The sequence below is a fragment of the Magnolia sinica genome, chromosome 10, assembly GCF_029962835.1.
Source record: "Magnolia sinica isolate HGM2019 chromosome 10, MsV1, whole genome shotgun sequence".
Taxonomy (NCBI): Eukaryota; Viridiplantae; Streptophyta; class Magnoliopsida; order Magnoliales; family Magnoliaceae; genus Magnolia; species Magnolia sinica.
Window position 1 is genome coordinate 79,534,319 of NC_080582.1, and position 144,179 is coordinate 79,678,497.

At 42.2% G+C, this 144,179-nt stretch overlaps 4 protein-coding genes across 5 annotated transcripts; 2 read left to right on the forward strand and 2 right to left on the reverse strand.

The window, feature by feature from the left end:
* Positions 1 to 2,842: 2,842 nt before the first annotated feature.
* Positions 2,843 to 7,748, forward strand: LOC131217101 (tetraspanin-8-like). The gene is made up of 2 exons (XM_058211857.1): positions 2,843 to 3,396; positions 7,027 to 7,748. Exons 1-2 carry the CDS (start codon positions 2,896 to 2,898, stop codon positions 7,327 to 7,329), a joined length of 804 nt encoding a protein of 267 aa, XP_058067840.1. The 5' UTR covers positions 2,843 to 2,895; the 3' UTR covers positions 7,330 to 7,748.
* A 14,676-nt stretch (positions 7,749 to 22,424) lies between these two features.
* LOC131217102 (importin subunit beta-1-like) lies at positions 22,425 to 30,748 on the reverse strand. The gene is made up of 3 exons (XM_058211858.1): positions 30,587 to 30,748; positions 26,255 to 26,378; positions 22,425 to 22,832 (listed from the first exon to the last, which is right to left on the reverse strand). Exons 2-3 carry the CDS (start codon positions 26,258 to 26,260, stop codon positions 22,425 to 22,427), a joined length of 414 nt encoding a protein of 137 aa, XP_058067841.1. The 5' UTR covers positions 26,261 to 26,378; positions 30,587 to 30,748.
* A 21,306-nt stretch (positions 30,749 to 52,054) lies between these two features.
* Positions 52,055 to 68,406, forward strand: LOC131217103 (very-long-chain aldehyde decarbonylase CER3-like). 2 transcript variants are annotated; one of them, XM_058211859.1, is made up of 13 exons: positions 52,055 to 52,264; positions 52,393 to 52,478; positions 53,003 to 53,223; positions 53,319 to 53,551; positions 53,682 to 53,901; positions 56,505 to 56,626; positions 63,953 to 64,209; positions 64,321 to 64,428; positions 66,117 to 66,326; positions 66,448 to 66,558; positions 67,523 to 67,696; positions 68,083 to 68,257; positions 68,318 to 68,406. In XM_058211859.1, the coding sequence occupies exons 2-12, from the start codon at positions 52,428 to 52,430 to the stop codon at positions 68,236 to 68,238; spliced, it is 1,863 nt and encodes a 620-aa protein (XP_058067842.1). In that variant the 5' UTR covers positions 52,055 to 52,264; positions 52,393 to 52,427; the 3' UTR covers positions 68,239 to 68,257; positions 68,318 to 68,406. The 2 variants fall into 2 exon arrangements, with proteins under 2 accessions (XP_058067842.1, XP_058067843.1); XM_058211860.1 differs by having other exon boundaries at positions 68,322 to 68,406.
* A 16,497-nt stretch (positions 68,407 to 84,903) lies between these two features.
* On the reverse strand, positions 84,904 to 86,333 carry LOC131217104 (transcription factor IBH1-like 1). Its single transcript, XM_058211861.1, has one exon. It carries the CDS (start codon positions 85,658 to 85,660, stop codon positions 85,106 to 85,108), a length of 555 nt encoding a protein of 184 aa, XP_058067844.1. The 5' UTR covers positions 85,661 to 86,333; the 3' UTR covers positions 84,904 to 85,105.
* Between the last annotated feature and the right edge of the window lie 57,846 nt (positions 86,334 to 144,179).

Sequence of the window (144,179 nt, forward strand, 5' to 3'; positions counted from 1 at the left end):
GAGCCATAATTGTTTAGGTTGGATGGCAAATATACATTATAGTGGGCTCGAGAAGGTTTGCAATGGAAGAGAGTTCATCTAGATTTGGGTGGCCTTGCTAACAGGTTAGAAGGATGTTGTGCAAGATGCCTTGGATTCTGTCAATCTAACAATGTGGGGTAGGCCACAGTCGGTTTGACCGATATCCCATTGGTCCAACTGAATTAGTGGGAGAATCTTAGTGTGCACGCTGTGAAGATTTGCACGTTTTCGATTCGACTGAAATATGTGAGTCGGTTTAATTTCGTGCGACTAAAGGTCCCATTTGGTCCAGTTGATGGGTTACGCAGATTAGCGGAAATCAGAGTATTTAAGTCCAATTGCAATTAGGGCTTAATCAATACGAGTGTTTTCTCTCTAAGGGCAAGGGTTTTGTGAGGTGACAGGATTTTGAACACTTGTAAGAGCTTGAGAAGAGATTTTCTCAAGGGACTAGGGATTTCTTAGGTGAACATTGCAGGGGATATCGGGTAATCCTTTAGTCAAAGAAGGTGAGTAGTGTAAACTCTAAAGTTTTAATTATAGTGAATCTTTGTACTTCGTGTGTGCTTTTTTCCCGTATTAAGATTTTTTTCATGTAAAATATCTTGTATTTTGTGTTTGCTTGCTTGATTTTTTGTTTATTCTATTTATTGTGATTGTCCTATATTCGTTGAACGTGCTTCTGCAAAACACATGAATTAGTGGTAGTATTAGATCTAAATTTCTAATACCTGGTATTGATTCAAATTTGTTGTAGCTTGGGATTACATCATACTAGTGTGTGAGAAAGGATCATGAACTCTAACAAAGGAAAATAAACATAGAGTGAGTTCTGTTTCTAAGGGCCTCTTTGGGAGCATGGATTTGGAACCCCCTGAATTTGAAATCCTTCTATTCTGTTTAGCACCCTAGATTTGGAATCAACTTTAATCCAAAAGTAGCTATGCATGGTATATTCACAGGGGTTTGAATTTAACTACTAAATCAACTTTAATATATCTAATTAGTGAAAGCATGTAATGTTTGACAAAACGGTTGTTATAAAATCGTTGAAATATATACTTCGGCCAAAAATGATGAAATTCCAAGTCTCAGATGGGCCATAAGCACAAGATCATGTCCAAGAGACTAACCAACAATTTTTAACCATTGATTTATATGGACAATGTTTGGACGACACCGATCATTGTATTAAAGTAATTATAATGATGCAATTGATAATCTAATTGTTCTGGGATATAATTAGTGGGTCATGTGCCCAATAGATTAATAGTCTAGTGACACATGTTACACATGTAACTCTTGGAAAGATTTTAGATGTAATCCATGCTTTCACCATAGATTTGAAACCCACCGTTTGAGGAGATTTGAAACCCCTGGTTACTTTATGATTCCAAACAATAAGGGGATTTGAATTCTCCTCAAATTTCCTCAAATCCCCCCAAATCCATAGTGCCAAACGACTCCTAATAGTATTGTCTACTTGACATTTGTATCCCTTTTATTTATTGTTTCCCATATTAGCAAGAGGGGTTGTTTGGCACCATAAAGTAATTAGGGGTTTCAAAACCCCTCAAATATGGACAGTTTGAAATCCACATTAAAAGATTAGATTACATCTAAAATCTTTCCAAGAGTTACATGTGTAACATATGTGTTACTAGACTATTAATCTATTGGACACATGGCTCACTAATGATATCTCAAAATAATTAGATTATCAATTGCATCACTATAATTACTTTAATACGATGATTGGTGTCTTTCAAATATTCTCCATATAAATCAAATGTTAAAAATTGTTGGTTAGTCAGTCGAACATGATATTATGCTTGTGGCCCATTCGAGACTTGAAATTTCATTGTTTTTTAGCAAAGTATATATTGCTTAGAGCTTATTCCAACCATTGTGTCAAACATAATATATGTTCACTAATTAAAGATATTTAAGTTAATTTAGTAATTAAATTTAAACTCCTATAAATATATTATGCATAACTACTTTGGGATGGAAGTTGTTTATGAATCTAAGGGTGCCAAACACAATAATAGGATTTCAAATGGAAGGGGTTCCAACTTTGTAAGCCCTACCACCAGATATGTGTTTTATCCGCACCATCAATTTGTTTTCTTAGAACATTTTAAGCCATTAGCAATAAAATAAAATAATATATATATATATATATATATATATATATATATATATATATATATATATATGACAAACAGTTGTGATGGAGCGCCCTCCATCAAAAACAACAGTAATGGAACTCCCTCTATTAAAAACTCTCCAAGCCCACTGTAATGGATATCTGCCGTTCACTTTATCAGTCATGTCATGAAGGGAAAATACAAATATCAGCTTCATTCGGAAACTCTCACGGACCTATGAGAAGTTTTTAACCGTGGGTGTCCTATCACCGTCTCACATACCGTGGATGTCCTAAAATGATTAGGAAAAAATAATTGAACAGCCTGGAAAAAACACATTTACTGCCCTCCACGAATCACCATCCAATCGGCGTCTCCTGCGGCATTGTCTACCTCATTTGTATTTCTTTATTTTTGGGCTCATGTGTTGAAATTATTTAAATGTTGACTGCATACATCAAGGTGGGCCCATCGTATCAATGTAAACTACATACATTAGGTGGGCCACACTAATCCGCCCTCGTCTCACACACGTGGCGTAGTGTCCGGGAGGGAGACTACAATCATCATTTTTCTCCTCTATAAACATCCTGCCCTTCTTCCCATGTTCATTATCTCCTGTCTCTCTCTCTCCTCCTCATCCCCTTCCTCTCTCTATCTCTCCTCCTCCTTCTCTCTCTCTCTCTCTCTCTCTCTCTCTCTCTCTCTCTCTCTCCTTTGAAAGATGTTTCGGTTAAGCAACAATCTCGTCGGCATCCTCAACTTCCTAACCTTCCTGCTGTCGATACCGATACTCGGCGCAGGCATATGGCTGAGCAAGCGTGCGAGCACCGACTGCGAGAAGTTCATGGAACGACCCATCATCGCCATCGGCGTCTTCCTCATGGTTATCTCCCTTGCCGGCCTTATCGGAGCCTGCTGCCGCGTGTCTTGGCTACTCTGGATTTACCTACTCGTCATGTTCCTCCTTATCGTTCTCCTCTTCTGCTTTACAATCTTCGCTTTCGTCGTCACCAACAAGGGAGCTGGAGAGATCGTATCGGGGAGAGGTTATAAAGAGTATCGGCTCGGTCAGTACTCGTCTTGGCTCCAGAAGAGGGTGAATAACGAAAAGAACTGGAGGAAGATCAGGAGCTGTTTGGCTGATAGCAATATCTGTAAGAAGCTTGGGCAGTTGAATGATACTGAGGCTGTCTTTTATCAGAAGCATCTGTCGCCTGTTCAGGTAAAAAGGGGTTTCTGATTTTTTTTTTGGTTTCCGGGTTTTATACTGTTAGGGTTTTGGTATCTGGGTTTGAAGGGTCTTGAGCTGGGTTGGATTTTATTTATTTAAAGATTTCAACATATGCGGGTTTCTTTTCCTGCTTTAATTTGACATTTCTTGAAGTTATGGGCTTTGGATTTTTATTTTTTATTTTTATTTTTTGTTAATGGGTTTGTCATATATGTGATTTTAAAGATGCTTGAATTTGTTGGTTTTGGGTTTTCTATTAATCTCTGGTATTTCTTGATTTTTTGCATTTTTTGAATGGAAATTAGAAGGTGGATCTTGTTCGAGATTTGATGCAAGGGGATCTGGGTTTTTCCTACTTCTTTTATTTTTACGAATTTGGTATATGGGTTTTCTAGGTTTTAGGTTTCTGTTTGAAAGCTCTTGAGTTAGACTTTGTTTGAAGGCTCGAGATATGTGGGTTTTTAAAATTTTTGGATTTTTTAGAAAGATTTCCACATGTGGGTTTCTTTTGCTACTTTGATCGGACCTTTCTGGAAGTTATGGTCTTTGGATTTTTGATGGGTTTTTCAGATAAATGGTAGATTTCATGTAAAAGTTGTTGTTGTTGTTTTTCTTTTTGATTCTTGAATTTTATAGTTTTGGGTTTTCTTTGAAATTCTATGATGTTTCTACTTTCATTTAAGTTTTCTAGTGGCCATCTTTTTCTTTTGATTCTTGCATGTTTTGTATGGAAATTGAAATGTAAATCTTGATTTTTTTTGGGATTTTTCTTTACTGGAAATTGGTAGGCAGATCTTTTTCGAGATTCTGATGCGCGGCTATTAGTGTTTTTTTTTTTTTTTGTTTTTTTTTTTAGGGTTCTGTTTGAATGGTCTTGAGTTATGTGGGGTTTTTAGGTTTTGGTTTATTTTTATTTTCTAAAGTTAGGGGCTTTTGGATTTTTGATGGGTTTCTCATATGTGTGCATGCAAAGTTTTTATTTTTATTTTTATTGTTTCTTGAATTTGTTGGTTTTGTGTTTTCTATAGATCTCTGGCATGGTTACTCTCATCTATTTTTTGTGGTTTGGTGTATTCTTTGGATTTCTGATAGATATGTGCACTTGGATTTATTCTTTATATTTCAAATATACTGTTTTTAGAAAACTATGGCTCTTAAGCTTTCTTTGAATTTCTGATGGATTTTGCAGCATGGTTTCATTGTCTTGAAGTTCATTGATCTTATCTCTGAATCTGTTATAGATTTCATTGTGTGGGTTTTCTTCTATTTCGCTTACTGTTTCTCTGAATCAGAGTAATTGGATTCCGTTTTTTAGATTCTTTGCAATTTCATAATCTTGGGAGTTTTGGGTTCTCTGAATATCTTTGTGAATTTTGTCATATGGGTTTTCTTCAATTTAAGTAAAGGTTATAGGTCTTTATAATCTAGTTATTGATCTGAATTTCTTGTAGATCGCTCTTCATGAATTCTGTTTACTTCCTTGAAAAATGTTTTGGTAGATCTCATATGTGTATTCATTGGACTTGAAATTCTGCTTTTTCTTCTTGTTACCAGTGATCTCAGATAGATTTATTAGTGTTGGTTTTCCTTGGATTCCAGTTATGAAATTTTATTGAAACTACGTATATTAATCTTTGGTTCCCAAAGATATCTTCATTTTCTGAAAGATTTCCATGTGTGATTTCTGTTAACTAAAATGAGATGAACTCATTTTTTAGGTGGAATGTATTCTAAGGAAATATTTTTTTCCCCCTTGAAAACTTATGAATAATTTGAAGTTGTTTGAAATATCAGAGAATTTCATGACCACCATTCGGAAAAAGAGAAAGAATAAGATAAAAGAAGAATCAGATTCATAACTACCAATCTTTGGGGGTAGAATATAGGATGTGTGCGTCACACCACATGTTTTGATGTTGGGGGGCCTCCCCTGCTGTATGTATGTCTGCGTGCACTTCAAACCCCATGTTACTCCCACAGTTGGGGACCCACTGTAACTTGGTCAAATTCCAAAATTAGATTTTATTGGACAATCCTGACCTCTGGTTAATGGACATTTCTTTGTTGAATTCAGACCATCAACTGGTTTTCATGTTTAGTGTCCATTAGAAATCAAGGCTGGGATCATACTTTCAGTAATATTTGGGTTACCATTCTTGTATAGTGGGTCCCACCATTTTCATGGTTACAATTCTTGTATAGTGGGTCCCACTATTTGGGCCGTTACAAGTCTTCTACAGGGGGGCACCTTGGTTTCCTTCAATTCTGTTGTCAATTTTAATCTTTATGTTACTTGCATATTGGGTTTCAAGATTTGTGGTGGATTTCATGATGCGGTTTTGCTTCAATTTGGAGAAATCTCAATGCATGTTAGGTCTTGGTCTTCTATACATCCCCCTTGTAGATTCACCACCAAGTGGTAGGTTTAAGTGGAGGAGATGGATACACTTGTAGAGTACTCAAATGCGCACACACCATACAAATCGTCGGAAAGGTGGGGCCTACTGTGGTTGGGTATATCCCTAAAATGCCGTTGCTGCAGTTTTGTTAGAGGATTGTTTGTTTATTTATTATTATTATTGTTATAATATATTTTTTTTAGGTTCGTTGACTGCTAAACTTTGTATCTGTCCAGTTGTTGTCTGGCCTCCAAGTAGACATTTATAATGATGTTTTAACGCATTTTGTGGGCTATAACTGATATGATGTGGACCTCACTGCTTGGATGGTGTGGATGGGGGTGTCTGTATGCTATGTGAATGGTGCCTGCATACCTGTGTATGGGTGGTAGATAAAACTAATGCCTAGTCAAACTAGGATGCTTTGGGTGGTGTTGTATTTGCTTTTAGAATATCAGATGAAGAATAAAATATTGAATCAGTGGGAAGGGTAATCATCTCTAGATCTAATATAATCAAACTACCTATGTATGACCTTCTACACAGGCCAATCAATCCGGACAGTCTGATTGATAGGCCAAATGTTTCTGACCTCTGATCTCAAAGGCTACTTGTGGATAAGGGTGGTTAATGAAGTTGATTGATTGGATGCTTGGGGTCATTCATTAGTGGGAAGTTTTTGTTTAGAGGGTGCATGTGGATGGGGATTCTTCTGTGCATTTTGGGCTATTTGGGGAACAGATCCACTGAAATATTGGATTGACATTGGCAATGTAACATCGATCAGTTCATGGTCCTCTTTCCTCTTTGATTCAACAAGAGAATGGTTACTTGCTATGGGGATCTCTGCGATCACGTGGCATGTGTCTGTGAGGTCCATGCCATTTGGGCTGATGGTGAGCATGCCCGTCCCAAAAATAGGGTTGGCCTACATGAGCCAACTGTGTATGCATATACACTGTTGATAATGTTTTCCATCTGTTCTTGTCATAAAAATGTGGCCCACTCAAATGGACTTGCTGTTTTTTTTGTTTTTTTTTTCGTTGGGCTATTGCATACTCATCGTCTCATGGTGGGCCCCACCTGATGATGGGCTGGACCTCACAGACATTTGACCCACATTTACACGTGCATTGTGAATCGCCTTTCAGTTTTCTTTTAAGTTCACTCTGATGCAATGGCTCATATTGTTTGGGTCACTGCTTCTGTTTGGCATGTACAGTCAGGGTGCTGTAAGCCGCCCACGAGCTGCGGCTACACATATTCGAACGCAACGTTCTGGGTTCCCACTACCATCAGTCAGGACGCAGACACGGACTGCACGAAGTGGAGCAACGACCAGGACAAGCTGTGCTACAACTGCGATTCATGCAAGGCGGGTGTCCTTGACAACCTGAAGCGGGATTGGAAGAAGGTGGCCGTCGTGAACATCATCTTCCTCATCTTCCTTATCATCGTCTACTCGGTTGGATGCTGCGCTTTCCGGAACAACCGAGAGGACAATGCCCTCCCCAGATGGAAGTGATACCTGAACGAGAGGCGACGGTCTTTACGGCCATCTCATGCATCTCTTTGCTCTTGGTATCAGGTGGGCTTCATTATCCCTTTCCTTCCCTTGTACTAGCTTTTTCTTTCCGTTTTTGTATAGCTGTCTTGGGTTTGTATTGTCTTCGGTTGGATGCTGCGCTTTCCGGAACAACCGAGAGGACAATGCCTTCCCCAGATGGAAGTGATACCTGAACGAGAGGCGACGGTCTTTACGGCCATCTCATGCATCTCTTTGCTCTTGGTATCAGGTGGGCTTCATTATCCCTTTCCTTCCCTTGTACTAGCTTTTTCTTTCCGTTTTTGTATAGCTGTCTTGGGTTTGTATTGTCTTGGGTTGTTATGTTGCAGAGTCTTGTAGCTTTAGAGACATATATGCAGTTATATGCTATTGTGACATTGTTTTGGGCTGGTGGTGGTTTGTGTATGCATTTTCCATGGATGGGGCATCCATGCATGGCTGATCCAGGCCGCCCAAATTGTAGCTCATCTCATTTGTAGCGGTTTGCTAGGTGGGCCACATGCATTAACGCTCAGCACCGTTGAAGTGAGGGTAAGGTGGCCCCCCACAGACGCAGATTGCCTGCAACTGAAGGCTGACAGGATCCATCCATTTTGCCAGCTCATTTTTAGGACACGAGCCCAAACACAAGGGAGGTGCCCCACCGTAGGAAACAATGGGGATAGAAACAACCCACTTGGATGAAGGGAAACACATACAGCAATCAGGACAGTCTACCCACACATTTTGCATTGAATGTGGAGTCGTGGACCGAAGGACAATTTTCTTTATGATACAGGCCATTCATTTCGTATGAGGTGGCCCATCTGATGAGTGCTGGCCACCTTTCATTAGCTTACCAGTGCTTTCATGCATAATTCTTCCAAGTGGCCCATTGAATTTGGACGGCTGACAATTTTCCTTTTTAGCTGTCCATTTGATGCTGTTCAAGCAGACGGAATCGACCAATCAGTTTTATTTTTTTGCCCAATCCATCGAGGGGCATATGGTTTTTGAGTACTGTTTGGATCTGGACATGCATGTGTTCTATTTCTAGGGCAGCTGTGGATGATTTGCTCAACACAATGAAGGCTGGCAGATCAGAAGGGCGTCTCTTTTGTCATTTGAAATCCCGGTTAGCCTGGTACTCGGACTGCGTAGTGTAGAACACAGCACCTGTGATGTGTTGACGTGGCAAAGTTTTTTCGGGTATGTGACCTTATGAACATGAACAGGTTGGACCGTAAATATACATCACGGTGGGGGTGTCATTGTCTCCACTTGAGCTTCGGACCTGCCTTATTTTTCATGCCCTTGAAATGATCTGACAAAATAGATGGGCTGTGTGGATATAAACACATCATGGTGGGTCCCACAGAACTTTGCCACATGTTCTTCACTAAGCCAATCCAATTACAGTTATCCTAAGACGCTTGCACAAAATGTCATGAATCGGTGGGCGTGGGTTACACGTTGCAGATTCGATTCCTAATAAAAAAGACAGTGAAGTGATAGATGGACAGGTATTGATGGGATCGCGACAAAATTATTTGTTGGATTTTTCTTAGATGATTGATGGCCCTTTTGGATAGGGCTGAAAGTTAGGCCGGTTAAACCTGACCGACCCGACATTGGGTTGGGTATCGGGTTTGGTCTTGAGCCTGGGTTGTATAAACACCAACTTGATGAAACTTGCGTTGGGCTTGGATTGATGGCTCGGGTTGCCCGACACAACCCAAACCTGATATATATTTAAGTTATAAATTATAAATGAGTATGGATATTTTGTGTTGAAGGCACAAGAAATTTCAGCGCCGTGGGGTCTCATTGTTACTGGTCCACACCATTTGCGATGACTCAACCTACCAACATATGCCGGGTCTGGTCTCATTGGTACTGGTCCACACCATTTGCGATGACTGAACCTACCAACATATGCCGGATTTAACTCTCTCAAATAGATTGCGTGCTACATGACTTTTGAAGGAGTTGTCTTATATTTTAGTTAGTTTGTTTAGAAAAAAATAATTTTCTTTACAATAAATAACTACGTATATAATTAATAAAATTGCACAAAAATTAAGACATGTATTGAAATATAATAAACTAATGTAATAATGAAAATATTAGCATGTATCCACCTGGCCAAGCCTGCTTGGGTTGGGCTTGGGTTGAGAATTCCTAACCAGAGGTTGGGTTGGGCTAGGATTGAGCACCAACCTGCCCGACTTTTAGCCCTACTTTTGGATGCACGTGTGCTGTGTTGATGTTGGGGCATAATTTTGATCAGGTAGATATTGCAGTGTGGTAACATACATACACGCTACGCGTGTGAGGCTTGAGCCACTCATCGGTGCCATCCTTTGCGGGCCCATAATAAGTGGATGTAATGGCAAGTTGGGTCGTTGAAGTGGCCCTGTCCTTTAGGAGAGAGAGATTGGATATAGTAGAGATTGGATATAGTAGTTAATGCTGTAATGTTTTACATTATTTTGACTGTTCTTGAGAAACTCCATGGAAAAAGTATACGTGTTATATTAAAGAAAAGATATTGTTGGCTAAAGATCTTCAGGGATGCTTGGAGTTCTTTTTACATAATCATAGTTGACAGTATGATATGACAGAGTAGTTGAGAAGAATTCCAAACAAATCAAACAGTCAAATAGATGATTATGAGATAAACCAAGCGGTTGGTAGGCATATAGAAGGTAAATCAAGCGGTTGATGGTCATTAGGAGCTCAATCAAGCGATAGATGGTCATTCAGGAGCTTGATCGAGTGGCCGAGCAAAAATGTGGTCAAGTCAGCAAGGAGGCCTAGAGTGGTTACTAGGACATGTGGCAACGAAGTTTCTAAAAGGTTGTATAGTGTTGAACTGTCACGTCCCAAATTCGGTGAACGGGCTTATAGAATTCCTGAGCTCTGAATTCAGTGGTAATAGCATCCGTAGTACCCCATTCTCAACTCTTAGCTCTCATATGCCAGGTTTCAACCCTGGGATCCCACGAGAATGATTTTCAGGGTGAAATTTTTTTTGTACATGAGCATAACAACAAGTGTACCAAAACTAAAAACATCATCACATCTTCACTATAATATCAGTTCGAGTACAGTGCTGAAAGGAAAATACATGATATAACAAAACTCTAAAAGATCAGTCATCTGCTCTTGCCTCAATGTTGCTATGGTTTAGCATAATCTGCATGTAAACAACATATGTAAGCTTACTAGGAAGCTTATATAGTATGTGCATGTGTACGCAATGCATGTGACAAGCATACAAATATCAGAGTAAGCGAAAATGATGGAGGGCTAAATTGGCAAGTCCATAATGTTATCAACCATATTCAGGCTATGCGATGCAAGGACCTACATGGCCAAATATCATATGCTAAAGATGCAATACAACGTGCCAATCCTCCATTAGTCCACATGTCAAAATAGTTCACAATTGGATTATCATCGGGTCTAGTACACTTCCGACACTAGTTGCTGCCCATCGCGCGTAAGACCAAGAGAGTGCAAAAGACCTCACTATCCATATCGTCAGTAGTACACATAAAACCACTCGGTCCATCGATAGTGAACCTATTTCACTAGTTAGTCAATCTCAACCTAGCATATGACCATCTGCACCCATGGGTAAGGTCAAACCCCTTTTCAACCGACCCCTACATAGTGGGAGACGCGGCCTACTGGTATCTAGCCATCGTGCATTTATGAATCTACTTGGTCTAGACGTTGGAGCATCCTACTGATATCATGGGGTTTAGAGACTTTCATCCAATGACGCCTGTGACGCCCTGTAACCTCAATATTTTTCGGTGTCCATAAAATTATCCCGCTAGCTACAACAAGGCTATGGGACCACCTCCTTGGTGTAACTAGGGAGTAGATGTAATGTGTCACACATAGTGCATAATGCATTAATCGAAATGTTCATTGGATGACCCTTTCAATTATCAAAGCCACTATTTATCGGGTCAGCATACTCAGTTTAGCAATCCATCTCTCGATCATCACAATTGGGCCCTCAGATCACTAAATCTACTAAGGATATTTATCTAGGCAGGGCTGGAAATCTTAAGAATCACTAACAATTAGATCTAGAGATGATCTAATCGTCAAGTCGATGGGAACAGACAAATGGAACCCAAAAATCATGTAGTATGGCTCACTTGAGCTATGGATTTGCCCCAACATTGGACAAATGTCCTATTATGAGTAGGAGTCGGTGGACAGAGTGGATTGCATCACACATTACTGTGGACCCCACCTTCAGATTGCATGTACACTAGTAAGTGGTGCACCCGTTATGCACTAGATCAGGAACCTGGTCAAATGGGTTTGACTTACTCATCTCTCTCTCTCTCTCTCTCTCTCTCTCTCTCAAGCGAATGGACCACAGACATACGATCTGTGGCCCACCATCATCGACCGATTGGATGATTTGAACTGTCCATTGTGTAAAAAAAAAAACTCAAGTGACGTACATCATCATGTAACCCCTCTCACCCCACGAACCCAACTCCCCTTCTTGGCCTTTCTTTTCTCGATACCATCTGCACGCACTCATCTGCGACTCATGCCATCCATATAGGTGGGACCTACCTCATTGATCCAAGTTGCCCATCACATTTAGGCCTTGAAGAAACCTTAACTGTTAAAGTTCTTTGCCTAACACCTAATCATGGCCCATCAAAAATTCCGTTTGATCTCGTTTTTAAGCACTTGGCTGATCTTGATCTAGTAAAATTGATGAATGGCCTTGATGTCTCTTTGAATCATCATATTGAACCCCACATTGTCTCTAGCATCCGGAAGCACTTGCCAAAGCGAGATCTTTTTCATTTTTCTATCCATTAGCTGCAAAGCCACACACGTTCCTTGCACTCGACAATCCATGTGGTGAGGCTCAAATATTGCATATTTAACCCTTCAATTACATTAGTTTCTCTAGCATTTAAGTGTTAATTTAATTTAATTATAAATGTTTTCGTCATGCGAGATGATTCGGTAGCCTACGATGAATATACGCTTAAAAGGATGGATTTAGAAATCAAAAGAAGATAATGAAGAATTGAATATAAGGATGACAATATTAAAAAATTCAAGTACCAAAGATCCAAGGAAACAAAGTGAAGAAAGAATGAAATCGAATATTTGAAGTGAAGAAACTAAGGAAACGGAATCCTGAAAATTCAGGGACAAAAAAATCATATTCTGAAATTCTAGGGCCAGAAAGACAAAATCATGAAAAACCGCATAAACAATCTTCGATGCCATCAAAAGCAATTTCGATCTCATTGAACCCTCTTCGATTCCATCAAGAAAATCATGAATTTTTCAAGTTATTTGTTGAACACATTCTTCGATGCCCTCGAGGAGCTTCGATGCCATCGAAAGTGCATACGATTGCGTAAATTCAAAATCGGTTCTTATTATTTTTGAGGTGGTGTAAAAGTTGAAGTTCCAAAAACTATAAATTGAAGTCCCTAGGACATCCCAAATCATCTTCTACGATTTGGAGAGAGAGAAAGATTAGTTGGAGCATCGACAACGTTCTTCCTCTTCGATTTATTCATGGTTTCTAATAGATCTTTTAGTTTTTCTTTTAAGATGTTAGTCTTGTTAAGCTAATCTCTTAGCTAAGGCTAAGGGATGAAGCTTATAGTTTAATTCAGTAATTTTTTTTTTTTTATTCAATAACATTATTTTGAATGATGATATTAAATTGATTTAATTTGAATTTACTTTAAGTCTTCAAGTTGTTCATGTCTCGGTTTGTTGTGCATTCTAGGTACAATGAATACTTTAATTTAACAATTGTTTAGTCTAAATTAGAGAATGATTCAATATTTATAATTGATTGATCTAATGTTACCTATGGGTGCTTTAGATACTTTTGATTCCCTGTGATTGAGATCTAAATACTTCACGAGAGAATCAATTAATTGAAATCATATTCTTATTAATGTTTATGAATGGTTTAACTGAATTATCTTCCAATTGGATATGATAGGATTTCAATTCCAAGTGAGATATACATTGAATTAATAAATTGGATATTGTGATTTTAATGAGCGAATTCCTAGATCCTTAGTCTTTTATTTATTTGTTTTTACTCTAAACTCATTCACTAGATTAAAAACCCATGCAAACCATTAGACTTAGATTAGTTATAGGCCGTGTTCCACATTCCCTGTGAATTCGACCTCGGTCTTACCAAGTTATTACTACTTCGCAACTCTGCACTTGGGGTTCATGAATACCATGCGTAACACATCTTCCTGATTTTGGATGTCCATTCCATTGTCATCCAATAGCCCTCTCCTCTCCAGTGTTTTCCTTCTTTGAATAGCCAATAAGAAAACTCAAGATCCTTGTCTTAGTCAGAAAATCGAACGGAGCATGCAATAGCCAAAAACTTCCAAACTTGAAACCCATCATAGAAACTCATTGTACCTTCAGTTCCTCGATTTCTCAAGCTTCCTATAATAGATCCAGAACGTTCAGCAACATTAGAATGAAAAGAAAGCGACCGGATGAAGATTTTCCATTAACGTCATCATCGTGTTTGCCAACAAAAGCTCAACTACTGCTTCTCAATTTGTCACCAATCCAAGATTCAATTCAATAGTTGAAAGGCCCACCCCAACAGCGTTGATCATAACCACCAACCAAGATCAAATCTGGCATGCGAAAGTGAAACTGGAATGAAAATACTTGCGAAGGGAAGCTACGCACTGCACCTCACCACCGTCTCCTATCACAAGCGGGACTCCAGAAGGATTACGAGAGTGATTTACACAGGCCTTTATGCATTGAGAGCCGATTCTAAAGAGAACAACGAGAAAGAGAGTGAGAGAGCAAAACATCGAGTGGGTTGGATCCCACGAAGTCGACTAGACTCCTGCTATTTTCCACCACTGTTTTTAGTCGAGTAAATTGACCCAACAACCGAAAATCCCTTCTGTCTCACCTAAGGTATACCTCTCATTTACCAGCCATTTAATCATTCTCTTGTAGTGTTGTGTGCCATGACTCATTGAGTCAACTTAATGAGTTGAGGCGTTTAGTTTATGCTATAAATGTAATGCAGGCTATAAATGTAACATAGGCAGGGAATCCTTATTACAATATTTAAATATCTTAGCATACCCTTTTCGCAGATAAATTAGTTTAGTTGAACAGGAACTCTGCATTCTCGCCGTTGTTGTGTCAGCAACCAAGTCGGGATATCAAGTTAACCCAATTGTTCATCTAGTCACTGTAATTCAGAGGCTATGCAGAGCATAATTTGATCTCCAGACCTTGTGTTGTTCTTAGAGAGGATTCCTTCAATTTGCCATGAAATCTACCAAAATGCCTCAAGTGGAACCACGTAGAATTATATATAATTAGAATTTAACCTGGACCATGCACGTCTAATTCCAACAATGCATTCGAATCTCTATAGTAACAAGTGATCTTCCTGGTTGAAAATCCTACGTTAACATGCAGAGTGATTTGAATTTATTCGATTATTGTCATGAGTGGTAATTTATTTTATTTTTTATGGGTTACATATTGTAGAATTAATTCATTTGAGTTGTTAATTCATTTTATTTTATCATCCTCAGGTGTTTAGATTGTATTTAATTCATTATTATTACATGATGTAGAATGTATTTAAATTTATGGGTGCTTTGCCATTAAAGGATTATTGTGTTATTCTATACGAGTGCTTTGCCCTAAAATAATTATTGTGTTATTTTTGTTGCGGGTGCTCTGCCCGAGGTCATTCACAAAGGGATATTTATTTTTGTGTTGCACTTGTACGTGAATGCACATGTGGGTGCTCTGCCTACACTTCTTAAAACGTTAGATGCACGGTGCCCTGCCCTAAGAGGTCCAAAACGGCCACGGTGCTTTGCCATGAATTAATCCCTAAAATGGGTGCACAGGTGCTCTACCCTTACAACGTCTAAAACGGGATCAAAAGTTATTTTGTTTTATTAGACTTTGTATTGAAATTTCATTTGTTATTATTGTAATATTTATGTTCTCCTATGTTTGGGTTGTTGATGTGTAAATATAGTTTTGATGCACTTGTTCATGGGCCATGATCTCCAGTAGGTATGAGACTATTCAGGATCAGGTTAGGGATCATGAGTCTACCATCTTGGAATCACTTTGTACATTAGATATATGACTAACATGAGTTATCGCCCTTGGTGCGAGGCTCCTACCGGCTTGCGATACTATGCATTATGACTTGATCCTTTCATTGTGTATTTTTTGCTATATGCTGGTGTAGAATTTTTGATTTTAAGAATGATGTGACCCTACATGATGCCACTCTCACACCCACTTATATTGTTTTGCAAATATAAAGATGAAATAATGCATGCAAGCTCGACAAAAATTTAGTTTTATTTTTGTTATATGATTAGTTTGATTTTTTAAAATATTAATATGATATTAGATTGGTTTATTTTGATTTCTAATGTAATGAAGGTTTGATGATGGTTTAATGAAAATGATTTATTATTCCCTTTTAGTTGCTTTGGTTGCCATGGAAATATATATATATATATATATAATTGAGCTGTGATATATTCTATTTAAATACAACTCACAGTCTTGGAATTCATGTTTGACCCTGAACAACTCGAGTACTGAATTTTGGAGTGTGACATCAAGTTTAGCCCAATGATCTTTGTTGTGCATTTTCAACAGGATCACCGTTGAGTTTAGTCGAAGGATCTCCATTGTGCGTTTCCAATAGGATAGTCATTGAGCTTAGTCCAAAGATCTCTATTGTGTGTTTCTAACAGGATCACCATTGAGCTTAGTCCAGAGATCTCAGTTAAGCGTTTCTAACAGGATCGTCATTGAGCTTATTCTAAGGATTTCTACTGTGCATTTCCAATAGGATCCATTAAACTTAGTCCAAGGATCATCAATTTGCATTTCCAATAATATCACCGTTGAGCTTATTATAAGGATCTCCATTGTGCATTTCCAACATGATCACCATTGAGCTTAGTCCAAGTATGTTCATTGAGCATTTTCAACATGATCACCATTAAGTTTAGTCTAAAAATCTCCATTTTCAACAAGATCACCATCGAAATGGACAAAGAATTTATAGTACATGAAAGACAAAGTATTAACATAAGTGAGATCTCAATGCTCATTGGCAATCCATAGACCCCATATCAGTGATCGAAATGAAATCCCAATACCATTGGCAATCCACATACTATTAGTGACTCAAGTGAGATCTCACTGCCATCGGCGATCCACGGACCCCTTATCAGGGATCCAAGTGAGATCCCAATGCCATTGGCAATCCACAAACCTCCTATTAGTGAATTCCAAGTGAGATCCTAATGTCATCAGCGATCCACAAACCCCCATCAGTAGTAGCAGTGTCCATTCAACGATCTACACTACATGGGCTAAAAAAACTCCTTTAACATTGAAAAGGACATCAACATCCTATATAGGGGGACTAGCACACTCTCCTCCTTTTCACAAACTCCCACCATTGATACCTAAGAAAAAATTAACTATAGAGGGAGATCACCGCTCTCCTCACTTTCGCAAACTCATGCCATTCATACCCCATCAATAAACAAAAACAAAACCCAAAAATGTAGTATCATTACATAAACCTACCTTTAGTTGCGATGGCTTGTATGTCAGAGAGTCAAAACATGGTCGAAAATATTTAAATAATAATAATAATAATACGTAATCAAAAAAAAAAAAATACTTATTTTTTGTCTGAAGAGTGCGATGAGTGTGCCAAAGTGTTGAAGAGTTGGTAGAGTGTAATGGACCTCCACACAAACCTTCTAACCGTCATATGGACCTTGTTAATTGTGTGGTCCCCTCCCTCTTGGAAGAGAGAGAGAGAGAGAGAGAGAGAGAGAGAGAGAGAGAGAGAGAGGAAGAAGAAGAAGAAGAAGAAGAAGTAGTAGAAGAAGAAAACAAGGCAAATGGCCCCTCCTACAAAAAGGCTCCACGATAAGGTCGTTTTAGATATCTTATCGGGGCCGACTATCTTGTAGTGAGGCAAATTCACCCTATCCAAACGATAGGATTTTAATTTTATGTCGTCGGCCCAATCTTGAAGGCAAAAGTGACATATATGGGCCACGCTGGAGGAAACAGTTCAGAATAAATGAACAACATTAACCCCGTTATGAGCCGCAAAGAGCTTAAAAAATGAAGAAAAAAAAAAAACTCACTTTTATGGTTTCATAGTTGGCCGATTAAAACGAACAAAATAGATCTCCCAAGAAGTTGGCCTAATCTAGGTTTAGTGGCACCATACTCCCTTTTTGAAATAATTTTTTAAACTTTCAAGACAAGCAACCATTACACTGGCATGAAGGCAAATTTCATTCAAAATTCTTTTCAAAAAGTGCCCTAGGACTAGAATAATAAATGTTCTGAAATTAGGACCAAAACCTTCCAAAGGCCAAACCTTAAAGCCATTGTTATAAAAAACCCCTCCATCTTCCGACCACGTTCCCTTCCCTGTTTATCACCTAATCCGTCCATACAGGGTCTATGGTTGGTTTATCCAATCCAATGATCAGCTGGCCCACATCATAGATGAACCATGCCCAAAAAATCTGTTTATTTGGTGAAGTGCAGCCTATCCATCGTTGGTATGTAAATACATGGTCAAGAAGAACTGCACCAACGGTCCACATTCGATAGAAAAATAAAAAAAAAATAAAAAATCGGCCCTGTATATCCATGATTGGGGAAATCATATTAATGTCTTGCATTACTCTGTCTCGCGAGGATGTAACGACTTCACGTGGATAAGATCTACACCGTCCATCATGTGCGCTATACTGCGCTTGGACTGACTCAAAAAATCAGGCCGATTCAACGCTCAGGTGGACTGCAGCCTAGGAAACAGTTGAGATTGGAAGTTCCACCATTAAAATCATCCAATTGGATGTGGGGCCCACCGTAGCGTGTATCTGCCATCCAGACCACTCATCTGCCACACAACATAAAGATGAATAGATTAGACGAATATTAGGATATTCCAAGACTCATGTGCGCCAAAACACTTGAATTAATTAGTTTTAAGAATGCAGTCACACCATTCTCTGATTGTGGCCCACATAAATCGTGTATTCAACTAAATTCTAAGATGAACGGTGAAGGTGTGACGTTACATCTGATGAACGGATTGGATCTTTTGAATGTTTGTCCCACGTGTTGATCAGCTACCGCTAGACAGGTCCACCGCTTGCCTACGCAAGGGAGGAAATATATATATATATATATATATATATATATATATATATATATATATATATATATATATATATATATATATATATACATACTCTTGTAGAGGGTATTTGTTGGTACACGTCCAACAAAAATTGTACACGTGGCGTAGCAAGCATACAGGTGTACGCCGATTTCGTGTGCAACGAGCCAAAAACCAGATCGATTGGTTTGGAAGATCCGTGTCTTAGCTGACCTTATCTATAATAGCCATTCGTCTTCCAAGTTATGAAACGGACGGTTAATATGGTCTGATGGTAAACCTCATCAAATAGATGGCTGAGATTATTTACAGATCCACGTTTTTGCAAGTGATCCTAACCATTCATTAATAGCTGTGGGTTGGATTCTTAGAATTCAGTGTTGGTGTGATTTTTAAATGGTAGTCCATCCAATCCATGCTTCACGTAATGAATGGTTCAGATCAATGAATTGGCTTGTATACGTTTTCCAATGCAATCAGGAGAACTATAACTAACTAAGAGTACTAAAAAAAAAAAATGCACCAGATTATCTATGAGAAGGTGCTGTAAATCATCGAAAACATAGATGGTCCTTCTCGAACGCCTGCGTAGGCCATCAAAAATCTGTAATTAGGGGCTCGTTTTGCATTCACAGTGGTGCGGATTGAATCTGATATGATTATCCTACCGATCCCATTTCAAGCGTTCGAAAATGGGCTTGGCTGGGTTGGTTCGGTTCAGGTTTTAAATTGCCTTTTTATTTAATCCCGCCTATACTAAGGGCCAAGCCCATCTCCATGAATCTCATTACCAGTAAAGCTAGCAATGGCCAGGCAAAGAGCCCCACTGGGCTTTGGACAGACCTAGACAATCAGCTTCGCCCATCAGGCTTGGCCTGGCATATGCATGGCCGGATCAATTTTAGGAACCCAGGGTCCAACTAAATTTGGCCCAGGCTTCGGCCAGCTGTTCTAGCCCATGTCAAACTTAGGCCAGGCTCGAGTCTTGGACCTTACTGTTAAGCGACATAAGCTTATATTGCGATGGTTACATGCTAGTTGATGACAACCTTATTCCATCTGTTGTGCACACAAATAAAACGAATTAATCAAGAAATGAATTTACTGAGAAACGTCTTACTTCGAAGTGTATTGTGTTTTACAGGTGATTAATAAAATATCCAAGTAAACTTCAAATGTAGTAAAAGTTGTATTTCCAAATGCATAGCGTATGAAGTTTATCTGTTTCGAAATAAGTTCCAAGGAGTATCTCGAATTATTCTCTATAAAATATTTCCATCCCTCTCAGGGACCTCGATTATTTTATCATACAGTAGAGAGTACGCTGTTTGAACAGTAAGGGTGATAAAAATGGACTCAGGTCTTCCATTAATAACTATATGAAAATTTTCAACCATTGTTCATACAACTTGGTACATCTGTTCGGTAACGTATGTACTTACCCTACTATCTGCCACTATGAAAGAGCTTGTTTAGTATTTCCGGACAACAAGACAATGTTTAAGAAAACGTGGCTGCCTGTATGCATTACATTAGCGGAAGAGTTTGATGTAATATACCTGAAAGAATTGCATGAGATGAATAGTGGATTTAAATTTGCGAATAAGATGAAAGGGAATGGGCATATCTGCAACGAGATCATTGTTACAAATAAACTTGTGATTAGCACATTAGATGAAGTGGGTAATTGGTGGTTTCTAGACTTGTGCTTTAATCTGCCTGTATCTTTTTTGAGTTTTTTGTGTTTCCATTAGTACCCTGTTCCCTTATCTTTATGGATTCAGAAGATGAAAAAGTATCAAAATTTTCCTTGAATTTTATTAGTATAATTTGTTTATCACATATAAAATACACCGTACACCTTTCGAAATAAGACGTTTGAAGTAGACTTTTTGGTATTTACGAGCAACAAGGCAATGTTTTAAAAACATGTAAGCATATATAGAATACATTACCGGAAGAACTTAATGTAAAATACCTTGACGAATTGGATGAGATTAGTCTGTATTTAAATTTACGCATAAGATGAAATGGAAGAGGCATATCTAGAAGAAGATAATTATTGTAGATAAACTTACCACAATGGATGAAGTGGTTAATTGACGTTTTACAGACATGAGCTTGAATCTACCTGTATCTTTTTTGAGTTTTTTAAGCTTTTATGAGTACTCTGTTTACTTTTCTTCATGGATTTAGAATATGAAAGAGTATAAAATTTTCTCTTTAAGCTGATTTGGATATTTTGTTTCTCACCTGTAAAACACAGTATACTAAGAAGTAAGACGTTTCTCAGTACCTGTGTTTTATTTTTGTGCACAGCAGATCGAGTAAGGTTGTCATCAGCTAGCATGTAATCATCGCAACATAAGCCCATGTAGCCTAACACTAAGGTTCAAGACTCGAGCCTGTCTCAAGTTTGGCATGGGCTACAACAGCAGGCCGAAACCTGGGCCAAATTTGGTTGGGCCCTTGGTCCAAAAAAAAATTTGATCCAGTTGTGCATGCCAGGCCAGGCCCAGCTGATGGGCCAAGCTGATTGTCCAAGTCCGTCCAAAGCCAAGTGGGGCTCTCCCCCTGGCGCATTGTCTTAAAAGCCAAGCTGGTTGTCTTTTAACCAGAAATTAAAAGACAAGTGTGAGGGGGGAAACTAATTCAAGGAAGATACAAGTAGAGCTGCAGAAGTAACAAAATCTGATTATACTGCTTGAGAAGGTCTAGCTCCATTTTCTTGCTCGCATCATGAACCTCAACCTGATTGAACAGATAACTTACTAAGTGCAACAGCCTAACAATAATTTAAAGTACAGATTACTTGTGGTCGAACCAGTTGGGCTTGAGACCTTCTCTTTAGTAATAAAATCCACAAAGAAGTCGAATATACCCACAAACCAGTTTGATACGGATGTTATAACTTGAAAACATCTTATAATGAGAAATTTTCAAAATAAATAATTGTGATTAATTTACAATTAATTATATGTAAAAATACTGAAAAAAAAAAATGTGTATTTCATTAATGAGTCTATCTGAAATCTATGCTGGGTTTGCTGTGAGAGTTATGGATTATTACAAACTGAGGTCCACTTAAAGATAAGGTGCAGATGAGGGTCTTTATTCACAATGGTATAGAAGGATTGCACCAAGGAAAGACTCTAAAAGGGACTGTAAATTTTCAGTCCATTTCAGCAAAAATGTGACTTTGATCAAGAAAGGGGCATGGTTTTCTTCTCTTTTTTGCAAAACAAGGATCCTGGGCTGATGGGCATTTCTAGCATGAAAGAAAGATGGGGGAAAAGTATATGATAGGGATTCTGTTGAAACAACATAGACATGCATGTTTTTCTCGGATTCAAACTCAGCATTGAATACAAAGAGAAAGATGTACGCAATTAAAAAATAATATAAAAGAACCTTTAGACTCAAATAGCACCAAGTTCTTGATTCTATTACCAGCTAACCTTGCAATCTATGAAACAAAACAAAGTCAGAGTGTTTAAGCACAGAGATAAAGATGTGAGTGGGTGGGTGAGGGAGATCAACAAGCAATGATCAAAATTAAGCAGCAAGATCAAATCCTAGGCATATCAGTACGTGTACGAATCTGAGAGTATCAGTAAGATGTAAGGCTAGGGCCATTTCCTTTTCACCAACAAAAATCAAAGGGTGATGAGGACAGAATTCACCTGATCTTGTTTGAGGTCTTGTGAAGAGATCTCCTCACAGACATAACCAAGTGTTTCAAAGGTGGCCTGCTTCAAAGAAGTTGGCTTTTCTTGCTGGGTCATGTTGGAGAGTAAGCATCCAATGAGTTCAGGCCACTCTTATGGGGTATTTCAATGGAGACAATCTTAGCAATCACCTGTGACGAAGTGTGCCTTGCTTCATGCACGGACGATCTCAATGTCCTCAGAAGCAAGTCCTTGATCTGGGATCTGAGAGTGCCATCAATCGCAACCCAATGCTGGATGAGCAATTCCTTACGAGCAGAATCTTTGGCATCCAACAAATTCTTTAAAATGATTCTAGCAAGGCGGCGGCATTCAGGGGCCTTCTCATCATTCAAAAGTTCAACTGAGAGCAAGAGGAGGAAAATGGGTAGATTCTGTTCCTGGAACTGCCTGAGGCTTTCTTCAGCAGCTGTTCGCACATTACCATATGGTGACTGTGCGGATAACAGGATCTGAGTGATCTCCATTGCCATTTTGTGTACAAAAAATAAAATGAAGACATGAACTAAATGTCAGAGATTCGCCAAAAAAAAAAGAAGAAAAAAAATACAAATCCTAAAATCGAATAATGCTCCACCAGATATATGGGTATGGTTTTCCACGGTCACAAGAGATTAGATGCACACTTCATTCATATTAGAACCAAAAGATGAAAGGTAGGGATCACAAAAATGTTGGGATCCACACGTACAATTATAGACAAACAGAGATTTATTATTATTATAATTTTTCAGCTGGGGAAACAAATAATAAAAAAAGTAAACAGACATCATCACAAACATGCCATCCTTTGTTCTTGGGATGCAGAATCAGTAGGATATCATTTCTTTATGTATTGAAATTACATGGAGAGGGGAGGTGTGCTTTGATCTTTTCAGATTGTCATGTGTGATGACTGGCATGACTGATGCCTTTCTTGAAGCATGGAATTAGGATCAATGTCGAAGGAAAATTCTCCCAGTGTTGGGTCATCGGCAGGCATCTTTCCATGGCGAAGGAAAATCCAAGAGTATTGCAGTAGTGCTTCTTCAAGCCTGAGTCGACAGGTTGGATGGCCAGAGGATGTTCTTGGTTCTACCCAAGACAGTGAGATTTCCATCTTGGGTAATTGTAAGAACTCCTGAGGAATCTGTGAGTGGGTTTTCTCTGTTGGCAACCCATATGTCTGTTTGATCGGGAATATTGTGGTACCATAATCCAACGAAGCGGTTTGTAGAATTATGAGCACTAAAGAAGCCTAGTGAGAAAATTCCACCCTCAGAAAGCTTGTCGATTTTAATGGGACTCGCACATGATATCTAAGTAAAAAAAACTATGGCTAAGGAAAGATTACGAATTTAAAATCACTTACTCAATCGAGGCAATCTTAGCAATCACTTGACTCAACTTGATTATAAATTTAAAATATTTATAATAATAAAGAAGATTAAGATAATTACATTGATATAAGTATTATAAATTATGAGATTTAACAACAAAGCACCAAGTAGCATCATGGTAGAGGGCATTGATCTGATTCTATCTCTGTTCATTCCAGTTAAAGAAAGGAAGGATCCCAAAGAATCATCAATTCATCTCATTAAGGTTTAGGCTATCAGTTTCGCATTTGTGAGTCTTCTAGAGTACATGTCAGTCTCCAAAAGCCAAGTGAGTTCATTTGAAGAAGAATTGGTGATGCTTAAGGAAGAATTGGTGATGCATACGCCAACATGGCATACATGCATGTAAATCTCTCATTGGTAGTTAAGCTGCGATAAAAGTTAAAACCATTACCTGTAGGTTGCAACAAAGAGCACTGTCCCATTAACCATCATTTTGATGGCCATCAACCAGTAGGTGAGGGTGGTCTGATTAGTGTGGTTATTGGGCTGGCCCCACCAACAATGAGGTCTGCAATCTGGGTGATATAGATTGGCATGCATGACAATATCGTATCCTGCATTTAACTTGAATTTACGGAGTTGTAACCAATTAGCGAGGACTCGGGGGGCATAAACACATGCTTGTCATCTCTTTCCCATAACAATGGTTGAAGGGGCCATCTCACTCCATTAACATGGAGTTCTGGCCAAAATGATGGTTCTGAACAAACCATTCTCGTGACATTACCCGCTGTTGGACTACCCATCTGCAAAGATCATAGAAATTAAAGGAAAATGTCAGTACAAGGATTCATAGAAGTGGGCCACTACTTAAAACCACCCTTCTTGATTGGAATCTTTTTTTCAGCTTTCGGTAATTCGACAGGAAACGAATGCTCCTACCTTATTACCAAAAACCGAGGAAAGGATCAGACTAAACTTGGATGACAAAAGAGGATTATACAGATGTGCACCATATTTAATATATGAGAAATTGATGTAGAGTGGGTCCCAGATAGTTTCATGGCCAAGATGGATCAGAAAAGGCCCTGTCGATGATAGAAGTGATCCAGACCGTCAGACCTTAGATCGGGTGTATCTCACAATCCGGAATGAGTTATCGGGCGTAAAATATATGATTTGGGGTAGAACGAGCTACTTTAGCCACCCAACCCTGCTACGCTGGGTTATGCAAGCCGGATTTGCGAAATACCCCTGGATCGATGGTCATTTCCCTATTTTAATTCCGTTTTTATTATAAATAGTAAGTTTTAGTTTGATTATATCTCTTCATCCATTGGGCTTTAGGAGTTGCGCTCAATGCGAAAAGAGCTTAGAATAATTAGGAGAACAGCTTGGTGAAGCCAAATAGGACACTTACTATTTTTGGCCGAAAACCTTGTGTACTACTAGACATCACGACCGTCTATAAATAGTAAGTTTACTATTCATAGGAAGTTGCGAATTCTAGGAGTTTTAGTTATAGTTTGCTTCTGATTTTTCTCCCATTGCTTGGTATCCTTATTTAAAGGGTTGTGAACTCGTTATTTTCATTCATCAATCAAATTACGAATTTATTAGAATTTATTTCTATTCTTCTTGCTTTCTTTCCTCGTGGATTTGAGAAGTCTCTACGAGGAGTCCAAAGAAGCTCCATGGATTCGGAGTAGTTATTCTTGAGGAAGACGGTGATCGACCTCATCACATTCATCCCTGCGTCAGAAATGCTGACCAAGGGCCATAGAATGGTTCATTCCTTGGGGGTGGGACCTGCCCAAAAATCAGTATGGTCAAGTCATCGTTTAAGCCACACAAGAATGTTGAATAAATATCTACCATTTTACAAATCTGGTAGCAAATCGCCAAGAGCCACACCCAGGTAAAGGAGGAGATGCTGTCATGTGGTAGCCTGACAATGATATTTTGTGATCAATCATGAGAATTCACGTTTCACATCTTGCGAGTGGGTAAAATAGTATCTGTAAAGTGATCTCAGATGGTCGGAACATGGCTATGATGATGGTCATTTTTCCAACCACCAATGTTTCTCATACATGTTTGGTCACCCTGAGAGCTCAGCAGCCTGGTTTTAGGGCAAGGGTATGCATGTTCATGTTATTTCCCAGTTGGGAAATGGAACCATATACTATATGCATGTGTGTATCAACATCTGTGCTTGATCTTATCAATTAGTATCTCTTGAGATATAGATAGGTGTATCCATCAACAAGGCTGGGTCAAAATGTTATCTTGGAATTTTAGATAAATGATTAGATACAACAGCCCTATCATAAGCTATTTTCAATCATTTTTTCATCCAATAAGTAGAATTCAAGCACATTGTAGAATACATGAGAAGACAGAAACGTCTAGAAGAAGAAGAAGAAGAAGAATAAAGAAGAAATGGATGAAACAAGCACAATAACCATTCCACTCAACATAACAAAACATCAAAACAGAAAACAGAGGGAAAAGGTCATTTATTTTGTGGAGAAGACAAGCTAAAGAACTTAAAAGCCTACCTTCATTCCTTTATCTGTAGATTCCTTTGTTCTCCTCAGCAACAATGGCCTTAGGATGGCCTTAACCAATCTCAATCCTCTCTCATCACCGCTCTCATAAGGCTTTTGAATCAATTTTTGCCACCTTGAAAGAAAGAAATTGAATGTAAGGAACAGAATAGAAGACAATAATGAATTTTACCATTTCTCACATGAGAGGTAGCCCACATGCAAGCATGCTAGTGTGAAACATAAACTTCCTAAAATTGGGAGAAAAAAAAAAAAGAAGAAGAAGAAGAAGAAGAAGAAAGAAAGAAGAAAGAAAGAAAGAAAGAAGGGAAAAAAAAGAGGCAAATACACAGTACATTCATAATTATAAACAATATCAATGTGATGATACAAAGTTCATAATTAATTTAAACAATCGAAACCTAAATGGTCCAATATTTTTGTAACTAAGCATTCCAGTTTTTGGATCACTTAAAGCACATAATGAAAACTTCAAAACATAAAAGAACGGCCCAAAAAAGGATAGACAAAACAGCTAAAAATGACTTATAATTGCCCTGAATTAGAAAGTCAAATGATGGATATCCAGACTTCTCAAAAAAAAAAAAAAAAAAAAAAAAAAAAACACTGACAGAACGCTGAGAATACAAATTGTGGATTCCACAGGGCTTTTCGATGTCCACGTCTTGCATTCTCTCTATCCAAACTGGCCCTTAACATTTTCAGCATTTACTAACACGAGGTGAAATCTGGCATTGTCTATTAAAAAGGGGGAAGTCTGAGCATATAAAATTTCTTCCTTATCTGGTGCACTGCACTCAAATTGAAAGGCATTATAATGGAGCATGATTCAGACCATCCAAACCATCGGTCTCAAACTGTGGTTGAACCACCATCACAAAATGCATGAGTTGGATGGTACAATACTACCCATCCAAATCACAAAATGCACCAGGAACAGGTGGGATGGGGTCGCACACCTTTAAAACCTTCTAGATATAGTAAGGCACCATTATTTTCTGTGTCATATATTCCATTCAAAAGATGCATTCAACCAGGATGAATGGAAACTAAAAAAATCAGGTCAGTCTAAGTCCAAAACTAAGTGGGCTACAACACATGATTTTACATGGTGTGGCCCACCTGCCTTTTGGATCAATCTAGCTGAGCTAAGGGATCCATGGAGAACAGGATCAGGTGAAGTTACTTTATTCCCACTTGACAGGGTCTTGAAAAAGGATCTTGACCTCTAAGTGGGTTGGGAAATGCCACTAAATACATCCAAAACAAAATAAATTGTGGTTGTGTTTCAATGCTCAAGTGAATAGCATTGTAAAAGGTCAGTTTAAACTACAGGTTAGAAACTCAGGAGAACTGGACACAGATTCAAAATTACCTTCAGTAGGTAAAATTCACAACTACTGTGTGACTAGGATTGTCCAATCCCTATAGTTATGGCCACCAACTTGTTGGCCCGCCATTTCAATGATCTGGATCATCTTGACACCTATGAGGTGTACTGTTAAGATGCTAGCAGCAAGTGGCCCATCTTTAGCAACTCAGGTCAGGAGTTAATAATCTATGCTGTATTATTCAAAGAAGAGATGGTCCAGTGCTCTGATCAGAGCACTATAAGTTACAGTGCTCCTAGCTGCATCGGTTGACTTGGACAGTCCGATCAACCAATCGGAACCGTCCATTAAATTCAGAATGCATTTCATGGATAGGATGGATGATGGTTCTTTTGAATCATGGTCAATCCATTATTAGCCCAAATAAATAGATGGATCAAAATTTTTTATTGGGCCTATTTGTGCGTAAATGATCTTGACTGTCCATATTAAAGGTCATTGATCAAATGGTTGATATTTGTCAGATTGGTATGATGTTTACATGGCAACCCCATGAAATGTGTGCCTTGGACCTAATGAACAGTAGATCAATGGATTGGACTTCTAAATGGCAATAAAGAAAAGAGAAAAAAAATAAATAAAAGACAGGTGAAATCCCCAATTCCAAAAATCCTGAGATCCCCAAAATTCTAAGGGCCTGTTTGGATGCTTGTAAGTTCTTTTAAGTTGTAAGTCACTTACAGGTGAAAGTTACTTATAGGTAACCTGTTTGGATGTAAGTTGTAAGTCACTTAAGTTAGTGTTTTTTGTTTGGGTAACCTGTAAGTTGCTTATAAGTAAAAAATCGTATATTCACATCAAGCAGAACTTGTATTAGGGAATTGTTTCAAAATGTTATGAGCATATAAAAATGCATGAGATGAAATATGTAATTTTACTAAGCCCATCAAAATGAATATATAAGCTAATTCTCAGGCCAAACTAATTATCAAGTGGGTCGTAAAAGTGGATGAAATACATACCATTAAGCATAAATGGTCCATATATAACAAAATCAGAATTATCATTGGTGTCCAATTTTTAGAATCCAAATGCATGAAAATAATTAAATAAAAATTTAAAAATAAATGCATTAAAAGAATCCAAGGGAGCATTTTAGGATAAGATCCGTGCAGCCCACCTTAATATATTAATAAATAAATGCATAAAAAGAATCCATATGCGGTCCACCTTAATACATTAATAAATAAATGTATAAAAAGAATCCATTTTAGGTGGACCACACTATTAGAAATAGGCAAACAGCCCATGGGTTCATTAAACTAGTTACAACTGTTTCTATAGTGGGGTTCACATGAGATTTGGATCATTTAGTGTTTTTTACTTGAAAAAAACACATGAATTTTTTAAGGTAAATTGGCAGTCTGTTCTCAAACGACAGCAGCAACACAGGATGTAAGTAGCATATAATGCAAGTGCACCCACCTTTTAGTGATCTAGATCAGATCTTTGGTGCACTGTGAATTGGATCATGAATAAAGGCAACCTCCATCAAACAAACCAGCCATCTAATGAGTGTACCTTGCATGTACCATTGTATATAGAAAAAATTAGTATTGTAGATGATTTCGTATAACACCTCTTTTTCTTCTTTTTTTTGTCGGCCGAAAACTTATCTTACCAAAGATGAATTTGAGGGTGCGGATGTTGGTTTTTTGATGAAAATATCCCTACTCATTAGGGTAAGCAGCTGAAAAAAGTAAGGATATTTTCATCTTTCTAGGTTCGTCCGTACAAATATAGGTCTACCTTGATGCTTAAGTTTTTTTTTTCCGTCCAATAAAAAAAGGTGAGTAATACGTTGGGTCTATACGACAAAATCTCTTGTATACATACCATTGGACACGTTTTACTTTAAAGCATCTACGAAGTTTGCTATTAAGATGGATGGACGGGGTGGATCCCACAAGTTTACTCAGTATGCAATCCCCTGCCATCAAAATGCTCAGTCGCGCAGTTGGCACAGGTTCTTGTGAGAACTTTTTGAGAACTCATGATACGTGATGTTAGTCCAAAATCTGAATGGTGCACGTGACGAAGCATCCCATGAAACCTACAGGGCCCAACTTTTTCATTGATCCAAAACTTTCATGGGCCATGAAAAAAGAAAACAGTTTCTTCCCTTGATTTTCATCTTACTTTTCTATGGCCCACCGGAGTTTTAGATTAGGGTGAAAATTAGTCCCTGGGCTTTACTGGGATGTTTTATCACATGAACCGCTCGGATTAGAGTCCCATGACAGGTGTGGAAAGGAACGCACGTGCGCACGTGCACAGGTGAGCATGCGTACGAGTAACACCTAATCCGCTCCCGTTTTCAAAGCAGAAAAGTAACATTGCGATCAAACCCTACCGTTTTGGGGAGGAGTGGAGAGGGAGGGTGGTCGTTGCAGACAGAGAGAGATTGCAGAGACGGAGGGCGGTCGTTGCAGACGGAGAGAGATTGCAGAGACGGACGGCAAGAGATTGCAGAGAGGGAGAGTGCGTTTCTCCATCTTCCCCTCTTTTTAAAAATCCGACCGTTGAGCCTGTAAGTGGCTTATAGGGAAGTGACTTCTCACCCCCATCGCCCTGCAGTTTTTGGGTAGATTTGCCTGTAAGTGACTTACAGGCTGTAAGTTACTTACACGTGAATTTTCACCCCCAAACACCACCTGTAAGTGACTTCCCTGTAAGTCACTTCCCACTTACCCAACTTACAGGCATCCAAACAGGCCCTAAAATCCCCAAATCCCTAATTTGTAAAATCAGAAAAACCCCAATTCGGGGTCCACATTCAAATCTGTAAGCCCTAAAATCCCCAATTACATAAATGAGGGTCCACATTGAATCAGGAATCCATAAATTACTAAATCCTTAAATTCCTAAATCGGCATTGAGATTGAGAGAGAGAGAGAGAGAGAGAGAGAGAGAGAGAGAGAGAGAGAGATACCTCACGTTCGTGAATGAGTCTTCCACCGAGATTCAGAGAGAGAGAGAGAGGGGGAGGGCGTGCGTAGGTAGGGAGGGCCTTTGGATAGAATCCGGTGACCAGAGCTCATGGGGGCGTCTGGCTATGATAGGCTTAGGGTTTCGGCTCCCTCCCTTCTTTGGATCAAACACACACACAGAGAAAGGTTAGGGGGCGGAGAGAGAGAGAGAGAGAGAGAGAGAGAGAGAGAGAGAGAGAACGGAACGGATTGGCTACTCCCCTGCCACCAGCCCGGTGGCTGGTGGTCGGTGCTCTGTGGGCCCCACCATGATGTATGTGTTTCACCCATTTTTACGGATCATTTTAGGGCTTGATACCAAAAATGAAAGGGATATAAATCTCAAGTGGACCATACCTAAAAACAATAGTGATTGGATATACACCACGAACGGTTCAAAGGAGATCAAAGTATAATGGGCCTCACAATGATGGATTTATAATATCGACGATGTTCGGAGAGATCATTTTAGATCTTTATCCCAAAACTTAGTAATTTTTAGGTTTCAGGTGAATCACACAAGTGGAGAAATGATTATCACGGTTAAAACATTTGTAGTTCCCAAGTAATGTTTACTATTCAACCAATCTCCCACTGTAATGTGTACTATTCAACCAATCTGTTCTCAAGGTCCCGTGGGCCGGGATGAAGAAAAAAACCAAATATCATGTTGATCTAAAATTTGTATGACCCTCAAAATGGTTTGAATGGCAGGTGTACAATCCTCCACTACCTTTTACTGTATAGTTAACTTGATTTTTGGTTCATTCTTATTTTTGTGCTCAAGCCTTATCACTAACTCACGAAGGGGGCATTTGGTACGTCGATTTGAATGGTATTGAATTGTATTAGATGAGATTAACATCATTAATGCACAATAATTGTATGGTGGAAATATCATTGTATTGTAGTAATCCAATCCTATGTTTGGGATAAATTTTTTGTGGGGGGAAAACACCAAATTAAGGAAAATCATGTTTGGTGGACCATAAAATTGTAATCAATGAACCAAATTCAAAATAGATGTCGTTCACTTGTACACATACATAAACGCATGCATCAATGTGGGGCAAATGTCTTGTGTAAATAGTGTATATGGATGTATGGCATGGATAAATGCATGCATCAATGTGGGGCCCACATGTGTAGTGGATTTTAAAATCCACAAAAATCCTACATGGACCAAATGCAATTCCATGGGACCAAATGCAATTCGGGGTCCACATTCAAATCTGTAAGCCTTAAAATCCTCAATTCCCTAAATGAGGGTCCATATTGAATTGGGAATCCACAAGTTACTAAATCCGCAAATTCCTAAATTGGCATAGAGAGAGAGAGAGATACCTCACATTCATGAATGAGTCTTCCACCGAGATTCAGCCTACGTTGGGGTGACGCGCCTCCTCGTAGTGAGTGCGAGCGATCCCTTTTTTTTTCTCAGCACTCCCCATATGCTTGAAGTCGGGGATGAGGAACCCGACGGGATCAAGGATCGCGGGGTTTCAGCCTCACATATTGGGGGGCCTTGACCTCGCAACCAGTTCAGGGCATTTGATACGTGGGGTGTATAAGTTTTCCCAACTTGCTGGATGAATGGAATTAACTAAGAACTTGGCTAACATTATCATTGCATCGTACTAGTTAGGTTGGCGACTCGACAGTCGAGGTCGCTCTGAGGGAGTGTTGGTTATACGCGATTGTTAGATGGAGTCGCTCGAGGGAGTGTTGTGGCGAGGGCATGCATTATATTATCCATCATGCATATCCATTAATAAGATTAGTTATGTATTTATGAATGATTATTTTTCATTAAGCTCATAATATAACTGATGCTTGTTACAACTTAAGACTAATAGCACCCATTGAGTTGAGTTGATCACTCACTCCCACTCTGGGACGGTGTTTTAAAACACCAACCAGACTCTCTCGTAAATGCAGGAGTTGTAGAGTACGAGGAGCTTGGCGACGAGAGTCTTGAGGAGGAGGACGAGCTGTCCTACTTCTAGTTGATGGGCGCGGTTCTCCATCGGCATAATGGACGGGATTTGGATCGTCGAGTAGTGGACTCGGCCCTATTCTTGTGGACATAACATTTTTTGTAATTTTGATGGGCAACGCCTTGTGCGACCCATTTATATTATTTTGGACTTGTATATATATATTTGAACTCTGTCATTTTAGTAGACTTGTTATGATTGTGATTCATGTTTCAAGTAATTCCATATTGTGCATTTAAACCTGATTAAACGCATATTAATGAAAAATTGGTTATAAGTTATACCCAAGAACTTGGGAGTCAAGTGTATGCACGACCCCTAATTTTCAGGGTATTACAGATAGGGTTAGGGTTTCAGCTCCCTCCCTTCTTTGGATCACACACACACACACAGAAAGGTTAGGGGGTGGGGAGAGAGATAGAGAGAGATCGGGAACGGATTGGCTACTCTCCTAGCCACCAGCCCGATGGCTGGTAGTCAGTGCTATGTGTGCCCCTGTAACACCTCGGTTTTCAGAACTCAAGTACACGACTCGTATCCCAAAAATCCAGGAGTTAACTGAATAATAATGGTAATCGATGGGAATCAAAGTGCAAGTAGCGGAAAACAACCGTAGCATAGATATGATCAAAACGGGAAACAATATCCTAGCCCACTCAGCTGGGGGCCAAATACAAAATCCTTAAATGTAATAATTCAAAACAAATGATCATAAATGAAATCTACTGGTTGAGGTCATAATATGCAGCTGCCTCCTAGTACGGCTCCTCATCGTAAGGCTCCTCCTCGACTACAACCGCCTTCGAATCTGCCACAAGTCCATCAGCCCCTATATCCTCTGTACGGTTGAACATTGATGAATGAGTAGCCAGCTCAGTGTGATCTCCCCTCTAGATTACACACCGCCGCCCTAGACAAGAAATAACATAAAACATCAAAGCAACCCAAAACATAGTAAATGCAATCTTATTATGTGCATGGATGCGTGAATGCAATCATTGCCCCAGAGATACTCATCTGTGCGGACATTGGGCTCGTCACCCATGCAATCATCAACTTGGAAAAACTTATCCAGTCGGACAAAATACATATATCACGTACGATAGCGATAGACGCTGGTTTGTGCCTTGTATGCATGATTAGCCAAGCTATTATTAGTCCAGTTACAATCAGTCAATTTAAATAAGCTCAAGGTCACTACGAGGGCTTGTCACCAGCGTAGGCCGACAGCTCGGGCATAGGTCCCATACCACCATCCCCGACTCATGAGGCTACCGCCTTCGAGTGTGTATAGAACCCTTCAACACGTGGCTAATCAATTCTCAATATAGGGGAACTACCACCGTATGCTGATTAGGAATGAAGTATTGAAATTATTAAATACGACGGCTAAAATGAGACGGTATGTATGAATCAATACGAGTAATCAATGGAGAGAATAAATGTTACAAGGTTCATTCTATGGTCAAGTAAGTGAAATCACTCCATAGGTGGTAAGCTCCATAATTCAATTGCCACTAATCATAACCTCTATGTTGAGGGTCTATCATAGTCCGTTCCATTACACCCTACGATCGGACACTCTTAAAATAGGAGTTTCCATAGATAGGTTTCAAATAATGTATGGCTTACAAACAATATAACCTTATGAAGATTCAGGCATGCTTTGATAATTGAAGAAAAACTCATGTATACAATTAGTTCAAGAATCATATATTCATAACTTATCAATTTCTAAAGCATGCATCTTAAGTAAACAATTGAGTATTTTAATAAATCCAACTCATGCTTTCAAGTTAAACTAATTAGCAATTCAACAAATTCTAAGAACATATGGTAGAGTAACCAATTCAAATGGTTGGCCCTCTGACATGTGGTGAAATAAATCAAGGATTTGATCACTTCTAAAATACATAATAATAGCTACTCAATGATTAAACAAAGCCAAAGAACATGTACTCCAAACAAACCAGTTGAATGATTATCCACTCCTAGGTTATCTTTTACAATTGTTATAAAAGACTATCTTTAATCTATTTTAGAGATGGAAAGCTCAAGAGGAAGAAAATCATTACCAGAAAAGTCGTAATACATCCCTTGATGTGAATTTCATCGAGAAGTTAGTGGCTCCACATCACTCAAATAGTCCCCTAGATAAATTTGCTTGCATTAGACAATAAGTTCTAAGGTTTTAAGGCATAAGGATCGGTGAAAGGTTGAAAGACCCATAATTATGGTGGTCTGGTCTTTCATTAAGGGAGTCAGGACTAACAACACTTGGTCTAACGAGTGGGCCTAATCTGGGCTTGATCTGGCCCATCTTGATGACTCCAAAGGTTGCCTACCCGACTGTATGGTGCGGCCCACCTAACTATTTGGTGCGGCCCACCTATTTGTGAGGTGCAACCCCTCTGACTATTGCTTTTGAGCAGCCCACAGCCGCGGCTGAGCCTTTTAGTCGGCCCAGTTGTGTGGCCCACTGCATTGACCAGTGAAGCCCAAAGGTCGTGGCCCAATAAGATGAATGGTGAGGCCCGCTGGGTATCAGCATGAAGCCCACCTGATGCCGGCGTGTAGTCCACCGCCTGCAGCCCCATTCATGGTCCAGACCTAGCCTGTTTTCAATTAGAAATAGGGCCCATTTGCTAGGTCATTTATGGCCCAACGTGCAGCCTGTTGTGGCCAGACTAGAGGCCCAAAACTCAGTCATTATTTGGCTTGGTTTCGACCCAGCTGAAACCTAGTTCCAGCTTATTGCAGAGCGCCATTTAAGGCCTGCTTCTGGTTCAAATCTCAGCCTTGTTTGAGGGCTGATTTTGGTCCCTATCGTGGCCCTTTTACGACTCACCAGTGGGCCTGGTTCAAGGCTCATATGGAGGTGCTTTATTGGTCCTCATACCTGCCCATGTGAGACTCGCATTTCGGCCCAAACCAAGGCTTGCTTGAGGCCTGATCTTAGTCCGAATCAAAGCCTATTTGCGGGCTATTCTCAGCACGATTCTAGTTAACCTCAGAGCCTAGACAGATGCTCACTTTCTGCCATGGTTCCGGCCCGAAACGCAGGCATTTCCTGGTTTGATTTCGTTCCGGGACTAAGCTGCTTCCTGGTCTTTGTCGTGGTCCAAAATACAGCCATTGATTGGCTTGGTTTCAACCTGAACTACGACCATTATTTGGCCTAGTTCTGGCTCAAAATAGAGCTTCTATTTTACCGGGTTTCAGCCCGAAACACTGCCATTTGTTTAGCTTGATTAGAGGCTGCCTTTCCAATGGATTATAGCCGGACGTTCGACCCAAAACATAGCCATGGCGTACGCTGGCTTCAGTTCCTAACTCAGCTAGGATGAAGGCTAGCTTTGGCCTAAGACACAGCCATTGTGAAGGTTGGACCGAACCTTGCTTTGCCGATTACGACTCTAAAGCTAGGTGCAGCTGAAGGGTAGGCTGTTACCTGGTATTTTCGGGCTCTGGGAGGTGGACACAGCTCTCACTTGCTCTCCCTCAACCGAGTCGACCCACAGACAGGCTGAGTCGATTCATGGACTAAGCTCTCCCTCTCTCTTCTTCTCTTTCTCTCTCCTCTCTCTCTCTCTCTTTCCTTTCTCTCTCTCCTCTCACCATTCACCCTTACTAATGCGAATCCCAAGGGCACAGTGCTCTTCTTATAGCAATGGGAGAGAGCCTCCAACGGTTAGAAAAAGAGCTTTATAAGCGACAGTCGTGATTTCAAAGTGGCCACGCATGGGGCCCATCCATATGCTAGAATGAATTGATGACGTTCTGATCTATCAGAAAAGTAAGTTTTTAGGTCTGGTGTGGCCCATCTCGTGATTAGATTCTGGTGGGTTATCGGGAAAGATGATCTGCCCTTTAATGGCAAATACTACTCTACATATTTCAACATGATCTGGTCTGTTTGAGCAGACCAGATGGAACCTTTGATCTGCGTGGGGCCCACTTTTTGGACACCAAACATCAATTTTAAATCATCTCATGAGAATGTCCAGTTTTCTTCATTTTCTTATGAGAGGAGATGCCCTCCTTTCTTATCTCGTACTATCTCCCATAAAGGGCTAGGATTGCTCCATGTGGCCCAAGGAGTGGCTAGAATGCGCCAGCACCCCCTCCCTAGAAAGGAAATGTTGCTTTTTCACTTTTTCTTATGCAGGCCATTGTTTGGCCGTTTTTGGAAATGGGGAAGCATGCCGCTCCCTGGGAATGGACGATTGGGATGGCATGATCAGGTCGATTATGGGCCACCCATGCAGCCACAAATCGGGCCCACATCATAGATCCTAGCCACGTGTAGGTCTTTGGATAATTTTATTCTAATTTCTTCGTTCCTTTGCGTGGGCCTAAAAGCCTATACCGTTATGATGGGGTGGACCTTACAAGCAAAATGAACGTTTTGGATCACCCGGAAAGTGCCCAAAGTGGGCCACTTTAGGAGGTGAAGTCCATCAAATTTGAAACGCATGTTGGCGGAAGATATTTGCCATTTTTCTTGTTTGACTGAGCCCATTGTTCCAGTGCACATCGTGCGTAAGCGCATGAGGTGCACATGCACTCCGTGTGGGGTCCACTGTGATGATTGCGACAAATCTGGTCCATCCAATTGCCTTAGGAGCATCCTCTAGGGGTATTGGCCCATTTTGGGGAGGGGCCGAGGCCCAGGTGGGCCGTATCATACGTCTCAGGCTCTATTTAGCCTTATGACCGCTGATCCGACGGTTGGATCGGTTTGATATTAAACTTCAACGGCTTATTGTGGATTTATAGTGCAATGGGTGCTCAGCTGGCTATTCACTAGCCTTTGAAGATTGATCTTTCGGGTATTGTTCACTCCCCAAGTATAGGGTTGTGATGTAGTAATAAACTCGGTAAGACCGAGGTCGAATCCACAGGGACTGATACCTGTACGTTATCTGAAACCAAGTAGAACTAGAACTAGACTAAGATGTGATTTAAACCAAATAGAATTTAAGAAATAATTGTGAAAGAATTATCTAAGACTTTAAGGAATTCAGAGGAAGGGAACTAGGGATTCAGAGGATCCACTTGTAGAGATCAGGGAGATCGTATGCCAGGATCACAAATTATGGAAATTTACTGAATTGCCATTGATATAGGTTTCAAGAGATGAAAGGTGTATGAATTAGAATGGATTCCATCACCAAACCATGCCCAGGAGACAAAGCAAACAACAGAATTAATCTAATTATCAATCAATCAACATGCCATGAAGATCAGGAAGGTACTGTCATTCTACCATGCCCATGGGACAATGATGAATAACAGGGCTTCCTGATGTCATAAACATCAAAAAGACATAGAAACATGCTCAAAGCCATCGCAGACCTATTGTAATTTTAGTCACAACAGACCATTAAAAACTGAAAACATTCCCTCACAATCAACCCAATACCAAATCCATTCAGTTTAAAATAGAATTAAAGGCATAAAATTCTTCCCATCACGCTACAAGCTTCACCCCTTAGCCCTAGCTAAGGGGTTTAGCCACACATGAATGGGCTAAAATAAACAAATAAACAAAAGAAAAGGAAGAAAATCAATAAAAGGAAAAGAAAAAAGGAAACAAAAGAATTTCCCTGTTTTCTCCTTCAATCATCCAAGCCTGCTCCTGAGATCACGTGCATCCTCCCCAGCCATTGAAAAACTCCAAGCCGTGCTCACGTCCTCAGCCTTCCCTGCTCCTGTTCCAGCAGCTGATGCAGCAGACCGTCCTTCTTCTTTTTTTCACAACCAAAACCGGCTCCTCCCCCACACGCTCCAGCGGTCAACCTCCTCACGTCCCTCAAAAAAACTTCCCTCCTTTCCTCACGTTCTCGGCTGCACCCTCTCTCCCATTATTCCCTCAGCACGAACCCTCCTTTATCTTTCTTCTCATCTCCTGCTGTGGAGTCCTGGCCGGACTCTACTGCGCAAGCTGGAGCGGTTTGTGATAGGACTGGGCTCTGAATCATGCAGCAGAGAGACTTTCTGCGTCAGAATGTTTGGTGGGGCCCACTTTATCTATCATTTGATAGATCCATGCCGTCCAACAGTTTCTCCTCAGAATTTCGACCGATCATGGTCTGTTTTGATCCGCTGTTGATGCTGCCCATGGAAGAATTCCTGTTGTAATGATATTCGAACGGTCCTTTTGTGATCGTTGTAGCGGCCACGTATGCGTGAATGGCTGAAAACGGTCAGCATGGTTCTGACAACATTGAGTCCCTCTACATGATGGACGGACCGGATTGATGATTTGGTCCGTGATGATGGCCCACTAAGATCGTCCGCAGCCTCTGTTACGCAGCAGAGCGTGCGCGGTCGGGCGCTGTGAAGGCGGCGAGCCTCTGGTTGGTGCCGTGTGTAAGATCCACTCCGACCATTCGATTCGCGTCAAAAAACCAGTAAGATTTGACTGGTTTCATGTTGAATTCCGTGTGGCCCACTGATTCTTTCGCTCCACCGTTAATCATCCGTTTTAACAGTTGAAATCCACTCTCCATTATCTTCTGAGATTACGCCACCTAGGCGATGTTCACGCCCACCCTCTTGATACAATGGACGGTTCGGATCATCACTTCAGGTGTTGAGTGGGCCCCACTGAGGAGGACCGGCGGACGACAGCGAAAACGCTGTTTGCGTTTTTGAAGAGGACGCGGGTCAGCGGTGGCTGACCCTTTTGTAGGGATTCGGTGCACCGCAGGAGTGCACCGTCTATGCACTCGCATGCTCCTTGTGGGGTCCATCATGATGTATAAATGAAATCCGCTCCGTCCATCCATTCTGTCACATCATTCAGACCGTGGAGACCGGAGATGAAGCAGATCCAGACAACAGGTGGGCCCAGAATCATGATTCCGAGGGACGATCTATCCATTAGGCCACTTCCACCAGGATACAACGGCCGAAATTCTGCATGTACGGTTAATTTATGTTCTTCAGGCCGTGTATGACATTTCGGGACAAACGGATGGTGAGAAACCTATGATCTTGCATTCTGGCCGACTTTTGGGCCACTTGAGCTTCAGTTTCTCGATTTTTTTCGGATCTCGGCTGTGTAAAATCGTCGATCCCAATCCCCAGGAGTCCGTCCCATGCTTTAGTGTCATCAGATCGGTAAATCCATGCTTTTTAGTGTCCTTTCCCAGTCCAAGCTCATGAAGACGCCCTACATCACAAATACAATTAAATTAGGCTATTAAACGGTGTCATGCTTGTAAATCCATACAATAAATGGGTCTGATATGCAATATTTGACCCTCAACAGGTATTGCTACAGTTAGTTGATTTAGAACAATCCTGAATTAAGGTGTCTAATCAAAGGTACCTTCTAGAATAATATGGGGTGCATTCCAACTCCTAGAGCCTTTGATAGATGACCTTTAATGGTGCCTGGAAGTCCCATCCTACATATCAAGTTCAAGTTGTCCAGTTAATCGATCTGGGTTTTCATAAACGTAGTTTTAAGGGGTAGCACCCGTGTACCAAATGTACGGGGTGTTACAGCCCCACCATGATGTATGTGTTTCATCCATTTTTACAGATCATTTTAGGACTTGATACCAACAATGAGAGGGATATAAATCTCAGGTGGACCACACCACCAGGTCCTTGCTCTTACTCCAGTGGTAGACTCTTAGGAGTTTCAACACCTGGTCAAGGGGTTCGAGTACCCATAGGTGGTGAAATCCCACTACGGTGTGAGTGTGTGGCGGTGTGTGTGTGAGTGTGTTAAAAATAAAAATAAAAAAAAAGAAAGAAAGAAAAGAAAAGTAAACAATAGCGATTGGATATCCACCATGAACAGTTCAAAGGAGATCAAAGTAAAATGGGCCTCACAATGATGTATTTATCATAGCTACACCATTGGAAGAGATCATATTAGATCTTTATCCCAAAACTGAGTAATTTCTAGGTCTCAAGTGAATCACACCACAAATAGCAGTAGGGAATGATTCTCACCGTTAAAACATTTGTAGGTCCCGTTATAAAGTTTACTTTTCAACCAATATGTTCTCAAGGTCACATAGACCAGGATGAAGAGAAAAAACAAATATCATATATATTGGTCCAAAATTTCTATGAGCTTCAAAATGGTTTCAATGGCAGGTGTACAATCCTCCTCCACTTTTTACAGCATGGTTAACTTGATTTTTGGATCTTTCTTATTTACGTGCTGGAGCCTTATATCACTAACTCACTAAGGACGTGTTTGGTACGTGGAATTGAATGGTATTGAATTGTATTAGATGGGATGAACATCATTATTGCACTAATTATATGTTGGAAATATCATGGTATTGTAGTAATCCAATCCCATGTTTGGGATAAAAATTTTGCCGCTGGAAAACACTGAATTAAGCAATATCCTGTTCCACGGACCATAGAATTGTAATCAATAGACCAAATTCAAAATAGATGCCTTTCACTTGTACACATATATAACCAGAATGTCCCGTGTAAATATTGTATATGGATGGATGGCATGTATAAACGCTTGCATCAATGTGGGGCCCTCATGTGTAGTGGATTTCAAAATCCATGGAAATCCTACATGGAATAAATGCAACTCCATGGGACTAAATGCAATTCCATCCCACCTAATCCCAACTTTTCCAATCCTCTCCAAATGTTAGATGGAATTGCGCAAGACCAAATGCAATTACATCCCACCTAATCCCATCTAATACCCTGCACTAAACGCCCCCTAAGTATATGGACGGTTTGGATATAACTCATACCTTATGATGGGATCCATAGAACTTGGCGACGTCAACACACCAGCTCGATTGTTGGTGTGTGCTACGACGGCCAATCCACTTCCAAATTGGGCGCAGTTGAGTTCTATACAGAGCCAGAGATGGGACGGTCCAGTTAGGGGCTCATGGAGCCCACTGTGATGTGTGTTGTTTATCCACTCTATTCATCCATTTCCACAATTTATTTTAGGGCATGATTTCAAAAAGGAGGTAGATAAAATCTTGAGTGAAACACACCATGTATTAATGGTAGACACTTAATTTCTATTATTTCCTACGGTGTGGTCTACTTAAACTTTCGATCCATCTCATTTTTAGGTTCATTCCTTAAATGAGCTGTCAAAATGGATGGACATCTTATATAAAATACACATATTGTTGTGGCTCTCATAGACCAATTTTTTTTGATAATGCAGTTAGAAGGTTTGGCTTATTATGGCATCTCCAATGGCTAAAGCCCATCCATGCAACCATTACACGACCAACGGCGTTGTTCATTTTTTCAAGAAATCACTGCACCAATACATATATGTTAGGTCAGGACGGAGTTCAATCCATGCGAAAGGCAGTACCTAGTCTACCTCCAATCAAATACTTCGTCATCTCATTTTCATGCCCCAATTTCTCTACATGTGTGATACTTTATGTCTGATCTCTCTCTCTCTCTCTTCCTCCATCCACACGTGAGTTTCACATGCATAGACTCACATTTTCCACCCCTATATATAAATATTATGAAGATAGTTCAAACGTTGGGAGAGAGAGACTGATGCTATGGTGAACACCTAGTTGCGGGTGATTGAGACCGTTCATTTAGTGGGGTCATCATATGGACGAGCCAAAACCTTGTGGTGCCTTTCACGTGCAGCCTGTGGGGGTCACTTGGCTGGTGCCTTCCACACGCGTGCCTTGAATGTGGACCACAGGTACCATTTTCTCTGGCCATCTATTCTTTTTGTATAGTCGTGGACCACGCGATGAATGGATAGGCCTAGGCCACCTTATGTACTCTTCAGATGTCCCACTCATTTGTCAGTTTGGTAAGCCGCGTGCGGCTATCAAACCATGTGACAAACGGAGGGAGGGTTTTTTTTTTTTTTTTTTAATTTTAATTTTTATTTTTAAGGCGTGCCCGTGTCACCCAATAAGGTGCGGCCCTTTACCGTGGGGCCCACCTTGATGTATGTATTCTAAATCTAGGCCATCCGTCCGTTTTTCTAGATCATTTTATGGTATGGATGCAAAAATGAAGTGGATGCAAATCTCAGGTGGACCATAACATAGCAAACTGTGGTGATTGACCGTTAAAAACTTCTTGTGAGCCACTAAAGTTTTGGACTTGTGAAAGCTGAAAATCGATGCTTATGCTGATATATCTTTGTTTTGGGGTTGTATGGACTGATTTAGATTGGTGATGTAGACTTGGAGTCATCATTGGCAAATTAGCTCAAAATCTCGCAGTCGGCTAGAACCTGCAAATTCTGTAAAAGTTAGAGAATCTGGAGACTCTCTTGCTTAAGGTTAACTCCTGATCTGCGACATAGGATTCCGAGTAAGAGACATTAGTTACAAGAAAGGAAGGTGTTAGGCACCCTCTCTGCCCGTACAGGTGTATGATTTCTATTTCATGTGGTAAGCTGATCTTAGTGGATAAAATGATAGAGTGCAAAGTATTAAATTGAGATTAGCCAGACTCAGATTTCTGATGTGGCAGGGTCCGAAATTTCGGCAAGCCACAGAGCATACGTCTAGAAATGAAATTTATAAATAGATATGATGATGTTAGAATGACATGTAAGAGGACTAGACTACCATTAATTTCTGATGTGAAAAGATCTAGAATTCTAACAAGTCACAAAACATATATTCAATGGTAACCTAGAGAGGAAGGGGGGTTGAGATAGGAAGTAATAATATAATTGATAAAATATAAATGCTAGTGATGATTGCATGATCTTTGGCATGCACTTGAAATAGTTTAGATGTTTGGGTGCATATGGTTAGGAATAATTGGCCTAAATATGACTGAGAGGCTAAGAGATGGCTAGGGGAGGCTAAAGGGGACTAAAAAGATGGGAGCTTGAGAACTCAAGCATTCCCTCTCACTTTCACTCACTCTCTCTCTCTTACTCTCTCTCTTGGTGAGGCTTATTTGGTTGTTGGTTTTGAAATGAAGAGAAGATGGGGGTAGATGGTCTTTACATAATTTAGGGGATTATGAAGGGAAGGGTGAATGATGATGTGGCAGCCTAAGATTGGTGATGGGAAGGGAGATGCCATGTGACACCTTCTTATATGTTAGGAAGCTTGGTAAAAAATGTAAATAGTAGGAATTATAGGAGTTAAGTGGGTCCTAGAAGAGTTTCCCATTATGAGAGCAACAACTTTTGATCTGGGCACATTTGTCGAGAGGGACGGTAACTGGGTTATTGCCTCCCTTTGCTTGCTTCCATGGTTTAGCCGAAGGGCTTGTCCGGGCATGGAGAGTGGCCAAAGGCCTGGGTTTTGAATATTTGGCTTTAGAATGGATTGGGTATGGCTCGACTTGGGCAGTGGCTCAGATATGACTCGGCTTAGATAATGGCTTGGGTTCAACTAGGGTTTGGATTAGGCTTGAATGATTAAGATTTTAGGTAGGGTTTAGGGTTTAGGTTTAGTTCATAAGGATCATCTATACTTCATGAAGTTGCTAGCCTGAGTAAATTGTCTACGGGATCAAGCTAATGTTTTATTTTCCCCTTAGTCTAGTTTTATATAACCTTATCAATAGGTTGGATGGCAAATAAACGTTACAATGAGACCTAGAAAGTTTTTTAACGGTGAGATGTTCAATCACCACAGTTTCCTACAATGTGGTCCAAATAATGTTTGGATCTGCTTCATTTTCGGATCATATCATAAATGATATGGAAAAACGGATGAATGGAGTGGATTTGTAATAAATACATCTATGTGGGCCCCATTATAAGGGACACCTTCGTGGGTAAGTTTGGGGGACCAGGAGGGTTGGCATTGTCTTATCCATGGTGAAAAATCTCATTCCCGCTAGTTTCTCTGCTCTAATTCATGTGAAATTTTCAGATTTTGACATTTTTATTAGAAAAATAAGAAAAAGTCACTGAAAATATAATATTAAAATTTTATTTCTTATAAACAAGTAAATAATTTTATAAATTTAATACATGGTAGTATAAAGTAATTATTTATCCTTTAAATAAAATTTGCTCTCTCATTTTTTTTTATATTCCTTTTACCATTAGTTTCCCACACTACATACGCATACCGTACTTTCCATTCGCCTATGCGGAGAATATCGGACGCGGATTTCCTGCGAAAGCATTTCGCAGGAAGTTCCTGCGCAAGGATGCTGGGTGGGGCCACCACCATTGTTTTTGGGAAATATACTCCATTCATCCGTTTTGCAAGATAATTTTAGGACAATATACAAAAAACGAGTTGGACCCGAGACTCAAGTGGGCCACACGAGAGAAAACATTAGGGATTCAGTTAGAACCGTTGAAACATTCTCATGACCATAAAAGCTTTCTTTCAGGCTAAATTTTTTGTATTTTCACTTCATCTCTGTGTTAATAACCTTATAAACGGTTTGGATGGCATATAAACATCAAGGTGGAGCCCAAAAAGGTTTCAACGGTAGGTATTTCTTTCCCCAATTTTTCCTCTCGTGTGGCCCACTTTAGTTTTGGATCCACCTCGTTTTTGGTCGATTTTACTAAAATGAGCTCACCAAACGGATGAACGGAATACATTTCCCAAAAACATAGTAGTGGGCCCCATACAGCATCCTTGGGCAGGAACATCCTGCGAAAGGCTTTCGCAGGAAATCCGCGTCCGAGAATATCCAGGGCTTTCGCAGGAAATCCGCGTCCGAGAATATCCAGCACCATAAAATTCACAGCCTATCTTTGGTGCGGATGTGGACTGGGTACTACCCTTGCCTGTCCCAACTACCCTTGCCTGTCCCAACTTGGCATAGGACACGGAGTGCGTCCTACCCCCGCCTGGACGGTAATCTATCCGGGCAGGGCTCTGTATGGCCCACTGTGATATAAGTGTTTTATCCATGCCGTTCACAGCTTCGGTGGACCCCACCAAAGGAAGTTCCAGTGATAATGACACCCACCATTAAAACCTTTCTAAGGGCCACCGTGATGTTTTTTTTAACCATCCAACCTATTCATAAGGTCATGTAGACGTGGATGAAGTGAAAAAACAAATATCAGCTTGATCCGAAACTTCTCTATTTACCTAGAAGTTGTTAATGGTGGACATTCAATTCACACTTTGTGGTCCACTTAAGCCCTATACCTATCTCATTTTTTGGTTCATAACTTAAAATGATCTGAGATAAACGATGAACGGCGTGGATAAAACACTTACATCATGTTGGGCCCCACAGAGCCCTGATCGGACGGATTACCTTTGGGGGGGGGGAGGGGATGCAATCCATGTCCCTTGGTATAGGTAGGGGCTTTGAGGGTCCACTGTCATGTATGGATTTTATTCATACCATCCAACCATTTTGCCATATCATTTTAGGATATAAGCTCAAAATTGAGACAGATTCAAGCCTCAAGTAGACCACACCACAAAAATCTACTATGATAATGTCGCCCACCATTGAAACCTTCCCAGGGTTCACCATGATGTTTATTTGCTATCCAACCTATTTATAAGGTCACCTCAACCTCATTAAAGGATAAACATAAACATGAGCTTGATCCAAAACTTCGGCGGCTCCCAATAAGCTTTTAACAGTGGATGTTCAATCCCCACAGTATGGTCAACCCAACTAACTAGGGTTCGGTCCTTAAATCCTCACCACAGTTGTAACTGGCCAGGCTGGGGTGGCCGTCTAAATATTGAGTCAGGTTTGGAGTCTTAATAGTGGCCCATGGGTCTATACCGATCTTGTGACCTGATAAATAAAGTCTGGGCTCAGCTTCAGGTAGGTTCGTTCGTATTGGTGCACCTGGCCTTGCCTGGACATTATTAATTAGCCAAGCGAAAAAAGAGTTTGAATAGACCTGAACTGAGAGGGTCAGGCCCAAACAGCTTAAAATTGGAGCTAAAGCAAGACCAGGGACGCGGATTGTGTCCTACCCAGCCCGTCTCTAGCCAAAAATGGGTAGTTATGTGATGCATATGTTTATCCTCCCTTATCAGATCATTCTAAGGTATTTACGCAGAAATAGGCAGATCTAACGCTCAAGCGGAGCACACCAAATAATAAGCTTGGTTGCATTAAATGCACAAAGTATTAAATTTATGCGTTAAATGCAAGATTAATATGTGGTGTGATGTACTTGATGGTTGGATCTACCTATTTTCGTATTCATAGCTTAAAATGATCTGATAGAAGAGATGAATGGCATGGATAAACAGATACATCATAGTAGGCCTACCAACAGAACTACCCATCCATGGTTAAAAAGGGCGTAGGACGCAGTCCGCGTCCCAAGACCAGCATCCGCCTGTCAACAGACAAATATGTTGGTAGTGGGGTTAATTGCACCCACCGTTGGGACATTCTTAGGTTGCGTCGTGTTGTTTACTTGCCATCTAACCTGATGATAAGGTCGCATGGACACAGATGAAGGTAAATATATATATATATATATATATATATACAAATATCAGCTTGATTCAAAACTTCTCCTGCTTGTTAGAAAATTTTAATGGTGGGTGTCCAATCACCACTCATTCCTGTAGTGTGGTCCACTTGACCTTATGGACCAGTTTCATTTTTGACTTCATGCTATAAAATGAGCTGAAAAAAATATGGCCAGTGTAGATATACAACATATAGATCACATTGGTCCCACAACACTCAGCGCATCAACACACCACCACCGCGGGTGATGTGGCAACACTACCTTAAAGCTCAAGTAGACCACACCACGAGAAACAGTGCTGATTGGATGCTCACATTTTAAAAAAATAAAAATTAAGAGCTACAAAAGTTTTGGATTGAGCTGATATGTGTTTTCTTTAAAAAAATAATTTGGGAGCTACAAAAGTTTTGGATTGGCTTGATATGTGTTTTCTTTTCATCCAGGCTTATATAATCTTATCACTAGGTTATTTGATAAATAAACAGTAGGGTGATGTCTGCAACTCTACAACAATTCTATCAGTAAAGAAATGAATAATAATTACAAAGTGGCATAAGTTGTATTTGATTGAAATGATAACCCTACTTGTTTGTTTTATCCCAGTAAAATTATAAAATGAGTTCTAATGATTATCAAATTTTATTATTTGACTCCTATTACATCTTTATTTAATTTTCAACTGATGTGCCATAATATTTATTTAAACAAATCTGCCTTTTTGTTTGACACCTATTACATTTACATTAATGATGATTTGTTCACGTTGCGTTATCGTGAAAATCATCAAAACAAACATGCCTTTAAATCCAATCATTATTCCTTTTGTTCCTTTGAAAAATTTACAACAATGACTAGTCATTTTTTTTTTAGTGGAAGCACACCACTCTCAATTATTCCAATGTTATTCTTTAATTTTTGCATGTTGCCAGCTAGGTAGATGGTTTAGATCGTCTAATTGATATAAATTTTTTTTTTTAAAGCTATATGAAGATTGAATTAGACCTAATGAATGGTCCAAAGAGAAGGTGTGATGTCGTAGATTCAAAATGCAACTATAGTCCGCTAGACTAAGTGCTCCACTAAGATATCTTCCATGCACTAAGAAAATTGGTTTTTCCTACTACTTGTGGCATTTCTCTAATTTCACCCTTTTTACAAAAATAAATAAACAATAATAATGATAATTTACATTCTTCCTACACCTTTTTTTTTTTTTTATATACCAAAATTGCCTATCTCACCGGCCCATACACGCAATACTCACAGTAATTATATGCTGGCCTCTCCATTATACATGCGGTAATGAGGACGACTAAGTGACTGGCAGTGAAAAGGAAAATATAGAGGAAGATCTATAATTATGGTGTAATAATTGTTATCCATCTAATAATTACCTAATTACAGTTATATCTAAAATTTTCATACTATATTTTATTTATATCCTTAGTTATAGAGTCAACAAATGAAAATGATTGAAATGACCAAATTAAGTATCATATCTAGTAAAACTTATCTTACAACTACACATGTTTTAGGTAGCACTTAGAACAACCAAGCTCTTTGGGCAGCACTTGGAACAACCATTACATTTACTATACAAACAAAGGACCACCTTATATAAAAAGTAAGATGGGTGACAACAGTAGAACAATGTAAAAATTAAAATTGTGTATAAAAGCCCTAGGTAAACAAGTTGTGGCCCATGTAAGTAGACCTGATGGATGGAGTGGATTTTATTTTATTTTATTTTTTAGCTAGGCCTAGGCAATGAGGAGCAACCTGTTGGATGGAGTAGATTTCACATATACAACATGTTGGCCTTAAAGTGACGTTGGTGGAACCACTCCATGTCGATAAGATCTACACCGTCCATCAGGTGCGCCACTTTGTGTTTTGATCAGTATCCAACTATCAGGCTGATTCAAAATTCATCTGCCCTACACCATGGGAATAGTTGAGATGGGGATGCACACCATTGAAATTGTATAAATTGTGTGTAGCTTACACCATGGAGTACATATGCCATCTAGCTTATACATCTGACCCGGCTAAGCAGGATGAGTGGACACTTTGAAAATTAAAACATCTAACACTCATGTGGGTCGCACCACATGAATTTAGAGGCTTAAGCATGATTTTAGACCGTTTCTTATGGTATGGCCCACCTAAGTCCTATATTAGATATTTTCATGATCCACAGTAAAAATTGTGGTCCAATCATATGTCATGCTTTTTAATGACTATGCCTGTTACATTGCTTTATGTAGTCCTACAACTCCCATTTATGTGGGTTTATCATTTCTCTTCCACCATTGGTGAAATCCACGAGACAAATTGTATCTAAAAGTTAAATTAAAATTTAAAATTTAAATAAATACTCTTGATAATTTTATTTTTTTTTAAGATTTTAAGAATTTGGTGGTGGTCTAAAGTCTAATATTAATAAAATTTGACTTCTATTTTATTATTTTTCTAAATTTTATTGTTTGCAAACAAGTGTTATATTTCAAGTTAAGTGCGTGATTACCAATTAGCACGGTAATATAAAGAAAATGTATAATAATTACAAACTCTTTTACTAATAACATTGATTCCCATATTTAGCTTATGGATAGTAAAATAGTAATGATGGTATTTTTTATTACTTTAATGTCACTAACGAGATCATGCGTCGATGTCACCGTTTAGATTTAAGATTTTTTTGATAATACAAAAAAGTGTAAGTATTACGAATTCCTCTAATGCCCATTTGTTTTACCTACTACCATAACCATATAAAGAAAATGTGCCATGATTATAAATTAGTATTTGATAGTCAATTCTGGTTTTGGTTTATCGACATTAAAATTGTTAAAAAAGGAAAATGGTGATCAACACATCACGTTCATTCCTGCATAAAAAATGAAAGTAGGAAAGTAAAGAGACGAGATGGCAATTTTGTGTATAAAAAAAAAAAAATGGAAAGAGAAAAACATATTTAAAGAGTGATGGAAGATAACCTTAACACATGGCACACTTTCATTGGCACGTTGGTGCATTTAATAACATGTTGGTGGGTGATGGCCTATTTATAGACATTTAGGGCACAAAGTCTCTCTTTGCATGTGTGGCAACTTTATAAATATATTTAATGTCATTCATGCAAAATAAAAATAGAAAAATGGACATGCTACAACCATGTGGGTGTGAGATTGGTCTCAAGAAATACTCTTGATTTTAAATACAAACAATAAAAAGAAATTTCTCTGCACTTTTCATCTAATGTAAAACTAAAACCACCGAAACTACTGTTACAATACAAAACCTATGCTACGGGACAAAACAAGGAAAAAACGAAATAATAAAAACTTTGTTTGTTGAGGAACTGGTCTAATGAGTGAGATAGCTACTTGAAGCTCCCTTCGGTAGTGAGATAGCTACTTGTAACTATCTTTGATACTAGTAAGTTGATTTATGACTTTGGCAGTTCTCAATTTTGGTCGGTTGAATTATTATTATTTTTTGTGCTTCCAATTTCATCAAACCACTTAATATGAGTTATTCAATGCACTTGCAATATATAGCAATTTGAATTGGATTTGTATGGAAAATGGGTACGACCTTTTTCTTTCGTAAAAGGGTTCACGGCTCTTACTAGAAACATAAGAGGAGAAGAACTTGGATACTCTGGCAGGGTGCGTGGATGATCCACAGGCATGCACTTAAAAATTACATACTGTACAACTGTACAATTTACTTCAATCAATCTGATAAACGGACTGTCAGCGACTGTAGGTTCCACAATTTAGGTGGTTAAACTTGAGTTAATATATGCCACGTGTACTATTTCTAGTACCTGCATATGAAGCGCACGCAGCCCGAGTATCAAGTTTGGAGTTAGCCTGCTGGGGGTTTTGATGAATGGATGAAAGATAGGCAGTACGTTTCTATGTGAGATCCGGCCCTTCATTATGTGGTCCCCATAGCGTATGTTCCATGAGTTGAAATCCATGCCTTCTGGTTACAGGTTGGCTAGCAAGGTATGGAGTAAAACTGTATAAGTACGCGGTTTGGACGGTGACCCAACATCAGCCAGCTAGCTAGTGTCAAAGCTCTGTGGGCCCCACCATGATGTGTCACACCGTCCGTTCATTTATCCAGCTCATTTTTGGCATGAGCCGAAAAATGAGGGAGATCCAAAGCTCAAGTGGACGATACCATAGGAAATAGTGGGGATTGAACCCTTACCACGTAAACTTGGACGAAGGGAAAACATAAATATATCAGTTCAATCCAAAACTTCTGGACCCCAAGAAGTTTTCAACGGTAAGCATTCAATCCCCACTGTTTCCTTTGGTGTGGTCCACTTGAGCTCTGGATTTCGCTCTTTTTTGGATCATGCCCTAAAACGAGCTTGAAAAATGGATGGACGGCATGGATAAAATACACACATCATGGTGGGGCCCACAGAGCTTTGACACCAGGTAGCTGTCACTAGCCAAACCGCTTCGGCATGGGTCAAAAAAGATGGCCAATGGTACAGATTCGTTGTATGTGCAACATTGACCTGCAATGACATTAAATGGTGTGATGCCGACCTTATCTGATGAACATGTAAGGTCTACTTCTTGATTTTACTAGCTTAATTCAGGCAATGATATTAGTGATTGGGCCACCTAATCAACGATCCACATCTCACTCAGATGGCCCGAGAGAGAGAGAGAGAGAGAGAGAGAGAGAGAGAGAGAGAGAGAGAGAGAGAGAGAGAGAGAGAGAGAGAGAGAGAGAGAGAGAGAGCTGTTAGGTAGAGAGGTTAAAGATCCTTAGATTGGTTGGTGAGCCTCAACCAAACCATACAAAATCAATGAGTTCACTGATTCAGTAAAACCCCATCTTCCCCTCCTCAAGAAAAAAGGAAGAGAAAGATCACCTCCCTTTCATTGATTTCTCAGTACCCCAAAACTATCTAAACCAGCTGTCATCTAGGGCATGTTAAATCCAAACACCTCGTGATGGGAGACTTCTTCACTTGAATAAAAGAAAAAATAATATAAAATAAAAATAAAAATAAAAAAAGAAGGAAAAAAATAAAATAAAATCAAAGAGACTTGATTGAGAACAGTAACTGTAATGGGCGGTGGAGGGCTTTGGGCTGGAGCTTTTAAGTAGAGGTTTGGAGATGTAGGGATGACATGAAGCAGTAGAAGTGCAAGAAGGAAAGAAAAACCTTAGAAAGATCTTCTTTTTCCTTCCTTCTGGTATCTTTCTCTTCTATATTTCCTTCTCATTGATTTTGTATACACACTAAGGAGCTATTGTTTTCATGCAGTAGACTTTTTATTTGTTTATTTTTGTGGGCTTACATTTTCTTTCTTTTGGAATGTAGACCCAAGAAACGAGGTGACAAACCAACAGGAGATCATGGCTGTTTCACTAACTGCCTGGCCATGGGAGAGCTTGGGTAGCTTCAAGGCATGACTCTATCATCTTAGGTGTTGTTTGGCACCTTGGATTTGGATTTTAACTTAAGAATCCAAATTCAAGATTTTCATCTTTTCAGTTGTGTTTGGCAGCATGCTGGATTTTCAATCTTCTGGAATCCACCAAGCGTTTTTGGCAACTTGGATTTTCAACCAAGATTCTATAAAAAAGACAACTTCATAGCGAGGATTGAAAACTTTTGATTTTGCAATGCAAGAATAAAGAAAGATCCATTTTGAGGTTTTTCATTCTTTGGTGGATTCAAATCCATGAAAATCCCAAGTGTTAAATACGACTTGGATTCAAAGTCCTAATTTCCAAAAATCCATGTTGCCAGATAACCCCCTTAACTACTACATTTTTCAACAAAGTATTTCTTACATGGGTCTCTCTCTCTCTCTCTCTCTCTCTCTCTCTCTCTCTCTCTCTCTCTCTCTCTCTCTAGGTTCTACTTGGGTGTGTATTTGTGTGTTTTTGTTTCACAACTTACATGTGTTGTTTTCTATTTGGCACAGTACATGTTATATGGGCCTTTTCTTGGAAAAGCTATCTATTCATGGTTGTATGAAGATGGACAAAAAGAGAGCTTTTGTCTACACATTCTTTTTATTTGTTGTCTTAGAGGATTCATCCACCAGCTATGGCTTTCATTTACCAACATGTTATTCCTTACCCGAAACCGCATTATCATCAAACAAGGCGTCGATTTCAAGCAAATAGACAGGGAATGGGATTGGTAATTAACTACATTTGATTTTGATTGTATCCTTCATATTTCTTCATTCAATCAAAGGCTAAATTGATTTTTATTTTTTATTTTTGGTGGGGCAGGGATAATTTCATAATTCTACATGCTTTCATGGCTGCATGGGCATGTTACAGCTTCCCATTGAATGGAAATCTTCCCCTCTGGGATTGGAGAGGGTGTATGTATGCATTGATATTCCACATGGGTGTCTCAGAGCCCTTATATTATTGCATACATAAGTGTTTCCATGGGGACTATCTCTTTACACATTACCACTCAATCCACCATTCATCTGTGGTGGCCCAGTCCGTTACTGGTACAAAACAATGAAACCCCATCTCTCTATTCAATCTCTCCTTTCTCTTTTTCATCCATTCAAGTAAGATTTATTGCTTTGTAAGTAAATTTCCCTCCTTTTTTCTTTTTAAATTTGTTTCTTTGTACAGCTGGGAGTGCAACCCTTTTGGAGCACATCATCTTGGGTGTGATCATGGGGGTCCCTATAGTGGGGCCCACCCTTATGGGATGTGGATCCACAAGCCTGATCTACGGCTACGTTTTCATCTTTGATTTCTTGAGATGCATGGGGCATAGCAACGTTGAAGTTATTCCACATGGGCTTTTTGAGTCCTTTCCATTCCTCAGATACCTTCTCTACACGGCAACGTAAGTTTTACATAGACAACTCCCGTATTTTATATATGTGTGTGTGTGTGGGAAAAGGTTCTATGCGGTCGAGCTCATGGGAACTTCCCATGAGGTCGAGCTGTGTGGGACCCACCATGATGTGTGTGATGTGTGTCCAACATCAACACCGTGCACTTGATGGGTCCCCTTTACATTATGAGATAACCCAAAAATCAGCCTTATATGGAACTCAGGTGGGCCAAACCATCTAAAATCATGTGAAGACATCCCTTAAACATATAAAAGCACTTGGCAGGGCCCACCTGAGACTTGGATGCGTCTGAAACTTGGTCTGACCCTTCATCTAAGTGGAAAACATGTAATGGATGGGCTGGATTTGTGAACCACATCTCGGTGGGCCAAAAAAATGATTATGAATGTTTTTTTTTTTTTTTTTTTTACACACGCACACAACCCCACACACTCACGCTGGTGGAATTTCACCACCTATGGGTACTCGAACCCTTGACCGGGAGTTGAAACTCCTGAGAGTCCACCACCCGGGCAAGAGTAAGGACCCATGATTATGAATGTTTTAATGGGAGGGAACCCCTATCAACTTTTGTATGTGGTGTGGCCCATACAAGTCACAGATTGACTTTATTTTTAAGCCCTAGGCCCACCATGGAATGGTACATCTGACTGATGGGGTAGATGTTTGACATGCATCAAGGTGGGGCCCACACAGCTCGACCCCATGGGAATTTCCCATGAGCTCGACTGGGAACTTAGGGTGTGAATATCACTTCACCGTGGGCCCACTTGGATGTCCATGATGTACGCTGAGAATCAGTGCATTCACATTTCCCACCGTACGTCCAATTAAAGGTGGTAGCAGGAATCATTTGATAATCCAGATCATTCATCTGTTGGGTCCCACTAATTGTACAAAATGTCCCAGGAATATTTGGGATTAAAAGATCCCACCTACCAATATTGAGACACTTCTCACTCCAAAATGAACCGTTTTGCATTTGTTTTCTTGACCATCTATCTATAGGTAACAAATCAATAAGTACTAGATAGTGATCTTTCAAGGACATTTTATAGGTATATTCAATCCATAGTTGGACTAATCATACCAACGGTCTAGATCACTGGAACACCACCTCACTTGTCATAGCTAAAAAACATCCATGTACTAGGAATCCAGAGATGGGTCACCTCAAAATCTTAATAGCTGGCTTTCTTGCCGACATGGCACTTGTTTACCAAATCAGTACCATTCAAACGTTAGCCCCCACATTGAAGATCACCTTGCTTGGCAATCAGGTGGGCCAGATCATCTGCGTCTGTACCACACCTGTACGTTGGGTCAGACCATCAATTGTCCATTGATTTCAACACGGACTGCCTGATTTTTGCGCAGAAAACCTCTTTGGTGGGACCTATCATTTTCAGGGTACTGATGTCCTGCCGAAGTGGCTTGGTGGCAGATAGAGGCACGTCTCTGAGTGTGTTTAAGATAAAAATGAAAAATAAAATAATCACGAGTCCTTTTCAAATCCATTTTCTTTTTTGGCTCTCACCACCCTACTATGATGTATGCATTTTTATCACGCCGTCCATCCATTTTTTCCCTCCCATTTCAAGCCGTAAGTCCAAAATTAAAGTACATCCAAAGATCTAATGGACCACATCACACAAAGCAGTGGGAATTTTCCATCTCATTTTAAGGCATAAGGCCAAAATTAAAATATATCTAAAGCTTTGGTGGACCACACGAAAGAAAATAGTGGGAATTGAATGCCTACCTACGGTTGAAAACGTAGCAAGGGTTATAAAAGTTTTGGATGAAGATGATATTGGCGTTTTCCCTTTATCCATTTACATGCGACAACTACAGGGAAAGTGGTTTTGGCTAGTGACGCTGCCACCAGCCAGGTGGCTAGTGGTTGGTGCTATGTGGACCTCACCATTATGTATGTGTTTTATCCACACCATCCATCCATTTTGAAAGATAATTTTTAGTATTGATCCCAAAATTGAGGTAGTTCTAAATCTCATGTGGACCACACCATGGAAAAACAGTTGTGATTGAATGTCCACCATTAAAAACCTCCTGGGGCCCACTGTAATGGTTATTTTACATCTCATACAAACTTGGAAAGGAAAAATATATATTTCAACTTGATTCAAAACTTTTGTGGCCTCCAGAAAGTTTTTAATGGTGGGCGTTCAATCAACACAATGCAGACCACTTGAGATTTGGATCAACCACATCTTTGGGCTCATGCCGTAAAATGAAATGGGAGAACGTAGACAGCATGGATGAAACACACACTTCTTGATGGGCCCACATAGACCACTAGCCAATTTCCCACTATAAGCAAGTTAAACAACATTGTGGCCCTAGAAAAATTTCAACAGCAGATGTCATTATCCCCATTGTTTTACGTGATGGGGTCCACTTGCCCTATGCGTGTACTTTAATTTTGGGCTCATGCCCTAAAATAGTGCGGATAAGACACATACATCATGGTGGGCCCTTCATCCTAACCTTCAGTTACCTTTTTAAATCTTCATGCAATCTAACCCAATCATGTAACGTTTTTTTATTTATTATGTGGATGTGTATACAGATACCACAGCCTACATCACACTGAAACGGACAGTAATTACTGCCTCTTCATGCCTCTCTATGACAAGTTGGGGAACACACTCAATGACAAGTCATGGGACCTACATAAGAAGATAACTTCAGGTGCATGTGGTGCATGTGAACTCCTTAATTACTACTGACTTGCAGGAAGTAGACCGATGCCTTCACAGTAGATACGGTACAAATACCTATACTGGTACAAATACACCTAACGTATCGTTATTGGATACATTGGAATTATAGCCGTGGGATTTGGGGTCATATTGGTGATCTAAACGGTTGATCTGATGAGATACGTATTATGGCTTCTCCAAATGTCTTCAAGATTGAATGATCTTAAAAATTGGACAATGGATCACAAAACAACGGTTGAGATGATGTCCATACTCAATGGAAAAGAGTTGGAGGATCAAAGGGTTGTAGACTTTTGTTTTGGGTATCCTTGATAAAACCAATCATATAAACGGTTTGGATCATTGAATCATAACCTTAGATCGATATGGTGGGACCTATTGGGGAAAACCTCAGTGTAAGTATTTTGAGGCTAAAAAAGGTGACCGTAGATGTATACGTACACATATGTATGAGGGGATCAGATCTGAGAGAGATAGCTGACAACCCACAGTATATATTAAAGGCAACACTACCTTTCGCTGTTGGTTTTTAATGCACCAGGAGTTGCTAGACAGTTTATGTTGATAGAGACAAACCTAGTTCTTTTTTGCTAGGACACAGCAGTGGTGTGTTCCACCTTTAGGTAATCTTAGCCATTGATCCCATCATGTCAGAGCACATCTTGGCTGTGACCTAGGAAGTGGGTGGGACCCAACCATAGGGGCCCACCTTGATGTATGCATTTTACATCCATATTACCCTTTAATTTTTCCAACATATTTTATGGCATGGTCCAAAAAATGTAACAGATAAAAATTTCTAGCGAGCTACACTGGTCATTGAATGGTCACGATTAAAAACTTTTTAAATTTTAGGTAATTTTTATTGACCACCCAACCTATTGATAAAGTTGCACAGACTGGATGAAAAGAAAGAGAAAAAGTATGACGCAGAGGAGGACGTGAGGTCGAGCACCGTCTTCCTCAAGAGGATAACTATTCCGAATCCACGGAACTTCTCTGGACTCCTCACAGAGACTTCTCGAATCCACGAGGAAAGAAAGCAGAAAATAGAAATAAATTCTGATAAATTCGATATTGATTGATGAATTATTAAAATCGAGTTCACAACCCTTTAAATAAGGGTATCAAGCAATGGGAAAGAAATCATAATCAAACTACAACTCAAACTCCTAGAATCCGCGACTTACTATAAATAGTAAACTTACTATTTATAGACGGTCGTGATGTCTACTAGTGCGCAAGGTTTTCGGCCAAAAATAGTAAGTGTCCTATTTGGCTTCACCAAACCGTTCCCCTAATTATTCTAAGCTCTTTTCACGTTGGGCGCAACTCCTAAAGCCCAACGGATGAAGAGTTATAATCAAACTAAAACTTACTATTTATAGTAAAAACGAAATTAAAACAGGGAAACGACCGTCAATCAAGGGGTTTTTCGCAATTCCGGGTGGCGCAACCCGGCGTAGCTGGGTTGGTTGGCTAAAGTAGCTCGTTCTACCCCAAAATCATATATTTTACGTCAGCTAACTCATTCCGGATTGCGAGATACGCCCGATCTAAGGTCCGATGGTCCGGATCACTTCCGTCGTCGACCGGGCCTTTTCTGATCCATCTTGGCCATGAAACTGTCCGCGACCCGCTCTACATCAGTCCCCTCCACTTCAAAAGAACTCGTCCTCGAGTTCTCATCATGCGCTGGTTCATGATACTCGAACAAGTCCGCGACGTTGAATGTCCGTGAGATCGCCATGTCATCTGGAAGATCAACAACATAAGCGTTGTCATTGATCTTTCGGATGATTGGTATCGGTCCAATCTTTTTATTCTTCAACTTATTGTACGTTCCGGTCGGAAATCGTTCTTTGCGCAGATGGACCATTACTTGGTCACCCACCTCGAACACTTTTTGTCGCCGATGCTTGTCGGCTTGCTCCTTGTATTTTTCGTTCGAGGCATGTAACTTGGTTTGTACTTCTGCATGAATGCCCATGATCTTGTCAGCCATATGTTCCGCTGCAATGCTCATGCCTGGGAGCTTGGGCAGAGGGACCAAGTCTAGTGTGTGGCGAGGGACTCGTCCATAAATAACTTGGAACGGGAATTTTCCTGTCGAGCGGTTCACCATGTTGTTGAATGCAAACTCCGCTTGAGACAAAGCCAAATCCCACTGCTTCGGTTTTTCTCCTGAAATACATCGAAGGAGGTTTCCCAACGTGCGATTCACAACCTCAGTTTGACCGTCAGTCTGTGGGTGGTAGGCGCTGCTGAACTGAAGTCGTGTATCGAATCGAGTCCACAAAGTCCGCCAAAAGTGGCTTATGAACTTCATGTCACGGTCAGAAGTAATAGTCCTGTGAACCCCATGTAGCCGCACAATTTCTCTGAAGAATAGATTCGCCACGTGTGTTGCATCGAGAGTCTTCTTGCATGGAATAAAGTGCGCCATCTTGGAGAAACGATCTACTACCACGAACACCGAATCCATGCCGCGTTGTGTTCGTGGGAGACCAAGCACGAAGTCCATAGATAAATCCTCCCAAGGGTCGTCAGGCATAGGTAACGGTGTAGAGGCTAGTATTATGAGATTGTCCCTTAGAGGTCCGACAAATATAACAACATTGACTGCATTTCCCACATCACGTACCAATTGCGGCGTAATACCCTTCTTCCACAAGAGCTCGCGTCATGGCTCGCACAAGGTGTCCACTGAGGCCACCTCCATGTAGCTCTTGGATTATCTGTTCCCTTAGCGAACTGTTTGGGATGCACAGTCGATTTCCCTTGAAAAGGAACCCGTCTTGCATATGTAAGTCGCCGGGGTGACCTTCTTGGCATCTAACCCATGCGTCCTTGAAGTCGTCGTCATCGGCATATATGTCCTTGAGGCGCTCGAACCCGACAACCTCATTGCTCATGGTGACTAACAAAGTTGCGCGGCGACTCAGTGCATCAGCTACCTTGTTCTGTTGCCCTGACTTATGTTTTAGTACGAACGTGAATTCCTGCAAAAACGAGATCCACCTAGCATGCACACGGTTAATGTTAGCTTGACTATTAATGAATTTGAGAGCTTGATGGTCCGTGTAAAGTATGAATTCCCTTTGAATCAAATAATGTCGCCAGTGCCGCAGTGCCTGGACCACCGCGTATAACTCGATCTCATATGTAGACCACTTCTTACGTGCATCGCTAAGTTTCTCGCTGTAGAAGGCTACCGGCCTACCTTCTTGAGACAAAACTCCTCCAATTCCGACATATGAGGCATCACATTCGACTTCAAACAGTTTGTCGAAGTTGGGAAGTACAAGAACCGGGGTCGTGGATAGTCTGCACTTGATTTCGACAAAACTCCTGTCGGCTTCGTCAGTCCACTGAAACTGCCCTTTCTTCATGCAATCTGTGATTGGTGACACAATGGTACTGAAATTTTTCACGAACCGACGATAGAATGTCGCCAGTCCATGAAAACTTCGCACTTCGTGAATATTTGTAGGAACCGATTCTCCGATTGCCTTCACCTTTTCCTCATCCACTCGAATGCCCGTGGATGTGACGACAAAACCAAGAAACAATAGGCTCATCATGAAGCTGCACTTTTTAAATTGAGGTACAGTTTATTTTTAGCGAGCACTTGAAGGACCTTCTTGAGGTGTTCCATATGGGTGGTTTCGTCTTGACTGTATATCAAAATATCATCGAAGTAAACCACAACGAACCGCCCAATGAAAGGTTTCAGAACTTGGTTCATCAATCTCATAAATGTGCTAGGCGCATTCGAAAGCCCGAAGGGCATGACCATCCATTCGTATAATCCTTCCTTGGTCTTAAAGGCTGTTTTCCACTCATCACCCGACCGTATTCGAATCTGATGGTAGCCGCTCCTTAGGTCCAATTTAGAGAATATTTTTGCACCCTCTAGCATGTCGAGCATATCGTCCAACCGGGGTATAGGAAACCTGTATTTTATGGTGATTTTGTTGATGGCTCTGCTGTCGACACACATGCGCCAACTCCCATCTTTCTTTGGAGTTAATAGAGCTGGTACAGCGCATGGACTCATGCTCTCTCGAATAACACCCTTACGGATTAACTCCTCTACTTGTCCCTGCAGAATCTCGCACTCATTCGGACTCATTCGATAATGGGGACGATTCGGTAAACTGGACCCAGGGACAAAGTCGATATGGTGTTGGATATCCCGCATGGGGGATAACCCATCTGGAAGCTCATCGGGCCAGATTTCTTTGAATTCATGTAGCAGGGGCCTTAGTCTTTCAGGGATGTTGGTAGGCTCAAGTTCTTCCCCTTTTACAATTAATGCATAAGTCTGTCCTGTTTCCTTTGATTCTTCCACGAAGTCCCGTATGGTTAAGAGAAAACGGCCCTCCACTTTAGAAGTTTCAGGTGGTCCCTCTGGATCCATAGGGGCCAATATGGTCTTCCGTCCGTCCTTGACGAAGATATATATATTATCTCGCCCTTTATGAGTGGCATCACGGTCAGATTGCCAGGGCCGACCGAGTAGTATGTGACATGCTTCCATGTCGACCACATCGCATACTACTTCATCCTTATAATGTTTGCCAATTGAAAAGGATATGGTGCACCGTTCAGTTACCTTTGTTTCGCTGACCTTCTTGATCCAACCGATTGTATATGGAGAGGGATGACGCTCCGTTTTCAATTGCAATTTTTCCACCATGACCTTGGAGACGATGTTCTCGCTACTCCCACTATCAATGATCACGTCGCAAACCTTTCGATTCACCGTACACCTAGTGCGGAAGATGTTATGCCGCTGTGGATGCACTTCTTTTCTTGGCGCATATAATAGTCGCCTCACGACAAGCGACTCACCGTGATCTTGCTGAATCCAACCTGAATCATCTGCCTCGTCCTCGGTGGTATGCTCCTGTTCTTCAATATCTGGATCTTCATAAGCGTTATCAGCACTACCATCATTGATGGCGAGGTTTGCCACTTTTCGCTGGGGACAAGTATTTGATAGGTGGCCCGGTTGGCCACAACGATAACAATTATCGGGCCTTGGCCGAGCATAGGGGTTCGGGATTCTACTTGGACCAGCAGCAGTCGATACGCCCCTTTGGGGTCTAGCTTGCCCACTTCCCTGATCTCGGTTCTCAAACGTAGGAGGTTGAGTGCGTGCTCCTACGGGCTCCTTCCCCTTAGGCTGTGCAGTTCCCTGGGGCAGACCTGCCACAGGAATCCTTGCAGTAGGATAGGTCCGTGTGTTAGGACGTTCAAGTTGCACTTCTGCACGAGTAGCCAACTTGATCGCATCATTCATCGTCCAGACGGAATGCATCTGGACCCGATCCTGGATAGCCATACGCAATCCACCGTTGAACCGGGCGACTTGCTGCGATTCAGTCTCGACCAAATCGTTACGCGCCGCCAGGCGGTAAAATTGTTCTGCGTATTCTCTCACCGATCGACTACCCTGTCGACAATTTTGGTATTGTTGGAATAATACCTGATCGTAATCGCTAGGGAGGAATCGGGCACGTAGTAGCTGCTTCATCCGCTGCCAGGTGCGGATTGGTGCTTTCGTCTGCCTGGTTCGCGCGAGTTGCAGTTGTTCCCACCAAGCTGAAGCTCCTCCTTTCAACTTGTAGGCCACAAGCTTGACCTTCTTTACTTCAGGGATGTCCATATAGTCGAAAAATCGCTCAACTTCAGAAAGCCAATCGAGGAAATCCTCAATGTGTAATTGGCCATTGAAGCTAGGAATATCAACCCTCATCTTGAATTCTCGATCCGTTCGATCTACTCGATCGCCGCCATGTCTGGGGTGTTGGAAGATTATGTCGTCGATTTCCTCCTCACTGGAGCCCCCTTCCTCAGGAATGACCCTTGGATGCACTACTGGTACTATCTTGCGATCAGGGCGATTAATTGGGGGTGGAGGATTGACACCAGGAACACGGAGTTGCCTTAGGTTTTCCGCCAAGAGATCCGCTATGCGGTCGATGGAAGCCTGCAGCCCTTGCATGGCTTGCTGATTCTCTCGTTGCGCTACTTCGAAAGCTGCCGCCGTTAAAGGTAAATTCCCTGGAGCACCGCCCATGGGATTGTTGCCCGACCCATCGTTAGAAGCCATCAATCCGAGGAGAAACCTCGCTTTGATACCAAACTGACGCAGAGGAGGACGTGAGGTCGAGCACCGTCTTCCTCAAGAGGATAACTATTCCGAATCCACGGAACTTCTCTGGACTCCTCACAGAGACTTCTCGAATCCACGAGGAAAGAAAGCAGAAAATAGAAATAAATTCTGATAAATTCGATATTGATTGATGAATTATTAAAATCGAGTTCACAACCCTTTAAATAAGGGTATCAAGCAATGGGAAAGAAATCATAATCAAACTACAACTCAAACTCCTAGAATCCGCGACTTACTATAAATAGTAAACTTACTATTTATAGACGGTCGTGATGTCTACTAGTGCGCAAGGTTTTCGGCCAAAAATAGTAAGTGTCCTATTTGGCTTCACCAAACCGTTCCCCTAATTATTCTAAGCTCTTTTCACGTTGGGCGCAACTCCTAAAGCCCAACGGATGAAGAGTTATAATCAAACTAAAACTTACTATTTATAGTAAAAACGAAATTAAAACAGGGAAACGACCGTCAATCAAGGGGTTTTTCGCAATTCCGGGTGGCGCAACCCGGCGTAGCTGGGTTGGTTGGCTAAAGTAGCTCGTTCTACCCCAAAATCATATATTTTACGTCAGCTAACTCATTCCGGATTGCGAGATACGCCCGATCTAAGGTCCGATGGTCCGGATCACTTCTGTCGTCGACCGGGCCTTTTCTGATCCATCTTGGCCATGAAACTGTCCGCGACCCGCTCTACATCAAAGTATCAGATTCATTCAATACTTTTGTGGCCCACAGGAGATTTTTAATGTTCAATAATTACTACTTTCTGTCATGTGGTCCACCCATTTACTTCATTTTATTTTTTAACCATGCCTTAAAATAAGCTAGTAAAATATATGCACGACATGGATATAAAATACATACACCAAGGTGGGCTTTAAGGTCAGGGTCCGGCCACATCGCTGGTTCGCGCTATGGTTATGCTCCAAGATCTAACCCATCTGATGGTCCTGACCAACAGCTAATGTGCTACGGTGACAGAATGGATGGCTAGGATCATCTGATCAGAGAGATTTTTGGGGTGTCTCTTATCCATCACAGTACACACCATATGAAAATTCCGGATAAATATGCATCATTTTACAAATTAAAATTTAAGCATGATCTTTGCAGTGCGAAATGGTCCACCTCCGGACTTTGTTTTCCTCGCACATGTCGTCGACGTCATGTCCTCCCTTCACGTGCCATTCATCCTGCGGTCCATCAGCTCCATGCCCTTCGCGCCCCACCTCATATTGCTGCCCTTATGGCCGTCGGCCTTCCTGACCTTGCTAGTGATGTGGTCTTCATCTAAGACCTTCTTGCTGTCCTACTACACTTTAAGGGGCCAACTACAACAGACATGGGTGGTTCCTAGAACAGGTTTTCAGGTGGGCATTTGATTGGGGACACTCAAATTCATCATGATCAGATCTGGGTGGAGCCCACTTTAAAGATAGCCATTGATTGATGTTTTATGTCATTGAATGCAATGTTTGCAGTATTTCCTACCATTTGCAAGAGATGGTATCAATTACCACATAGAAGATGCAATTCTAAGGGCGGATAGATTGGGTGTGAAGGTCCTTAGCCTGGCAGCATTAAATAAGGTTGGTTTTCCTTTCTTCTTGCATTTGACCTTTGTTTGCTGACGTGTCATATTAGCGAGGGTGCACGTAAAAGGGTACACCCTCTGTTCTTTTTCTTTTTTTCCTTTTTTTTTTTGCTTATTCTATGACACTGGTGTGTGGAGCCCACTGTGATATATATGCACCAAATCCTGACCGTCTATAAGGTGGGTCCCTTCTTTTCAATACTGTATACGAAAAATCAGCCCGATCCAAAACTCAAGGAAGTCGAAACACAACAAACGGCTGGGATGGGGATAACCACCATTAAAACCTTCTGGATTGTGTTCAGGCCCTTCCATGTTTTTAAAATGTGCTGCCATCCATTCAGAACATACGCCCTACCAGGATGAATGGACATGCCTGATTTCACACGACGTTTTTTTTAGGATTTTTTTTTTTTTTTTTTTTCTAGAAGAAGAACAGTGGATGTTTCCGTTCCCACTGTTTCTTGTGGTATGGACCACCTGGGTTTTGGGTTTACCTGATTTTTTGACTTCAGTCCTTTTGTGGTATTTTAAAACAGATGAACGGAGTGGATTTGTCAAAAACATCTATGTGGGCCCCACACAACCCCGGGTACAGAGATATCTGTGTGCTCGGGATCACGCCCATCCGAACATGAGGGGAAGCATACCGATGGACGGATTGCATGGCTGGAATTATATGTTAGGCCCATTTCATTCACAAATGATTTTAACCGTCCATTTTATAGGCTATGGATTGGATGGTCAGAATCATCTGATTTGTGTGATTTTTACATGGTAGACCAGGAAGATCCATTGCACATTCCCAGATCAGTTAGTTGGACGGTCCAAGTGTCACTGTGCAATTAGGACTTTTTGTGCTCTTAGAGCACTTGCTTCTTTCTCGTATTTTATTCCATTTAAACTCGGATTAGGGTTTTGAATCTTTTGATAGAACGGGGGATTGCATCATAGCCTCACCGTTGGATTTCATGCATGTAGCAACTCCAGACCATTCAACGTCCCCTGAGTTTTTAGACTATTATTGGTTGACACCACTGAGTTTTTAGCCAGATGATATAAATTGTGGGACCCACCTAATACATGAACTAGACATGACATCATGCACATATTGTGATGTTTGTGAGAAATCCACTCTGGCCATCTGTTTTTCCGGATCATTTTAGGACAAGAGACCAAAAATGAGGTATACCCAAAACTTAAGGCGTCCATACAAGAGGAAACAGTGGGGATTTAGTGACCACCGTTGAAAATTTTGTATGGTCATAAAAGTTTCATGTCAAGCTAAATTTTTGGTGTTTTCACTTCATCCCCGTGAGAATGACCTTATAAACGGTTTGGATGGCATATAGACATCAAGGTGCAGCCCAGGAAGGTTTCAACGGCAGGAAACTCTTTCCCCAGTTTTCCCTTTCATATAACCGTACTGAGTTTTGGGTCCACCTGATTTTTGGTCTCTTGTCCTTAAATGATCCGGAAAAACAGATAGATGGAGTGGATTTCTCACAAACATCACGGTGGGCCCCACCTAACGTCAAGGTGGGTATTTTGAGTCTTATCAGACATGGTTCTTCAAATCTCGGGTGGGCCATGAAACTTCACATTACTGATAATAATAGGATTATCACTTTCTCTTAATCAAAATTAAGAAACAAGAGTGTTCTTTTTTCCTTGTGAATGCAGAACGAATCGCTTAATGGAGGTGGGACGCTGTTTGTGAGAAAACATCCGGATCTGAAAGTGAGAATAGTTCATGGAAATACCTTGACGGCTGCAGTCATTCTCCACCAGATCAATAAGAACACCACCATGGAAGTGTTTTTAACAGGTGCTACTTCTAAGCTAGGAAGGGCCATTGCCCTTTATCTATGTAGAATGAAGATCCAGGTCATGGTAATCTCTCATATCCTATATCTGTAGTCAATCATCCACCATTGATTATGAAATCCAACTTGAGTGTACTATCTCCACCGTTGCCACATATCAAGTATAATAAGATTAATGGTCATTACAGATGCTGACGCCATCAATCGAGCGGTTCGAAACGATTCGAAAGGAAGCACCATTCGAATTCCAACAGTATCTAGTTCATGTGAGAAAGTACCAAGCTGCTCAAAATTGCAAGGTTTGAAAATGACTGTGTGATCATGGTTGATTACTTGAGATGAGCTATGATCTAGCATGATTTCTTAGTACTTTATTACTTCGTGAATTCCTTGTGCAGGAATTAAGTGGGCCAATCTACGATCATGGTGGGCCATGATGAATGGAAACACCATTCAAGGGCCTTCAAAATGGACAATTAGACTAGTTTCACCTGTATTGCCCATTTCTATGCATTAATTGCATGTTTGTGATTATCCAGTTATAGTTCATCCTTTGTCCTGTAGCCTATGGTGGATTTCCTCCCATCCCACGGTTTTTATTGATTGTAGGTGGCCAACTTTGGCCCCATAAGAGTTTGGGGTGTTATAAAGAGGAACATAGATCTAATACAAAGCTTTGTATTGTGTATTTAGGTTTAACAGAAGAGAATTAACCATTTGCTCTAAAAGCTCGAACTAGTAGAATATAACGAATTAATTTCTTTATCTTCTAGTCTAGGCTCCACATTACATGGGTTAGGACCTTGGCCGAACCCCCCTCATGGGCACCACATCACATAGGTTCCGCTTCACATGAGTCAGCTACCTCACACAAGTAGAGCCCAACTCATATGATCTACCTACCTCACACAGGCCACTCACCCCGAGTGTGCCCTTACATCCCACAGGCTACCCCACTTGAGTCATGCAATAAATGTGTTGAAGCATGTTTAAGTGAGACTGAGTGCTGTATAAGTGCGTCTAAGTGCCCGCCAAAGTATATTACAATTAGATTAACTTAAACAGGCTTACAAATGGGCTTCTATACGCACATCAACAACACTCATACACACTTAAACACACTTGGATGCAATTATATGGGTGTTATATACTTACAAAGCTTTGTATTGAATCCAGGCTCTACAAAGAATTTGTGTTGGATCATAGCTTCATTTTAGATTTCCATTAACCATTATCTAAAGTGCCATTTCTTGTTTGATCTAGACCTGGATAGTTGGTAAATGGCTCTCAGTAAGGCAACAGAGGTGGGCCCCATCTGGGACCCACTTCCACCAATTTGTCGTCCCACCTATCATCTCCTTCAGGAGAGACTGCACTTATGGAGAGCTCGCCGCTATGAAGTTGCCGGAAGACGTTCAAGGGTTAGGATCATGCGAGGTAAAACCTGGCCTTACAGCACACCGTAGGAATCCTACAGTGAAAAAGTGCATCAACGGTGTAGATGAAAGGGCCATCCTGTTGGTGATCCAAATTTCCAAACTTTTCATTAGGTGGGCCCTATTGTGAATTGGGGTATGACCAAAAAATCTTCCCTCTCTAGTTGTCTGATTGGACCCCATCAATGCAGTGGCCGGTAATTATCTGATGAAGGGGCCCACCAGATGAATGGTCATGTTGTGGAAAAAAGGTGGTTTTCATTGTACCACTGTTGTATTGATTCTTCTAGTGCATGAAAAAATCACAGACTTTATCCATTGATTAGAAGATATGATTTTGATATAATTAAAATTCCACTAATCAATTAGTGATTTTTCTCTGAACAGTATACGATGGGAAGGGGAGTCATCCACGCATGCCACGCTGGCGGCCTCGTTCATCACTTAGAAGGTTGGACCCACCATGAGGTGGGCCCCATCGACATTGACAGAATCGATTTGGTGTGGAAATCAGCATTAAAGCATGGTTTAAAGCCAGTTTGAAACCCTTGAAGAAAAATCATCTCTCTCTCTCTCTCAGCCAGTTTGAAACCCTTGAAGAAAAATCATCTCTCTCTCTCTCTCTCTCTCTCTCTCTCATTTTTCATGTATGATTAGTTTCTCCGTACCAGCGTCTATATAAATATAATGCAATAAAAATCAAAGGTCTTTGATGTGTAATCCAGAAGTTCTCTGCACGTGCCAAACACAAGCCCCCACACGTGTCATCTAAATGTAGACCGTGAGCTAAGATCTAAGCCCAGTCAAGCCCTGCTAGATGATATTCTGGGCGGCAAGCTGAACTTGGGTTGGGTCAAGTTGCAGCCCTATACCGAACCACAAGCTGTGTTGGTTTAGACAGTCTTATACATGCCTCCAGTTCTGACAAATAGCACCCAATGCTCGGTAAATCCAGACCAATGGTTTGTTGAATCTCAATGGGAAATAAGTGACCAATGGTCTGGATCACTGAAACATGAACGCAACTTGTCAGGAGAGAAAACAGCATGTACTGTTCAAAGAGGTGGGCCAGATGCCCTTCAATTCCATTTTACACCCGTACCTTCACCATCCCATGGATATTTAGGGGTGGAAACGAGCCTGGTGGCCCGCTGACGAACCTGGCCCAGCTTTGGACAGCATCTAACCTATTATAATTCCCTATTTTCCACTCGAATGGTTTTAATCTATCTGATGATTAAGTGGGCCACACATGCATCGAGGAATAGATACGTAGAGGAATGAAATCGACACTCTTCCAAGCCCATGGGCCAACATATAAGTCCAAACCCGTCACAGCGGGCCTAGCCCATTGTTCATACTTAAGTGCCATGCATATTCGGGCTTGGCCTAGGGAATAAAGACAGCCCATTTCGGCCACGTGTATATGGTAGATAATGGGAGCAGATTAGGTGCGCCCCGGCCTTACCCACGACGGTGCGGCCCTTAGCATGGGGCCCATCTTGATGTATGTCTTCTATATCCATGTTGGTTAATCTGTTCTGCTAGATCATCTTAGGCCACCAGCGCAAACATGAAGTTGGTCCTTCTCAAGATGGATTATAACATTGAAAAAAGTAGTGATTAGCCATTTATGAGCCACAAAAGTTTTGGATTAAGATTGTTGATGCGGAAATCCAATTAGCCCTCCTTGGACTCACGAACCTATATAAGGGATAAACAAGGAAGACCTTGGCTCATGTAGGGGACCCTTCGATGCCTAAGTCAGGAAAGGAAGCGGGGATTGGTTGAATATTTATAGTTTAGAGTTAGAAATTGTGTGTACCTTTCACTACCAGAGGTATCTTATTTATATCTTTTATAAGAGGTGGTGGCGTAGATAGGGAATTTTCCTATTTAATAGATAAGCATTGGAGGTGGATTTAGATCCTAAATTAGTATGAGGATCTTTCGAGATCCTTGACGAAAATCTCGTTGGGTCCAAACATATCGCAGATATCCTCCGAAATCCTTGGAGAAGACTCCGGACGGATTTCTCTTGGGCCCATTCTAATGATCTGAGATCATTGGAGACGCGCAATGGGATGTTGAGGTAGTTTTGGTCGACTTGACATGGGAGTGGCGATTCGACTTGGGTCGTGCTGACGTACATTATGCCAACCTGTTTCCTTAGTCGGGCAGCAGAACAGGATGTCCCGAAAGAACTCTGCGAATCTTGGAACTGATTGAAGTAGTGCTTTTTCAAGTGTTTGGGCAGGTCAGCAAATGTTCTGATCTCGTGACGAGATACTGAGCTTAATCTTACTTCTTCTCTAGGTTTTGAGTACGTGATCGAACCTGTTGTAGTATCCGGCATGGGGAGATATGCAAGGTTTCGACCTAAAATTTAATCATCTGTCGGCCTATTTTTCCTATAACAAAGATGTTATTTGTAGTTTTTTTTTTTTTTTTTTTTTTTTTTGGTGCCCTTTAAAATTTAGGTTCACGTAACTTATTAACCGGTCGGATGCAAATATGCATACCGACACATTACGGTGGGCCTACGAAGTTTTTAACAATAGGGCGTTTAATCAACACGTTTTTCACCATAGTCCACCTGGGATTTGGACATTCTTCATTTTGGGCCCCGTGCACTAAACTAATCTAGCAAAACCTACGGACGGCGTGGATATTGAATGCATGCATCAAGTTGGGCCCACCATAAGAGCCGCACCCAATCCGCTTCCGTAGATGCTTGCATACGTACGAGCCACTCATGCTGAATTCCTTGTACGGCCTTACGCAGTGCACCCGCCAGAGTATTTCCGGTCACACGTGTCAGATTAAGAGAGCACCGGACAAAGCAATCTAGTCAACTCTCTGTTGGCCAAGTTGAAAGATGACCTATTATTGGGGAGGCGGTCCAAATTTAAGGAATGGAATCTATGCAGTGGGCCCACACAAATGATCGGATCGGATCTCTCATCTGGCACGTGTTAGTTGAAGGCACGCGAGAAAGTAGAACTGTCAAAGTCACTCGCGTGAATGCGCTTTTCATTAGATGGAATACAACAATCTTCACCTGGAAACGCCACGTCCTGTGCTACAACGAAAATGCAAGAAAGCCCACTATCTGGAATCCCTAATCTATCGACACGTGTCCATCCTCCGAATAAAAGTCGTCCATCTTCTTCCCCATCAAAAAAAAGAGAAAGAAATGCAACCCTAGGTCGGAGCTACATCCACCGAATTTACATCTCTATAAACCAACGGCAGAGATTGAAAGATTTTATTTAGAGATAGGGAGAGAGCGATGGAGAAGAAAAAAAAGTTAGGAGTGCAGAAGAAACCCAGCAAACCCAACAAAAGATTCATCGAGGCGGTTGTCGATTATCTGACGTCCGATTCTTACATGTACGCTCCCTTGATTTCTCCACCGTTGGATTCTCCACCTTCAGAAACCCGCTCTTCTCCCGCCAGTAAGTTTCCTTTTGCCTGACATTTCCAGTGTGTGTTGATGGCGGGAGCGGCTTAGGTGCGGCCCCAGCACCACCCAAGACGGTACGGCTCTACCGTGGGGCCCACTTTGATGTTAGTTTTGCACATCCACGCCGTCCATCCGATTTGCCAGATCATTTTAGGGCATGAACCCAAAAATGAAGCAGGTCCTCATCTCAGTTGGACCATACTATTGGAAACAGTGGTAATTGAACACCCACCATTAAAAACCTCCTAAGGCACACCTTAATGTTCTCATAATTTTTATTTCCATCCAAACTGATGGTAAGGTCACACAAACCTGGATGAAGGGGTAAAACAAATATCAGCTTGATCCAAAACATTAGTGGCCCACGAGAAGTCTTTAATGGTCAATGATCACTGTTTCCTTTGGTATGGTCCACCTGAGATATGGATCTGCTTCATTTGTCTGCCCTAAAATTATCTAGAAAAACGGATGGGTGGTGTGGATATACAATACATACATATCAAGGTGGGGCTCATGGTGAAGGCCGTACCTAATCCGCTACCGTTGATGGCACAACACGTTAATTTGGAGCGTTCTTAGGCCCTAATGTACTGTTCTGGAATCCAAATCGATCAAGTCCCCATAGATCTGTCATTTCAGATATAGTTTCACCTTATTTGATAGTAGGAGTGGCAATGGTCTGACAAGGGCCGGGGTGAGGTTGACCCTGGCGCAGCCCTAAACCCCTGGCCCAAATCAGGCTGGCCCTATTAAGTAAAAATGAAATTAGAAGGTGATGTGGATGCCACTGAATCCAAATGAAATTATGTGCATGGAAAGGCTCCCATCCAGTTAGGGAAATGGTACTACCTCTATGTGGGCCCCACGGTGACATGTGTCGAACATCTGCATCATGCATTTGATGGGTCCTGTTTTGGATATGAATGTTTTAATGGGAGCATAACCCTCTCAATTGTTGTATGTGGTGTGGCCCACCCAAGTCATGGATTGACTTGATTTTCAACTACGTGGCCCACCATTGATGGGGTCGATGTTCGACACACGGCACAGTGAGGCCCACACAGCTCGACCTCATGGGCCACACCACGTACAAAAGTTTAGAGGGTTATCCTCCCATTAAAACATTCATAATCATTTTTGGGCCCACCGAGATGTGGTTCACAAATCTAGCCCATCCATTATGTGTGTCCCACTTGGATGAGGGGTCAGACCAAGTTTCAGATGCATCCAAATTTTAGGTGGGCCTCACCAAATGATTTTATATGTTTTAGGCATGTCTTCACATGATGTTAGATGGTATGGCTCACCTGAGTTCTGTATACGGCTGATTTTTGACATATCCAATAATTCAAAGGGGACCCATCAAATGCACGGTGTTGATGTTCGACACGCATCACAGTGGGACCCACACATCCCAACACCGCATAGAACCATTTCCATATATATATATATAGGGAGATTCTACACAGCTGCTCAGAAATTGTACACAAGGGAGAAATCAATTCAAATGAAACTAAGTTGTGGGGCCTACTTCCTCTGTTACATTCAGAAATTAGACTACTTGTCAAATTCTTACCATTCAATTAATACAACTTTTTCATTTTTTACCGACCAATTTATGTCCACCTATCATATAGGTGGGACATAGAACTATGAGGTCAAGTTGTGTGGGCCCCACGTGATGTGTATCAGACATCCACACCGTACATTTGATGGGTCCCCGCCAGGTTATGGTATATCCCAAAAATCAGCTGTATCCAGAACTCAAATGGGCAACACTATCTGACACAGTGTGAAATCATGCCTGAAATATCTAAAAGCACTTGTTTGGGCCCACCTGAATTTTCAATACAGATGAAACTTAGTGTGAACCCTGGTCCAAGTGGGACACACAATGGATGGGATGGATTATCAAACCACATCTCGGATCATGAAGATTTCAATGGGTGGATATCCACTCTCAACTGTTGTCGATGGTGTGGCCCATTAAGTTATGGATTGGCCTGATTTTTAGGCCTGTGGCGCACCATGGAAGGGTGCATCTGATTGATGGGGTGGATGGACGGCACAGTGGGGCCGACAGACGTCGACTTCATGGGAAGCTTCCCATGAGGTCAACTTAATTGTACCTTTTCCCTAGTTAGGTAATCAAATAAGATGATTTGTAAGTGATTCATGAATGCTTTTGTATTAGCCTCAACACTTTCAGAGCGTCAATACTAATTTATACACTACATACTATAGACGCTAGGGCCTTGGGGTCTGGCGGGCTAAGCTATTCATCAATGGCCCATGCCCAGCCCGGGTTGAACATCCGGACTAGAGTTTTAGCATGAGCCCAACATTCAGCCCATGTTTAGAAGCTTAAGCCCTAACCCTTCAAGGGTAGACCTTAGTTTATGATCATCTAAAGTGGAACCCACCTTTGACTACCCATCCCACATAAATATGATGGTATTGAGCATTGATCGTAATTCGTAGAAGGTCATATCAATTATGTCGACCGTTCATCTTGTGGAGCCCATCTTTGATTGCTTATTACTTCTAGGAATCCATTTTGAGCCGACAATCCCAACCATCCCTCAATGGCTATGAAAATGGGCAACCTACATTGATTACAATAAAGGTTTGATCAATTATCTAGATTGTCCATCATGTGGTTCCCACCTTTGATTGTCCATCCGTGGTAATAAGATACTTTGACACGGTAATAATGACCATCCAGGAAATGGCTATGAAATTCAATATCCATATTGAATATACTAGACATGGTCTAGCTATTTATCAAAGCCATCCATCATGTGAGGTCACTTATGATTGTCTATCCCTCTTAAAAGGCACTTGATATGATGATCCTAGCCATCTAATCAATGGAAAAAACTGAATGGTCCATATTGTTTATAATAAATAATGTTGGATTAATGTCTGGATGGTCCATCATGTGGGGACCATCTTTAATTGTGCATATTTCCCAAAAGACAGTTCGATATGATGATCCTAACCATTAGATTAGTGGCTAGGAAAGTGGGCAGTCCATATTGATTTTGAAAGAGAAGGTTTAATCATTGATCTAGATTGTCCATAATATGGGCTCGCCTTTGATTGTGATCCCTCCCAAAAACTGTTTTGGTTGGATGATCCTCAACACTTGATCGGCTAGGAAAATGGATGGTCCATGTTGATTATAATACAGTAGCTCCGGTCATAGATGAGGATCCTTCATCATGTAGGGCATACTAGATTTCCATCTTAATTGTCACTTTGATATAATGATCCTAACCATTTGATCAAATGCTAGAACAATGGACCTCTAGATTGATTTACAATGGAGAAGGTTCAATTGTTGAAGGACCACCTTCAATTGCATGTCAATCGTAAAAATTACATGGATTGAAAATCCTAACCATATGATCAGTGAGAAATGAATGGTTTACATCAATTATGCAACTACATAATCAATGGATTTTGCTAATGTCCCCACCTTCACCGGGATATTAATGGTGTGCCTGAAGCTTTTAAATGGCACATGGAGTAACCCATCATCGATCTGAACTGTTCAGTCATTTATAGAACTAGAAGCAAGCCATGGTGTAAAAGTCACACCAAGTAGATGATTCTATTTTTATTTTTATTTTTTAAAAAAAAAAATTTACACGCGCGCACACCCCCACGGACATGCTGTAGTGGGATTTCATCACCTATGGATACTCAAACCCTTGACCTGGTGTTGAAACACTCGAGAGTCTACCACGGGAGCAAGAGTAAGGATCCTAAGCATCCAATCAATATCATGGAAAACAGACAGCCGAGATTTGAGCATAGAAACGAAATAGGTCCGATCATCATCTTGAAACATCTGCTAGATGGATTCTACTCCATGTTGCTTATGATTCGAAAGTAGCATTTTGGTCTGATGATTGTAACCATATAATATATGGTTTGTAAACAATGGATGATTGTAACAAATAAGACTCATTCAAAGGGTTAGGATCATATGGAGTGATTTTTGCACCATGGCTTGCTCCCATTGGTACTATTGAATGAATGGTTTCGATCGATAGTTTAACAGGTGAAGAAAGGGAGGAGGGTCTTTTAATCTGAGTTTAAATTTTGACCTAGTTAATTTGTTCAAGTGGGGCCTACATTTTAGTGAGATAGGACATTGGTTATTTTAACCTAGTTAATTTGTTCAAGTGGGGCCTACAGTAATGCTTTAACCTAGTTAATTTATTTAAGTGGGGCCTACATTAATGTTTTTCACAAAATAAAAATAAAAATTCAGGAACATTGATCATACACACATAGTTAGTTTCGACCTGATATCAAAACATTGGTAGCACTACACCATTATTTTTATTTTTATTTTTATTTTTTAACAGAGAAAGGAGTGCCTGTGGTGCACTTACAAAGGCTGCTGGCGAAATGAAGCAATGGTGCATTACACACTCATTTCATGTAACCATGTGCAGGCAAATTCATGTACTTTAGCTAGGGGATATCTCTCTCTACTATATGACTTGTTAGTATTCTTTCTATCGCTGTTTTAGCTCCCTTTTCTTTCTACTTCTACTAATTGCATGTTAATCTATATGACTTGTTAGTATTATTTCTATTGCTGTTTTAGCTCCCTTTTCTTTCTACTTCTACTAATTGCATGTTAATATATATGACTTGTTAGTATTCTTTCTATTGCTGTTTTAGCTCCCTTTTCTTTCTACTTCTACTAATTGCATGTTAATCTCAGCCGTTGGGCTGCTTGTTGGGCCTTAAATCGTCCAAATCTTGATTGTGGATTATGATTTATGACCCTTTTTTGGCATTGCTAGGACAACTTGAGTGTGTGAATTGACTGAGGTGGTGTGAGTTGCTATGATTTCTTTGGGCTTAATATTTGGTCAATTAAGAATCTGGACCAGTGGTCTGGTGGCCCATCAAAGCACGAAACCAAAAATGTATAGCTTGTGCTGACATGGCATGAATGCAGGATCACACTTCAATCTATGTGTCCTATGCGGACAAAGATTGGGTGGTGTTAATAACACCACCCCTTATGGTGGTGTGGTAATGCCTTGGGTGCTGTGGGGCCCACTATGAAGTATGTGTTTTATATCCACACCCTCCATCTGTTTTGGCAGCACATTTAGGCCTGAACCCAAAAATGAAACAGATTTGAAGCTTAAGTTGGCCACACGACAGGGAACATGGGGGATAATGACACCTACCTTTGAAACCTTCCTAGGGCCTACTATGATGTTTATTTGCCACCCAACCTGTTGATAAGGTCACACAAACCTGGATGAAGGGAAACAAAAATGTCAGTTTGATCCAATACTTTTGTGGCCCCAAGAAGTTTTTAACGGTGAGTATTCAATCACCACTGCTTTCTGTGCTGTTGCTCCAATTGATCTTTGGATGTGCTTCATTTTTTTGGTTCATGCCCTAAAATGAGCTGGAAAAACGGATGGCCGGCATTTACAAAAAAACACAGACATTAAAGTGGGCCCCACAGTGCTCAACACATCACCTCCCCTGGCAAGCGCACCCGTTGGCTGGTTACCGTATTTCTAACGTTCCATTCCGTGATGGATGGACCTTTCGGATAAGGCTCATTTACAATGGGGTCCACCATATCAATGTTTCGGATCCCACATGAATTTGCCAAGTTGTCCATGTGCTGGTGCGCATCTGTGCATCTGTCTAGAGCTTGAAGATGAGTCTGTCCTCGTATCATTTTAAGGGCAGGAGCCCAAAAAATGAGGTAGATTGGAAAGTTTATATATAGCCCCTAAGTAGTTTCTAATGGTAGGCATTCAATTCCCACTATTTTTGGAGGTGTGTTCCACCTGCACTCTAGTTCAGCCTCATCTTTCGTCCCCTTCCCTAAAATGGTCTGAAAAAAAAAAAATGGATGGCATGGATATAGCACATATATCATGGCGGCCCCCACCTGATATGAGGTTGAGTTTTGCCCTATTTTTCAGATGAAATTCCTTCTTTAAACCAAACAGCAAGCATTTGTCGTAACTCATGGTGTGGTGTCAAACTGGATCGGGTCCGACTTGAGTCCGGGTTTCAAGGGACTCGTCCGTGAACCCTCCGTACTGATGTCGGTACTGGAAAAGCTGTGGGCCCCACCATGATGTATGTGTTTTATCTCCATCTATTTTGCCAGCTCTTTTTAGGGCGTGAGCTTAAAAATGAGGCGGTTACCATAGGAAAAAGGTGGATTGAACGCTTACCGTTGAAAACCTTTCAGTGGTGACAGAAGTTTTGAATCAAGCTGATATAAATGTTCTTTTCATCCAGTTTTACATGACTTTATGAACGGTTGGATGGCAAATAAACAGTGCTGGGGGCCCTAGGAACGTTACAGCAGTGGACGTCATTATCCCAGTGCTTCTTGTAGTGTGGTTCAATTGAGCTTTAGATCTACCTCATTTTTGGGCTCGTACCCTAAAATGAGCTGAAAAAATGGATGAACGGCGTGGATGACACGTATACATCATAGTGGGGCCTACGCGGCTTATACACTACACTACCGACGGTGGTGGAGGTGTCACTATCGAATCCGAGTCCGGCCTACAGATTCAGCGGTCCATCTGGTTTGCGCAGTTAAAGGCCTACAACCTAGTCCAGGCCCATTTACCTCGTATAGACGTTGCGATCTGCCCTACCAGAAAAGCAAAGGGGCCCTACGTTCACATGGGTCCAAACGGTGTGGGGTACACCTTGATGTTTATGTTCCATCCAAACCCTCCATCAGATACTTCCACTTGGTTAGGATCAGAATCCAAACAAAAAACCCTATTCTAAAACTCAGGTGGACCACACCATCAGGAGCAATGGGGAGCAGGCGTTCACCATAAAAAATATTCCAGATGCATGTGGGTCCTACGTGCTCTATATAGACCACCCAATCCATTCATCAGACACTGGATAAGAGTACGAATAGACATCGAAACATCAGGACATTTCACCTCTCATATGGGCCACACCACTTGAATTTTGAGCTTTTGGGCATGATTTAACAACGTTTCCTCTTTTGTGGCCCACCTGAGTTTTTGAGCGTCGTCATATTTGTGATGTTGGGTGAACATGATGCGATGAACCAGATGAAAGTTTGGATTCTACCAAAGTGCACGGTTTGATCTTAAAGAAGCTCTGATGTCTATGAAATCACATACGCCCGGATGTATGTAATCTTTCTGCACCAGCTCTTGCCGTACGAATTTCCAAGTGAGGGCAGATGCGGACGGGAGCGAATGAAGTGAGACCCCGGTCTCATCCAAGACGGTGCGGCCCTTACTGTGGGGCCCAACTTGATGTGTTTATTATGTATCCACACCGTCCATCTGTTTTTCCAGATCATTTTAGATATTATACAGAAAATGAAGCAGATCAAATTATCAGGTGGACCATAAGAATTTTTAATGGTAGGTTGTTCAATCAAAACTATTTCCCATAGTATGGTACACATGATATTTTGATCTTCTTTTTTCTGCGTAATTCCATATAATGATATGGAAAGACGGATGGACCGTGTGGATACATAATACAAACATTAAGGTGGTCCCCCACGGTAAGGGACGCACTGCCTAGGGTCAGGCCGGGGTCTCACCTAATCCGCTCCCGATGCGGACGGTATAGGGAAATGATATGGTAGAGACGTTTCTATCGTAATATGATAGAGACCTCTATCAACCGTCCACATGGCTGAGGAGACGTTGGATGGTGACCGTTCATCTAGTGGGGTCCACACAAAATCCTATCCATCGCTTCCCTTTTCTCTGCTGAAACTCGACCATTGAATAACGTTATGTCCTGCTGTCCGTTTCAATTCCACAAATTGGATTTGCAGGATCACCCAATTTATTCAATTTTCTCAAAAGTAGGCCATCCATAGTAGGACCCACCAAATTAACGGTCCCGATCGAGAATCTCCCCTGCCATGTGTATGGCAATTTGGGGCGGATGGTAGAAGGAGAGTAAAAAGATGGCCGAGCTTGAAGACAAAAACGAACTCACCAAGTCAACATGTCACATGTGTGAGAGATCGAGGATGTTGCGTTGGTGGGTCCAACCGGGCATGTGCTTTTCCCCTAAAAATCAGACCGCCCCATGCAAGTTGAATGTACACCGTCTGTTATCCTTTTCTGTATAGCTGTCCATTTCTTCGTACGTCTCTCCCGCCCAATAAATTTCAGCCAGAGCTTTTGAACTGCCCAACCAGTGTCCGGATCCGGCACACGAGTGCCACACGGGTGCATGTGTTGCTTTTGTCTTTGGCGCTTGCTGGAGCACCGGAGGAATGGTGTTGTGATGGACGGATTCCTTGCACGTGGGCCACAATCTCTGGTGATCTAGACCGTTGATCTTATAGTAGCCGCTGCAGATGGGAGAATGACAAAAACGATCCAAATTGAAAGATCCCAGCTGTTTAATATTGGCCGGTTTTATAGACAGTTGCTTTAATTTTCTTATTGATTGAAGGAGCAGAAATATTTCATCTTGGAGATTTTTGTGGAATCCTCCATCCACGTTACGGCCTAGTAAATGAACGCTCCGGATTTACAAATACGAGTTTAACGGAACAAGATACAAGCTACGATGCACCATGCTTCTGTAATTCTTGAAACAAGGAAAAAAAAAAAAAAGGTCACTGTGGACTAGTGTCCAACGGTACAACAGCATGTTCGATTTGCATCGTGGTCAACTCTCGTGTATGATGTGGGTCCCACGAGCATGGGTGTCCTATTCCGTGATTCTTGCCATAAATGTCTAGTTTTTGTTAGTGGGCCACCTGGGTGAAGCAGATTCGACTGTTGAATGGTCTTTTAGGTGGACCACCTATGTCAGTACTAGTGGGGCTTGAAAGTTTGTAGTGGGATCATCGGTGAATAATTTCTATCGACCATACTTTAAAAAAAATTTCAAATTAAAATTTAAAAAAATGGAGATTCCTTGGACAATAGCTGGATTGATTGATGAAGATTTTTTGGATTTTTTAAGGACCTTTTAGTGATTGATTTGACTTATTAATATAATAAACTTACAACTTACAATCTTATCTTATCGAAGCCTAAGTACTATTTTTGGATCTTTCTAATTGATATGAAGAATTTCTTTAGGCCCATTGGTGGGCCATTGGATGTTTAGAGCCGTCCATCTTGACTAGACTATAAGATTAGCTTCATAGGCCACAAACAATGCTAGCCATTCATTCTATATAGATTTTTAGTGGTTAACATTCCGAGTCGGCATTTGAGGTGCTCTGCCCACAATGTTTCTTCTTCAGTCTCCTGCACGAGGATAAACTATAGCAGAACACGTCAGACATTGCATTAAGCTATTCAAAAGACCCGGTGTTCGGTCCTAAGTTTAGTAAGAACTCACCCGAGTCCGGGTTGAGCCAGGAGGACTGGCCCGAGTCTGACTCCGGGTTTCAAACTGGATTAGGTCTCACCGAGTCCATGTTAACTCCAATGAGTCTTAAAACCATGTTTGGAATTCCATGAACAAGAACAAATTGTATTATTAGAAATTAAGTGGACCGTGTGTACATGGTTTATTTATCCATGTTGGGCCCTAATTGAAACTGGGATGGGCGTGATGAGGTTGATCACTGTCTTCCTCAAACGGATAACTACTCTGAATCCATGATGCTTCTTTGGACTTCTCATAGAAATTCCTCCAATTCGTGAGTAGAGATAAAAAATAAAAATAAATTCTAAATAAATTGAAAAAATTGATTGATGATAAAATTGAGTTTACAATCCCTTAAATAGTGATATGAACCTTGGTAAGAAGTTTCAGAATCAAACTCTCTAAAATTGTGACTTACTATAAATAGTAAACTTACTATTTATAGATGGTCATAATTTCCACTGGACCTCATGATTTTTGGCCAAAAATAGTATGTGCCCTATTTGGCTTAACCATGCTATTCATCTAATCTTTTAAAGCACTTTTCAGGTTGGACACAACTCCTAAAGCTCAAAGGATAGAGAGTTATCATCAAACTAAAACTTGTTATAAATATTAAAAATAAAAATAAAATAGATTTTCCACCATTCATCGGATGGAATATCATAAATTTGGTGTGGTCAACCTGGCGTAATTGAGTTGGGTAGCTAAAGTAGCTTCTCCTACCCAAAATCATATATGGTATGTCGAATAACTAATTTTAGTTTGCAAAATATGCATATTTTAAGGTTCTTACAGTCCGAATTACTTTGCCTTCGATCGGGCCTTCTCTGTCCATCTTGGCCATGAAATTGTCGGTGATCTACTCTACACCACTTACTCATGATAAAGTGGATTTTAAGTTGATGAACATGGCCCACCTTGCAGACTAGGAGCTTCAGTTGTCCATCTTTAAGGTGAGTTATTACCATATGATATTTGCTTGGGCTCGGGTCGAAGAGTGTCTAGGGCTGACCCAATGCTAACAGCCGAGGCCAAGCTCCAACGAGATAAATGAACCAGGCTCGCTTGGGGCTGGGCCTACTGACCAAATTCCAAGCCTTCAATCTGTAGCCGCCGAGTTGGGACCATGGATTACCGACTTCTCCGAGTTGACTCAGAGTAGGTTGAGTCTGAACTAATTTTTGTAACACAAGTTACCTCATATCCCTGACTCAGATGAGTCACCTCATGATACACCCAAGTCGCTACTTGACTCGGGATCGGACAAGTCAGTAAGCCCCAAGACAGAAGACCACGATCATGGGCCCACCTGAAAGGTCTCCGTGTTGGCCCAAAACTCTTCCCAATGTGAACTGGAGTTGATCTGGGTCTTTATTAGGCCCGCCCAGTTACAACAAAGACCATGGCTCAGTATGTAATATGATGGACTAGAGAAGTTCATATGCCAGAAGGTCTATTCATCAGGTAGTGCCTTGGGAAAGGATGGAGAAGGTCCACTCATTAGGTGGGCCAACATTGGTCCACTTTTTAATGACATCGACTTTTTCATACACATGGCAACTTGATCATTGGGTCAGTTTGATTTTTTATTCAGAGCATTTTCAAGATGGCCCACCATGATGTGTGATCAGATCTATTATTTTAAAGGAGAGCCTGACAACTCAAATTTCTTCCTAGAATGGTTGCCAGCCATTCGATGCTTTGCAAAATGGTATGATGATTGTTGTGTAGGCTGTAACAAGGACTAAATGGATCGACGGGTTGGATTTCTTCTCCATGGTGATCTTACCACATTGAAAAGATCTTGTCCTTTGAAAAATAAAAAAAATCAAAGGCACACCACTTGGGGTGTGTTTGGATGCACTATTCAATTAAGTTACAATTGTTAATCTAATAAAATGGAAATGTCCGAATTGTAGGTACCTTCCTTAGCACTAACATTGAGTAGAATAAATTTTTGGGTTTTTTCTTCTTGAACATTTGCAATTCATTTCGTTTATGCATCCAAATGCATTCTTAATCAATTTTATACATTCTTTCTATTTCTTAATGAATCTCTAATGGCATTCCTAACCCCATCTGATCAACTGATATAGACCGTACATTAGTGGTGAAGTAAAAAATCACACTAATTGGACCATTCTAACCATCCGATAAACGCCTAGAAATGGAATGTTAGATTGTTCATTTAAAAGATTATCCAATCAACAATCATATACATTTATTTCGTTGGATCCATCGTGAATTGTTTATGAAGCGTCACTTTCATCAGGTCATCCTAAACGTCCCAACCATTGCTTGGAAAATGAATGGTTATAAAAGATAAGCCCATCTTATGGATGGATTTGATCACCCTATTGGTATTTTTTTATGGAATACCATGAAATGTATGTTGGGCCTAATGAACAGTCCAGATTGATTGATCGATCAGGTGTCCTAGTGTCTCATTTGTACTCAACCCCACCACAATTTAAGAGAATCCAAATGAATGAGCATTGATAACATACACCCACAATATTTCTAGCCCTCCAATGCGACACCATGTTCACGAAATTCAACCTGTGCAACTGGCATGAAAATCTGGCCGATCCACCCATCAGGTGGGCCATCCCATTGATTTCATATCATGGCCCACCTGAAAAGTGGGTCGGCCTGATTTTCGTGCTAGTTGATCATCGTGTTGTTTCCCACATTCTGCATGGCTTGGATGTATTGCGCATTCGATACATCAGCCGAAGAGACAGTGGTAAGCTGCTAAGCATGCAATGGTTGCATATAATCATAACTCATTTTTCTAATTACATACACACATCTTTTGAGTAGTGAAATGGATTTCCTAGCTTTCACAAGCATCAAACCACATGTGGATGTCACCCATTTCCTTACACAATTCAAGTCTGCATGGATCTGAGGTTTGGCCTTTTCCCATTACAAGTGGCTTTCAATAAGCCATCCTCCATGTCTTCACCAAATACAGTACAGACACGAGCACATGCCCATATGATGATGCTTCAGAAGGCATGCATTTGAGTTGCTTTTCATGTTACACTTGCTCATGTTTCCTCTCATAGCATGATTTTAGCAATGAATTTGAAATGGGCCATCCTCATCTCCTCCATTGAAGCATTTCTTGATGAAAAAAGAAAGATAAAAATATTAAAATGATCAAATACCATCACCAAAATGGAAACACGTAACGTGCCTTTCTTTCTTTGGTAGGAGATATTGAGGGTGTGTTATTTCTTTTTTCTTTTGGTAGGGGAACAAAATGCCTTTCTTTCTCATACATGGCTTTGAAGAGAGAGAGAGAGAGAGAGAGAGAGAGAGAGAGAGATCCAAAATAAGATAACTTCTCATTATAGAATTTGGGCCTAGAAATGCATGCAAATTGAGAACAGAAAATATGGCTTAAGTAAAAATGAGGGAGAGAAGGGTTTATAAAAAACTTCTCATTATAGAATTTGGGCCTAGAAATGCATGCAAATTGAGAACAGAAAATATGGCTAAGTAAATATGAGCGAGAGAAGGGTTTAAAAAAAAAAAAAAAAAACTAGGGTTGCATTTAGATCATGACCATCTCTAGAGTGGAGAAAAATAATTTGTGATGTTAGAATTTCTACTCCTAATGTAATCTCTAGAAGAGAAAAACGAAAAGAAAAACCCTAAATGATATGACTTTCGTTGTGGAATTTAAACTTAGAAATGCATGAAATTGAGAAAAGCTAACTTGGGTATAGTCAAAATGAGGGAGAAAAGGGCTTAAAAAAACTAGGGTTGCATTGGGTTCATGGGCATCTCTAGTGGATAAAAATAATTTGCGATTTTAGAATTTCTAATCTGAATAGATTCTCCAAAAAATGGGGTGGGTCTTTATTGATTTTGAAATTCTTCTGAGAGTAGAATTCTTAAAAATCATTAATTATTTTTCTAGCAGCCCTAACCATGCAAAACAAAGCCAATTCAAAACAAATTCTCAGTAGAGAATTTAAGAAATTGAGGATAATGAAATGGGAAGTTTGTCATCCCACCAGCCTTCAGGATCCAAACTTTCTATCAGTTGGGTCACTGCTCACCTTAAGAATCAAATCAGACCAGGCAAGCCACAATCTACAAATTAAACAAGTCGAATGCAAAAACAAATTTTTTTTTTCTAGCCATCCATTTCTTATGAACAAAACACTATGGCCTACTTGTGTAGTGAAATGGGTGATGTTTTAAGCAGAAGATCTAAACAATGTGGCCCACCCTGATGGAAAGTCCCAACCTTAGCACGAGTCTTTATACTAGTAAACTTCATAAAAATCAGTGAACCAGTATCAGAAGAAGGAAAACCTAATAATAATAATAAAAGAGGTGAAAGCTAAGCTTAAATAATATTTCATTTGTACATGCCAATATGCCATCAATATTATCATCTCGTGATAGGATTTTTTTTTGTTTCTTTTTTTAATATTGAGATTTCTCTCCTTCACATTTCTAAGAAATTGAAAATTAAAAAAGAGCTGCTTGTAGATAATCTTACTTAAGATTCGAAAGCTCAAAAACGTTGGCCAGACGTCGCATGACATCGACCTGAGCTCTGAGAGACAGAATGTAATCTATAGTCTCATCCAACAAAGAGAATTCATCCATGGACTCTCCTCCTGGTATGATACATTTCAGCACTTGGGTCCTTTTCTTCACAATCCTCTTCGCGATTGCACTTGCTATCATCCGCCGGGGTGCACTCTTCCTTATCCTACGCTGGATGTAGCTCCTCTTCAAGATCTTCTTGCTCCTCACCATCTTGCACGCGACCGATCGGCCGCATGGCTTCTCTGTCATCCTCTCGAATTCATTGCCCAAGATGTGCCTCATAAGGGTCTTGTTCTTTTCTTGTTTGGAGACATCAGTAATTAGGGCTTGGCTCCATATGGCACCATTGCCGGCGAAAGCTAGTGCGACGTCCGACGAAAGCTTGATGGCATTCTTTCTTTCTGTAAGGCTCATGTTCTTGGAGGAAAAATCATCATGTTGGAGGCCCACCAGTAGTTTCTTGAGGAAGACTTTCTTGAATGAGTTTGAGACTTGCATGGCTGGAATGAAAATTGAGAAAGACTCACAAAGGAGGTAGAATTGCTTTCTATATGATGTGGGTATTGTTTGAAAGCATGGAATTTATATGGTTATCTTGTGCAATCTCAAGAGAGGAGTTCAAAACAAAAAAAAAAAAAAAAAAAAGGAAGATAAGCTATTGAGATGAAACGGGTGTTTGTTCAAATGCATGAAAAGTGGATGATTTTGATGTGTAATGGTAAAGAGTCCTAGAGAAGAGAGGAGAGGAAGGAGAGGTTTTGGATTGAAATGGGACCGTATGGTTTACTGGAATCTCATTCAAAGATGCAAGCTTCTTTATATGTTTCCTTAGCTAGGAGATGAGATGTTGGGAGGGGATGATATGTATGTGTGAATGCATGATATGGACTCTTCTTTGTTTTTTGTGTTTTTTTTTTTTAATTTTTCAATTTTGAAAAAAATTGCAGTAGGGTGTTTGAAGGGTCTACTGAAGAATCAGATGCACCGAAAAGGGGAGAGAGAGAGAGAGAGAGAGAGAGAGAGTAGAAAAACCATTTATTTTCTCAAAGGGAGGTAGTGGGCCTTGAGAACAGACACACCACATGCAAGCACATGCTACGTATGGCCCACCCCCGTGACATGTAAGGAAGAAAAACAAACATGGTAGGCTAAAAGGAAGAAATCAAATGATAATCTAGCCTAGGAAATGGGTCTCGGTCTTTAGGGGTCTTTTCTTTCAAATACTATATATATATATATATATATATATATATATATATATATATATATATATATATAGAGCGAGAGAGAGAGAGAGAGAGAGAGAGAGAGAGAGAGAGAGAGAGAGCATGCTCACCTATGCACCTATACACGTGCGCACCTTTGCACACGTGTCATGAGTGTTTAATTTGAATTGTCCATGTGAATTTTCACTCCGATCTAAGATTCTGGAAGGCTATAGCAAAGAGAAATTCAAATCAAGGGAAGAAACTATTTGTATTTTTCATGGCCTACCGAAGTTTTGGATCAAAGTAAAAATTCGTACTATGAGGTTTCATGAGATTCTGCTTCATGTGGACCATTCAAATTTGTGAGACTCATCATATATGATTTCTCAAAAAAGTTTATAGGTAGTATGTACAAACTGGTAGCGTTTCCGTGTGTGTAGCTCATGGGAACTTCCTATGAGGTCGAGCTGTGTGGCCCCTTGTGATGCGTGTCAAACATCAACACCATGCATTTGATGGGTCCCTTTTAAATTATGAGATATAATGAAAATCAGCTGTATACGGAACTCAGGTGGGCCATACCATCTAAAATCATGTGAAGACATGCCTAAAACATATAAAAGCACTTCGTGGGGCCCACATGAAATTTGCATGCATTTGAAACTTGGTCTGACCCCTCATCCAAGTGGGGCACACATAATGGATTGTCTGGATTTGTGAACCACATCTCGGTGGGCCCAACAAATGATTATGAATGTTTTAATGGGAGGATAACCCTCTCAACTTTTGTATGTGGTGTGGCCTAGAAAAGCCATGGATTGACTTAACTTTTAAGCCCGAAGCCCACAATGGAATAGTGCATGTGACTGATGGGGTAGATGTTTGACACGCATGCTCACACAGCTCGACCTCATGGAAAGTTCACATGAGGTCGACCCGATAGAATCATTTCCCACACACACACACACACACACATATATGTATTGTAAACACCTCCATCTAATTTTTACAATTGTAAATAACTCCCTGGTTTAAACTGTTGCAAGTACCTTCCCTCTGCTCAAGAGGCTGGGGGAATCTGCAACAAGTAACAATAATAACCTTGCCGTATGAGTTTGTTTGGCAGCATGTGAGGCCCACTTCTATATATTAATGGTATCCAACCCATCTAGCAGTGTCCCCACCATAGTTGGACTCTCAGAAAATCAGGGTAATCCAATCATGAAGTGGGTTTTACTAAAAAAATAAATAAATAAAAATAAATTTATATAATGGTCCACCTGGTGGGTGGGTTAGCCTGATTTTTGAGATTTCTCATTTTCATCGTGACATTGTCATTGGGATGACTTACGTGGACCGCAATGAGCCCACGCATCTACAACTAGTTATTTATAAGATAGGGGTAAAATAGTCAACTTTTTGAAGATAACAGCCTTGGAAGGAAGATAATTGCAAAATACAACCATAGGTGGATGTGTTTACAAGTGTCAAAACTAGAGGGGGTTGTTTAGAATTATTTTTTTTTTCACTTTTTTGGCTTTTTGGTGAATTTTCCAAATGCTAATGTATTAAAGGAAATTGGTAGCACTGATTTTGTTTCAACTGGCAATGCATACAAGGAAATGGGTCCCTTTCTTTTCTTTTTTTTTTTATTTGAAGCTTTTTATTTATTTATTTATTTATTTATTTATTTGAAGCTTGATAGGTGATGGATCTTGAATTTTAAGCTCTCTTCTTCAAATCCAATACAAATTAAGAGATGGGTCATGATTCTAATTAGTGATTTTGAACCGTCCACTGCATAAACTACTATGTGCGTTGACCACCATCTTTTAAACCATTGTGGCTCGACCACCATACACTTGGAATTCATGTACTGTGGTGATCTAGACTGATCATTCTAAATCATGGGCCCGCCGGAGCATTAGTAAATAATTACACTAACCAGATGATTTTATACCTTCTAATCTTAGCCATTGAATATTGACCACTAGCCATTTTATCTTTAATGACCCATTTGATGTCCACCAATTGGATGGTTATGTTCATTTAATCAGCATAGTCATATGCTGGATTCAGCAATGTGATACGCCCTACATTTTGGACGGCCTGGATTGATGTGCACTTGGAAAAATGGTAGTGAACTCGCAGGAATGGACCTCTCCTTTTTCTTTTTTCTTTTTTCCCCATTTCTCAAGGGATTACGAAAAGATAGATTGGCAGGATCCGGAAAGCATGCTGAAACTGGTTGGGGCCCACTTGAAAAAAGGGTCTGAGCAATGCCTTTGTGAAATCTCACATGGTGGCCACATGGCCCTTTTAAGCGCTTGAGTCGCACAAGCCGTTGGCTTGTTCCCCACTTTATCAAACTCATCCCATACAAGTACAGATCTCTACTTCATGCCTATTTCTCGCCTCCCTTTCTCATCTCACGATACATTGAAATCTCGCCTGTTTTCCTACCAGTACGCAATCGAAATTCCTCTGATGCTTGGGAGGCCGTGCAACAATAGGCTATGTGGGCCTAACTTGGTATATGTATGTGAAATCCACTCCGTCCATCAGCTTTTATGGATCATTTTAAAACTTATGATAAAAAATCAGACTGGTTCAAAACTTGAGTCGGACACACTACAGGCATTGAAACGGACTCAGATTCGGTACTGGTCGGTGCTGTGGGACCCAACATAATGTATTTGTTTTATCCATGCCGTCCATTCATTTTTTCAGATCATTTTAAGGCATGAGATCAAAAATGAGACAGATCTACACTTTAGAGGGACCACATCACAGGAAACAATGATTATTGAACACTCACCATTAAAAACTTCCTAGGGCCCACTGTAATGTTTATTTTCCATCCAACCTATTGATTAGGTCACACAGATATGTATGATGGGCAAACACAAATATCAGCTTCATCCAAAACTTCTGTGACCCCCGAGAAGTTTTTAATGGTAGGCGTTCAATCACCACTATTTCCTGTAGTGTGGTCCACCTGAGACTTCGGTCTTCCTTTTCTTTTTTCTGATAATATCTAAAATGAGCTTTCAAAATGGATTGACGGCATGGATAAAACACATAATCATGGTGGGGCCCACAGCACAGGGGTCACTATCAAATAGGAGTCCCACTAAAACCTTATTGGGACAACGGGGGATTTTTTTTTAATTTTATTTTTAATCACGCTGGTATTTGCATTTTCCCTTCACCCCGTGTGTAAATCACGTTATATGATTGAATGGATAGAAAATAAATATCATGATGGCCCCAGGAAAGTTTGAATGGCTAGAATCCCATCCCCATTGGATCCTTGGGCGTGCTTCAGTAGCACTGGTACGGAGAGCTTAAGGGGATCGAACCCGGCCCAGTCCCAAAAATTAGTGTAATCCAATACTCAGATGGTCCACACAACAGGGAATATACTGATCAGAAGGAAAGTTCGGCGTGTTGTGTACGTATACTTGAGGGCATTGGAATTTTCAGACAGTCCATATGAAGGGTCAGGCCAAAATTTACTGTGTTTGGAGACTCAGGTGGGCCACTTTGAAATTCTAAGAGTTGGCGAGCTGGGATTCATCACAGCTCATATCCTTTATTGTGGCTTACTTTAGTTTTGGAGGGCTGAGTTTTTGGTAGTATGGATTTTTCCAATGTGGCCCATCTGATGGACGGGTTGGATACACATGCGAGCCCCACATCTGGCATTGTATACCGTGCCATTGGGGCAGGCCGGGCCCTTATTTCCCCTGGTGGAGTACAAATGAGTTTTGAACCTGCTTCAATGTTGGGATGATGTCTTAACATGAGTTAGTAAGAATGGATAGATGAAGTGGATGTCACACATACATCATTGTGGGCCACACAGCTACTTGGAATCAATGAAAACTTCTAGTGGTACAACTTCTTGTTTCCTTTGGTGTGGCTCAATTAAGTTATGATAGAGTTGTATATGAGTTGAATCAAGCTCGGTACAGATCGGCTCAGCTCGATCAGGAGCTAACCCTAGCTTGAACTCGGCTTGGCTCAGTCCTCATGCATAACTAGCCAACTCAGCTCGACCTGTTGCTAATCCCAACTTAAACTCGGCTCGGTCAGCAATTCAGGCTAGTTTGAGCCAAGTTTAAGCCTATGAGACGATTTCTCAAACACAGAATATATCTTCAAATTTTCACAAAATGTAAAACAATAACAACAATTTATAGGTATTTCATCAAACACTCGGTGTGCAGTATCTAAATCAAGATATGATGGTAGTTTTATAATATAATTTTTTTTTTGAAGTGATTTGTTTCGTATTCATTCCTTCCTCACCACCAGCCGATCCCACAGAGAATGAATACACATGAAATAGTACTTCATTGAGTCATTTCAATATATATCAAATACTCGACAAGTAGCATCAATATCAAAATAATCAAGCCACCGAGCTGATTCGATCCGAGTCAATTTGAGTTGAGGTTCGATCCAAGTCGAGTTGAGCTCAGGCAAGCTCAAACTCGTCTCGAAATTTTTTCGAGCTCCAAAATCTAGCTCAACTCGGTCCGAAATCAATTTCAAGCCAAGGCGAGTTGAGCTTTTCCGAGTCGAGTTGAGCAAGCTAACCAGCTAACTCGACTCATGTACAGCTCTAAGCTCTCAATCTTGCTCATTTCTGGCATCACGTCCTTAGCTGATGGACGAAGTGGATTTATGTTCGCATTACTGTGGACCCCGTAACTTCATGTACCATTAGAAGCTTATGACGGTAGTTTGCCCCTTTTTTCCCTCTATACATGGCCCAGTTGAGTTATGAATCTAGTTCATCGCTAGAATCATGTCCTAGCATGAGCTAGTCACAATAGATGGATGAGTGGATGTCACACAAGCATCGCTACGTGCCTCACAACATTTTGTTGCATAGACTCTCTCCAACAAGGATGGTGGGAAATGAGGAGACTCATGTCCATTGGGGTGGCAATCGGTCAGGTTAAGGCTAAATCAAATATGGTCCTGGCCAGTCACCTTAGCTCGGCTCTTGCCCTAATGGACTAAAGAGTCTTCTACTCGACCTTCACTCTAGAGGACCAAGCAAGGCTAGGCCAGCCCTCCAAGTTAAGAAGATAAATTATATAGTCCTCGAGAATAAGGATTTTTTATTTTTTATTTTTTTTTCTAACATACACGCATTCACCATTGCATACTTTATATTGGTATTTGAATTTGAATACTTTAGGGCTTGTTTGGGCATTTGGATTTGGAATCCCTGGATTCGGAACCCCCGAGATTAGAAACCTCCTAAATTTACAATCCTTCCAGTGTGTTTGGCACCTTGGAGTGTGAATCAACTTTAATCCAAATGTACTTATCCATGATATATTTATAGGAGTTTGAATTTAATTACTAAATCAACTTTAATATCTCTAATTAGTGAGACATGAAATTTTTGACATAACGGTTGTGATAAGCCCGCTGAAATATATGATTTGCTTGAAAATAATGAAATTCTAAGTCTTTGATGGGTCACAACCACAATATCATGTTTGAGTGACTAACCAACGATTTTTAATCGTTGATTTACATGGACAATATTTGGACGGTACATGCTGGACAATGTTTAGATGGTGTTGATTTACATGGACAATGTTCGGACGGTACTGATCATCATTAGTGGGTCATGTGCCCAATAGAATGATATTGTATAGTGACACACATGTTACATTCACAACTATAGAAATGATTCTATGTGTAATCCAAGCGCTCGCCGTAGATTACAAACCCCCTCAAAGAGGGGATTGGAACACCCTGAATTTGAAACCCCCGGTTATTTTATGCTACCAGACAACCAGGGCATTTGAAACCCCTTCAAATCCCTTCCAAGCCACTGTGCCAAATAACTCAATGTTAGAACGCAAAATATCTATATCACCACTGTGCTGTGCATCTAAATCTCACTAAAATACAAAACCTATAGCAGTAGTTCCATGCACATGCTTATGTAGGATGTACTAGGAAACATGATCGTCAGGTCCTAGAAAGCGGATCATTTATGATTGACCCTAGCGCAGCCCTAGGGCCAGGTTTAGTGGCCCAAGCCCTAACCCTTGGGGACAAAGCATCTGTCATTACCACCCCTGAAACCTATCTTCTCCTACAGTAAAAATGGTTGATGCTTTGGTGGTGTATAAGCTCCCATACTTATGCGGTCAGGTCAGCGACGGTAGGCATAATGATCCAATATGTTCAAGCAAGCTGGCCCTCAATAGATGGCTTATAATCCAAAATTAACACTGTAAGGATGATCTTAATCATCCATAGTGTGATCATCAAATGGACGGTTGATGTGAAAATAATCTATGACATTAGGGAAAAAAATCCGCTAATCAGAGCGTATAATCGACAGATCAGTCAGGGTTTTTTTGGTGTGTATGGCCCATCTGCAGTGGAACCCACAATTTGGATGGCATTAGAACATCGGCTGTCCGCATGTGCACAGATAGTTGATACTCTTGATGACTATAAAACAACTCTGCTGAATAACACTGTCCCAGATGCCAGCACCATGCACGACTTCGTGGGAAGCTGTCAATGGGTTTGCAGGGTCAGATGTCCGGATTCGTGGGTGACTCCTCCACCTGGTCAGTACAGGAAATGCTACGTAGCCCTACTTTGATGTATATGTTTCATCCTCATCTGTTCGTTCCATTTTACAAGCTCATTTTAAGACATGACCCCAAAATTGAGGTGATCCAAATCTCAGGTGGGCCACACTTGAGATTTTTGTGTTTTCCTTCATCATCCAGGTCAATGGTTTGATTGGCAAATAAAAATCACAGTAGTTCTTGGAAAGGTTCTAATAGTGACCGTTCAATTACCATTGTTTCTTAGAGTGTGGTCCACCTCAGATTTGGATTTTTTTTTTTTTTGGCTTATGTATTAAAACGAGCTGAAAAAATGGATGAACGGTGTGGATAAAACGTATACATCACGGTGTGATTTACAAAGCTTTTTCAGCACCCACGTCGGTAGCTACCGAATCTGATTCCCAAAAGTCCGCAGTGACATCTCCTGTTCTAGGTCGGTACTGGAATGGTTGTATAGGCCCTAACCCTGTTGAGTGTTTTATCAACACTGTTCATCCATTTTGTCAATTCATTTTGATGACATGAGACAAATAATTGAAATAGATTCAAATTTAACACTGTCCATCCATTTTGCCAACTCATTTTAAGGACATGAGACAAAAGATTAATATAGATTCAAATTTCAAATGGATCGATCACGGGAAAAAGTGGTGATTGGATGCCCACCATTAGAAGCTTCCTAGGGCCCATTGTAATGATTATTTGCATCCAACCTATTGATTAAGTCACATGGATTGAATAAGGCAAAAACACAAATTTTAGGGCCGGTTTGGCCACCTGCATTAGATGGGATTAAGCTGGATGGAATTGAAAAAGTAGCATTAAATGCATGTGTAAGGTATTGTCTTTAGATTGGATGTATCACATGCTTTTTAATGGCATGTTTGGAAGACATGGAACTAACTTCTATCCCGCATGATTGGGGCCATATCTTGTTTGGGAAAGAGAGGATTGCAAAAATCCGGCCGGTTAATATGTCACGATAACAAAGCCAAAGTGGGAGAGAGAGGGAATAGAGATACTCTGAGAGATAATGAATATCTGTACGCATGCACACCGTGATGAATCACCTTCCATCATAGTTGTTCCCTCAATCCAAAATGTTCGAACCTTGTCTACAGCAGGGATGATGGCTCCGACGGAATTTTGAGTATTTGGATTTTGAATTTGGACTGTTGAACTTTTCATTTTTAACCGTTCATTTGATGGGTGCAATTGGATAGTGTTAGAGACTTGTTCTTTGTCATTTTTTGAATTATGCCTCCATTCGACTCCACAGCATGGCCCACCCAATTGGATGGTTTAGGTTGGGGTTAATGCATAGTAGTTCCAAGAGTGTAATGACTTGTGCATGGTTATGGGAGCCATGGTGGGCCAGGTTATACAAATCAGTCCTTTGAAAATAAATAAATATAAACGTCAATCCAGTGCATTACATCTCAGGTGCATATATTGAGACACTTGGAGGGTCAGATCATCAACATGGGCCGTCCATCCACTCCATTCCGTACTGGCCTCCATTCTAAAATCACACTACTGTGATGGTCATGATCTTCACTATCTCATCAATGGATCGCAAAATAGATGGTGAGAATCAGTTAGAACTTAGATGTCCTGCCTTGTCAAATAGCAGAAGTTCCATGCTCTCGAAAGTTGCACCGATTGCACAATCCTTGCTATCCAACCATCGAGTTGAATCAATGGTAGATGTTCAATTCACACTGTTTCTGATTGTGTGGTCGATTTGAGCTTCGGAAAATTTTCAATTTTATGGGTAATGATCTAAACTTATCTTCTAAAATGTATGGACTGAGTAGATGTAATCACATACAACACTAGGGGCCCACGTTCATGCGTCATACCCAAATGAACGTCACTCTGTATACACGGCAGCGTAAGCGGTCTAGCCTGTGGTGAATACGAAGCGTCGCCCACGGGATTGCAAAACTTTTCCTGTTGACACGAGGTATTGGCAGGAGACCTGATGTTCAATATCCCGGGATGAAATATGGTTTCCAAACAGGAACGTACGATGGATATGGCAGGCGGCGGAGTGCAATCCCACTGAATCCCACCTAATGCAGGTGGCCAAACGGGCCCTTAAGTTGATTCAAAACTTCAGCGGCTCTAGATAAATGTTTAATGGTGGGTGTATAATTGCCATTGTTTCCTGTGATGCGGTTCACTTGAGAATTGTGTTATAGGTATAAGTGTTTCTGGTTAGAAGTATAAGGTCAGTTCAGATATGTGTGCACGTTGCATGGTCAGTTGGTAGTAGTCACAACCAAGGAGCTCCTCAACGACTAGATAATGGTAATCCACTGTATGAGATATGTCCACCTAACGGTAAATATGAGATATGTCCACCTAACGGCCCTATTTACCGTGAAATGAGTGCTTCCACCTTCTTTAGAAGAGCATGAACACCGAGCTCTCCCAAGGCCGTTCCCGATGTCCTATCTTGTATGATAAGATGAACAGGATAGTCATTCGAGATGTCGCTTGTTTTACCAAGGAAGGGAGCTCAGTCTCAATATTGTGACGTGAGCTGGTTGGTAATACGATCAAGATGATCAACCATAGTCGAACTTTCAAAACTCGAACATTGCCCACCAGAGGGCCTAGGTCGGAGATTTCCTTCTCAGGACGACTGCATTAGTTAGCTCGGCTATTCGGTCTCGGCCTCGGTTTACCACCACGCAATTTCAAATCGCATCTACTTGATCTTATCTCCACTGAAAATCTCCCAAAATGGTTGAGAAACGTACGTTGAATGCACGCCCATGATTAAGGGGCGTTTCTATCCACACAATTGACTCTATGAAGTTATAAATAAGTATTCTTCCAGTGGTGAAATGTATGCACATATACACCAGTTTATGCACCAGTGCGCCCTTATCTCTATTGGACCCAGTCTTGCTTGATTCTGACTTTAGGCATCAGAGGGTTCCCTATTATATCTAGGGTCTTCTTTATCTTCTTCGTGTGCAGGTGTTCAGAGATCCAGCAAGGTTTAACCTAGTTTCTGGATCAACAAATTGAATCTGTTCATTTTTTGGTTCATTCCTTAAAATTAGTTGAAAACGTGAATGGACGGCATGAATAAAACACATACATCATGATGGGCCCACAAGGCTTTTTCAGCACCGACCAGAACCACGGACCCTACTTGAGGGTCACTACTCAATCCGAGTCCATCGCGCTTGGCCCAAGAAGAGCCGGTAGTGGGTCCCATGTCGGGCTTGTAAGGCTTAATATGGGCTATTGTCTAAAGCCGGATAGTGGGCTCGTTTTTGGTTTGGAACGCTTTATTATACTCAGCCTAAGCTGGTCCAACTATCTTTATGGCTGTGATTGTCCAATCCCGGGCATGAACTTCAATCCTGGGGTTGGACGGCCTAAATTCAATCCTGTAGGGATCCCATGCAACAAAAACTTATGTGGGGCCCACAGTGATGTATGTGTGGAACCTACTCGGTTCATCATTTTCACCTATTCATGTTAGGAGATAAGCCCAAAAATAACCGATTCATGTTAGTCAAAGGAAATAGATTGAAACAAGGCACGTTGGTGCAGTACGGGGGTCATGTTGGAGGGTCACAAAAGCTCTATCTTGTCCTTCCACCTATAACGGTCCCTATATCCATAGAAATCTGTCCAATTGATTCTAATAGACTGATCTAGTCCTCTAACGCTTTGTCGATCTGACCATCCATCTGGACTTTTCCCATGCATCAGATCTGACTGTCCATCTGGACATTTCTGTTGGTCAGATCCGACCGTCCATCAGGATGCTTCCATTGTTAGTTTTGAACCGCCCTTTGGTGAACTTCTCCCATCCATCTAGACTGGATTTACGACAGATTTGGGATGTTCATCTGGATTCAATTCATGACAAAAATGGACCGTCCATAAGAAAAACATTCATGATCTGGGTGATGTGGTCTAATCGTCAAAATCTCATCACACACGAGGGACACGTACTGGGAGTGTCCATATATAAGAGGGCATGCTATCATGCCTAACCTTGATAGCCTTAGCTATTTTATTTCAACCTTTGATCCTAACCGTTCATGTGATGTTGGTGGACTAATCTTACTGCCTATTAACTTAAGTACACATAGCATAGCATGATACCTAGGTAGCATTGAACGGATCACTTCTCCTTGTGGACCTTGATCTTCTTGGATTGTTGGGACACTCATCCATTCAAATATGTATAGGGTATTCTCCATGACTTTAATTAAATTCTCAGTGGCACATGATTAGATTGGATGAATGCGGACCTTAGTGGAAGTCTAAGTGTACATGCTCATGGATATTAAAAAGTAAGGATACGATGGCCCTAATTACATCACTGGGATCTAGAATTTAAGGTTGGGTATCGGTATGGTTGTAGCAAAGTGAGTTGATGAATATCAAATCAAGAGTTTTGTGGTTTATATTAGAGTTCTCCTAGCACTATAATCGAGTGCTCGAAAATAGTGATGATAGGATACTCCCGACCACTTATCATGATAAGCAAGGCTCGGCCTATAGGTTTCCGTCGTCAAAGATTCATAGTCGACTGGATTTAGGGGTGAATTATCAAGACAGACTTAAGAGGCAATATGACTTGCCATCAAGTGGACAAGCAGTGTGTCACAATTTCATCCCAAAGGAAGAGTTGTAATGGTATTCTAGGTTGCTCTTTAAAAGTGTTAATGAAATAACTCTAGTTTATCACTCTATTTCTCATGATACTAAATTATGTAGGTATCCTATTTCAATTCTTACACCCCGCTTATTATATTTTTGTGTGTAAATTTTTTTTGCATTTAATGGATCGAATATTTGTAACTAGAGTTGTACACGAGTCGAGTTAACTTAATCAACTCCCTCGACTCGACTCAGATAAGCTCAACTTGCCTTGGCCAGAAATTGGATTCGGACCGAGTCAAGCTGGTTTTTGGAGCTTGAAAAAAAATTTGAGCCAAGTTTGAACTTGCTCGATCTCAACTGACTCGAATCAAACCTCAACTCGAATCAACTCAGATCAGATCAGCTCGATGAGTCGGCTATTTTAATATTGATGTCGCTCATCGAGTGTTTGATGAAATGACTCAATGAAGTGTTTTTTCAGGTACGTACATTCTCCGTTGGATCAACTAGTGGCTAGGAAGGAATGGTACAAAACAAATATATATATATATATATATATATATATATATATATATATAAATATATATATATATATATATATATATATAAAGCTTTATATTATAAGACTGCCTCCAGATCTTGATTTTGATGTAATACCCGTAGTGTTGTTACTTTCTTGCATTCTGTGAAAATTTGAAGATGCATTGTATGTGTTTGAGAAAATGTCGCATAGGCTCTAACTCAACTTAAATTGGCCCGACCTGCTGACCAAACTGAGCCGAGTTACCTAGACAAGCTCGAGGACCGAGCCAAGTTCAAGTTGGGGTTAGCTACGAGCCGAGCCGAGCCGAGTTCAAGTTGGGGTTAGCTACGAGCCGAGCCAAGCCGAGTTATGCCAAGCCCGACTCGGATCGACTCGTGTACAATTCTATTTGTAACGAATTCAAGCAAGTCCAATTTACATTAGGAGTCTTGGATATAGATGTTGCTCTCGGGATTGACCCGCTCCTTACATTGTCCAATACGACATTTGCAAAAAATAAGACACTGCATAATCAGTAAAAGCCGTCAAATTGCTTGTTTTTGATGTTTTTAGAGATGACTATTGTAAAGAATATCAGGAGCTCCGTAAATGACTATTGTAAAGAAATCAGGAACTCAATAGATGATTTCTCCCATATAAAGACGTATCTGAAAAATGTAAAAGAACATTTTCATTCTATTGAAAAATCTTTGAAGGGTACCTTAATTACCTGACTTACCACCATGAAAAATGATGGGCCCATGTATTTGACTATCACATTTTGAAAATGACAGATCTTGCTACCAATTAAAAGCGTTGGACATAAGTGTAAGTGATAAATTCATGGTTTAATTCATCACAATCTCCTTGTCTCACAATTTAATCCATTTAAGATTTATCATAACACATAAAAATAATCTACCCTTAATTAGTTGGCCAATATTTTCATGCAAGAAAAGAGTATATTCAAGTAGGAAGGGCAACTATCTATACATATGGCATCAGAGATTCCATGAAGCACCATAAATGAAAGGGCTACCACCAAATAAAGTTTTTCCATTTATTAATGGCCTTTTTACCTAAGAATGAAACAATGAAAGAAGTGACAGAAAGACCCGATGTGTCACTTTTGTAAAAAGAATAGACAAATAAATAGGAATTGTCAAAAAAGCAAGGAACTGTTCGAAATGAAAAATTAAAATTTTACTTTTGCATGTTTTAAAATCAATCTTACTAGTGTACTCAATACTTTGTGGATTGACTCTAGTATAATGGTATATATTTTTAAATCCATATAAATATTTCTATTAACTCAAAGCATATGTAAATTTGAGCATACTATCCAAATGGAAAATTAGATTAAAGTGAAAGTAGAAATAGTAGGGTCTTAATGTTTAGTTTTGAACACCGTGCATCATTTAGATTTAATTTAAACATTTTATATTTCAACCATTTTATGCAATTTAGTTTATATTCATAAACTTAATACATAAGACTCTACTTCTAAATGTGATAATTGTAAATTTAATTTGTTTAAGTATGGTCAATATATTAGTTTTGATGATATGTAGGATGGCTTATATAAACTAAATCTAGATGTCCAATTTGCTCAAACTCTACTACCCTTTCAAGTGAATTATGAAGTGAAATCTTGCATGTAAAGGGTTACCAATGTTATAATATATGAAAGGGAGTATGTCATCTGTGAATGTAGGATCGATCTTAGGTGGATCGTGCTTACGTCGATGGTGATATTTTTGTAAATGTTTGTGGGGTGTAATTGTAAAGATGTTATATTTGACAGGAGTTGCCACTAGCCAATTAATTCGATTCCACAGTCGGTTGAAATTTGTTGAAACATTAGAATATAAAATATGAGGATTCCTTGCCCTAAAATGACTCATTGATCTATGGCTAGAGATTCTGAGTATAGAACAATTGTTACAGAGAGGGAAGGTGTGTTAGGCGCCAACTCTACCTGTACAAACGTACCATCTCTACTTCACAAGATATCTTAGACTTTTGATAATTGGATTAGTTCTTCTACACTAATGATTTAAGGGTACGTGTAATATTGTGTTAAATGCAGTGCCTATGACAAGTTATAATTTTTGTTAGATAAATTCACCTTTACTGCCCACTTGTGGAAGCAATAAACCAACCATTTCAGTTTCTGATGGATAAGATCCGATTAACTCGCCAAGTCACAAAGCATATGTTTGAACTAATCGGGTGCAGAGTATTATGCAATGCAAAGTTGATGGATGAGATAAGCAAGGGAGTTGAAAAGGGAATGAGTGCTGCACAATGTTAATGTAAAGGTTAATGAAGCTTATCTCAAGAGTTAGACGTTTGGATGGACGGTAATGTTGCAAGGATTGGATTGGTGGCTTGGATCTAAAATTGGATTGCTCAAAAAGCTATGGATCTAACTAGATTAGGTTAGACCTAAGTTGAACTCTCTTCTACTACTCTTTCCTCTCCTCGGTAGAGGGATGGAATTGCTAGGCTAAGGGTGACTTTCTGGAGGAAGAGGTTTAAGTAATGTGCGTGATTATGAGATACTTGAAATAAGAAGGGGAATGAGCTATTTATAGTCTCCATGTTCAGTTTTCTATAATTTTTGTAAAGTACATATTTACAAAAGGGTTGGATAATCTAGACTTGAAATTTCCACATTGCAAGAATTCAAGGTTTGGATTGAATGGCACGGATTATAATTTCGGCTAAGGGAGGGTATTAAAGTCGGTTCACAATGGCACACCATTGGAGGTTGCGAAGGGAAACAATACACATGTATAGGACTCTTACCAAGGCAGGAGACCTGCCACATGGTTGACAACTCCTAGGAATTTGCCAGTGCCAAGTAAGATTTTCTGCTTTGGTAGAGAGGTTCCACTATTGTAACAACCCGTCCAATCGATACAGTGTCCTGAGGCGTCCACGTAGGAATTCCCGTAGGACCGAACGTGTAAAACCTTCGTGGCAGGGATACCATAAACTAATTCACCTAGAATTAGCCCGTTGGAATAAACCGGACAGGCCATGGCAAGACCAAGTGCGGGCCGCCAAGCTGGATGACCATTTACACTGAGCAACAGCCCGTACGGGCTATACCGCGACGCCGAAAGGTCAGAAAAATCTAATAATTTAGGAAACCATAGAGCTCACTGGGCTTGTGGTTCATCGCGGACCGCGGACCTGGCAGACACCTAGAAGTGGGATCTGGCACTGACTAAATGCACCCCACCCATGCCAGGACCAAATCTGGCGCTTGCAAATGGAACCAAGATTCCAGGTTATCCGACCATCGGATCTCTTCCATATTTACGGTGGAGGTCTAATAGATTTTCCTACACCCGTCCACCAGCTCTGGGACCCGATCGTGGGTCGGTGACCGTCGATCACAAATCAGACCCGTACGATCAAATCCCAGGTCCGATCGTCCCCAAATTTTGCATGGCCCTTCATCGGGCCATGAGGCATCCATCCTAGAAATTTCATAGCCTGAGGACCACCAGAATTACTCAAATCACCAGAATAGACCCCACAGGGCCATTTAGAGATCAAAACCGTTGACTCAAACCCCACAATCGTCCATCCGTTTGTTCTCAATTTTTACACGGGCCCTAATCGGGCCATAGGGCACCTACCCACCGAATTTGGTGGCCAAAGGAGTGTTAGGGCCATTCCGACTCTAAAAGGGAGACCTTGTAGGCTATTTTGGGAATTTGAGGGAACTTAAGGCCAAAGGACCCAAGTCTAGGGAATAAACCCTATCTCTCATAACTCTCTCCCATTTGCTACAACCACCAAGGGAGAAGGAGAGTAAAGGAGAGTAAAGAGGAGAAAGAGAGAAGAAAGAGATCCAAGGTAGACCTTTGAACAAGTGGGTTCCCAAGCGAGCCAACCCTTCCAACTCCCTACCCCTCTTGCAAGGAGAAAACTCCTTTCCTTGGCCTCAACAACCATCCGTGGGTTGCCTAGGTGAGGTTTTCACCCATTCTTCTTGAAATCCATGTAGAATGGTGGATTTGTTTGGAATCCTAACATGCAATAACTTGGTTTAGGGATTCCGACCGATCGGCCCGGAAGCCCTCTTTCCTCGGGCATTTTTCGAATCTCCAACGAGCCATAGGTGTGGACTATTACTCCTAGGTGGCCTAGCACCAATTTCAATATGAGTTTAATGATTATGATTGCTTGGTTGATGCATTTAGAGAGTGTAGAGGAAACTTAGAAATTTATGTCTATTTTAATGGTATGGAATTGTGTGTTTTATTTGATTTCCTCACATGATGCTATTCTTGCTTCTCATATGACTTGTTGAATTTTGATTATTGCTTGTGGATGACTTGTTGGATTGCTCATATGATGATGCCTTATAGTATATATGCCTTATCAATTCTCATGTTGTTGTTTCTATGAGTTGTAGGAAGTGAGCAACTTCCTCACCAACACACACAACACATGCACCATTGCTCATAAACTGTGTTAACTTGCTTATTAGACGAGTCTGATTTATATGATTGAGGTGAGAGAACATGATTACGATTTTGCCTGTTGATACCCCTGTCCGTCGACATGTTGTGGACCACCATTCAAACCCTAGGGTTGGCCAAGGAAACGAGGAGAGCTAAGGCGGTCTCGTTGGTAGGACCGCCTTGAGGCTAAACCCACGGATTTGTGCGAGTGTGTGTGGGCGACTGTAATTAGACTACGTGGGTTGCTTGCACCCGATGTCGTTCCGCCATGCGGTCTAGCCTACTGTCTGGCCAACTACGATTGTTAACCCTGTTTGCTCACATTTGTATGGAACCTGGGACTCCCCACAACCATTGTAGCCCAACAACAACCCATTCGAAATCGGTCCACAGCCTCGTGAGCCGAGCATGGTGGAATGGGACACTGTGTCCGAGCTGTCGGCCTACACTGGGGTACCGCGCCTCTCCGTAGTGACCGCGAGCGATCCCTTTCTCTTGGCACTCCTCATGTGCTTGAAGTCGGGGATGAGGAACCCGACGGGATCATGGACCGCGGGGCCTCGGCCTCACGCATTGGGAGGCCTTGGCCTCGCACTCAGATCAGGGCATTAATAGGTGGGGTGTACCAGTTTTCCCAATCTGCTCGATGAATAAACCTAACTAAGAACTCGGTTAACACGACCGCATTGCATCGCATTAGTTAGGTTGGCGACTCGGCAGTCGAGGTCGCACTGAGGGAGTGTTGGCATTGGCAATCGTTAGATGGTGTAGCATGAGGGAGCGTTGTGGTGAGGGCATGCATCATGTCATACTGCATACATGCGCATTAATAAGATTACTTAGACGTACGTGATTGTCTGCTTTTCATTTAAATCATGTTAAAATTGTTGTCTGTGATAACTTGAGATTAATAGCACCCACTGAGTTGATCACTCACTCCCACTCTGGGACGGTGTTTTAAAACACCAACCATACCCTTTTATAGATGCAGGTGACTCAGGACTAGAGGAGCCTGGCGAGCCGAGCCTGGACGAGGAGGTCGAGCTATCATACTTCCAGCTGATGGAGGGTTCGCCGCCTGCTTGAGGGGCGGGATAGGATGGCTGGGTAATGGGCTCAGTCTCATTCTTTTGGACATTATATTCTTTTGTTGTTTTATTTGGGCAACGCCTTGTGCGACCCATTTATTTTTGGACTTGTACATATATACATCGACTTCTTTCATTTTAGCAGACTTGTGCGATCATGTTCCATGTTCAGAGAATTTCAGGCTGCGCAACTTAAACAGATTAAATGCATAATAATAAAAATCTGTAATAGTGACTCTCGGAAACTCGGGAGTTGAGCAGATGTGCGACCCCTGATTTCCAAGGCGTTATAAGTTGGTATCAGAGCATGGTTTCGGATTAGTAGGGCCATGGGTCATGAACTCACTACGTTCCGCTGAAGTGAGAGGATGCACATTAGCTAGCGCAACGGGGGCTTAGAACACTAGGAACCTCCCTAGACCTTAAACCAACGGTCGTAGAGGGAGGGTAGGACTCCCCAAAGAGTTAGGAATGGGTAGCGAGGGAAGGAATAATAACCCTAGAGAAGGGCAAATCCCGGATCTTCCTTCCCAGTTCCTGCCTAGGAAAATTCATCATCCTAGTGCGCGAAAACCCCACATTTCACTGCCCAACGTATGGCTCATTCAGCAAAGCCTATGGGAGGAAGTGGGGATCTCCACCCGAGATCCCAGTCATACTATTCTTCCCCTTGAGTAGGGATCGGCATCGTAACCCCGCATATTGTGGCGTCATATCGTGGGCCAAACTGGTCTGGGCCAAGTTCGTTTCCCCATCCGATCCCCTTAAAACCCTCACGTACCTCCACTCGATCCTCAAATTTTCTCGGGTCTCTGACCAGAGCGAACCGGAATGGAATAATTGGACGGTCAGAGCCTTTGTCCAAGTCCAGATGAGCTAGTGTCGGGCCGAACACAATGAAACAAAGCCATTCGGAGATAATTAGTTGCGTGGACGGAGATTCGCTAAAGTTAGGGAAGCTGAGGAAGAATGAGATCTTGGGCCCTAACCGTGGAAAATCACATGCAATAGACCATCCCATGGCGAAAATCGGCCTCTCCTACCCCAAATTCATGTGTAGCACTTCCCGGGGGGCATTTCCGACGCCCGGGAATGCCGGGTTCTATCCGGACCCCTGATCCAGGGGGTCACCCCGCCGATCCGGGTGGCCGCCCCCCCGATGGTCCAGAGGACCGTGTGGGCCCTGCCGATCCGGGTGGTCACCCCCCAACGGTCCAGAGCACCCCCGTGCTCGCCCCACCACCCGCGTGGCCGCCCGGCCGCCCGCATGCTCACCCCGCCGCTGCCGCGTGGTCGCCCCCCTGCCTGTCCAGCCGCCCGCGTGCTCGCCCCACCGAACCAGCGTGGTCACCCCGCCGGACCACCCACTCCCCTTATTCCAAGAGTCCGAAAATGGGGTGGGCCCCACTGTTTTGATGGCCTTAAAACCTAACCACCCCACTTCATTTTTCCTCATTTCCCTCTTCTATTAGCCTCTATCTCCCTCATTTCACTCACCCACCCTCTCCTTCATCCAAACCCTCTTCCATTCTTCTTCTTCCTCTTCCATTCTTCTTCTTCCTCTTCCAAAACCCATCCCCAACAACTTTCCATTTCCTTCATTCACCCTTCATCATAAACCTCTAAAACCCATTCCATCTTCATCTTCAAAACCTATCCCATCCTCAAGTTCATCCTCAACACCCAACATTCCCTCAACTTCATTTTTCTTAAACCACCTCCAATCTTCCTCAAAACCCTATACCTTTGACCCACTTTCACCCCTTGCAAATCCATTCACAAGCTCCATTTTCTTTCAAATTCCCCATTTCAAAGCCATACCCCAACCCACAATTCCTCCATTCTCTCACAAATCCATTCCCAAAAACTCAAGCTATACCCCTCTTTCTAAGATCCATTACCCTTTTTAACCTAGGACGATGGCATTCTTCACCACCATTGCCTCATTCTTCACTATTCCGGTGGTCTTATCCCTCATGGGGAAGAAAAGAGCGGCTCCTGAGAAAGCGGGGCCGAGCCAAGAGCGGCGGAGCAAGAAGAAGGCCGATCTGAAGGGAAAGGCAAGCTCGGAGTCCCGATCCAAGAGGCGGAATGATCCCCAAAGGGATGAAGCGCTCGTTGAAGATTTGAGAAATTTTCGCGTGCGTCAGGTCACTTTCGAGGCCTCAGTGGAAGAGCATCTGCTAGGTAATAATCCTTTGCTCAACCGACTTATGGAAAGGAATTGGGGCCCCATGTTTTATGTAAGCGGGCAGGCCGATGAGGGGCAAGCCAGAATGTTCTACACCCGGATTAGGAATCCCCAATTCGAGCCTCTTGGATTCGATGTTATAGTGCGAGGCGAGAAAATCCACTTGGGAGTGGAGGACTTCGCCGAGATTCTGGGAGTACCGCAGGGGGAGGTGCAGATTGATGAAGCGAAGCTCGAATCGAGAGAGGTCCGTGATGAACGGACTCGTTTCCTATGTGGCCAAGCAACCCCTTGGAGATGGGATGTCGGCCTGTACGCAACAGCCATGATCCCCAAATATCGGGTGCTCCACCGCATTGCCACTCACAATATATACCCGAGGATGAAGAATCGTACCGAGTGCACCCGCTACATGGTAGAGTTCTTATATCAGGTGGGCCGAGGAGCAAATGTCTGTGCCCCTAGCATGGTGCTCCACCAGATTGTGAAGGCCGCAAGAGCGGTACGGAAGGACATAGTTCTCCCATTTGGCCGCCTAGCCTGCCATATTGCCACTCAGTATGGGATAGGCGGATCGGACGGAAACCCCGTGCCAATTGAAATCCTGGGGGACAAGCTGCTGAACTCTATGGGAGTGGGGCCCAGACAAAAACAGGCTTACATTGAGGAATTCGGGGATACTGATGAGGAGAAAGAGGAAGACAGCGAAGATGATGAAAGCGACGAGGGGGAGGAAGGAGCTAGAAATGCTGAAAGGACTAAGCCAACTGAGGGGATCCAGGAGGTTGGTAGAGAGCCACCTATCACTCCAGACGTGCTTGCGCGCTTGGACGCACTCGACGCTAGGATGGCCAAGATCGAAGAGAACCAAGCGAAGCAAGAGAAATGGAACAAGAAAATGTATCGAGCCATAAAGGCTTTGATTTATTGCAGCAAAGGTGAAGAAGCACCGCCACTCTCGCCCGACTCAGACGAGTAGCCTGCCTTCGTACTGATAACTAGTTGTTTTAGGTTAATTAGGTCAAAACTCGTGTACTAGGAGATCGTTAGGACCCTTGCTTAACTAGTTTGCATTTTCCTTTCGTCTGGCGTGATTGTAATGCTTGTAATCCATGCTGCACATGTAATTGGCCATACTCATGGCATTTTGAAATCAATGTGAAGTTACGGATTTCCTCAAAAATTTCTTATTGCTATGGAAATGCTTGTATGAGTGACGCCTTATGCTCCAATGAATTGTATGTAAATCTTGCATATGCACGCATAGTCTGGGTGCGATAGATGTTTTAGCACCTAATCTGTCCAAGCATGTTTTACAGGAATGCCTCCTCGACCAGAGGGCTGATTCATCCGCCTACCTCATGGCGGCCTAGTTGAGAGGGACCTCCTACCTGACGATCCGCAAGCCCCCCTTGACGGAAATGGATCTCAGAATACGGGTAGCACTATCCAAGAGGCGGCCCCGAATGCTCCGCCACCGCAGGCCACGACATCTATACCTCCTCCCCCGCCGGTTATGGATCGAGTGGATCAGATGTTGCTCCTCATGCAACAACAACAACAGATGATGGTCACTAACATGCAGCAACAGCAGCAGATGATGACCACTATGATGGGGGCCATGGCCCAGAACATGGAAGTGCCGCAACCGACGCCAGCCGGTCTAACCGCACCCGCAAACAACGTGGGTAACTTGTTTGAGCGGTTCTAGCGGTACAAACCGCCTACGTTCGCAGGCACCCACCACCCTGAGGAAGCGGAGTATTGGCTCAATCGGGTCACCAAGCTACTTTGGCCTCTCTATTGTACTGAGGCAGAGAGCGTTGAGCTTCTTTCCTACCTCTTCGAGAAGGAGGCAGACTTGTGGTGGGAAAGCGTTCTCCGCTCCATCCCGGAGGGCCACGTATGGACGTGGAGGGAGTTCGAGGCCCGCTTTAATGGAAAGTATCTCCCTCAAGCGTATCAACATGAGAGGGAGAATGAATTTCTCCGTCTTCAGTAAGGGGGGATGAGTGTGGCCCAATATGAGAACCGTTTTACGGAACTCTCCCGCTATGCTTCCGAAATGATTGCGAATGAAGCAATCAAGATGAGACGGTTCACGGCAGGGCTGAGGAGCGGTATTCACTCCAAGATATGTTGCGTCAACATTAGGACATATGCCGAGCTTGTCGAGATGTCCATCAGGGCGGAGCAGGATGAGGAGCGGGTTGCCCGAAATCGCTCACAGTTAGGGCCACGAAACAGGGTGGAGGGACTGTCCTCTTCTTTTGCAAGAAAAAGGGCACGTCCTAGCTCACCACCCCTACTAGCCGCCGCACCGGCCCCTTCTACGCGACTGGCCCAGACATGTACTTATTGCAAGAGGGCGGGACATTCCGAGCCCTACTGTTTTATGAGGATGAGAGACCTCGGATTCACACCGCTGCAGCACAACATTAGGCCTCCATAGCCGGCCTTACAGATTCCGCCCCTGCGGGCAATGGGGCCAAATCAACAGTTTCGGCGTCCACCACCGCCTCAGGTTAGACCGCCACAGCGGCCAAATTATCCACAGCAGGCTCGGGTGCATGCTCTAGCAGTTGAGGGCCAAGATGCGACAATCCCTACTCCTACGGCCTTTGAGGTGACGGCCCACATTCAAGGTACTCCCATATTCCTTTTAGTGGACACCGGGTCCACTGCTTCCCTCATATCTCATGCAACTGTCAAGCATTTGGGGCTACGCCCTAGCCCTTTCGTGGGGGTAAAGATCATTGCGGCCGCCGGCACTTTTACAGAGGCGACAAAGATATGTTATGGTTGCCCCATCGACTTGGGATGCAAGGTGGCCCACGTGGATTTGATGGTGACAAAAATCTTCCACCACGACGTCATCCCGGGCATGGACTGGTTGACAATGATGAAAGCAGAAATTGATTGTGATGCAAAGACCGTGAAGATATATGAGGACGACGGCTCTTCCCTCACATTTTCGGTCCAGGTCAGCTACGAACGCAAGATTATGTGTTATGCTTCATTGGAAGACGGATACTCTAGACCCTCAATAACGGACACACCCGTGGTCCAAGATTTTTGGGATGTATTTAAAAACATACCTGGACTACCCCATCGACGTGAGATAGACTTCACGATTGATTTAGTCCCTGGAGCCAAGCCCATCTCTTTGCCTACCTACCGCATGCCCCCATGCGAGATGGAAGAATTGCGGACTCAAATCGACGACTTGTTAGAGTCTGGCTTCATCAAACCCATCATGTCGCCATGGAGAGCCCCGGTCCTATTCGTAAAGAAGAAGGACGGCTCTTTGCGGCTATGTGTGGATTACAGAAGGCTGAACCAAATGACGGTTCGAAACAAATACCCGTTACCTAGAATCGACGATTTGTTCGATCAGTTGAGGGGCGCTCAATATTTCTCCAAGATTGATCTGAAATCAGGGTACCATCAGTTGCGAGTTAGGGACGAGGATATTCAGAAAACGGCCTTCAGAACCTGTTTTGGCCATTACGAGTTTCTAGTTATGCCGTTTGGACTCACCAACGCTCCAGCGGTCTTCATGGACCTCATGAACAGAGTCCTTAGGCCCTTCTTATACAGGTTCGTCATCATGTTTATCGACGACATATTAATCTATTCAAAGAACCGTGAAGAGCATAGGGAACATTTAAGGGCAGTCTTCGAAACCTTAGAGAAAAATCGACTGTTTGCGCAATTTAGAAAATGTGCCTTCTGGAAGGAGGAGGTGAAGTTTCTGGGCCATGTAGTGTCTAAGGAAGGGATATCTGTGGATCTCGCCAAGGTGGCGGCGGTACAAAATTGGAAGCAACCGAAGTCAGTTACGAAAGTGCAAAGCTTCCTTGGTCTTGCAGGCTATTACCGCAGATTCATTAGAGACTTCTCGAAGATAGCCCGGCCGTTATCCCTGCTAACTCAGAAGGATTTCAAATTTGCCTGGAATGAAAAGGCAGAGGTGGCTTTTCAAGAGTTGAAGGACAAGTTGACGTCAGCACCTGTGCTTGTGCTACCCGAGCAAGGGGTCAAGTATACCGTTTATACCGACGCCTCCCATGTGGGTTTAGGTTGTGTACTCATGCAAAAAGACAAGGCGATTGCTTATGCGTCTCGACAGTTAAGGAAGCATGAGGAAAACTACCCTACTCATGACCTTGAGCTTGCGGCGGTAGTTTTCGCATTGAAGATATGGAGGCACTATCTCTATGGTGAGGAGTTTGAGCTCTTCTCTGATCATAAGAGCCTCAAATACATCATCACCCAAAAGGACCTGAATATGAGACAGCGTCGCTGGATAGAGACGTTGAAAGACTTCAAGTTTGACGTCTCATATCATCCTGGCAAGGCCAACTTGGTGGCAGACGCCTTAAGTCGTAAGAAGATGATTGAGTTCGCGGCCCCGCTAATGGTGAGAGAGTGGGACATGGTGGAGTTCGTTCGGAACTTCGACATGAAGCTAACAGTGGAAGAACCTTATGAGTTCATAGCCCACCTTCAAGCCCAGCCAATGGTCAACAGTAAAATCATTGAAGCCCAAGAGGGTGATGAGCTATTGAAGAAAATGAGGGAAGGGGCTAATAACGATGGGAAGTTCGAATGGAGAGTCGACACCGATGGGGGATTGCGGTACAGAGGCCGCCTTTGTGTTCCCCGCCTCCAGGGATTGCGAGAAGAGGTTCTAAATGCCGCCCACAATTCCAAGTTGGCGATGCATTCTGGTAGTACAAAGATGTACCGGGACCTAAAACGAACCTATTGGTGGGACAACATGAAAAAGGAAATAGCGGAATATGTATCCCGATGCCTTACTTGTCAACAAGTTAAGGCTGAACACCGCCGACCATCGGGCCTGTTGCAGCCCATGCCTATAGCGGAATGGAAGTGAGACTTCATATCTATGGACTTCATTGCCGGGTTACCCAAGACTAGAAAGGGGCACGACTCGATGTAGGTGATTGTGGACAGGCTAACCAAATCAGCCCACTTCCTGCCAATCAAGACTTCTAGCTCCGCCAATGACTTGGCTAAACTGTATATCAAGGAGATAGTGCGGCTTCATGGTGTCCCTTTGGAGATTGTGTCGGACCGGGATACTCGTTTCACGTCGATCTTCTGGACCCGCATTCAGGAAGCTATGGGAGTGAAACTGAAATTTAGCACCGCCTTTCACCCGCAAACAGATGGGCAAACCGAACGGGTGAACCAGATTTTGGAGGATATGTTGCGTGCTTATGTTCTAGACTTCCAGGAGAGTTGGGATGATTGCCTCCCATATGCAGAGTTCGCCTACAACAATAGCTTCCAAGCTAGCATCGGCATGGCGCCTTATGAGGCCTTGTATGGGGGTCTCTGCCGAGCCCCACATTGTTGGGAGAAAATTGCCGAGAAGGGTTTGCTAGGACTGGACCTAGTGCGGATCACGACCGAAAAGATTGGAATTATCCGGCGCCGCCTCTTGACGGCTCAAAGCAGACAGAAAAGCTATGCCGACACAAGGCGAAGGGACTTGGAATTTGAAGCTGGGGACCATGTATTTCTCAAGATCTCCCCAATGAAGGGTGTTTTGCGCTTTGGCAAGAAAGGAAAGCTTGCGCCACGGTTCATCGGGCCTTTTCAGATTTTGGACCATGTGGGAGCGGTCGCCTATCGCTTGGCCCTACCCACACCTCTAGCCGGAATACATAACGCCTTCTGTAAGACCCGTGTCCTAATCCGTACCATTCTGTTAGCTTCCGCGGTCCTTCCGGTTAAATTCCGGCAACCTTCGCACCGTATTCGGTATTTGCGCACGATCCTAAGCCAGGTCCCGCGCACCGACGTCGGCTCGATCCGAAACTTATGTCTTGGCGACCGCGTCGTCGCCGCGGTTCCAACGCCGTGACTTGCGCACCGACCGATACTCAGGCAAGAAGATGCCGATCAGCGTTTATTCCGAAGAAACACCGCGCGTTGCGGATTTCGAGGGAATCTCTACACAATTAGTCCCTCTAATTAACCATAAATGCAACCATGCCTCAAAGTACTTCACCCATTCCCTCTTTTTCCAAAAGTCCACCATCTTTCCACCTCACCATTCCTCTTTTCTCATTTTCAACCTCAACCATCCCTCTTCTCCACCAATTTCAAACTAAACCATACCTCTCATCACTCCTTTCTTACAACCATCACTCCACCCATCCCTCCATCCATTATTTCTATCTCTCCCTCTCATTCTCTAGCAATTTTTCCAAATCCCATGAGAAGTTTCACACATCCAACACACACTCTCTCAACTTCAAGTGTGGCCCACCCTCTCATCTCCAATCTCAACCATTCATCTTTCATCAACCTCCATTAAAAGTGAAGGTAAGGAGCTAAGGAGTCCAAGGGAGCAAGGAGAAGGAAGATAAGGTGGGTGTTTTTCCATTAATTTAAATTTTAGGGCCCACTTGTTGGTGGGACCCATTTGGATGTATGTGATTTAATCAAGAGGGCCCATAGTGGCGGGGTTCCTCTATCTCACCGTGTATCTCTCTCTTTATCTCTCTCTCATTCTTTCTTTGTAATGGTGTGGATCCCACCGATAGGTGTTACATCTCCTCCGTCCATCTACATCAGACGGTGTGGCCCACTCTATTATAGGTGATGATCCGCACCCTCTACTGTTGGGATGGGTCCAATGCATCTTTTTATATGTATATATATATATATATATATGTATGTTATATTTTATATAATATATGTATATAATATATAATATAATATGTACTTATATATATATACAATATAAGGTAAACATTAAATGTATATGTATATATATATATATTGGTGGGCCACATTCACGTGGGACCCACCACATTTTTTTTGGAATATATACAAACCGTCCAGCGTCCCTGGACGCTGGACGTTGCAACAATGGGCTTTTTTAAAAAAAAAAAAGAGGAAAGGAGTGGTGGGCCACTCATGCAGGCCCCACCTTGATGTATATGTAAGATCCGAGCCGTCCATGTTGTTCCTCAACTCATTTTAGGCGTTGAGCCGAAAAATGAAGTGGATCCCATTTTCTGGCGGGCCGTACCATAGGAAACAGTGTCCCTACCTTTGATTTGCTCCCTGATGCTCCTGTACATCGCTGAAAAAGCTCAATATTGGACTCCATGGGTTGGTATCAAGCCACGAGAAACCAATGGATGGAGTGGATTGATCAGGATCGTCCCTATAGACCCGTAGAAAAACCGTTTTCAAAAAAAAAAAGAAGAAAGAAGCGTGCCGTGTAGCACGGCTGCTTTAGCAACCAGATGGACGGTCGGGCTGGGTTCACGGCCCCAATTGTGGGCCCCAGTGATTCCTTTCGACCATCAACACGTGCATTTGATGGTCCCTGGCCGTCCACCCCAAAAATCAGCCATAAACAAAGCTCGGCGGGCCATACCATCAAAAATCATGTGAAGACATTCCTAAACATATAAAAACACTTGGTGGGACCCGTCCGAAATTTGGATGAATCTGAAACTTGGTCTGAACGGTCAGTTAGGTGGGACTCACATATTGGATGGGCTGGATTGTGAATCACATCTCGGACAAAAAAAAAAAAAAGAGAGAGAGCCAGCGCTGACGCTGCTGCTGCAGGACGTGCAGGCAGCGCCTGCGGCTGACGGGCGGGCGGCCAAGAGGCAGGGACCCACGGCTCCATCCGTGGGCCCCACCATGATGTATATTTTGTATCCACACCGCCCATTTGGTGGGCCACTATTTGACATGGACCCCCCTCAAAAATCAGGCCAATCCAGCGCTCGGGCGGCCCACATCACAAGAAACAGTGTAAATTGAACTCTACCATTGAAACCCCTTTCTGGGTCCACAGAAGTTCCAGATCAAGCTGAAAATTGTTGTTCCCCTCCTCCCTGGCCCATGTGACCTTATGAATAAGTTGGATTTCAAATGAACATTTCAGTGGGCCTTACCCAAGGTTCAAGTGACCTTATGAATAGGTTGGATTTCAAATAAATATTATGGTGGGCCCTAGGTCCATGTGATGGAGCCATATCGATGTATTTCTGGCCGTTGGGGAGGCCCACCTTGATATATATATTAGGCCCATTCGACGTATTGGTGGCCCGATGTCGAGGCCCACTCTGATATATATAAGGGCCATGTTACGAGACCCATTGTGATGTTTTCAAAGGCTCATGGAGTATGACCCATTGCAATGTACATAAGGCCCACTAATGCGGCCTACTTGATTTATATAAGGCCCATATGAGATGGCCCATTTGATGTATCTGAGAACTATGGGTCGAGGCCCAATGAGATGTATATTAGTCCATTGCAATGTGTGATTTCCTATGGTTTGTGTAATGGTGCTTTATGGCGGGCTAAGCCTTGGGAACAATGTTGGTTTGACGTCCACATTGTAAGGACAATGTTGGTTAAATGTCCGCATTGTCACATTCCTTAAGGCCACTGATAGGTTCATACTTATACTCTGCAGGCCGTCTAGGCCCATTTCTGTGATACGCAGAGCCCATCCCTATATGCATGTTTAGTATAGATCCATGGTTCATGATCATTCGCATCATATGTATGCACGTGAGGAGTGACCGATCATAGATATGCCTTCGAGCAGACTGTTTATGGGGTCCCTGATAGGCGGAGTTGCCCCATATAAGTGCATGGTACATACAGACTGTTGCATGGCTGATAATGTGACTCATGCACTTGCATTTGTGTGATTATAGTTACTATATGCCCTAGCGACATCGGGCCATAGCCTCCACAGATACATCGTGGATGGCGGGTAACCAAAAATGTTTGGTTCCAGCATACGGGCACCATAGATGTCCGGTGAAATCCCTAAACCCGATGGTACCGGAGGATGACTCCAACGTCGAGACCGAGTGGATATACGAGCGCATGAGGCCGAATACCGGAGGCCGTGTCTCCCACCGTGTCGTGGTCGGTTGGGAAGGAGTGTGGCCTTACTCGCGAGGGTAGGGGGCAATACTAGGTTGAGTATCACCTCGTGAATGGGTCCGCTATCGACGTCCCGGATAATTGGCAGACTATTGATCGGGCGGATAGTGAGGTTTCTTACGCTACTTGGACTGCGTGGAGAGCGCAGTGCCATTTGGAGTGTATTGACCCCGGTGATTATCATGAGAATTGTATTGATACATGATGAGGATTGGCATGCTTGAGTTGCATCTCGCATCGCATGGCCATATTATGGCCGATAGCATTCATACCTTGTACCGCATAGCCTTGGCACGGCTGATTGCATTCATGTGCTCATTACCATGATTTCCACATTACTCTGACCTTGCATTTTGAGCACGCTTATATTGCGCACACTTACACCACCCTCTAAGCTTTCATAAGCTTATGCACGATTGATGCGTCAGGTGACGCCAGAGGTTCGGCTGGAGAAGAAGACAGGGAGAGCTTAAGTTTGTTTCTTTTTTACATTGTATTTCCCCTTTCAGCATTGTACTCAAAGTTTTTATCATAGTGGATTTTGTGGTGGTGTTCTTGTGGTTATTGTTTGTGGGTTATGCTTTTGTTATGCTCATTATGAATTAGACTGATGACTTGAAATCCTCCTTGTAGTATTCCAGGATCGGCGAATGGGCGCCGGGAGCCAAGAATGGGATTCTACGGAGGCTGTCGGTATCAGATTCGGCGATCGAAAATTTTGTGAGCCCGGTTTTCGAGTTTGAAGCGTGACAAAAGTTGGTATCAGGGCATAACTCGGGAATAACCAAGAACAACATTACATGTCTGCTATGAATGATTAAGTCCTAAGTTCGGATAGCCTAGCGATCTCTTATTACAGAGACCCTTAACGTGCGTGCCTTCGAGAGCCTTTAAGGATAGGCACCTTCGCCTTTTCTGTAGGACATGGCGCGTAGGAGAGTGACCCGATCGACTCCGACACCATGGATACTTCAGCCCACCACTGAGTCCCGTAATGAGACCTGTCACTACCGAGAGGTCTCTGCATCCTGAGGATCGCACCTCGCACCGATACATGCCGATAGAGATGCCTGACCGTGCTTCGAGCCGAGATCTGCAGGCTGTGCCAGCCCGCACTCTCGGCGACAGACACTCGGTTGTTTCACCGGCCCAGGCCGAGGCGAGTGCCCTACTTTGAGAGTTTCGACAGTTTGATCCTCCACGATTCCAGGGCGAGCCAGCTCCGACACAGCTGAGAGGTGGCGCTCCGATGTGGAGAAGATTTTGATACCATGTCATGTACGCCGAGCCGAGTTCGGTTGGCGGTGTTTCTTTTTCGGGCGAGGCCGAGCACCGTGGACCTCGGTTACCGCGTCGCGAGACGACTACGTCGGACATGGGATGATTTTGTAGACCGATTCGAGGAGCGTCTTCCACGACCATATTCGCGTCGAGAACTGGAGTTCGAGACTGCAGTGACAGGGGACATGGCCGTGGCTCGATGCGGCTCGTTTCGTGCGTATCGAGGTTTGGCCATATATGGTTGATGATGAGGCGCGGAAGGCCCGTTTCGAGAGCGGCCTACGTTATGGTCTTCGAGGCCGTGTGATTGGGCACGAGCTTGACCTTTCGTGTAGTGCGGAGGGCTCGGATCTACGAGGCGAGTGGGCGGCGCAGCGACGAGAGATCGAGAGGAGGGCGAAGAGGCGAGACCCCTCCCGTAGCTCCCGGCGGCGACCACGAGGTATAGAGCCACCCACTGCTAGAGCACCGGCGGCCCAGAGCACCTCCGGCGCCACCCCGGCAGCCTGCAAGGACTTGTTTTGGATGTGGTGGGACGGGGCATTGCCTGTCGAGTGCCCTCGCCCTCATCTGCGGCAGTCGAGAGGATCACAGCAGCCTCACCTACATCGGCCGAGAGCACCCAGCAGCCTCGGCCACGGCGACCTCGGCGGCCTCGGCCAGGCGGCGACCCATCGGCGGCGACCACCGCCACCTCGGCCACGAGGCCTCGCGCGGAGGCGGATATAGGCCCCGCGAGCGCGGCACCGAGGACCTCGAGAGGACGAGGCACCTCCCGGCCGGCTCGAGGCTAGGTTCTACGCGGCTCAGCATGACCCTCAATCATCAGGAGGAGTCGTCGAGGTATACTTCCCGTCTCTTCATGCATCACTCGAGTATTATTTGATTAGCGCTTCTCACTCATTCATGTCAGAGGGTTCTGCCGATCGATTGGATTGCCGACAGAGTCTACTAGTGAGGGATTGATCGTATCGACGCCCTTGGGGAGAACTACAGTATTCGGTTCTGTCCATCTTGCCCGGTTCTTGTCGGTGATATCTTTTGGCCTGCTGACTTGTTTGTGCTGGGACAGATTTCGACGTTATCTTGGGCATGGATTGGCTTCGAGTATCACGCTATCTTGGACTATTCTGCGAGGCGTCACATTACGCATACCAGGCTTGCCGCGATTCGATTCGTTGCGAGCCAGGAGAGCCGTTATCTTGCCGATGTCCTACGCCCGAGGAACCTATTGCCATTTGTATTGATCAGTGGCCGATTATCTGCGACTTCCTCGACGTGTTCCAGGAGATTCCAAGATTTCCTCCACGCCATCATATTGAGTTTTAGATAGACATCGTGCCTGGTACCACGCCTATCTTGAAGGCCCTGTACCGTATGACACCAATGGAGTTGCGTGAGTTGGGATTCATTCGTCTGAGTAGTTCGCCTTGGGGAGCACCGGTACTCTTCGTCAGGAAGAAGAATGACTAGTTGAGGCTCTGCGTAGATTACCGCGAGCTCAACCGAGTCACAATTAAGAACAAGTACCCGCTCCCGAGGATAGATGATTTATTTGATTAGTTACAGGGTGCACAGTTCTTTTCGAAGATTGACCTGCGTTCTGGTTATCATCAGATTCGTGTCCGAGAGAAGGACATCCTGAAGACGACTTTCAGGACGCATTATGGTCATTTTGAGTTTCAGGTCATGTCCTTTGGACTGACTAATGCACCCGCGGTCTTCATGCAGTTGATGAACGAGGTCTTCCATCCGTATCTCGATCGGTTTGTTGTGGTCTTCATCGATGACATTTTGATATATTCGAGGACCCTTGAGGACCATATGCAGCATCTGGAGATCGCATTGTAGACCCTCCGTGCCCACGGCTATATGCGAAGGCTGGAGAAGTGTGAGTTACGCGGGAGGAGGTGAGATTCCTCGGTCACGTGGTGACGAGGAGGGTGTCGCAGTGGACCCCTCGAAGGTTGAGGCATTGCGTCAGGGGCCAATCCACGATCGCGTCCGAGATCCGCAGCTTTCCTTGGTTTAGCGGGATATTATCGGCGTTTCATTGAGGGCTTCTCCCGTATTGCGGCCCTGTTGACGAGGTTGACTCGGAAGGGCGCGAGTTTATTTGGAGTGACGCTTTGTGAGCGAGCATTTATGGAGTGAAAGGACCGTCACATTCGCTCTGTCCTCACTCTTCCCTCCGGGAGTGATGGATTCGTGGTATTACCGATGCTTCGCGTATTGGATTGGGTCTTGTCCGATGCGGCCACGGTAGACTGTAGCATTTGCGTCTGCGACTCAAGGTTCATGGTGAACTACCCCACGCACGATTTGGAGTTGGCAGTAGTCTTCGCACTGGAGGTGTGGAGACACTATCTCTATGGGGTTAGGTTCGAGCTCTTCTCGACCACAAGAGCTTGAAGTATCTATTTTCTCGTGAGCCGAACATGAGACAGAGACGCTGGATGGAGCTTACGAAGGACTATGATTTTGACCTCCGGTACCACCGGCAAGGCGAATGTGGTGGCGGATGCCCTTAGCCGTCACCACGAGGCCTAGTGGCACATATGATGATTCAGGAGTGGAAGATGCTCGAGGATATTGCGAGTACGACTTTGATTTTGGTCTGCAGTCTTCTATCGTTCGATTATCGAGCCTGTCGATTCAACCCTCTCTTGTCGCAAGGGTGATCGAGGCTCGGCAGACAGATCAGTCGTTGCGGGATTACCGAGAAGAGGCTGCATCGGAGGGGCAGTCAGAGATTAGTTCCGATGGTGGACTTCGCTTTAGAGGCCGATTGTGTGTCCGGAATATTCCGAGTTACGAGAGATCTTATGACCGAGGCACATCGATCGCGATTTTCTATCCACCCTGGCTCGACGAAGATGTACCGTGATATGAGGCGAGATATGGCGAATGAAGCACCAGATTATCAGTTTGTGGCCGAGTGTGACACATGCCGGCGTGTCAAGGCCGATCATCGGAGACCTGGTCTATTGCGGCCGTTGAGCGTCCCGATGTGGAAGTGGGAGCACGTATCTGATTTTATTATGGGTTTGCCGAGGACTCGGCGTGGTCATGGCGCTATCTGGGTTGTCGTGGACCGTCGACGAAGTCGGCACATTTTCTTGCGCTTTGTGCGACTTGGCCTTGGACCGGCTTGCGAGGTTGTTCATTGAGGAGATTGTGAGGCGCACGGCGTACCGGTCTCGATCGTTTCGACCGAGATCCGAGATTCACGTCTCGATTGGAGGAGCTTTGAGAGCTATGGGCACGATTTGCGGCTCGATCGCGTATCACCCGCAGACCGATGGCCAGACTGAGAGGGTCAATCAGATCCTTGAGGACATGCTTCGAGCCTGCGTGATGACTTCGATGGTAGTTGGGATGAGCATCTGTGATTAACTAAATTTGCATACAACAATAGCTATCAGGCGACCATTGGCATGACTCCTTTTGAGACATTGTATGGCAGACCGTGCAGATCTCCGAGTTGTTGGACCGAGGTTGGAGAGTGGCGTCTCTTAGGTCCTGAGCTTGTGCAACAGACATCAGAGACTATTGATATCATTAGGTAGATGATGTGCACAGCTCAGAACAAGTAAAAGAGTTTCGCTGATTGCCAGTGTTGTCCCTTAGAGTTTGCTGTAGGGAACCATGTGTATCTCAAGGTCTTGCCCATGTAGGGCGTAGTTCGATTTGGAGTGAAGGGCAAGCTTGCCCCGAGATTCATACGACCTTTTGAGATCATTGAACGAATTGGCGTTGTGGCCTATCGGCTTGCCTTACCATCTCAATTGTCTAGCGTCCACAACGTTTTTCACGTCTCTATGTTGAGGAAGTGTGGGTCAAACATAGTTCCTGTTATCGATTGGCAGCCGTTGGAAGTTCGTGAGGACGCTTCTTACATTGAACAGCCAGTTTGTATTCTTGATCGGAAGGAGCAGGTCCTCCGAACCAAAGTCATTCCCTTGGTGAAGGTTCAGTGGGGTTACCATTTTGTTGATGAGGCATCTTGGGAGTGCGAGGCTGAGATTTGAGAGCGCTATCCCCATCTCTTTGATGATTGATTATGTGTTATATCTTATATGCTTTCTTCGATTTTATATGACGTTGCATTGCTTCCTATTCTATTATGATTTATGTTTTATTGTGATGATTGTTTAAATTTCGAGGACGAAATTTTTATTTGGAGGAGAGAAGCCGTAAGACCCGTGTCCTAATCCGTACCATTCATTAGCTTCCGCGGTCCTTACGGTCAAATTCCGCAACCTTCGCACCGTATTCGGTATTTGCGCACGATCCTAAGCCAGTCCGCGCACCGACGTCGGCTCGATCCGAAACTTATGTCTTGGCGATCCCGTCGTCGCGGCGGTTCCAACGCCGTGACTTGCGCACCGACCGATACTCAGGCAAGAAGATGTGGGCTCGCGTTTATTCCGAAGAAACACCGCGCGTTGCGATTTCGAGGGAATCTCTACACAATTAGTCCCTCTAATTAACCATAAATGCAACCATGCCTCAAAGTACTTCACCCATTCCCTCTTTTTCCAAAAGTCCACCATCTTTCCACCTCACCATTCCTCTTTTCTCATTTTCAACCTCAACCATCCCTCTTCTCCACCAATTTCAAACTAAACCATACCTCTCATCACTCCTTTCTTACAACCATCACTCCACCCATCCCTCCATCCATTATTTCTATCTCTCCCTCTCATTCTCTAGCAATTTTTCCAAATCCCATGAGAAGTTTCACACATCCAACACACACTCTCTCAACTTCAAGTGTGGCCCACCCTCTCATCTCCAATCTCAACCATTCATCTTTCATCAACCTCCATTAAAAGTGAAGGTAAGGAGCTAAGGAGTCCAAGGGAGCAAGGAGAAGGAAGATAAGGTGGGTGTTTTTCCATTAATTTAAATTTTAGGGCCCACTTGTTGGTGGGACCCATTTGGATGTATGTGATTTAATCAAGAGGGCCCATAGTGGCGGGGTTCCTCTATCTCACCGTGTATCTCTCTCTTTATCTCTCTCTCATTCTTTCTTTGTAATGGTGTGGATCCCACCGATAGGTGTTACATCTACCCCGTCCATCTACATCAGACGGTGTGACCCACTCTATTACAGGTGATGATCCACACCATCCACTGTTTGGATGGGCCCAATGCATCTTTTCATATGTATATGTATATATATATATATATATGTATGTTATATTTTATATAATATATAATATAATATGTATTTATATATATATATATAATATAAGATAAACATTAAATGTATATGTATATATATATATATTGGTGGGCCACATTCACGTGGGACCCACCACATTTTTTTTGGAATATATACAAACCGTCCAGCGTCCCTGGACGCTGGACGTTGCAACAATGGGCTTTTTTAAAAAAAAAAAAGAGGAAAGGAGTGGTGGGCCACTCATGCAGGCCCCACCTTGATGTATATGTAAGATCCGAGCCGTCCATGTTGTTCCTCAACTCATTTTAGGCGTTGAGCCGAAAAATGAAGTGGATCCCATTTTCTGGCGGGCCGTACCATAGGAAACAGTGTCCCTACCTTTGATTTGCTCCCTGATGCTCCTGTACATCTGAAAAAGCTCAATATTGGACTCTATGTCTCAGATCCACCCATTACCACGCGGTAGACCGAGTCAGTTTCAAATCCAAGATCACGGATAAATTGCCACGTGGCATGTGTGTATTAAAAAAACGAAGAAAGAAGCGTGCCGTGTAGCACGGCTGCTTTAGCAACCAGATTCTACGATAATACCATCTCAACCAAAGCTTGCTTTCTCTCAGGAGGTTGACCACGACACCCTGGATTCGATTTTAAAAGGACGCGGATTTTCAGCAATTGGGCTACGTATAAGAAAAAAGTGAGAAGCATCAAAATCATGTGAAGACATTCCTAAACATATAAAAACACTTGGTGGGACCGTCAGAAATTTGGATGAATCAAACTTGGTCTCAGGCAGTCAGTTAGGTGGGACTCACATATTGGATGGGCTGGATTGTGAATCACATCTCGGTGGGCCCCAAAACAAAAAAAAAAAAAAAAAAAAAAATTATTTAAAGCAGCAGCGCTGCTGCTGCAATGACGGGCGGCCAAGAGGCCGGGACCCACGGCTCCATCCGTGGGCCCCACCATGATGTATATTTTGTATCCACACCGCCCATTTGGTGGGCCACTATTCGACATGGACCCCCTCAAAAATCAGGCCAATCCGACTGAACACCTCCTTTAGAAACAGTGTAAATTGAACTCTACCATTGAAACCCCTTTCGGGTCCACGAAGTTCCAGATCAAGCTGAAAATTGTTGTTCCCCTCCTCCCTGGCCCATGTGACCTTATGAATAAGTTGGATTTCAAATGAACATTTCAGTGGGCCTTACCCAAGGTTCAAGTGACCTTATGAATAGGTTGGATTTCAAATAAATATTATGGTGGGCCCTAGGTCCATGTGATGGAGCCATATCGATGTATTTCTGGCCGTTGGGGAGGCCCACCTTGATATATATATTAGGCCCATTCGACGTATTGGTGGCCCGATGTCGAGGCCTACTCTGATATATATAAGGGCCATGTTACGAGACCCATTGTGATGTTTTCAAAGGCTCCTGGAGTATGACCCATTGCAATGTACATAAGGCCCACTAATGCGGCCCACTTGATTTATATAAGGCCCATATGAGATGGCCCATTTGATGTATCTGAGAACTATGGGTCGAGGCCCAATGAGATGTATATTAGTCCATTGCAATGTGTGATTTCCTATGGTTTGTGTAATGGTGCTTTATGGCGGGCTAAGCCTTGGAAACAATGTTGGTTTGACGTCCACATTGTAAGGACAATGTTGGTTAAATGTCCACATTGTCACATTCCTTAAGGCCACTGATAGGTTCATACTTATACTCTGCAGGCCGTCTAGGCCCATTTCTGTGATACGCAGAGCCCATCCCTATATGCATGTTTAGTATAGATCCATGGTTCATGATCATTCGCATCATATGTATGCCTAACGTGAGGAGTGACCGATCATAGCATATGCCTTTGGGCAGACTGTTTATGGGCTCCCTGATAGGCGGAGTTGCCCCATATAAGTGCATGGTACATACAGACTGTTGCATGACTGATAATGTGACTCATGCACTTGCATTTGTGTGATTATAGTTACTATATGCCCTAGCAACATCAGGGCCATAGCCTCCACAGACACATCGTGGATGACTGGGTTGGATACCGAAAAATGTTTGGTTCTAGCATACGGGCGCTATAGATGTCCCTGGGTGAAAGTCCCTAAACCCGATGGTACCAGAGGATGACTCCAACGTCGAGACCGAGTGGATATACGAGCGCATGAAGGCCGAATACCAGGAGGCCGTGTCTCCCACTGTGTCGTGGTCGGTTGGGAAGGAGTGTGGCCTTACTCGCCCGAGGGTAAGGGGCAATACTAGGCTGAGTTTGACCAGCTCGTGAATGGGTCAGCTATCGACGTGCCGGATAGGTATTGGCAGACTATTGATCAGGCGGATAGTGAGGTTTTTTACGCTTACTTGGACTGTGCGGCTAGGAGAGCGACAGTGCCATTTGGAGTGTATTGGACCCCGGTGATTATCCAGAATGAGAACTGTACTGATACATGATGAGGATTGGCATGCTTGAGTTGCATCTCGCATCGCATGGCCATATTATGGCCGATAGCATTCATACCTTGTACCGCATAGCCTTGGCACGGCTGATTGCATTCATGTGCTCATTACCATGATTTCCGCATTACTCTGACCTTGCATTTTGAGTATGTTTATATTGCGCACACACTTACACCACCCTCTAAGCTTTCTATAAGCTTATGCATGATTGATGCGTGCAGGTGACGCCAGGATGCAGCCATAGCATAGTAGTAGCAGGAGCGTGCAGACGAGCTTTGGAGTTTCTATCTTTTGCATTATCTTGTATTTTTTTCCCCTTTCAAGCGCATTGTACTCGAAAGTTTTTGATAATAGTGGATTTTGTGGTGGTGTTCTTGTGGTTATTGTTCGTGGGTTATGCTTTTGTTATGCTCATTATGAATTAGACTGATGACTTGAAATCCTCCTTGTAGTATTCCAGGATCGGAACCTGGTGAATGGGTGCCGGGATCCGAAAATGGGGTTCTACGGAGGCTGTCGGCGCCGGATTCGGCGATCGGAAATTTTGTGATCCCTGTTTCCGAGTTCGGGGCGTGACATCTTCCATGTATCAATGTTGAAGAAGTACATCCCCGATCCTTCGCATATCATCAAGTGGGAACATGTGAAACTTAAGAAAAATGCCACCTACATTCTTCGACCCACTCGAATACTTGATAGGAAGGAGTAAGTCTTACGCAACAAGGTCATTCCGTTGGTCAAGGTACTATGGACCCATCACGATGAAGAAGAGGCCACATGGGAGACGAAAGCAGAAGTCTGCAAGCATTACCCAACCCTGCTTCAGCAATATGATCAGGTACAAATTTCGAGGATGAAATTTAATTGTAAGGGGGGTAGATTGTAACAACCCGTCCAATCAGTACAGTGTCCTAAGCCGTCCACGTAGGATTTTCCGCAGGACCGAACGTGTAAAACCTTCGTGACAGGGATACCATAAACTAATTCACTTAGAATTAGCCCGTTGGAATAAACTGGACAGGCCATGGCAAGACCAAGTGCGGGCCGCCAAGCTGGATGACCATTTACAATGAGCAACAGCCCGTACGGGCTATACCGCGACGCCGAAAGGTCAAAAAAATCTAATAATTTAGGGAATGTAAGACCCGTGTCCTAATCCGTACTGTTCCGTTAGCTTCCGCGGTCCTTCCGGTCAAATTCCGGCAACCTTCGCACCGTATTCGGTGTTTGCGCACGATCATAAGCCAGGTCCTACGCACCGACGTCGGCTTGGTCTGAAAGTTATATCATAGCGACCGCGTCGTCGCCGCGGTTCCAACGCCGTGACTTGCGCACTGAACCGATATCCAGGCAAGAAGATGCCGATCAGCGTTTATTCCGAAGAAACACCGCGCGTTGCGGATTTCGAGGGAATCTCTACAATTAGTCCCATCAATCAACCATTAAAGCATCCCATACCCTAAGTACATCAACCCATCCCCACCTTTTTCAAAAGTCCACCATTCTTTCCACCTCACCACTCCTCTTTTCCAAATTTCAACAACAACCATACACCTTTTCACAAATTTCAACCCAAACCATCCCCCATCACTCCATCACCCATCTCCTTCTCTCTCTCTCTCTCTCTCTCTCTCTCTCTCTCTCTCCCTTTACAACTATCTCTCTTATTCATTTTTTTAAAAATCCAATCCAAGAGAGAGCACCATACGTATGAGACCCTCTCCCATTCTCTCCCAAGTTTCAAGTGTGGCCCATCTCCTACCCCTTGATCTCTCATCTCAACCATCCATTTCTCATCTCCCACCATCAAAGAGGAGCTCAAGGAACTAAGGAAGCCAAGGGAGCAAGAAGATCAAGTGGTGGGTGCCTTGATAGGGTAGATTTTCATATTTATAAGATGGGCCAAGTGAGGCCAACCGATCAATGGTTTGGATCTCACATTGGACCCTAAGATGTGGCCGATGGCCCACTTGGATCATCATGATCATTCCATGATGGGGCCATTCTCCATGGACCCCATCATGATGTTTATTTTCTTGTATGTTTAGGGTCATCTAGACCGTTTAATTTGGTGGAGAAGGGATCTCCACCGTTGGATTTAATTTTTAATGGGCCACATAAAATGGGACCCACTTGATGTATGATTTAGTGCAAGGGAGGGCCCATAGTGCCGGGGTCCCTCCATCACACGGTCTCACTCTCTATCTCTCTCCCTTTTTATTTTTAATTGTTTTATTTTTATTTTTATTTTTATTTCTTATGTTAATGAGGTTATGTGGCCCACTTGAATGGACCCCACCATAGGGCATGTATTCCATCCAACTCACCTACGAGTGGGGCCCACCTTGTGTGTAGTATACACACCATCCTCCATGAGGTGGCCCACCTAAGCAAGGCCCACCTCTATAATAGTTGCAGAGTCCAGCGTCCAGGGACGTTCCATGAAAAAAAAAAAAAAAAAAAAAGAATTTGCTTGGTTTGGGGATGGCCCACTTGTGTAGGCTCCACCTTGATGCATGTATTAAATCCACACCATCCATTCCCTTCCCAAGCTCTTTTTAGCCGTTGACCTGAAAGATGGGATCCATCAGACTTTCAGGCGGGCCATACCGTAGCAAATGATGGTCTTTACCATTAAAACTTTCCCTATTGGTTTTATGCATCGAAACAGGTCCAATATTGGGCTCGTTTAACTTGTCTAGGGCCATGGAAGGCCATTGGATGGAGTGGATGGCTTGGATATGGACCCCACCTGCAAAACCCATCAAAAAACAAAAATAAAAAAAAAAAAATAAAAAAACAGCAGCCGCAGCTGCTGCTGCTGTGTCAGTAGCGCAGCAGCGCTGCCTGCGCATTGCGCCAGTCACGGCTGCAGCCGTGGGCCCCACGTTGATGTTTACATGTCATCTAATCCGTTCAGCAGGTGGCCCACTCTCTGAAGTGGGCCCATCTCAAAAATCAGCCAGCTCCAAGACTCAGGTGGCCCACACCGTGTGAAACAGTGGAATTGAACATTTACCTTTGAAACCCTTTTTGGGGTCCACAGAAGTTTTGGATCAGGGTGAAAACTTCTCCCACCCTCTATTTAGGCCCACTCGGCCTTGTCAACGGGTCGGATGGCATAGAAACGTCATGGTGGGCCCCACATGGAGCCCATAGTAATGTAAGTGTTTTATCTCCACCGTCCGCCTGGACGGTGGAGCCCACTGTATGTGTGTGCGCGTGCGTGTGTGGGTGCGTGTGTATGCACGTGTGTGTGTGGGTACATGTGTGTGCTGGTGTGTGTATATATATTTATATATAATATTATATTACATATAATATATGTTATATATATATATAATATTATGGTATATATAATATATGTTATGTGTATATTTATAATGTTATATTATATATAATATTATATGATATATATATATACATATGTGTGTGTGTGTGTGTATATTATATTATATATAATTTATTGATGGTGGGAGGCCCACCTCAGTACTTGTGACCCAATGAGTTGAGGCCCATTTGAGGTATTAAGGGCCCATGGTTTAAGGCCCATTAAGACATATTGGGGCCTATGGGTTGAGGCCCACTTGATGTACATTTGGGGCCCATTGGTGTGGCCCATTTGATACACATAAGGCCCATAAGATTAGGCCCATTTGATACGTTCTAAAGCCCACAGTTTATAGTCCATTGCAATGCACATAAGGCCCATTGGTGCAGCCCAGTGATGTGGCCCACTTGATGAATACAAGGCCCATATGATATGGCCCATTTGACGTATTTAAGGCCCAATGGGACGTGCCTAAGGTCCATTGCAATGTACGATCCCAGCATGACTTATGTAATGATGTTTATGTCAGGGCTATGCCTTGGGAGCAATGGTGGTTTGACGTCCACATTGCAAGTATAGTGTGGTTAAATGTCCGCATTATGACATTCCCTAAGGCCCATTGTTAGGCTCGTGCGTGTTATGTGTAGGCCGTCTAGGCCCACCTTCGTTATGTACATCATCCATCCTATATAGCATGTTTAATTTCATGATTCATGATCATATGCATCATACGTATGCTTGATATGAGAAATGACTGATCATAGCATATGCCTTTGGGCAGATTGTTTAGGGGCTCCCGTACAGGGGGTGTTGCCCTACATGAGCGCACGATACGCGCAGGATTGCTGCATGACTGAATAGTGTGATTCATGCATTCGCATTGTGTGATATGGTTACTCTACGCCCTAGCGACATCAGGGCCATAGCCTCCACAGACGCATCGTGGTTGGCAGGATTGGATACCGGAAATACTGTTCTACATGGGGTGCGATAGATATCCCTGGGTGAAAGTCCCTAAACCCTTATGGTACCAGGAGGTTGCTCCAACGTCTAGACCGAGTGGGTGCATGAGCGCTGAGTGCCGATTACCAGACGGTTGCGCTTTCCACTGTGTCGTGGTCGGTTGGAAGGGGGTGCGGCCTTACCCGCCCGAGAGTAGGGGGCAATGCTAGGCTGAGTCTGACCAGCTCGAGGAATGGGTCCGCTATTGACGAGCCGAGCCCGATATTGGCAGGCGGATAGTGAGGTCTTTTTCACTCACCTTATTGCGCGCGATGGGGCGGCAATCTGGCTTGGAGTGTACTAGACCCCGGTGATATTCCAGATTTGAGCCGTATTGACATGTGGACTTAGATGAGGATTTGTATGCTTGACTTGCATTTTGCATGGCCTTGGTATGGCCGACATCATTCTTTGCACCGCATGGCCTTGGTACGGCTAATGGTATTCTTGGCATTCATCAGCATATTTCGCATTACTCTGATACTGCATGGCTGCATTACCACCTTGAGCATACACTTTCACCACCCTCTAAGCTTTTCATAAGCTTATGCACGACCGTTGCGTGCAGGTGACGTTGGATCGCAGCAGCGCTGAGGCTTGGACGCGTGGCTGATTTTCTTTTGGAGTTTTGGTCTATCTTCATTGTATTTCCCTTATGCTCATTGTACTTGTAAAGTTTTTTATTATAGTGGAAATGTGATGGAGTTTTTGGTCGTTGTTTGTGGGTTATGCCTTTGGTTATGCTTATTACGAATCAAACTGAAGTTAAAAATCCTCCTTGTAGCATCCCAGGATCGGAACCTAGCGAATGGGCGCTGGGAGCCGAGAATGGGGTTCTACGGAGGCTGTCGGCGCCAGATTCGGCGATCGGGAATTTTGTGAGCCCGGTTTCCGAGTTTGGGGCGTGACAGGGAACCATAGAGCTCACTGGGCTTGTGGTCCATCGCGGACCCGGCAGACACCTAGAAGTGGGATCTGGCACTAACTAAATGCACCCCACCCATGCCAGGACCAAATCTGGTGCTTGCAAATGGAACCAAGATTTCAGGTTATCCGACCATCGGATCTCTTCCATATTTATGTTGGAGGTCTAATGGATTTTCCTACACCCGTCCACCAGCTCTGGGACCCGATCGTGGGTCGGTGACCGTCGATCACAAATCAGACCCGTACGATCAAATCTCAGGTCCGATCGTCCCCAAATTTTGTATGGCCCTTCATCGGGCCATGAGGCATCCATCCTAGAAATTTCATAGCCTGAGGACCACCAGAATTACTCAAATCACCAGAATAGACCCCACAGGGCCGTTTAGAGATCAAAACCGTTGACTCAAACCCCACAATCGTCCATCCGTTTGTTCCCAATTTTTACACGGGCCCTAATCGGGCCATAGGGCACCTACCCATCGAATTTGGTGGCCAAATGAGTGTTAAGGCCATTCCGACTCTAAAAGGGAGACCTTGTAGGCTATTTTGGGAATTTGAGGGAACTTAAGGCCAAAGGACCTAAGTCTAGGGAATAAACCCTATCTCTCATAACTCTCTCCCATTTGCTACAACCACCAAGGGAGAAGGAGAGTAAAAGAGAGTAAAGAGGAGAAAGAGAGAAGAAAGAGATCCAAGGTAGACCTTTGAACAAGTGGGTTCCCAAGCGAGCCAACCCTTCCAACTCCCTACCCCTCTTGCAAGGAGTAAACTCCTTTCCTTGGCCTCAACAACCATCCGTGGGTTGTCTAGGTGAGGTTTTCACCTATTTTTCTTGAAATTCATGTAAAATGGTGGGTTTGTTTAGAATCCTAACATGCAATAACTTGGTTTAGGGATTCCGACCGATCGGCCCGGAAGCCCTCTTTCCTTGGGCATTTTCTGAATCTTCAACGAGCCATAGGTGCGGACTATTACTCGTAGGTGGCCTAGCACCAATTTCAATATGAGTTTAATGATTATGATTACTTGGTTGATGCATTTAGAGAGTGTAGAGGAAACTTAGAAATTTATGTCTATTTTAATGGTATGGAATTGTGTGTTTTATTTGATTTCCTCACATGATGCTATTCTTGCTTCTCATATGACTTGTTGAATTTTGATTATTGCTTGTGGATGACTTGTTGGATTGCTCATATGATGATGCCTTATAGTATATGTGCCTTATCAATTCTCATGTTGTTGTTTCTATGAGTTGTAGGAAGTGAGCAACTTCCTCACCAACACACACAACACATGCACCATTGCTCATAAACTGTGTTAACTTGCTTATTAGACGAGTCTGATTTATATGATTGAGGTGAGAGAACATGATTACGATTTTGCCTGTTGATACCCCTGTCCGTCGACATGTTGTGGACCACCATTCAAACCCTAGGATTGGCCAAGGAAACGAGGAGAGCTAAGGCGGTCTCGTTGGTAGGACCACCTTGAGGCTAAACCCACGGATTTGTGCGAGTGTGTGTGGGCGACTGTAGTTAGACTACGTGGGTTGCTTGCACCCGATGTCGTTCCGCCATGCGCTTGCCTGGACTCGTGCGGTCTAGCCTACTGTCTGGCCAACCACGATTATTAACCCTGTTTGCTCACATTTGTATGGAACCTGGGACTCCCCACAACCATTGTAGCCCAACAATAACCCACTCGAAATTGGTCCACAGCCTCGTGAGCCGAGCATGGTGGAATGGGACACTGTGTCCGAGCTGTCGGCCTACGCTGGGGTACCGCGCCTCCCCGTAGTGACCGCGAGCGATCCCTTTCTCTTGGCACTCCTCATGTACTTGAAGTCGGGGATGAGGAACCCGGCGGGATCATGGACCGCGGGCCCTCGGCCTCACGCATTGGGAGGCCTTGGCCTTGCACTCAGATCAGGGCATTAATAGGTGGGGTGTACCAGTTTCCCCAATCTGCTGGATGAGTAAACCTAACTAAGAACTCAGTTAACACGACCGCATTGCATCGCATTAGTTAGGTTGGCGACTCGGCAGTCGAGGTCACACTGAGGGAGTGTTGGCATTGGCGATCGTTAGATGGTGTCGCACGAGGGAGCGTTGTGGTGAGGGCATGCATCATGTCATACTGCATACATGCGCATTAATAAGATTATTTAGGCGTACGTGATTGTCTGCCTTTCATTAAAATCATGTTAAAATTGTTGCTTGTGATAACTTGAGATTAATAGCACCCACTGAGTTGATCACTCACTCCCACTCTGGGACGGTGTTTTAAAACACCAACCAGACCATTTTATAGATGCAGGTGACTCGGGACTGGAGGAGCCTGGCGAGCCGAACCTGGACGAGGAGGTCGAGCTATCATACTTCCAGCTGATGGAGGGTTCGCCGCCTGCTTGAGGGGCGGGATAGGATGGCTCGGCAATGGGCTCAGTCTCATTCTTTTGGACATTATATTCTTTTGTTGTTTTGTTTGGGCAACGCCTTGTGCGACCCATTTATTTTTGGACTTGTACATATATACATCGACCTCTTTCATTTCAGCAGACTTGTGCGATCATGTTCCATGTTCAGAGAATTTCAGGCTGCGCAACTTAAATAGATTAAATGCATAATAATAAAAATCTGTAATAGCGACTCTCGGGAACTCGGGAGTTGAGCAGATGCGCAACCCTTGATTTCCACGGCGTTACAACTATACGTACGGAAGCTCTCTTTTAAGAGGTGTTGTGTTGTTGTTTGACTTTGTACCGACTTTAGGTTTGGGCTTGAATCAAGTCTGTTTTAGGGTTGGGCTTGACTAGGTGAGTTGACTAGATTGTTGGATCGGGTAAGCTTGGCCAGGTGAGTTGACTCGATGAGTCGACTCGACGAGTTGGCTTGGGTTTTGATAGGATCTTGACTTAGTTGAGTTGAGTTCGGATTCATAGGGTGTAGGCATTAGCATTCGAGATTTAGATTAGGGTTTGAATTAGGTTTAAGGTTCTTATTCAACTTGATTAGCTTGTCGGCATGGAGTGAAGTTTCTATGGATAAGTATACTAGTTTTGGTGATTCACAGGATGGTTTATATAAACTAAATTTAGATGTTTAATTTGTTTAAAACTTCAAGTGAATTATGAAGTAAATATTGACTTACAAAGGTTACCATTGTTATAATATATGAAAGGAAGGATGTCATTGTCAACATACACCAGCTATATTCTCACAAGTAATTTCATCGGTTTCAACGAAATAAAGTTGTGATTTTGATGTTTTTCCAATGGTACACATATAAAGATTCCTTTGCATGTTAACACCATGGAAGTTATTTTCAAAATTAATTTTTATTTTTTAATAAATTGAATTTTTCTTAATAAAAAATATTTAACATATGTACTAAGTGAAATAACAATATTAGTGTATTTTTTCTTGCAATGTCCCACATGCATGTGCATACAACTACTTTAGCCTCAAGTTCTTATTTTGACAAAAAAATAAAATCTAAGTTTTAAGGCTCAATCAATGAAGAAAGTTTCACATTTATAACAACCTAATATATTTAAGGAATGAGAGTTACCTTAGGACACATGAAGCAATGATCAAAGCCGTTCATCGTCAAGTTTCACCGCTTAAAGGAGTGTCGTGCATCGTTGGATCATCATAGCTCAAAGGCATATGGCTAATCATACTTCTACTTCATGATTTTTGTGTTATATCTTTGCTTGTGCGAAATCATGATCTAGAATCGTGACCGTGGATTCAATTCCATGGAAATTAACACTCTTTTATCCAGCCGTCTGGTTTTTTCGACCATGTGCAGTTTAATTGACGAATTATAGAGATGTTTTAAGGGAACATATTTTTATTAATGTGTCTGCTCGGATGAATGGCTCAGATCTTGCACAACTGGGCAAATTTGTATGGTACAAAGAGGTCAGAAGGACGTTTGCTAATTCCATGCTTGTTAAAGCCGTACACATCCAGAGCAGGCAACCGTACAAATATAGAAGACTTGTGTGGGATCTGAGCTTTCCGTATGGTTGGAAAATGATGTTTAGATTTTCTGCCTTAAAATCATACAATTTCATTCTCATTGTGGGCCACAATGTACAAAGTAAATTGACGGTTAGCCTTTTTTTCTAGCCTTTCATATGTTTTGATATGCTGCGGCGGTGTGGAATGAAAGCGGATTGCGTCCAGCCCCGCCTGTACCACAATCCGTCCAGGCAGGGGATCTGTGGAGCGTACCGTTATGTATGAATTTTATCTACGCCGCCCATACATTTTACGAGGGTATGAGACCAAAACGACGCAGATCCAAAGCTCAAGTGGGCCACACCACAGGAAGCAGTAGTGAAAACGACACCCACCGTTGAAATTTTTCTAGGTGTGATTGTTATGTTTATTTTCCATCCAACCTGTTCATAAGGTCACATAAACCCGAATTAATATGAAAAAAATTAAAAAAATAAATCAGCTTAATCCAAAACTTCTGTAGGCCCCAAAAGTTTCCAACGGTCATTTTTAATTCCTCAATGTGTGGTCCACTTAAGCTTGAAATTGCCTTATTTTATGGATTATATTTTAAAATTATATTTTAAAATGTATGTACGGGGTCGATAATATTTATACATCATGATGGGTCCCACATAAGGAGCAGGACGCAATCCGCTTCCGTGTAGAATACCCTGCTTTTTACCTAGAAAGCTCAGATCGTACACATCTGCCATATCATGACACATGCGCCATTGTCCGGATCTGTTCGGCTATGAAACCTCAATATACGAATGGTCTACATTCAATATACAAATAGCCCACCTGATGAACGGCTCAGCTTAACTTCTGGCCCACCGGGTCCCCACAGTGAATCCTAACGAACGACACAGATCATCGCGCGAATATCCTCCGCAGCTCTATTTTCAAAACATCAGCTCATGGCACGAGAAATTGTTTTTGTTCCTGACTCATCTCGTGTGATTTTTGGCGCGCTTTTAATGCGGGCTACTCGATCTGGAAGCGGTATGGGTGGGGGGACCCACATTTCTCGTGAGTTTTTAATAAATCACGAGATCTCACGCGCATGCGCCTCCTGGCTTCACTTCACAAGCGACCCGTGATCTCTGTCCCACCATTATCAAAACGCCGTCCATCCATTCTCTTTCACACCTGCCCATTGATTCCGTTTCAGGAATTATTGGCCCAGCTCGTTTGATAACGTGCAAGACTTTTTACATGTGGACCCACACATCTGTGATCCAAACCGTCGATCTAATGGACCCAAAAGTGGATGGTATTGTATGGAAGATTCTAATCAGCTGATCATTCAGTCTTTTTAAATGGGGCCCACCGAGAAGTATGAGTATCATCCAACCCGTCCACTAGATGTACCACTCCCCATGTTAGGGTAATGCCAAAATCCAGCATGATTCATAGCTCAGGTGGGCCACACCAAAGAAAAAAAATGGGGCACTAGGAAGGCAAGGCCTACCGTAGAAACGTTCAGACGGAATGTGGATCCAGTGTTTTGTGTATCCAATCCAACCTATTTGTCAGATGAGATCCACCAAGATGAAGTGATAAACAGGAACTCGGGCCATTTGAAAACTCAGGTGGGCCACACCACATAGATATATAAGTACTAGGAGTGACTATATATTGCTCCGTACGCCTGCATCCCACCTGAGTTTTTTTATCAGGATGATTCTTTGTACGTACTGTTAACATGAGAAGACTCCCCAGATTCACGGTTTGGATTCCACATATACATCACGATTGGGCCCCACAAATGCATTTTAACCATGATATATATATATATATATATATATATATATATATATATATATATATATATATATACATACTCCGGCAGAGTATGGCCATCCATAGACGTCCAAATAGCCACTGGACACGTGCCACAAGCCGTATGCGTGCACATCAACTAACAGCGTCCAAAAATAGGGCCAAAATCAGATTGGTAGGAAAATATAAATACCGGTCAATAGAAGTTTGTTTGATTTAGACCCGTGACCTTTTTAAAAAAAATTTCAACCATCCATTTGATGGCCCCTAAATTGGACGGTTAGGATCATCCGTTTGCCTGATATGTGGGTTATGACTTGTCCAAAAATGGGATCCACGGTTTGGGTTGATCAATCGAGGACGTCTACACTACTATTTCCGTGGAGGGTTGAAATAATAGGAAGGGTTGCTCCATCTGCCCCACCACGTGGGTCGTCCAGGCCATCAATTCAGATTTTGACTCGTGTATGGTCGTTGAGGTGCTCGAAGCAGCGGAACTTTTTTCGTGTGGACAATCTATTGTGGGACCCCATATTAACGGTTTAGATCATCACATGGTGGGGGCAGAAGGAGTAAGCTTCGTAAGTGAGCCTCCCTAGTCAACGACGATATCTCTCGACCGTACATGTCTCGTATCTTGCATACGCGTGCACGTGAGCACTATTAATGAAGAGTTAAAGACTCTTTAGTTAAAACGGAGGTGACTCTTCAAACGTACACATGCCATAGCTCTATGGTAATCCAGACCGTTGAAATAACTGAACTAACTGTGGAAAGAGCAGAATTTTTTTCTTTTAAAAAAAAGTACAACATTAACCGTGTTTTTTTTTTTTTTCTTCCAATTTAAACAGCTAACTATTTTATTTTTACCCATTCATTTGATAGCCACTAATTGGATGGTCAGGATTGCTTGATGAGTGTGATTTTACATATTGCTCCATCCCAAATGGGACCCAAATTTGTATGGTCGTGATATCTGTAAATCAGCGCCGCATGTGAGGAGAATACGCCACCTAATTTTCAAAATGGTGCAAAACTCAGATGGGAATCTACGCCGTCCATTAGGGATGGGACGCGGATGGACTGCCCAGCTGCAGGAAGCTTCCTGTGGCCCTGACCTCTGTTGAGCCGACCGTGATGTATGTTTCATACCCACGCGGGAACGGATTGGCTACTCCCCCTGCCATCAGCCCCATGGCTGATGGTCGGTGCTCTGTGGGCACCACCATGACGTATGTGCATCATCCATTCCGTTCATCCATTTTTAAAGATCATTTTAGGGTCTGATGCAAAAAAAATAAGAATATAAGTCTCAGGTAGACCACACCATACGAAAAAAATAGTGATTGGATATCCACCATTAAAATCTTCCTAAGGCCCACTGTACGGTTTATTTGGCATCCAATATGTTGATTAGGTCATACAGACCCATATGAAGAGAAAAAACAAAGATCAGCTTGATCCAAAACTTTTATGGCCCCCAAAAAGTTTTAATGATTGAAATTCATTCAACACTGTTTCCTGTAATGTGGTCCACTTGAGACTTTGATATAACTCATTTTTACTCTCATACAATAAAATGATCTAGAAAATTAGATGGACAGCATGGATGAAACACATACATCATGGTGGGGCCCACAGAGCACCGACCATCAGCCATTGGCTGGTGGCAGGTGGAGTAGCCAATCCGTTTCACCAACGCCTAGACTGTCACGGGCCGGGCCTGAGGTTGGCCTTTGCCCATATTTTTGAACAGTTTCAGGCCGGGTCGTTAACGACCCGGGGCTATTCAAAATCCTGATTTTGCAAGCCCGACCCGGCCCATTTGTCCCCGGCCTCACCCAACAAGGTGTGGCCTTGACCGTGGGGCCCACGTTGATGTATTTATTTTATATCCATGTGGTCCATCCATTTTTCCTGCTCAATTTTGTGCATGGACCAAAAAGTGAAACAGATACCAAACCTCAGGTGGATCACATCATAGGAAACAATGGTAAGTTAACACCTACCATTTCTGGATGTTTATTTGCCATCCAACCTATTGATAATGTCGCACAGACCCGGATGAAGGGGAAAAATAAGCATGATCGAAAACGTCCGTGGGCCCAAAGAGATTTTAATGGTCAATTGCCACCATTTCCTATGGTATGGTTCACCTGAGATTTGGATCGGCTTTATTTTTAGCGCCTGCCCTAAGATGATCTCACCACATGGGTGGAGGGAGTAGACATACAATGCATATATCAAGGTAGGCCCATGATCAGGGCTGCACTGGGTTAGGTCAGACAGGCCACACCTAATCCGCTCCCATTTATGTTGTTTATCTATTTTGCCCTATCTTTTAAGGTATGAAGTCATGATTGTGAACACCGGCTTACATGGAATAATGTGCGTTCACACGCTCCTCTTCTTTTGTTAGATTGGGCGTATTTTTGTTTCCTTGGTAGTATAATATTTTAGGGGTACAATTAGGATGTGTGGGATATGCTTTAAATATTAGAATCGCCACTATCCAATGAAGTTATTGAATCTACGATTTAGCAGAAAACATAGAATAGTGAGAATCACAAATTACTTGACTCAAGTGACTCATATAGTTAAACTGCAACCATCGGTTTTGAGTAAGGGTCACGATGATAGATGATGAAGGGATTAGGCACCTTTTGTAGCCTCTCATAAAATTTCCATACTCGATACATGAATGTCATTATTAGAAAATAGTACCAATTTCAATTAGTTACCATGTTTAGCCTAAAATCGACACATTAGGGCAATTAGTGTTGAATCAACATTTTCATTAATTACAAATAATTCACATTATGAACTTGGGTAATTCAAACCTTGCTTGTTGCATACAAGAAATCTTACTATTTAATTTATTTTGAATGCCCAGATTAACTAAACAAGCTCTAAACTGTTCATTAAGGGTCCCTTGAGATGAAATGCTAAACTAAAAAATATAGAAAAATATTCGTTTTAGCAGCCATAACATCCATCATGAGACGAACAACCAAGATTGTTCCTCGAATCATTTAAATTGGGCCCACAAGTGAGTGCATGAGATGTGTGAATCTTCTTGAAAATAACGAAATTTTAAGTTAATTGCCCACATCCAAACTTTGCCAAAGTTGTGGTTTTCAGACCGTCAGATCACTATAAAATTAAGGACACTAACTCTAAATATTATTTTACAAACATTTCTATAATCGTGACCCTGATCGATGGTCTGTAACATTGAACCGACTCTTAATCATATTCGTTAATCATTGTGTGGAACAATCATATCCTTACGAAGACCATTACTAGGGACAACTATCCTATGTCATAGATCAACCCGTACATAGAGGTGTAAATCGAGTCGAACCGAGTTGAGTTGGCCTCAGCTCAACTCGACTCGAACACTGATTGACCTCAGCTCGAACTCGACTCAGTTCGATCCTCGAGCCTGACTGGCCAGCTCGGTTTGATTCGGTCAACAGGTCGGGTCGAGTTCGAGCTAAGATCGAGTCGAGTTCGTCATTGAAGCATTTCCACAAACACCTGTACTGCAACTTTACAATCCCACTGTTTGTAAAACAGAGGCAATGATTGTACAGGTGCTTTATCAAACACCTTCTAAGTAACATAAAAATAAATAATAATAATAATAATAATAAAATAAAAAAAATAAAAAAAGGGAAGTTTTTAATGGTGGCAAGGGGTCTTCTACTATTTTATCTACAACCATAGATTAACCCCCCACCACAAACAATCTCCCCGCAGCAAAAATCCATGAAAAATAACTCCACTATTACAACAGCTATGCCATCCATTTCCAGCCTTCTATCACTCATCAGACCTGCAGATACGCATGCGTCTTTATTGGCTTTAGCTTCACTCCCATGCTTTCCGGCCAAACCTTCCTTGCCACTAGCCACTTTTGGTTGAGTCATTTTATCAAATAGTTGGTGAGCAACATCAATGGCAAAGTAATCGAGTCACCAAACTATTCGATCTGAGTTCGATTTGAACTGGATTCGATCCGAGTTGAGTCAAGCTGGGGCCTACTCCAACTCGGCTCAAACTCATTTTTGAGCTCAAAAAATCAGCTCGTACTCAGCTTCGAACTGAATCGAATGAAGTTTTTTCGAGTCGAGTTGAGCGAGCTAACCGAGCTAGCTCGGTTCGTGTACACCCCGTACACCCCCCTAGTGGACCCCAAAAGATAGAATCAACCCCTTATAAGGTTATAATACCAATTATCTGGTCTTTAGGGGCAAAGAAATCACTTTTAGCACTAGAAATACCTAGATTTGGGTTGCTCATTCCTTTCATACGAATTGTCTTAACATTCAGAGAAATAGAGAGAGAGAGAGAGAGAGAGAGAGAGAGAGAGAGAGAGAAAAAGTGTGTGTGTGTGTGTGTGTGTGTCTATGTGAGTGAAGGTTCTTGATATTGTTCTTGCCAAGTTCTCTTGAATTAAACCTTAGTTGCTTCTTAAACCTTCGTTGAAACCATATCCTCTTACAATCGGAGGTAAGGTTTTCATCCACGCTCTCGATTTATCGAGTTAATATTAGATTCTTATTTCTAAATAAGTTTCCTTTGATTTTGGTTAGGATTCAATCTTTTCTCCTAAAAATCTTAACATAAAATACGATTAGATCTCATATAACCCTTTTAAGGTGCAAACCATTCCTTATAGGTTTTCTTTTATTAACCATTGATAATCTCAGCTAATGATTTTATATTTTTGTTACATATATTATACGTGCTTGAATTATTTTATTATTGCAACAATGATATTATTTATTGTTGGTTTATAATGTGTTCAATAAAATGCTTGAATAACATGAAATTCCTAATATTATTGGGTCTAAAACCCAGCTTCTTGCTAATGTGTGGTTGCAGCCACCAAAAAGAAAAAAAACTGAAACTTTTGGAAGAGGAAGAGAGATTGCTGCTGTATTGGAATAGAATAAAAACGTATTACACTGCTGCCTTTTATAGGCTTTCTTATTCTGTGAAATGACTAATTTATCCCTGTCATCCTAGGGGCAGCTAAAGAAAGAAAAAATCCAGAAAATATTTACCATTATCTTCACTCAGCTAATACTCTAAACTTAGAAAAAAAAATCTTATCTTCACAGCTAGCTCACACAGTATGCATAGCTAGCTCACACATCATTCACATGGTTTTTGATTTGTACAATCCACCACCGTATCCAACACTCCCCTTCAAACCAAAATCGGCTTCATTCCGAGCATCGTTCTTAGTTGTTTGAATGCATCTGTCGGCAATGCCTTTGTAAAAATATCCGCCACCTATTCCGTAGTATGACAATACTCTAATTTCATCGTTTTCTGCTTTACATGATCTCTTAGAAAGTGGTATCGGGTATCAATTTGTTTGCTTCTTCCAGCTGCACCGGATTGTTGGCTAGCTCGATTGCCGACTTGTTATCCACATATATGACTATGGACTCTTCCTGCGGATGCTTCAGCTCCTTTAACAGGTTTCTCAACCAAATTCCCTCACAGACGATGGATGATGCTGCCATGTACTCTGCTTCACATGTGGACAGGGCGACCACACTTTGCTTCTTTGAATTCCATGTAAAAGTAGTCGTTCCGAGATAGAATACATAGTTAGTGGTGCTCTTTCTCTTATCTTGGTCACCTCCCCAATCACTGTCTGAGTATCCATACAGCATTACTTCATCATCGTATGGATAAAAGAGACCGAATTCAATAATCCCTTTGATATACCTCAGTACTCGTTTTGCAGCTAGCCAGTGTGACTCTTTTAGGGCTTCCATATAACGGCTTAGAAGCCCAACACTGTAGACTATATCTGGCCTAGTGATTGTAAGGTACCTTAAGCTTCCGATTAGGCTCTTGAATAGGGTTGAGTTGACGTTTCTTCCTTCTCTATCTTTTGTGAGCTTCAGGCCTGTTGTAACAGGTGTATTTACAGCTTTACAGTCGACCATCTGAAACTTCTCAAGAAGTTCCTTTGTGTACTTCTTCTGGGATATGTAAATGTCGTCGACTTGTTGCTTCACTTCAATGCCCAAGAAAAAGGACATCAATCCACCATCAGTCATCTCAAATTCTTTAAATATAGCCTGTTTGAATTCTTCAAACATTGCCTGACTGTTCCTAGTGAACAGCAGATCATCAACATATAAACAAGTGATAAGCATCTCACCATGGGCATTTTTCTTTATGTAGACGGGATGCTCATATGGACATTTGATGAAACCATTCTCTTGAATATAACCGTCGATTCGTGCATTCCAAGCACGAGGAGCTTGCTTCAACTCATACAAGGCTTTCTTCAGCCGATACACCTTGTATTCCTCTCCTTGCATAACAAAGCCTTTAGGCTAGTCAACATATATTTCTTCTTCGAGTACCCCATTTAGGAATGTAAATTTCACATCTAGTTGGTAAATCATCCAACTGTGATGAGCTGCAAGGTAGATAATCATTCTTACAGTGTCAAGGCGAGCAACTAGGGCGAAAACTTCTTCATAGTCTACCCCATATTTCTGTTTGTAATCTTTTGCTACAAGCCTTGCTTTATATCGTTCGATCTTACCATCAGCATTTCACTTGATTTTGTACACCCATTTAAGACCAATGGTCTTCTGACTTTTGGGGAGTGAGGTTAACTCCCATGTTCGATTCTTCGTGATGGCCTGAATCTCTTTTTCTATAGCCTTTCTCTAACATTCTTCATTCACAGCCTCCTCAAATGTGAGAGGCTCGTGGTCCGCATACAGGCAGAGTAAATTCACTTCTTCAGTTTCTGCATAGATGTCGTTGTGGCTTCTCATTTTAATAGGAGCTAAGGGTGAAGGAGAATCGGATGAAGATGTGCTGAATGAATTCTAATTTGATGAAGTACTTCCAGGAGAGATGGAGCGTACTCCTAGACTTCTGCGATCCTAAGGGGGTGATGTGGGTGTTTGCTCTTTCTTCTCATGTCTCTTTTCTTCGTATTCTTCGACCTCGACCTGCTTTTCTTTTGCCGAGTTTCCCTCGTTCCATTTCCATGCTTCTTCCTCAGAAAATACCACATCTTTACTCACCATCAGCTTATTGGTTAGTGAGTTGTAGAGCTTGTATGCCTTTGACTCTTCGTTGTAGCCAATGAAGATGCACTTCTCGCTACGATCATCAAGTTTTTTCCTTCTCACTTCTGGAACTTGAGCGTAGGTAACACACCCAAAGATCTTAAGGTGGGCCACGCTCGGCTTGTATCCACTCCATGCTTCCTGCGGTGTCTGGAATCTGACACTCTTGGTCGGACACCTATTGAGCAGATAAGTAGTATATACAACTGCCTCTACCCAGAAATTCTTTGGCAGACTTTTCTCCTTCAGCATGGTCCTCGTCATATCGAGGATGGTGCGGTTCTTCCGTTCTGTAATTTCATTTTGTTGTGCCGTGTACGCTGTAGTGTGTTGTTGCTTAATGCCATGTTCCCTGCAATATTCTCGAAAAACATTTGAGGTGTACTCCCCACCTCTATTAGATTGGAGGGTTTTGATTTTAAGACCACTTTCTTTTTCAACAAGGGCCTTAAAATTTTTTAAAATAGTAAAAGCAGCAGACTTCTCTTTGATTACATACACCCATAATTTTCTACTGAAATCGTTAATGAAGGTAATAAAGTATTTATTACCTCCAAGAGAGATTGGCTCTAATGGTCCACAAATGTCAGTGTGAACCAACTGCAACGGTTTTCTTGCTTTTCGGGATACTCCACTCGGAAAGGAGTTCCTTTGTTGTTTCCCAAGTATGCACACCTCACACACATGTTCTGGAGCTTCAATAGCAAGCAAGCCATGTACCATGCTTGATGAGGACAGAAGTTTCAGGCCACTGAAATTTAGATAGCCAAAGCGAAGATGCCACATCCAGGAATCATTCTTTGCTTTTCTATAAAAACACTTCTCAAGCATTGTGTTTATATGGAGAGGAAACATACATTCTTCGCCATCTAGATTTTTACAATCAAACATCCATGCATCTCTTATGGAAAGAAAAGAGTTCTCCATGTGTATGACATACCCTTTTTCGAGGAGTTGTCCGAGACTCAGTACATTACTTTTCATGTTGGGCACGTAGTACACATTAGAGATATAGTTTGGAACACTATTCTTTTGAAAGATTTTGATTTTACCTTTACCTTTCACTAGCGTTTTTGATGAGTCTTCAAACATTACATCGCCATGAACTCCTTCTGTGAGTTCCACAAAGAATTTCTTGTCGCCACACATATGATTACTTGCACCCGTGTCGAGATACCATACATCCTGTTGATCACTACCTTTCTCTTGTGCAAGGAGAAGTGTGGAGCTTTCTTGTTCATGGCTTGATGCTTTGGCATAGTTGGATAGCTCGTCTTGAGTCACCAGCTTGCTCCAGCAATCAGATATATAGTGGCTAGCCTTATTGCAATATAGCATTGGATGTTCTTTGTACTTCCTCATCCCCGCGTAGATCTACCTCTATCATTTCCTCTTCCGCGAAAATTGGTATTTTTCTGTTGGTTTTGGTCATGGCTTTATTGGTACCCACGCCCTTTACCTCTGGCACAATTGTTAGCAAAACGTCCACCACGTTGTGAACTTCCACGTCCACCATTGTTGTCATTCGGAGTCAATCTTGACTCCAAAGCTTGTTCCATCAGCATGGAACTAGCATTCTTCTACATTCGTTGCTCATGAATTTACAGCGATCCCATCAACTCCTCAATGGAGAGTTTCTCAATATCTTTTGATTCTTCGATCGACACAACCACATGCTCAAACTTGGTTGTGAGGGATTGAAGTATCTTTTCAATAACTCGGACATCTTTAATCTTTTCACCATTTCTTTTCAAATTATTAACAGTTACAAGCAAACGCGAAAAATAATCAGTAATATTCTCACCTTCCTTCATGTGAGTCGCTTCAAACTCGGCTCTTAATGTTTAAAAGCAAACCCGCTTCACTCAATCTACACCTTGAATATGGTGCCGAGGGTATCCCATGCTTGCTTGCTTGATATTGCTTTCATAATTTTTTCGAAGGTGGATTCATCCAACCCTTGATAGAGGAGAAACAAAGTCTTATTATCTCTCTTCTTTTATTTTTTAGAGCGATCTTTTCTTCATTAGTGAAGGTGGCTTCTTCTTCCATAGCGGGTTCTTCATACCCATCGGTGACGATCTCTCATAGTTCTTGCGACTCAAACAATGCCTTCATTTGGATGCACCATTTTTCATAGTTGTCCTTTGACAACTTAGGAACCCGCGGCTGGATT

Bases quoted from the DNA above. Each gene is read 5' to 3' on its own strand.
- LOC131217104 (XM_058211861.1), bottom strand. From the start codon at position 85,660: ATGCAAGTCTCAAACTCATTCAAGAAAGTCTTCCTCAAGAAACTACTG.
- LOC131217101 (XM_058211857.1), top strand. From the start codon at position 2,896: ATGTTTCGGTTAAGCAACAATCTCGTCGGCATCCTCAACTTCCTAACC. The intron at 3,397-7,026 runs GTAAAAAGGGGT...TGGCATGTACAG, and splicing joins AGCATCTGTCGCCTGTTCAG to TCAGGGTGCTGTAAGCCGCC.
- LOC131217103 (XM_058211859.1), top strand. From the start codon at position 52,428: ATGGCTGTTTCACTAACTGCCTGGCCATGGGAGAGCTTGGGTAGCTTC. The intron at 52,479-53,002 runs GCATGACTCTAT...TATTTGGCACAG, and splicing joins AGAGCTTGGGTAGCTTCAAG to TACATGTTATATGGGCCTTT. The intron at 53,224-53,318 runs GTAATTAACTAC...TTGGTGGGGCAG, and splicing joins ATAGACAGGGAATGGGATTG to GGATAATTTCATAATTCTAC.